At 41.9% G+C, this 121,896-nt stretch overlaps 3 protein-coding genes across 6 annotated transcripts; 1 reads left to right on the plus strand and 2 right to left on the minus strand.

Moving 5' to 3' along the window:
* Nucleotides 1–7,691: 7,691 nt before the first annotated feature.
* LOC132829585 (coatomer subunit delta) lies at nucleotides 7,692–54,133 on the minus strand. Its single transcript, XM_060846849.1, has 10 exons — nucleotides 53,976–54,133; nucleotides 30,167–30,430; nucleotides 25,865–26,044; nucleotides 23,949–24,154; nucleotides 21,887–22,045; nucleotides 14,628–14,793; nucleotides 13,005–13,152; nucleotides 12,239–12,347; nucleotides 10,036–10,240; nucleotides 7,692–8,372 (listed from the first exon to the last, which is right to left on the minus strand). Exons 1-10 carry the CDS (start codon nucleotides 53,976–53,978, stop codon nucleotides 8,283–8,285), a joined length of 1,530 nt encoding a protein of 509 aa, XP_060702832.1. The 5' UTR covers nucleotides 53,979–54,133; the 3' UTR covers nucleotides 7,692–8,282.
* Nucleotides 54,134–68,997: 14,864 nt separating this feature from the next.
* sdhdb (succinate dehydrogenase complex, subunit D, integral membrane protein b) lies at nucleotides 68,998–96,358 on the plus strand. The gene is made up of 4 exons (XM_060846839.1): nucleotides 68,998–69,069; nucleotides 76,574–76,684; nucleotides 86,891–87,035; nucleotides 95,193–96,358. Exons 1-4 carry the CDS (start codon nucleotides 69,015–69,017, stop codon nucleotides 95,356–95,358), a joined length of 477 nt encoding a protein of 158 aa, XP_060702822.1. The 5' UTR covers nucleotides 68,998–69,014; the 3' UTR covers nucleotides 95,359–96,358.
* A 4,779-nt stretch (nucleotides 96,359–101,137) lies between these two features.
* LOC132829623 (uncharacterized) lies at nucleotides 101,138–121,273 on the minus strand. Of its 4 annotated transcripts, none has more exons than XM_060846933.1 (7): nucleotides 120,961–121,273; nucleotides 115,369–115,447; nucleotides 108,774–108,785; nucleotides 106,295–106,438; nucleotides 104,948–104,971; nucleotides 103,117–103,262; nucleotides 101,138–102,385 (listed from the first exon to the last, which is right to left on the minus strand). In XM_060846933.1, the coding sequence occupies exons 2-7, from the start codon at nucleotides 115,427–115,429 to the stop codon at nucleotides 102,158–102,160; spliced, it is 615 nt and encodes a 204-aa protein (XP_060702916.1). In that variant the 5' UTR covers nucleotides 115,430–115,447; nucleotides 120,961–121,273; the 3' UTR covers nucleotides 101,138–102,157. The 4 variants fall into 4 exon arrangements, with proteins under 4 accessions (XP_060702916.1, XP_060702915.1, XP_060702918.1 ...); XM_060846932.1 differs by having other exon boundaries at nucleotides 104,948–104,974; XM_060846935.1 differs by lacking the exon at nucleotides 108,774–108,785 and having other exon boundaries at nucleotides 104,948–104,974.
* Nucleotides 121,274–121,896: the final 623 nt, after the last annotated feature.

Below are 121,896 nucleotides of genomic sequence, written 5' to 3' on the forward strand. Positions count from 1 at the left end.
AGACGCTCTTCCTCCAGCCGTCGTGTTGCTATGGTCTGGCGATGGAGGAGTCCAAGGACCTGCATGTCCTTGGTGGAGTGGGAGGGGGAGTTGAATGTTGAGCCATGGGGTGGTTGGGTTGGTTGGTGTGGGTGTCCCAGAGGTGTTCTCTGAAACATTTCAGAGAATACCTCTGGGACACCCACACCAACCAACCCAACCACCCCGTGGCTGAACACTTCAACTCCCCCTCCCACTCCACCGAGGACATGCAGGTCCTTGGACTCCTCCATCGCCAGACCATAGCAACACGACAGCTGGAGGAAGAGCGCCTCATCTTCCGCCTAGGAACCCCCCAACCACATGGGATGAACTCAGATTTCTCCAGTTTCCTCATTTCCCCTCCCCCCACCTTGTCTCAGTCCCAACCCTCGAACTCAGCACCTCCTTCCTAACCTGCAATCTTCTTCCTGACCTCTCCGCGCCCACCCCCACTCTGGCCCATCATCCTCACCTTAACCTCCTTCCACCTATCGCATTTCCAACACCCCTCCCCCAAGTCCCTCCTCCCTACCTTTTATCTTAGCCTGCTTGGCACACTTTCCTCATTCCTGAAGAAGGGCTCATGCCCGAAATGTCGATTCTCCTGCTTCTTGGATGCTGCCTGACCTGCTACACTTTTCCAGCAACACATTTTCAGTACTGATAAATTTCTCAACCCCATTCTCCCACTTTCCCTTGATACTCAAGAACTTATCTATCTCAGTGTTAAATATACTCAATGACCTGCCCTCTACAGCCCTCTGTATCAGTCAATTCCACAGATTCCCCACTCTCTGGCTCAAAAAGCTTTTTAAATCTCCGTTCTAAAAATTTTAAAATTCTAGGGATTGGGAAAGCAATGCATGATCCCTTTAAAAGATTGTGTTTTCTCAGTTCTTAGAAGTTTAATTGGATGTCTGTGAAAAGCAGCTTGCAGGTTTGCAGGTCACAGAGAGAGCATCTGAAATTGAAACATTCGTATTGAAAGGCCAGCAGACCAAACAGCATTTTCACCAATACACCAGGCTTTTGAATTTAGCCAACTAATTTGAACCAGTCCCTTAGATACCAAAAACCAATCAAGTTTAAATCTGATTGTTTTAACAACCAAGGACCAATCGGATTGTAAAATTGGTATGTCATCAAGGATATAAAAGAAAGGGGCAACTGAAACAATCAGCAGAGCTTACTGCCATGCACTAAAGAGAAAAGCACCATATATTTACAAAAATAATGGCAGAGAAGTATCTTACTGAAGAGATGACAGAGGAAAAGGTATTCCTAACAGAAGGATTGGATGGAGAAGGCAGAGAGAATTCTGGAAGACATGACCTAGTTGTAATTTGAGAGACTAAATTCTATTTTTTTAATATATTAAGTGGGATTTGTATTTACTGGAACAGCATACCATTAGAATCTTGCATTCAGGAATAGTAACTAGAAAGAATTGACTTTGTTTGTTAATAGTTAGTTAATTTGTTCACAATTAGAGTTAAATAAATAACTATTTGTTGATTTTAAAGTGTCAGGAATTTACTTTATTTAACCACTAGAAGTTACTGAAAAACAGGTTATCCCATTTTTCACACTCCTTTTAACAGATTATTAAGTCAGGTGCTCAGATATGGGTGTTTCGGTTTCAGTTCTCAGAGCGGGGTCAACCTTCGCTTTACAGCAGATTGGAGGCTTGGGTCTGGGATTTGGACAGATTTAAACAGACATGGGAATAGTGTCCTAGATCTTTAAATAAAACTTAAGTGATCAAAGTTTGTGAGAAGATTTGTAGCTCGGGTGCTCGTTGTTGTGGTTCTGTTCACCGAGCTGGGAATTTGTGTTGCAGACATTTCGTCCCCTGTCTCGGTGACATCCTCAGTGCTTGGGAACCTCCTGTGAAGCGCTTCTGAGATGTTTCCTCTGGCATTTATAGTGGTTTGAATCTGCCGCTTCCGGTTGTCAGTTCCAGCTGTCCGTTGCAGTGGTCGGTATATTGGGTCCAGGTCGATGTGCTTATGATTGAATCTGTGGATGAGTGCCATGCTTCTAGGAATTCCCTGGCTGTTCTCTGTTTGGCTTGTCCTATAATAGTAGTGTTGTCCCAGTCGAATTCATGTTGCTTGTCATCTGCATGTGGACTGGGACAACACTACTATTATAGGACAAGCCAAACAGAGAACAGCCAGGGAATTCCTACAGGCATGACAACCGGAAGCGGAAGATTCAAACTACTATAAATGCTGGAGGAAACATCACAGAAGCACTTCACAGGAGGTTCCCAAGCACTGAGGGTGTCACCTAGACAGGGGACAAAACGTCTGCAACACAAATTCCCAGCTCGGCGAACAGAACCACAACAAAAACTTAAGTGAGAATTGGAAAATCTGTTTCATTTTGGTTGCTTGTTTTTGGTTCAGATCAAAAAAGTGGAGAAATGGCCCTGAACATTGCTAAAGTGGTTTTGGGGGGTTGAAGATGCTTCCCAAATTTGTCAAGAAAGTTTAGAAACACAGAAAAAGGTGACACTTTTAGAATTAACAGATTAAAATTGGGTTTAAGTAGGGATAATAAGAAAGCTGAGGTTGTAATGGAGTTAGTCAAGTATTTAGGCATATCAGAAATAATCAAGTACACTGGAGTTAGAAAAAAATCCAATTGCAAGTGAGACAATTGGAGTTAGAAGATAGAATGGGAAAGAACTGAAAACAGTTTGAATTACAGTTAAAAGCAGAGGAAAAAGAAAAAGGAAAGAATATTTGAATTGGAAAAGATTAATTTGGAACTTGAAGCAAAAATCCTTAAATGACAGAAGTAAAAATACAAAATATAAATGATGAGCAAACTCATCATAGGCAAAGGCCTGGCAGGGATAGATATACAAACATTACCGAAATTCGATGAAAAAGATGTAGAAGCTTTTTTCATTTTGAGAAATTGGCTAACCAGATGAACTAGCTAACCAGTTGGCTAACCAGACTGTGTGAACAATGTTAATTCAGACCAAGGTGGTAGGCAGGTAATGAAGTATGCAGCACTGTCAGGTGATGTCAGGAGTATAACAAGTAGTAACCAAAGGCAATTTTGGGTACCTAAGAGTTGGTACGAGAAGCATAGACAACAGTTCAGAAATGTAAGAAAGGAACCTGGTCAGAGGTTGAAAGAATTAAACAAAACAACTTCAATATAAAGCTGAAAGTATTAAAGATAGAAAAAGACATATGAGGCTCTTAGAGATATTATTTTGCTGGAGGAGTTTAAAAACTCACTTCCAGAAGTGATAAAAACTCAGAGGAACAAAGTTCAAGCAGCAAGGAGAGCTGCTAAGGTGGTGGATGAATATGTATTAGTGCACAAATCAAGAGTTAGCAACTCAGCATCAGCAACTCCGTTCCATGAGAGATAGAAATTGAGAAAGACTGAGATCCTCCAATGAAAACCAAAAATTGATCACACTGGAAACAGTTTACCATGTGAAAAAAGAAACCCAAGAGGGTGGTAAAGAGGCGAAAGATCTCAAGTGTTTTTACTGCTGTAAGGTGGGGACGCACAAAGTCACAGTGCTGGTGGTTTAAGAAAGACGCTAGGAAAAAGGATATGGTAAAAGAGACTAAACCAGTGGGATTAGTTAAAGTAGTGAAGGAAATCCCCAGTGAGGTCAAGGAACTGCAGAAGAGTGCACAGCCTAGTCACAGGCTGGACAGGAAAGATCTTTTCAAAGACTTCACCTGTGAGAGTAAGATTTATTGTAGTGGTTCTGTTCGCCGAACTGGAAGTTTTTGTTGCAAACGTTTCGTCCCCTGGTTAGGAGACATCATTAGGGCTCTGGAGCTTCCTGCAAAGCGCTTCTTTGATGTTTCTTCCGGTATTTATAGTGGTCTGTCCTTGCCGCTTCCGGGTGTCAGTTTCAGCTGTCCGCTGTAGTGGTTGGTATATTGGGTCCAGGTCAATGTGTTTGTTGATGGAGTTTGTGGATGAATGCCATGCCTCTAGGAATTCCCTGACTGTTCTCTGTCTGGCTTGCCCTATGATAGTAGTGTTTTCCCAGTCGAATTCCAGACAGAGAACAGCCAGGGAATTCCTAGAGGCATGGCATTCATCCACAAACTCCATCAACAAACACATCGACCTGGACCCAATATACCAACCACTACAGCGGACAGCTGAAACTGACACCCGGAAGCGGCAAGGACAGACCACTATAAATACCGGAAGAAACATCAAAGAAGCGCTTCGCAGGAGGCTCTAGAGCACTGATGATGTCTCCTAGCCAGGGGACGAAACGTTTGCAACAAAAACTTCCAGCTCAGCGAACAGAACCACTACAACAAGCACCCGAGCTACAAATCTTCGCACAAACTTTGAAGAGTAAGACTTACTCAGGTAGAACAAGGAGAGTAGGTAAAGAAGTTAAAATATTGAGAGATGCAGGAGCTAGTCTGTTTCTAACAGTAAGACTTGAAAATATTTGCACTCCTTCTGAACTATTGCCTGAGAGAGTGGTAATCTGTGGAATTAATACAGAGAGGAGTAGTGTTCCCTTGTGTAAGATAAGACTAGAAAGTCCAATCAAGACTGGGGAAGTGATAGTAAGAGTGATGAAAAACTGGCCATTCCAGGAATACAGTTTATTCTTGGAAATGATATAGCAGAATCACAGGTGGATGTGATGCCCACTATAGTGGAAAAGCCAAAAGAAAATCCGGGAACTGAAGAGTCAAAAGAAAAATGCCCTGGAATTTTTCCAGACTGTGCAGTGACAAGACCCCATCACCATAAGGTAAAATAAAAGAAAGATGAAGGAGTTATGGTCTAGTTAGCTGACACTGTTTGATGAAATGGTAAAGGAAAAAACTAAGCAGGTAAAGGATTAGGCAGAGATGCTGAGTTGTGAAAAATTAATGGAGTTACAATAAAAAGATGAGACGATAAAGTAGTTGTATTATAAAGCCTACTCAGAAAAGGAATCAAAGTGTATTCCAGAATACTATTACCTTCAGGATAAAATGTGAAGCAGAAATGGAGACCTTGGCAGGTTAGTGCAGTTCATCAGATTGTGTCATCGGTAAAATAGACAGGAAGTGTTGCAGGTAGCATGTAAATTACCTGTAGGTGGTCATCTAGGAGTAAGGAAGACACAGGCTAAGATACAAAAGCATTTTTATTGGCCTAGGTTACATTAAGATGTAGTTGACAGGTACCTGTCATATGTGCAGATGATAGGAAAGCCACAAGCAGTGATATAATCAGCGCCTTTGATGCCAATTCCCACATTGAACAATCTTTCATTAGGATTATAATTAATTGTGTAGGTCCCCTCCCTAAAACCAAAAGAGATAACCAGTATTTGTTAGCCATAACTAATGTGTCTACCAGGTTTCTGGAAGCAATTTAATTACAGAATGTGAAGGCAAAAAAGGTTATGGAAGAGTTGCTTGCCCATTGTGGACTACCAGGAAGATTCAGTCAGACCAAGGGTCCAATCTTACTACCAAATTATGTAAGGTGGTCATGGACAGTTTAGGCATCAAACACTATGCACCATGCAGAATCCCAGGGAGTCTTGCAAACATGGCATCAGACCCTAAAGACCATGCTGAGGGCTTATTGCCGAGATTACCCAAATGATTGGGATAAAGGAATCCCATTTATATTATTTGCTATTAGGAGATGCCCCATCTGAATGGATATTTGGACACAAAGTGATAGGGCCTTTAAAATTAAGGAAAAGTTGGTAATCTGGGACCTCGCAATTAAATTATATATGAGGTGAGAGAAAGATTAAACCGAGTAGGTGAATTAGCTAGACAACATTCGAAACGGTACCTAATGAAGCAAGCAGCGGATAAGAAATCTAAAATTCATACGTTTGCCCAAAGGGATAAGGTACTGGTACTGTTACCAGTGGTAGGAGACGCTGAAAATGTGTTGCTGGTTAAAGCGCAGCAGGTCAGGCAGCATCCAAGGAACAGGAAATTCGACGTTACAGGCGCAAGCCCTTATTCAGGAATGATGAAGGGCTTGTGCCCGAAACGTCGAATTTCCTGTTCCTTGGATGCTGCCTGACCTGCTGCGCTTTAACCAGCAACACATTTTCAGCTTTGATCTCCAGCATCTGCAGACCTCACTTTTTACCCCGTGGTAGGAGATCCCTTCAAAGCAATGTCCCTATCAGATTGAGAAGTCAGCTGAATTAACTGATAAAGATGCCAGATAGAATTTAAAAAATCATCAGCTTTGTCATGTGAACATGCTGAAACAGTATTGACAGGGAAAATGGAAAGAGAAAAACAGGAATTAGTTACTGCCAGTCTGAGGAATCAAATCCAGAACATTTGGATTTTGATATGCCTCAGAATAAGCTGACTAATGAGAAAGTCCTCAAGGAATGCATCAAGTAGTGAGCTGTCTGTCCTAGGAACAGAGAGCTGAATTGAAAGATTTGTTAAAGTGCCATGAGGACCTATGTAAAAATAGTATGGGGAGGACTAATATTATAGTACAAGGTTGACATAGGGAATGCTGCTCCAATAAAACAACCCTTCCATAGGCTTAAGTCATCTCAAAGCTGCGCAGATTCAGAAGGAAGTGATGCTCCAAGACGACATCACAGAGACAAGTCTAAGCGAGTGGAGTTCACTGATCGTATTGGTTCCCAAGCCTGGTGGCACTCAATGATTCTGCATAGATTATCGGAAGGTCAATGCTGTGACAAAATCGGACTCTCTCACAATTCTACTTCATAGTTTAGTTAAAATTTGTTCATTGTCAGATAAATAAATAATTAAATGTTGATTTAAAAGTTTGTGTTAGGGATTTATTTTATTTATCCACTAGAAAGCAGGTTACACCACTTTTCATACTCCTTTTAACGACAGATTATAAGGAGAGGTGCTCTATTTGGGTGTTCTGGTTTTAGTTCTCAGAATGGGGTCAATCTCCGCTTTATAAGAGAATGAATAAAGAAATCTATAGTTCAGTCACTATCTAGTAGAACAAACTACTGTGCAAAAGAAAACAAAAAACTTATAAATATCAGTCAAGTAGCAACTGTTGGGTGTGTTCAATCTTCAGGACTATTAACTACTTTTGATTCTGATATCACAACTTGCCCAAAGGAATCTTGGATTCACAAAGTATTTTAATGCATTTTCTTCCCAATAGCTTCTTGTTACAGTTTTGACAGACTCAAGGCAGCTTGCAGAACTATCAAAAGTTTAGCAAATCAAGAAACAGTCCTGATTAACCTACGACACATTGAAGCTGTAGAGGTAATTCATAATTTAAGCTACAACTGTAATAGTCTTCTCCACATCTGGGAAGAAATCAGACAAGCCTGACCATTCTGAGGGGAAACGCAAACGTAGAAAGTGGGAAATTAGCAGTATATTTTTGGAATGATGCATGAAATCCCCCACTATAAAATGCTGAACGCAGACATGAAAGAAGTGACACAGCAACTCATTTTACCATGTTTCTGCTTCAATTGTGACTTAGATTTTCAACACACCCATCAGCACACTCCCAATATCCATTACTGCCCCTCTCTCACTGAAGCACTCTACTGCTGTGGTTGACATACTGCCCGGCAGCTTTTGCCTAAAAAGGCAACATCATTCCACAGGCGGCATTGAGACCATCTCTACAACCATCCTTTACAGAGAGAAAGCAATGCCGTATTTTTAGTTTCATAATATACTTTTAATCATTTTTAAAGATTACAATTTTTTGTTAAATCTTTTTACACTGGAATGTTGTCATATTCCCTCTTGTACACTTTACAGGGTTACAAAATTTCTGCTGTGATCATCTTTCATCCAAATCAAAAAAAAGGAAAAAGGAAAAAAAAGTCACTTTACGTTGGTAACTAACTCAACAGAAGGGCTAAAACAATAATTACAGCCAAGGAGGCAATATGATAGGGAATAACAGGTGCTGTAGCTGAAATACATGACACTGTAGGTGCTACCAAACGTCATCCCCTCCCACCCACCCATCCATCCATCCCCCCCTTTCAAAACAAAGACAAGTGTTTACTTGTTGGTTAATTAAAATATTAATATCAAACTCCTTTTTCAGATGAGAATAGTCGGCAGGTTTGAATAACAGATAATAAACCACATTGTTGTCAAGGCGCTCTGAACCTTTTTTTCACATACACAAATACTGTGCAATTTTATTTTTGAAGTTTAGGTCTTCAAACTGGTGTGCAGTTCAGCAACATCTGATCTTGTGATTTCTGGATATCTGTTGTGCATTGGTTTTTCTTTTTACAATATTTCATATTTGTCAACCAGTAACATGGTTTCCATGGAGAACCTCACAGGGCTGCTGCTGTCGACATGACTGATTCCAGTCACCTAGGTACAAAGGAGACAAAATAAACATCTTTATTTCTCCTTAACTTTTGCACAGAAAAGCAAAGGACAGCCTTTTGTGATACTAGCTACCCACTAGTTACTTGACTTTTCAGGGTGGCCCTTGGTGTATGAACCCTAGCAGAGAAGACGGTCATAACGGATTCTGAACCCAATTACAAGTGTGGGAAGTAAGACTACTGGATAGTGACTTCAAATGGGAATATTAGGTGACTGCAATCCTTCCAACTGTATTCTGTTTAAGGAATTTCATGCAATCTACATCTTTGGAGCTCCAGCATCTCATAGTACTATCCTTACCCATTGCCAGCTATAGAATCATAGCCATACAGAACAGGAACAAACTCTTCAGTCCAACCAATCCATGCGGAACATAATCCCAAACTAAAACTAGTGCATGGAGTAGTACAGAGCAATAAACTTACAAGTAGTCCTCTGACAATGCAACCCATTCCCTTTCCAAAACTGCAACTTAATGTAAATTACAGTCTTAAGTCTTAGAGTGGCATTTAAACCAACAGCTCATTCAAAAACACGAATGCTCCAGTGAGTTACTCTCCCACTTGACTAACCCGAGAATGCCTCGGAAGCAAGATACTCACCCTTACCCAATGAAATGCTAGCAGCAGAGGGATCAGTTGAAGCTTCAATTTGACCAGAGCTGCCAGTAGGTTAGTCATAACACAGCCTACATCATCCCCTGCACTGACTTTGAAAATCAGGGCACTTTGCATAACCTTGTTACTTTAAATATCTGGTTTGGTTTTTATTTTAACATTAGAAAGTCATAAATGAATTAATGAGTTCATTTTAACGCTTTCAAATATTATTTTGGTTACAAAAATGAATCTGATGAAAAAGTTTGCATGTTTGAGTTTGGGGTGGCTGTTTCAGATTTACCACAAACATCTTTTGACAAAGATCAACAACTTCTCACTAACCATAAGGCATCAGTCAGTCACAAGTCAAATAACTAACACTCCTTTGGAATAAATTCAATGCATTTAAAATCCTGAAATGCAATATCATTTATAAACCACTTATCACACAGTAAAACACCTAAAGGTACTGAAGAGTCAAACAGAATTTGACACTGAACTGCAAAGACATTCAGACTTAAGGCTTACCCTAAAATTTATTTGTAAAAAGAGGGTTGTAAAGGAGGCAAAAGAGGAACAGAAACAGAAAGGTTTGGGAAGGAATTCCAGAGCTTGGCAGCTGAAATTACAGCTGTCAACGTAGCAGCAATGACAGATCTGGAGGAGCGCAGGTTTCATGAGAATTGTTAAAAACAGAGTATTAACAGACTGGAAGCAAATGGTAGTCAGCACATGTGTAGGATGACCGGTGAACAGGTCTTGGCACGAGTGAGGAGATGGGTAGAACGGTTTTGCATCATCTCAAGTTCATGAATGGTGGAAGAGGCCAACCAGGAGTTTGTTAAAATGGTCAAAGCTAGAGTCAATCATGCCACAACCAACAGGTTCTGCAGACAGGCTGAAGGAGGAGATAGTTGAGGAATGTTACAGGAGAAGAAACAGGCCATCTTAGTAATGTTGCAATGGATGCTTCGAACCTCTTTTGGAGTCATAATACAACAAATTAAATGCACTTGAAGAAATGTTTTATTGATGTGAGTTTGTACCTGTATATTGCAGTAGTTCCTTTTGGACACAAAGGATACATTGACTGGGAAGAAATCATTGGGCTGCCCAGCTATACTGAACTCCAAGCTGCCAGTCTTATTTTTGGCATCAATGACAGGTAGGCACCACTCCAGAATATTTTTCCTGCTATCATGGCGATACTCGCCATCAAGTTCACCAATTAATGGGGCGCCAACACCAGACCTAGGTACAACAGAAGAGGAATGTCAGTACAGAAGAATTGTCACTGTTGCTTGAATTGAGTCTAGACTTCCTGCCTGTAAGCTTTTTATCATCAAAATTCAGGTTGACAGCTCACACGTGTCACTGAAATTCCATTCCATGTATGTGATCAACTGGACGCACACACAGACACATGAAATAGGTCCTCAAGTCTGCTCAGCCATTCAATGGGATAATGACTGATTTGCGTCCCGAGTCCCACCTATCCCAATAACTTTAGGTTCTTGTCTGGCAAGGGAATCAATTTACCTCCATCTTAAAAATGCTCAAAGACCCCCATACCAATCTCACTCCACCTTTGGAGGCAGAGCTATAAAGTAGCATAACTCGGAGGGTGAGAAAAACAATGACTTTGTTCTAAAGGGGCAAATTCTAATTTAAAACTTTTATCTATAGAAAGGAACATCTTTTCACATCTATCTTGTCAAGACTATTCACGATCGTATACATTTCAATCAAGTAACTCGAGCAGGAATGAGCCCATCCTGTCCAACCTATTCTCATAGCAACCTGCACATTCCATGCATCAATCTCGTAAACCTCCTGTGGACAGCTTTCCTTTAAAAAAAATTCAGAATGGCAATCAGTATTCAGGATGTGGTCTCACTAAACGCCCTGTACAAGTGACACATAACATCCTTACTTTTATCTTCATTTCCTCAGTTAGTAAAGAATAGCCACTTTGATTACATCCTATATCTGCAAACTAACGTTGCAATTCATGCACGAGAACACCTGAAACCTTGTCCACCTCAGAACTCTGCTGTTTTTCTCTGTTCAAGTTTTTTGCTCTGCTTTTTTGTTTCTGTAAAAATTAACTTTGCATTTTCCACTATTATAGTCATCTGTTAGAGTTCTGAACATTCATTCAACCGGTCTACACCCATCATCACACTTCTTATAGATGTCATAGCGAGTTTCGAGAATGATTGCCAGACTACTCAGACCTCTTGGCATCATGGTAGCCACAAACCGACCAACACACAAACAGCAACTAATGAAGACAACAAGCAAAACTAATGTGATTTACAAATTACCTTGCAAGAACCTTGTAACAAACACTACATTGGACAAACAGGCAGAAAATTAGCCACATGGATACATGAACATCAACTAGCCACAAAATGACATGACCCTCTCTCACTTGTATCTTTACCTACAGAAGGAGGATACCACTTTGACTGGGATGACACATCCATGAGAGGACAAGCCAAACAGAGACACGCAGAGAATTCCTAGAAGCATGACATTCCAACCGGAACTCTATCAACAAACACATCAACTTGGACCCCATTTGCCACCCCCCAAGAAAAAGAACAGGAAATGAAATCACCGTAGGAAGTGATGTCACCCACCACCCCAAGGAAACTTAAACACAAATAGAAAGTGGGTCACTAACACCAGTGCTTCACCAGAGGCTCACTGATGATGTTACCTAATATGGTGACAAAATGTCTGAAAACAAACCTTCCAGCTCAGCAAGCAAACTTACATCTATGTCTTCTCTATATTCTATCTGCTTGGTGTCAAAGTATGGCAGATATCAGAAATAAAAAGCCAAAATGCTGGAAATCCAGTATGCACAAGTCACTCACTTAAATTAGTTTCACCACCACCACCACCTCCCCCCCCCACTCAAAACACCACACCCAGGTGTTGCCAAATTTGCTCAGTATTTCTACCATTTTGTTTCTCAATAGGGAGACTTAATTGTCGGAAGACCAGAATTAAGATGATTGTAGTCCACCAGACTGGTTCAAATTTTAAAAGGACAATGCTGTAGTTTATCACTTTAATTAGCTGCCATAGTTCCGGTAGTCAGGTAGTGAAGGTCATTGCCTGGGTTGAATGTGGGAAGATGCGCTCGTTCTTGTGGCAGCAGTCTTAACAGCAGCAAGTTGGAATAAGCCATGGGGAATCCGAGATCAAGAAACATGCTTCAAGCCCACAAAAACTTACGGAACAGGAATGGAGATGATCACGTCGTTTAGTTCCAGAGTGCTCTCTTGTAGCTCATACTCAATATTTACATCACAACCAGTGGCACTCTCTGAAGGCCAGCAGTTAACTAAATCAGGAAGAGAAAAGACTGAAAGCACTTTGAAGGCAACAGGTTTAATCTTAACTTTGAATCGTGTTTTGCCAAACAGACAAACAAGTAGTAGGCCATTCAGCCTTTCAGAAGATTGAACAGAAGGGGGATATAGTTGGTCTATCTGGGTTCATGTCAGCTCCCAAAAGGGGAATGAAAAAAAGCTTTTTTCTCAAGTTATTCCTGAGTGGGCTATTGGAAATAATTCACATGTTGACAGTGAAAACAAACTTCAAATATTTACCACTTCCTATTGCATTTATCACTGTGATTAACTTTGAATCGTTTTGAGTAATAAGCACGACTGAATTTTTACCAAGGGATTAAAAGGTCAAGGGTGAATGTCTCCAATTTTAGTTCTCAGAATGGCATTGTTGACCAAGTTCACTCATGGTACAACAGGTTTAATACAGCAAAACACCCCATGTGCTCAATGAGAGCAACAGAAAAAAATTCACATTTAGACACACTCAAAAAGCGAAAAGGGTGAAAGTTTAGGAAGGGAATGCCATACAACACATTGCATGCCACAGCCATTTAAGTCATAACTTCTGGAACAACTTTGTACAATTACTCTTGCAAGGATGTAAGGTACCCAAGTTGCTCATTGCCTGCACAAGTTGAAGAACTTACTGGCAAGGGGAATAAAGGCATCATCGTTAGTTTGCAACCTCCACTTCAGGACTCCAACATCATTATTCAGCGGAAAGGATTTCTCTGGGTTCTTTAGGCCAATCAAAGATTCTGTTGTGAAAAGTTTCTTATCCACATTTGGGTGAGTCTGGAGACAAAGACAGAACAAACTAGGGTTTAGTCTGAAACTTCACTTCATTTCCGACTCAGAATTTATGCAGCTCGAACTTTACCCACTGCAAATTTTTAAAAGCAGGAATAAAGTACATACGAAGACCACAGGAAGGACAGCTCATAGCTATGGTAACATAGCAATCATGGTACCAGACCAGTAATTCAGAAACAAGAAGTCAAATCCCATTGTAACAGATGTGAAAACTACTCTGGTCTGCAACTCTCACCTCCTATAAATTTAAAACAAAACTGCTCAAACTATGGAGGGTGATGTTAATTCAAGTAGACTAAAAAATTATTGGAACTAATCACTGCACTCAGCTGACTGATTCTATTTGCTGACATTTCAGAATAAAATGCACCTTTGGTTGATCATAATTTAAGGTTGAGTAAAGTACCTTTGTTGATTTGCTACAATATCTTTTGTCAGCATGCATCTGTGTGTTAAATAAGTCTTCAATATCCCACACTATTTGGCAAACTATTGCAGCGGTACACTATCCTCTAAGATATGCCATATCAATACTAACCACACTCATCACAAGCACATAATCTGCACTAGAGTCAAGATTTGTGTTTAGCTTCTCTATCCCTATAAATTCCTCACATAGCTCCATACAGTTCCCTTCCTCATTTAAAGCAGAAACTGCACAGGAGGGAGTTGACCCTAAAGTATGAATCCTAAAGTAATCATAATCTTGGAAATATAAATACAAGTGGGGTTTGAATAGCCGCTCAACTGCAGATGACTTTTAATGACTTTTCAAAACTTCAAAAACACAAACAAAGTCAAATATCACATAACACCAGGTTATAGCCCAACAAGTTTAATTAGAAGCACTAACTTTCGGAGCGCCCCTGCTTCATCAGCTGGTTGAAGGAGCAGCGCTCTGAAAGCTAGTGTGCTTCCAATTAAACCTGTTGGACTATAACTTGGTGTTATGTGATTTTTAACTTTGTACACCCCAGTCCAACACCGGCATCTGTAAACCATGACAAACAAACAAAACAGACGTACAGTACTGTTCAGTTAACATGAAATGTCAGGGGGTGTTACCTCATGACTCAACATGGTAATACAACCACACAGAATGGGGCACTTCAGAACAGAAACAAAATGAGTTGTCAAACATACTGAATGGGACAGCCCCAGCATTCAGAATTAATCTTCAACAGACAGTCAATGAGAGATCTCAGTTGCGTGTTGACTAGTCTGATAGAGAAAAACAGTGCTTTCTTAAAAGAAAACACAACCCTAACCAGTAAAAGTAACTTAAAAGCAAAATACTGTAGATGGTAGAAAGCTGATAAAGATCAAAACCAAGGTTGGAAAATCTCACATTAGGCAGTACCTATAGACAGAAACAGGGTTAATGTTTCAGGTCCATGACATCTCACCAAAACAGATTTAAACAAGGCTCATCCACATAAACATGGTGTGACATTTACCTGTAGCTGAACTCCTTTTTTGTCATCATTCTCTATTTGAAGGCGAATTCTTCCTTGTTTTTCATCACTAACCCGGAGCATGATCATGCCATGTACCTCCATATTTTGCAAGCCGCCATCCCGGCCACATGTCAGTGATATCTTCTCTTCGATTTTCAGGTGTACACTGTCAAAGTTACAAGAAAAGCCTTCACATTATAACAATAGGAATTTAGCTCATTACTTTAGAATCAGAAGTAGCACTGATGCAGAGAACTAGACCATAACAAATAGGAGCAAGAATAGGCCATTTGGTTGCTATTCAACAACATCATGACTGATTGAATTAACACCACCTTCCTGACTTTTTCCTAGAAGCCTGGATTCCTTTACTGATTATGACGAGCCAGTAAAGGATTCCATAGATTCACCAATCTCAAACAAAAATTTCTCATCTCTGCATTGAATGGGGGTAACTCATTACTCAAATTATGCTTCGTGATTCTAGACTCTCCAACAAGGGTAAACAAGCCTTTCAGCAGTGATCTTTCAAGTCCCCATATCTTAGATATTTCAGTAGGTTGTCTCCTATTCTTCTAAATTGAAATGAACACCAACTCAAGTTTCCTTATAAGGAAATTCTTCCATATCCAGGATCAACCTAGCAAACCTTCTTTGTAATGTCTCCAACACCAGAATACCTTTCCTTACAAACAGAAACCAAAACAGTTAATTCTAACAGCAGTCTAACTGGTTCCTTGTCCAGTTTTGGCAAGACTTCTCTATTTATATACTCCATTCACTTTGAATTAAAGGCTAACATTCGATTTGTTTACATTATTAATTGAAATTGCATATTAGCTTTTCGTAATTTATGTATAAAGACTCCCAAGCCCTCTATCCTGCAGCTTTCTCCATTGTATTCAGCTCCTCTCTTCTTTTTGAAAAATCATCACATTTTCCTGCATTATATTCCTTAGGCCAAGCGTTTGCCTACCCACTTATTCTGTCTATATCCCTCTGCAGACTATATGAACCTCACCAACTGCCTTGCCTATTTCATCACCCACAAACTTGGGAATATTAAATTTACTTCCCTTATCCAAGTCATTATTATATATTGTAAATAACTGCAAGCCCAGGATTGATCCCTGTGGCACTCCACTGGTTACAGAACTTGCTCTGATAATGTCCATCACATCCTAAAATTCTTCAAAATCCATTCGTTACTTCTGAAATAACAAATTCATTTGAACACTGCAAGATTTCAGGGAGGAAATTAATTGAACGACTAACTTTTTTTTTTACAGATTCTGATTAATAGGGCATTACGAATATTCTGATCATCTTTAAGCAATGCAATGGAAACTTTTACATCTACTCGAGATGGCAGATTTTAATGTGTTACAACTGGGACCAGGAAAAATGTGCTGAGAGTCAAGCCCCAGCTTTTCCCACATATTCAGAAATCCTTTGCCTTACAATCCAATGCATGACCTCTCTGGGTTGAATTTTATTTGCCATCTTTCTGCCAAGCAGACAGACCATATTTTCTAGCTGTCTACAGATATTGTCCCGGTCATCAACCACTCAGAATAACCATGAAGTTGTTGAACTGTAATAAAACAATACCGGCTTTACAAATTATGCTTTGATGTGCTGTCCTTACCTAGGCTGGCCTGTATGCAACCCGAAACTGCCCTCTGATAGGACCTTACAAGTTAGAGCTTGACAAAGAAAACCCATCTTTGCAAAAAAACTGGACTTGGGCAGTAATTGCTGTGTGCCCAATGATGCTTATATGCAGACAACAATAAAAGAATCCAGTAGCTTTGAGATGATGCTTCCTCTTATGGAAGGATCTGGAACTGGTCACTGTTTAAAACTCAGGAGTTGCCAGTTTAAATAAAGATGAGATGACTCTTGTCTTACAAGAGTTGAGTATCTTTGGAACTCTTGCTGAAAAGATGGTGAAAGTAGAATCCTTGAATATTTTTAAGGCAGAGGTGGACAGATTTTCTACATGCAAGGCGGTGGAAGGTTACTTGTGGTAGACAGAAATGCAGATCTAAATAACAATCAGATCAAATCACGATAGTATTGAATAGCACAGTGGGCTCAAGGAGCAGAATCACCTACTCCTGGCTCTGAAATCCTGTCGATGTGTAAACAGTGTAAAATTTACTTCGTAAGTTGCAGAAGTTATGGACTGATAAGTACTTGAAAAAATCTCATCCGAGAGACTTAAAAAAGTGAGATAGTAGACACGTGGGTTTTAGCACTTCAAAATGCAAATGATTAAGGGAAATCCCATTGAATTGGAAGACAGCAACTGTAATTTCTTTGTTCAAAAAGGGAAGAAAACAACAAGCCAGTTAGCTTAACATCCATCATAGCAATGTGCATTGTTTGCAAAATGCACCACAGAAATCCTCCCACACTACTTAAGCCTCCAAACCCAGAGCTCCTACCATCCAGAAGTACAAGGACAGCAGACATATGGGAACACCATCACCTGCAAGTTTCCCTTCAAGCCATTCACTGTCCTGATCTGGAAATATATTGCCATTCCTTCAGTGTCACTTCTTCCCCAGTAGCATTGAGGGTGTTCCTACACCAAATGGATTGCGATGGTTCAAGGAAGGAAGGACAACAAAGATGGAGCAATAAATGCTGGCCCAGCCTGTGACACCCACAAATGAATTAAAAAGCAGAGATAGTCATGACTGACTTTAGCTGATTTATGGTTTCAGTTAGACAACAATCCATTCTATGATCACAAGAGTAAAATCCAGTGTATTTAATTCCAAACTTGAAACAGCACTTCCTACTTAAATTTACCAGTTTCCACATGAGCCAACCTGCAATCTCTCTAAAGGAGACTGCTAACTCACAGTAGATTTTTGTTGGAGATCTACACCACCAGATGCTAGATTAACATGTCCTAAAATTATTTCATGTGAAATATGCTCAATCAGCAAGCATTACATTCTAGATGGAGTGTGAATCCTGGTTCCAAATGTAAGGGGCTACCATGCCATCCCATGTGTCCTTTAAAGTAGTAAAAGATCCCAAGTAGTACTTTAGGAAAGTAATCCTTGACAGTGAGCCATACAAGGAAAAATTAGATCAGGTGACAATATGAGAATTCAAAACAATGAGGCTTTAAGTGCACCTTAAAAAGGGAAAAAAAGAGAGGTAAAGAAGCAGAGACATTGATAGAGAGATTTCCCAAGCTTGGAATCCCAGTCAGGTGAACACATGGCTTTCTCAGGGTAGAGTGAAGAAACCAGAATTGAAGGGGCTTAGAGATCCAGGTTTGTAAGACTGGAGGAGATTGTAATAGAGAAGGGCAAGGCCAAGGAGAAATTTAAAAACATGGAAGAGACAGTAGCCAAAACAGATCAATAAGCACAGGGTGATGTGTGAACAGGATCTGTAGCTACTGAGGGTACAGACACTGAAGCTCTGGATTAGTTCAAGTCCGTTAACATGCAAGGTAGGAGATTATCTGAAAACACAATAATCTTATCAGAACGACTGCATTGGTTGGAGAGACAGATAGAAACGATGAGGAATTTGCAACAGCACAGTATGTGATGGATGGCAGTTATAGGAAAGGGGGAAAACCTCAGATACAGTCACATAGATGGGTTAACTCCAGGAAGGGTAGAGAGGTAGGCAGCTAGAGCAGGAGTCTTTTGTGGATATACTCATTTCAAACAGGTATGCTGTTTTGGAAAATGTAGGGAGTGATGGATTCTCAGGGGAACGTAGCACGAACAGCCAAGTTTCTGGTGTTGAGACTGGCTCTCATGCAACGAGGAATACGTTGGTTTCCAAGGGATCAACTGTGTTAGGGGATTCTGTAGTCTGAGGTACAGACAAGATGTTTCTGTGGCCAGCAGTGAAAAAGTAGAATGGTGTGCTGTTTCCCTGGTGCCAGGATCAAGGATGTCTGAGAGAGGGTGCAGAATGTTCTCACGGAGGAGAGAGGCCAGCAGGAGGGCATTGTCCACATTGGAACCAACAACTTGAGAAGGGAAAAGGTTAAGATTCTGAAGGAAGATTACAGTGAGTTAGGCAGAAATTTAAAAAGGAGGTCCTCAAGGGTAGTAATATCTGGATTATTCCCAGTGCTACGAGCTAGAGGGGGCAGGAATAGGAGGATAGAACAAATGAATGCATGGCTGAGGAGCTGGTGTATGGGAGAAGGATTCACATTTTTGGATCATTTGAATCTCTTTTGGGGTAGAAGTGACCGTACAAGAAGGACAGATTGCACCTAAATTGGAAAGGGACTAATATACTGGCAGGGAAATTTGCTATAATTGCTTGGGAGAATTTAAACCAGTAAGGTGGGAGGGGGTGGGACCCAGGGAGATAGTGAGGAAAGAGATCAATCTGAGACAGGTACAGCTGAGAACAGAAGTGAGTCAAACAGTCAGGGACAAGGTAGGACTAATAAATTAAACTGCATTTATTTCAATGCAAGGGGCCTAACAGGGAAGGCAGATGAACTCAGGGCATGTTAGCAATTACAGAAACATAGCTCAGGGATGGGCAGGACTGGCAGCTTAATGTTCCAGGATACAAATGCTACAGGAAGGATAGAAAGGGAGGCAAGAGAGGAGGGCGGAGTGGCATTTTTGATAAGGAATAGCATTACAGTTGTGCTGAGGGAGGATATTCCCAGAAATACATCCAGGGAAGTTATCTGGGTGGAGCCGAGAAAGAAGAAAGGGATGATCACCTCATTGGGATTATATTATAGACCCCTAACAGTCAGAGGGAAATTGAAAAATAAACTTGTAAGGAGATCTCAGCTATCTGTAAGAATAATAGGGTAGTTTATGGTAGGGGATTTTAACTTTCCAAACATTGACTGGGACTGCCATAGAGTTAAGGTTCAGATGGAGAGGAATTTCTTAAGTGTGTACAAGACAATTTTCTGATTCAGTATGTGGATGTACCTAATAGAGAAGGTGCAAAACTTGACCTACTCTTGGGAAATAAAGCAGGGCAGGTGACTGAGGTGTCAGTGGGAGAGCACTTTGGGGCCAGCAACCATAATTCTATTTGTTTTAATATAGTGACGGAAAAGGATAAACCAGATCTAAAAGTTGAAGTTCTAAATTGGAGAAAGGCCAATTTTAACGGAATTAGGCAAGAACTTTCAAAAGCTGATTGGGCGCAGATGTTCGCAGGTAAAGGGAAGCTGGAAAATGGGAAGCCTTCAGAAATGAGATAACAAGAATCCAGAGAAAGTATATTCCTGTCAGGGTGAAAGGAAGGCTGGTAGGTATAGGGAATGCTGGATGACTAAAGAAATTGAGGGTTTGGTTAAGAAAAAGAAGGAAGCATATGTTAGGTATAGACAGGATAGATTGAGTGAATCCTTAGAAGATTATAAAGGAAGTAGGAATATACTTAAGAGGGAAATCAGGAGGGCAAAACAGGGACATGAGATGGCTTTGGCAAAGAGAATTAAGGTGAATCCAAAGAGTTTGTACAAATATATTAAGGACGAAAGGGTAACTAGGGAGAGAATAGGGCTCCTCAAAGATCAGCAAGGAGATACTAAATGAATATTTTGCATCAATGTTTATTGGGGAAAGATGTAGACTGTAGGGAAATAGATGGTGACATCTTGCAAAATGCCCAGATTACAGAGGAGGAAGTGCTGGATGTCTTGAAACGGTTAAAGGTGGATAAATCCCCAGGACCTGATCAGGTGTACCCAAGAAGTCTGTGGGAAGTTAGAGAAGTGATTGCTGGGCCTCTTGCTGAGATATTTATATCATCGATAGTCACAGGTGAGGTGCTGGAAGACTGGAGGTTGGCAAACGTGGTGCCACTGTTTAAGGGCGGTAAAGACAAGCCAGGGAACAACAGACCGATGAGCCGGAGCTTAGTGGTGGGCAAGTTGTTGGAGGGAATCCTGAGGGACAAGATGTACATGTATCTGGAAAGGCAAGGACTGATTAGGGATAGTCAACATGGCTTTGTGTGTGGGAAATCATGTCTCACAAACTTGACTGACTTTTTTGAAGTAACAAAGAAGATTGATGAGGGCAGAGAAGTAGATGTGAACTATATGGACTTCATTAAGACATTCAACAAGGTTCCCCATGGGAGACTGGTTAGCAAGGTTAGATCTCATGGAATACAGGGAGAACTAGCCATTTGGATACAGAACTGGCTCAAAGGTAGAAGACAGAGGGTAGTGGTGGAGGGTTGTTTTTCAGACTGGAGGCCTGTGACCGGTGGAGTGCCACAAGGATCAGTGCTGGTTCCTCTACTTTTTGTCATTTACATAAATGATTCGGTTGCAAGCATAAGAGGTACAGTTAATAAGTTTGCAGATGACATCAAAATTGGGGGTGTAGTGGACAGCGAAGAGGGTTACCTCAGATTACAACAGGATCGTGACCAGATGGGCCAATGGGCTGAGAAGTGGCCGATGGAGTTTAATTCAGATAAATGCGAGGTGCTGCATTTTGAGAAAGCAAATCTTCGCAGGACTTATACACTTAATGGTAAGGTCCTAGGGAGTGTTGCTGAACAAAGAGACCTTGGAGTGCAGGTTCATAGCTCCTTGAAAGTGGAGTCGCAGGTAGATAGGATAGTGAAGGAGTTTCGTATGCTTTCTTTTATTGGTCAGAGTATTGAGTACAGGAGTTGGGAGTTGTACAGGACATTGGTTTGACCACTGTTGGAATATTGCGTGCAATTCTGGTCTCCTTCCTATCGGAAGAATGTTGTGAAACTTGAAAGGGTTCAGAAAAAATTTACAAGGATGTTGCCAGGGTTGGAGAATTTGAGCTATCGGGAGAAGTTGAACAGGCTGGGGCTGTTTTCCCTGGAGCATCAGAGGCTGAGGGGTGACCTTATAGATGTTTTCAAAATTATGAGGGGCATGGGGTAGGGAAGTCCAGAACTGAAGGGCACAGGTTTACGGTGAGGGGGAAAAATAAGAGAGACCCAAGGGGCAACATTTTCACGCAGAGGGTGGTACATGATGGAATGAGCTGCCAGAGGATGTGGTGGAGGCTGGTACAATTGCAACACTTAAGAGGCATTTGGATGGGTATATGAATAGGAAGGGTTTGGAGGGATATGGGCCAGGTGTTAGCAGGTGGGACTAGATTGGGTTGGGATATCTGGTCGGCATGGACAGGTTGGACCGAAGGGTCTGTTTCCATGCTGTACATCTCTGTAACACTATGACTCTATGACTACTATTATTCTTATAATATTAGAACAAAGTTTTCACTTACCTTTCTATATTAACAGGTGGTGACAGCACTTTAGCTGCTTCTGGTGTACGTTTTGTTGAGGAACTAATCTGTTCTCCTTCCAACTTCAGCTTGTCTACGAAATTATCCACGTCCTTTCCCTTTGCCCCAAGTTTTAAGGCCTTGCTTGGACCAGAAGGTCTGAAGGAGCAAAGAGAGAAGCCTACACTTTAAATATCAAGAGATAACCAAGCTTAAAAGAATTAATTAATTAACCAGGTACTCACAAAACATGCCAAAACGTTCACACTTGCCAATGTCAATGGACCAGTTCTTGCACATACAACAAAAGACATCAACTTTTAACATTCATGACAGTGCAGTACTTCCCCAAAAACACTTGGTTCAGTACACCAACTATATATCTGCACCAACGAAAATCTATAAACATTTTGGTGTACTATGCAGACAGCAATACCACAATGAAGCCAGGATAAGCAGAAGCAGTCAGAATAATGGGAAAAAAAGGCCTTCAACTCAACAGGCTACCACGTACTGGGTGCTGCAGGAAGGGCCCCTCCCCATGCATTATTGAAGCAATTGAAGCAAACCATACCTGATTATATATAAACCAGCTTCACACGCAAGACCTGCTGCATCAGCCCTTAATCCACAAGAGAACACAATTAAGTGATAACGAGTTTAAAATGGCACAGGTTTGGTCTATAACATATGACAGCTAACAATGCAGAAACTCAAACAGCCAAAGGAACTAACTGAGTCTTCAATTCTTCATGCTATCCAGAAACAATAATCAAACAGAGACACTATGAACAGGCAGGGAACGCTAAAGGCAATAAACACTATTTTCTCCTTAATCAAGAAATTCCAGACATGTGCAATATCCAACCATTTTCAAAGGTATCTTTACAAAAAAAAATCATGAGCAATGAGCCAATATGCCCATAGGTAGAGATCAGAATTTTAAACCATACTAGTCTGTCCGAAACCCATACTGCCAATGGTCCAATTTTTAAAATATACAGCTTTAATGACATGAATACTTTGAGCAGAATTTTTATAGATGATACAATCCTTTAGAAAAAAAAACGTTCTTAGTAAAGTTAGGCATCCTGACTTTTGCTAACTCTCTTCTGAAACCTTCAGTGTAAAAGAAGAGATCGTTGCCAAATTAGCTTCTGTTATAACCCATTTTACATTGCAAACTTGCTGCACAGGAAGACTGAAAGCCAATAAAACAGCTGACATCAGTACTGCTGAATAACAGACTCTAAACTCGGAATTATCCCAACCAACGTAACAGATCAAAACACAAAGAAAACAATTTCACTCAAAAGAAAATTCTTTTAAATTGTCTGGAAGGCTAGAGGAAGGAGAAGGGAGAGCAGGTGACCTGTGCAAGTGACTGAAGAGGGATAAAGACAGATTTAATAGTCCTCCACGTTTGTGAGCACCATCATGACAAAACCAAAAGCTCAGTCACTGAGCATGTTTAAGAAATTATAATGATACTCAAGTACAATCGACATGAATGAGGGGAAAATGAAAGTAATGCGCAGCATAGTTTTGAAGTGTTGCAACACTGCCTGGAACCCCATGGACTGACCTGCAGAGGCCTTCTCCTTCCTACATGCTGCCTGTCAAAATGAAGATTCACTGTGTCTATTTGACAAGTCATTCCATCAGCCCATATCAAAGTAGTTAAAATCCCATTCTTTCTTGATTACTTGTTTCTGCTAGATGGTTTACAAGCCAAAGTTTGGGTTCACCTAAGCAATATGTTCCTATTCTTAACTCTCAAATCCTGGGTAGCTTGCTACTTTTTTCAACTAATTTTTTAAAATGCAATTGGTAATCATTACTCCATTGTCAATGGGAAAAAGAATTGCACTTCATAAATAAACCAAAACACTGTCATGTGTGAAATAAACAGTCCTCAACCTGATGAAGTGCCCCAAAAGATCAATTTTTTTTAAGAATGCAAAGGTCAGTCATATCCATGCAACAGTCTATCTTACCATACAGTGAGCAGCTCAGAAGACAAATGGATGAAAACTCACGAATTCTAGAAATCGTAACTTACCTCATTACTGCTGGCGTCATCTTGGGCTTTTCTGGTTCAATGATGGCATCAGTTATCATGGATGCTGCTGAGCCACTAGAGATTCCTCCACTGCCAAACCCACCAAAGCCAGGAGCTTTCTTGCCTTGCCTTTCGGCATCTCTACGTGCTTGCTGTAATTCCTTAGCCTTCCGACGCATTTCTGCTTTTGCTTCACGTTCTTGTGTCTGAATGGGAACATTAAAATAATAATCATAGCCCAAAGGAAAAAGCTCAACACGTAACAAGTCTGCAACACTATAGGAACAGGTCATTAAAACAGCTTTCCATTTTCTCTAAGCTTTTAGGGCAGTGTGCAGTAAGTGAAGCATTTTTCAGTTTAGTCACCCAGTCCTAATCAAGAAATCCCCAGCTGAGGCATGGTATGGTAATATTGGACTTCCAAAGACATCAATTTCACCCCTAATTCCACAGTGGTGTGGATTCTCATATTAATCATGCTGTGTTTAACCAACATTAACAACAAGGGGCATGACATCTTAGATTCTTGGCTTGGGCAAATTTCAGGTAGGAGAAAGTGAGGACTGCAGATGCTGGAGATCAGAGCTGAAAAATGTGTTGCTGGAAAAGCGCAGGTCAGGCAGCATCAAAGGAGCAGGAGAATCGACGTTTCGGGCATAAGCCCTTCTTCATGAATGAAGAAGGTTCCTGAAGAAGGGCTTATGCCCAAAACGTCGATTCTCCTGCTCCTTTGATGCTGCCTGACCTGCTGCACTTTTCCAGCAACATTTTTCAGCATTGGGCAAATATCAACAGATCAAAGCACTGTAATTCTCTGCCCATGACCACCAACTCCAGACAACTCTCAGCATTAAAGGTGGCCCACCTAACATTGCACACACCCAGAAATCAAATAAACATCCATGAATAAATAAACTTAAGACTGCCACAACCAACTTATCAGGTGGATTTCATGTGGAAAAAATGAAAGATCTGTGGTTAACTATTAATAACTTCAGTGTAGCTGATTCTCCAAGGTTCAAGATAATCCAGTGCAATAACACCTTCAAGATTCAATATCCATATTTGTATTTAAAAATCAAAAGTTTGCTTCATACAGTTTGAAGCATTTGGCTGAACTATGAAAATGTACTTTACAGTGAAAAATGACAATATTCATTATATTGGACCTTCTCACAAACTTAGATACTCCAAAGTAATCCAATCCAACTTTGTGGGGGAGGGGGGGGGGGGGGGTATCGGGTCAACAGTCATTTGGAGACAATGCCTGGGCTCCCATTGATGACCAAGACTGTTCTCAGCAGCATCTCTGTAAGCAGGGTTCATTTTTAAATCGTTGTAAACAATAGACATGAACAGTGTTGAAACACCTCTTTGATGTAATGCTTATATCGGGACCTTGAGATCATCTTTGGATAATCAAGGTTCCCCTGTATATGCTCAAAACTCTGGACTGGAACTGTAACTCAGCACCAAAACAGTAGGTAAAACATTACCAATTAAACTACTTCAGATATTAATCTAATTTTTCGTGGCTCTTCCTTGCATTTTGTAGGAAAAGAGGCTATTTTCCTCCTTTTTTTTTAAAGACAAAAATTCTGTTGTGTTGAGAATGTGGAATTCTCTAGCATAGGGTATAATTGAAGCAAAGGCAGCACTTATGCACTTAAACTGGATAAATAACTGATGGAGGAAGGAATATACTGATTGGGTGAGATGAAGTATGGTGGAAGACAAGAGTACAGCATTAACAGAGATTAAGCCTGTAGGACCGAATAGCCTGTTCTATTCTGTATATAGTTTGGAAATATTACTACAAGAGCATTCCAGTTGGATACCATACACCTTTTTAGATGGCTGAGCCTCATGGTTTGACAGTATACTTCCACATTGTATTCACTTTTATCTCAAATTACCTCTCGAACAGCCCTGAAAACTTTTTCTTCGTGGGAGTCCATTTCTGTGAAGGTTCGGATCTGAGCTAGGTTCACATTCTCACGATATCCCAGAGCCACAATCTCATCAAAGGCAAAAATCAGATCAAAACAATGCTCTGATATCTCACTTTCTTCCAGGACTCTGCAATATTCTGGTATCTATTAAAAAACCAAAAGTAGTACTTCAAAAAATTTATATCTAAATACTAGGAAGACATACAGAACAAAGGAAAAAAAATTACATTTTAATAGGTTCTTGCAACACAGACTGAAATTGGCAGTACGGTATTGGGCGTATCACAGAGACATAGCTGAAAGGGGATCAAAGCTGGAAACAAAATACCCAAGGACACATGTCTATTTGAGAGGACAGGCAGATGGGCAGAGGAGCAAGGTTGCTTTGTTTGTAAGAAATTATATTAAAATCAATAGCAAGATGGAAAATCAAGTCAGAAGGTGACGAGTGCGTGTGGGTGGAATTGAGGAACCGCAAAAGGAGAGAAGACCCTAATGGGAGTAGCGTACAGGTCTCCGAGCAGTAGTCAGGACGTGGAGAAGAAAATAAATCAGGAAATGGAAAAGGCATGCAAGAAAAGCACTTTCATAAAAATCAAGGCAAACTTTAATATGCAGGTGGGCTCAGAAAAATCTGGTTGACAGTGGACCTCAAGAAAAGGAATTCATGAAATGCCTACAGATTTCTTTTTGGAGCACCTTGTGGCAGAGCCCACGAGGGAACAGGCAATTCTGGATTTGATGGTGTGTAATCAGACAGACTGAATTAGGGAACTGAAGGTGAAGAAACCAGGAGGGAGCAGTGACCATAACATGATAAAATTCACCCTGCAGTCTGAGGAGGAGAAGTAGAATCAGATGCAACAGTGTGACAGTTAAGTAAAGGTAACTACAATGACATGAGGGAGAAGCTGGCCAGAGTTGATTGGAAGGGGAGCCTAGCACAGAAATCAGTAGATCAGCAATGGCGGGAGTCTGGGGTAATTTGGGAGGCACAGCAGAAATTCATTGCAAGGAAGCAGCAGCATACTAAGGGGAGGATGAAGCAACTATGGCTGACAAAAAGCCAGGGATAGCATAAATACAAAATAAAAAGCATACAATGTGAAGATTAGTGAAAAGCCACAGGATTGGGAAGACTTTAAAACCAGCAGAGGATAATTTTCTTAAAAAGGCATTAAAGGAGGAAGATGATGAAATATGAAAGTTAGCTAGTAATAAAAATGAAGATTGCAGAGGTTTTTTTAAAGATACCTAGAAAGATAAAAGGCGATTGTGGACTTTGGAACGCTGGAAAATGAGACTGCAGGAGTAGAATTGCAAATAAAGCAATGGCAGAGGAACTGAATAGATATCTGCATCAGTATCCACAGTGGAAGATATCTACAGCATACCAAAACTTAAAAGGAATCAGGGGCCAGAGCTAGGTGTAGTGGCAATCACTAAAGAAGGTGCTGGGGAAGCTGAAAGGTCTGAAGGTGGATAAACCACCCGATGGACTACACCCCAGAGTTTCTGAAAGAGATATCTTTGGTGGTAATTTTTCAGAATTTAATGGAGTTAGGGAGGATCCCAGAGGACCTATTTAAGGAGAGAAGGAGGCAAAAGACAGGAAACTGTAGGCCAGAAAGTCTGACCGAGGTTTAAATGACGCAAAGATAGGTGGAGGGGCAGGTCGTGTTGAGAAGGCAGAATAGGCTAGAAGAATGGGCATAGAATAGACAAATGAAATAAATTGTGAGAAGTGTGCGGTTATGCACCTGGGTAGGGAAAAAAAAAAGAGGCATGGACTATTTTCTAATTGGGGAAAGGCTTCAGAAATCTGAAGCATAAAAGTACTTGGGAGTTCTTTTCAGCACAACACTGCATGCCAAAATTCCTGTGCTGTACTGTTCTATGTTCTATATGTTCCTAAATCAGGATTCTCAAGGTGGACACATTGGTAGTTGGCAGTTAAGGAAGCAAATGCAAATGGAAATGTTAGCATTCATTTTCAGATGGAAAGAATACAACAACAGAGATGTATTGACGAGGGTGTATAAGGCTTTAGTCAGACAGCATTTAGGATGGATGCCAGTTTGCTCGCTGAGCTGGAAGGTTCATGTTCAAACATTTCGTCACCATACTAGGTAACATCTTCAGTCAGCCTCCAGACGGAGTACTGCTGGTGTTTCCTGCTTTCAATTTATATTTAAACCTTCAAGACCATCAATAATACCCTTATTGGCATAAAATTCATGAAAGAGGAAAACAACAACAAACTGCCATTCCTAGATGTCGCAGTAGAGCGAACAGCCAATGGGGAACTTCAAACCAGCGTCTACAGGAAAACAACACATACGGACTAAATATTGAACTACAGAAGCAACCATTCCAACATCCACAAATGAAGTTGCATCAGAACCTTATTTCAATAAGCCACCGCTCACTGCAGCACAGAGGAACTATGCAGAGCAGTATATTCAAAAAGAATGGGTACCCAATGAATACAGTCCGCCGACTTCTCAGCAGCAAACCCAAACAAGGAGACAAAACTCATCCAAAAGCACTAGCCACTCTCCCCTACATCAAAGACATTTCTGAATAGACTGCCAGACTACTCAGATCCCTTGGCCTCATGGTAGCCCACAAACCCACCAACACATTAAAACAGCAGCTAATGAACTTGAAAGACCCTACACAGACAACAAGCCAAACTAAATGTCATTTACAAAATACTGTGCAAGAAATGTAACAAACACGACATTGGACAAACAGGCAGAAAACTAGCCACCAGAATATTTGAACATCAACTAGCCACAAAACGACATGACCCTCTCTCACTAGTATCCTCACATACAGATATGGAAGTACACCACTTTGACTGGGACAACACAACCATCCTAGGACAAGCCAAACAGAGACATGCACGAGAATTCCTAAAGCATGGCATTCCAACCGGAATTCTATCAACACACAAAATTAACTTGGATTCCATTTACCACCCTGAGAGAAAGAATAGGAAATGGCAGCACCATAGGAAATGATGTCACCACAGGAAATGACATCACCAACCCAAGGAAACTCAAAAATATAAATAAAAATCAGGAAACACCAGCAGTGCTTCATCTGGAGGCTCACGGAAGATGTTACTTAGCATGGTGACAAAACGTCTGAAAATGAACCATCCAGCTCAGCGAGCAAACCAGAACCTCAACCTGAGCTACAAACCTTCTCAAAACTTGCCAGCATTTTGAATAGTGAGCACTTTTGGGCCTTGTATCTAAGGATGGATGTGTTGGTCACAGAGGGGGCCTAAAGGAGGTTTACAAGAACAGTGTCAGGTACGAAGGATTTGTCATATTAGAAATGGGTAACGACTTTGGATCTATACTCGAAGTTCAGACAGATGAATGGCAGGATCTGATTGAAACTTCTAGAATAATGAGAGGCCTGGGTACAGTGGATGTGGAGATGATGTTTCCAATAGGAGAGACTAGGATCTGGCACCATAGTCTTAGATGGGAGGTATGACCTTTTAGACTCAAATTGAGGAGAAATCGCTTCACAAGAGGGTGGTAAATCTGTGGAACACATTGTCACAGGGGGCTGTGGAAGCCAAGTCACTGAGGGCTAAGAAAGAACTAGATAGATTCTTGTTTGGTAAGGGGATCAAGGGTTATGGGGAGAAGGCAGTAGTTGAGAAATCTATTCGGCATGAAGTGACAGAGCAGACTTGCATGGCCCTTTGGCCTAATTCTGCTCCCACATCTTCTGGTCTTAACAGCCTTATTCACATATTTAAATGAATGAATGAAGCCTGTAATTTCTTAAATGTTATGGCACAAAACAGAAATCCAAAAGTAACTAATACATGTCAGAACATTGATGGTTCAAGTTTGATGACATTTCTCCAACACCAACTTGCTCATTATTTCACACCATGTGCCACTTTTCTGCTCCCCCACCAAATTAAAATAGAACTAAAACAGTCTATTCAGACATAGATAAAAATGTTTTATTCCGCAATGCTTTCTCCAGACCTGCTGCAGGTAAACAATGTGGCCCGATGAGTTACTCCTTGGAATGGAAATCATATCCTATGAATCTCTTACATCAAAAGAATAATTAGCCTGATTTTGCAATGGTATTTAAAAAAAAACACATGAATGCGGATTTCTGAGTGATTTGAATTTCTTCATTTAATTGCACTAATTATCAATGGCATTCCTTGATCAGGTTATATCAGCTTCAGTATTTTCAGCAGCTTGGCTCTATTGCTCTTACCACTCGAGAGAAGAGACGGAGTGTTTCCAGATCTTCCAAGATGTTGCTATTTTTAGTTGTGATCAATACCATGTAGAGTTTCTCCAGTGGCTGATACACATACCGCACACTCTCTGTCTCCACAAATGTGTGCTGCTTCCCAGTGTTCATTAGTTTAGGGAATGCTGCCAATAAGCCTTCAATTCGGGTCCTTGTCATTTCCACAAACTGCCGTGAGATAATTGCCTTCCCAGCTTTGGTGCAAACAGCCGTAGCCAACAGCACCTGGAATGGAGGGAGGAAGGGAGGAGAAAAAGCAGTTAACATGGTTGCAGTTAAATTCCAACCCTCGGATGAGGCAAATTCAGTTATATCAGAAGTCTATTATAAATAACTTATCCATCTTAGCTCTACAGCGCATCCAGGGAAGGATGGATCACACAATGTAACTTAGTTAGCAGAAACAATTTTTTAAAACAATCCTATGCTTTTGTCACTGGATGCAGTCTATACCTTCAAGTACAAAGGTTTTAATCAGGGCCAATGCTGATAAGATATGGCAGCATTACACAATTATTCCAAATTAGTCCAAAGTCAGAAGTCACACAAAGTGAACTATGGACTTCACAGTACGCTTTCAATTATGTTCACAAAGCACATAAAAATATTTTTCTCTTTGACTTTGTTTCTACTTAAGTCAGATACTTCTACATCTGTAGTTTCTTATCTAAAACAAGCTAATCCCCAGCTGTGAATCTATAACAGTGGTCACTATCGCAGACAAAGCCAGCTCCAGTCATCAATATCCACTTATACACAAATGTCAAGAAGCAGTCAGTTCAAATATTAAAGGGCAAAGGGCTTTGCTGTGATGAGAGTCATTGTTGCTTTGTGTAAACCTTTTCTAGCTGTTGCAAAACGTATCAGTAAGCGCAGTGTTGTAATATAAGATTACAGAAACTGCACCTACACAGCTACGTTAAGTAGACCCAGCAGCTGCAACAGCACCCAATAAAAAAATTTGACAAAGGGCCAATTAGACTTGAAATGTCAGCTCTTTTCTCTCCCTACAGATGCTCCCAGACCTGCTGAGATTTTCCAGCATTTTCTCCTTTTGTAAAAAGAATCTGCTCCCTTGATGGTCATGTGGGTAAGCAGAAAGGATCACATTTGTTACACAAAGAAACACGTTTCTTTTAAACTAAAAACATTCAGCTTGTAAACAAGGTGTTAAGTCAAACACACAGGTCCCATAGAATCATCAAATTTTACAGAAAGAGGCACTACAAACCATTGTGGCTGTACCAGTTCTCAGAACAGCTACCCAGCTAGGGCTGGTGAATGGGGCCATCTCAGTAACCAGTTAAATTCATCATTTTAAATATAAAGCCACTCTCTTTTCAGACCGCCTATGGAATCTACCTCCATCAATCTATCAGATGTTGCTTTCTAAATCCTAGCAAACCTTTCCAGGAAAGAGAGAAAACCAAATTTCATTCAATTCTTGAACTCAAATTTGCAAAAAAAAAGCCCACAGAGATACTGACAAAATGTCCCTGACAGAAATCATAATGGCTTTCTGTGGTGCAATATCTGAAAGAAGGTTGGTCAATTTGAATAGGATTGGAAATTCCACTTGACTGTTTCAACTGGCACTGCATACAATCTCAACCACAAGGGGAGAAAAACCTATGATACCTCGAAAAGGAGATGCCAGTGTTGGACTGGGGTGTACAAAGTTAAAAATCACAACACCATGTAACTGAAATTATACACTGAAAAATTGATAGTCTGTTAAGCCTTTCATCTGTTAGAATACAGTGATAGTTTCACTTCTTTCATGTGTAAATCACAAAACCTTTTTTATAAAAAAGTTGCATTCTCGGATTAGCTTTTCAATCCTCCCACTTCCTCCAAACTAAAGGAGTTGCCATGGGCACCCGCATGGGCCCCAGCTATGCCTGTCTCTTCGTAGGATATGTGGAACAGTCCATCTTCCGCAACTACACTGGCACCGCCCCCCACCTTTTCCTCCGCTACATCGATGACTGTATCGGCGCTGCCTCGTGCTCCCACGAGGAGGTTGAACAGTTCATCAACTTTACTAACACCTTCCATCCCGACCTCAAATTCACCTGGACTGTCTCAGACTCCTCCCTCCCCTTCCTAGACCTTTCCATTTCTATCTCAGGCGACCGACTCAACACAGACATCTACTATAAACCGACTGACTCCCACAACTATCTGGACTACACCTCCTCCCACCCTGCCCCCTGTAAAAACTCCATCCCATATTCCCAATTCCTTCGTCTCCGCCGCATCTGCTCCCAGGAGGACCAGTTCCAACACCGCACAGCCCAGATGGCCTCCTTCTTCAAGGACCGCAGATTCCCCCCAAACGTGATCGACGATGCCCTCCACCGCATCTCCTCCACTTCCCGCTCCTCCGCCCTTGAGCCCCGCTCCTCCAACCACCACCAGGACAGAACCCCACTGGTTCTCACCTACCACCCCACCAACCTCCGTATACAACGTATCATCCGCCGTCATTTCCGCCACCTCCAAACGGACCCCACCACCAGGGATATATTTCCCTCCCCCTCCCCATCAGTGTTCCGCAAAGACCACTCCCTTCGTCACTCCCTCGTCAGGTCCACACCCCCCACCAACCCAACCTCCACTCCCGGCACCTTCCCCTGCAATCGCAGGAAATGTAAAACTTGCGCCCACACCTCCTCCCTCACTTCCATCCAAGGCCCCAAGGGATCCTTCCATATCCGCCACAAGTTCACCTGTACCTCCACAAACATCATCTATTGCATCCGCTGCACGCGATGTGGCCTCCTCTACATTGGGGAGACGGGCCGCCTACTTGCGGAACGCTTCAGAGAACACCTCAGGGACGCCCGGACCAACCAACCCAACTACCCCGTGGCTCAACACTTTAACTCTCCCTCCCACTCCACCGAGGACATGCAGGTCCTTGGACTCCTCCACCGTCAAAACATAACAACACGACGGTTGGAGGAGGAGCGCCTCATCTTCCGCCTGGGAACCCTCCAACCACAAGGGATGAACTCAGATTTCTCCAGTTTCCTCATTTCCCCTTCCCCCACCTTGTCTCAGTCGGTTCCCTCAACCCAGCACCGCCCTCCTAACCTGCAATCTTCTTCCTAACCTCTCCGCCCCCACCCCACTCCAGCCTATCACCCTCACCTTGACCTCCTTCCACCTATCACATCTCCATCGCCCCTCCCCCAAGTCCCTCCTCCCTACCTTTTATCTTAGCCTGCCTGGCACCCTCTCCTCATTCCTGATGAAGGGCGTATGCCCGAAACGTCGAATTTCCTATTCCTTGGATGCTGCCTGACCTGCTGTGCTTTAACCAGCAACACATTTTCAACTTCTCGGATTAGCTGTTAACAATGGTGATAGCTAGACAATATGTTGAAGGTGTTGGCCCCCTATGTTCTCGGTCTATGCCATGATGTTTAGATAGATTCTAATCTAAAAAGTGAGATAACGGAGTTTTACATAAATTGAAATCAGAGTTCTACATGAATGCATGCAGTTTTTGAGCAAAATACAATGTAACCCTGCAAGTACAAATTGTACAGGGGATCTCCAGCTTCTGTCGCGACATTACAGTAAAACTGACCACAATTCGGTTATGTTTACTTTAGTGAAGGAAAGGGATAGGTACACACCACAGGAGTTATTGCTGGGAGAAAGGCAATTATGATGCGATAAGGCAAGATTTAGGATGCACAGGATGGGGAAGGAAACTGCAGGGGATGGGAATAATTGAAATGTGGAGCTTATTCAAAAGCAGCTGGTGCATGTCCTTAATAAGTGTGTGCCTTTTCAGGCAGGGGGGAATTGGTTGGGCGAGGGAGCAGTGGTTTACTAAAGAAGTTGAATCTCTTGTCAAGAAGGTGGCGGCAGCTTATGTTAGAATGAGACATGAAGACTCAGTTAGGGCACTTAAGAATTACAAGTTAGCTAGGAAAGAATTAAAGATATGGCTAAGAGCCAGGAGAGGACATGAAGTCATCGGCAGGTAGGATCAAGGAAACAGCCTAAAGCTTTCTATAGGTATATCAGAAGTAAAAGAATGACTAGAGGAAGAGTAGGGCCAATCAAGGATAGTGGTGGGAAGTTGTGTATGGAGTCAGAGGAGATAGGGGAAGCGCTAAATGAATATTTTCATCAATGTTCACAATGGAAAAATACAACGTTGTCGAGGAGAATACTGAGATACAGGCTTCTAAAAGTTGAAGTTCTAAATTGGAGGAAGGCTAATTTTGATGGTACTCGGCAAAAACTTTCAAAATCTGATTGGGGGCAGATGTTCGCAGGTAAAGGAACGGCTGGAAAATGGGAAGCCTTCAGAAATGAAATAATGAGAGTCCAGAGACAGTATATTCCTGTTATGGTGAAAGGAAAGGCTGGTAGGCGTAGAGAATGCTAGATGACAAAAGAAATTGAGGGCTTAGTTAAGAAAAAGAAGGAAGCATATGTCAGGTATAGACGGGATAGATCGAATGAATCTTTGGAAGTGTATAAAGGCAGTAGGAATATACTTAAGTAGGAAATCAGGAGGGCAAAAAGGAAACACGAGATAGCTTTGGCAAATAGAGTTAAGGAGAATCCAAAGGGTTTTTACAAATACATTAAGGGAAACTAGGGAGAGAATAGGGTCTCTCAAAGATCAGCAAGATGGCCTTTATATGGAGCCACAGGAGATGGGGGAGATACTAAACAAGTATTTTGCATCAGCACTTTTACTGTGGAAAAGGACATGGAAGATATAGAATGTAGGAAAACAGATGGTGACATCTTGAAAAATGTCCATGTTACACAGGAGGAAGTGCTGGATGTCTTGAAACGCATAAAAGTGGATAAGTCCCCTTGACCTGATCAGGTGTACCCTAGAACTCAGTGGGAAGCTAGGGAAGTGATGCTGGGTCTCTTGTCGAGATATATTTGGATCATCGATAGTCATTGTAGAGGTACCGGAAGATTGGAGGTTGGTTAACGTGGCGCCACTGTTTAAGAAGGGTGGTAAGGAAAAGCCAGGGAACTATAGACCAGTGAGCCTGACATCGGTGGTGGGCAAGTTGTTGGGAGGGAATCACAAGGAACAGGAGGTACATGTATTTGGAAAGGCAAGGACTGATGAGGGATAGTCAACATGGCTTTGTGCGTAGGAAATCATGTCTCTCAAACTTTGATTTTAGTAAGGCATTTGATAAGGTTCCCCATGGTAGGCTTATGTGGAAAGTCAGGAGGCATGGGATAATGGGAAATTTGGCCAGTTGGATAGAGAACTGGCTAACCGGTCAAAGTCAGAGCGTGGTGGTAGATGGTAAATATTCAGCCTGGAGCCCAGTTACAAGTGGAGTTCCGCTGGAATCAGTTCTGGGTCCTCTGCTGTTTGTAATTTTTATTAATGACTTAGAAGAGGGAGTCGAAGGGTGGGTCAGTAAATTTGCAGACGATACGAAGATTGGTGGAGTTGTGGATAGTGAGGAGAGCTGTTGTCAGCTGCAAAGGGACTTATATATGATGCAGAGCTGGGCTGAGGGGTGGCAGATGGAGTTCAACCCTGTCATGTGTGAGGTTATCCATTTTGGAAGGACAAATAAGAATGCAGAATACAGGGTTAACGGTAGGGTTCTTAGTCAAGTGGAGGATCAGAGGGATCTTGGGGTCTATGTTCATAGCTCTTTGAAAGTTGCCACTCAGGTGGATAGAGCTTGCAAGAAGGCCTATGGTGTATTAGCGTTCATTAGCACAGGGATTGAATTCAAGAGTCGTGAGGTGATGTTGCAGCTGTACAGGACCTTGGTAAGGCCACATTTGGAGTACTGTGTGCAGTTCTGGTCGCCTCACTTTAGGAAAGATGTGGAAGCTTTGGAGAGGGTACAGAGGAGATTTACCAGGATGTTGCCTGGAATGGAGAATAGGTCGTACGAGGATAGGTTGAGAGTGCTAGGCCTTTTCTCACTGGAACGGCGAAGGATGATGGGTGACTTGATAGAGGTTTATAAGATTATCAGAGGAATAGATAGAGTAGACAGTCAGAAACTGTTTCCCCGGGTACAACAGAGTGTTACAAGGGGACATAAATTTAAGGTGAACGGTGGAAGGTATTTGAGGGGGGGGTGTCAGGGGTAGATTTTTTACCCAGAGTGTGGCGGGGGCATGGAATGCGCTGCCTGTGGGAGTGGCAGAGTCAGAATCATTGGTGACCTTTAAGCGGCAATTGGATAGGTACATGGATAGGTGCTTAATCTAGGACAAATGTTCGGCACAACATCGTGGGCCGAAGGGCCTGTTCTGTGCTGTACTGTTCTATGTTCTAAGCTTGACTGAGTTTTTTGAAGAAGTAACAAAGAGGATTGATGAGGGCAGAGCAATGGACATGATCTATATGGATTTCAGTAAGGTGTTTGACAAGGTTCTCCATGGTACACTGGTTAGCAAGGTTAGATTTCACAGAATACAGGGAGAACAAGCCATTTGGATACAGAACTGGCTCAAAGGTAGAAGACAGAGTGGTGGTGGAGGGCTGTTTTTCAGACTGGAGGCCTGTGACTGGTGGACTGCCACAAGGATCAGTGCTGGGTCCACTACTTTTTGTCATTTATATCAATGATTTGTTTGCAAGCATAAGAGGTATAGTTAGTAAGTTTGCAGACGAGACCAAAATTGGAGGTGTAGTGCATAGCAAAAAAGGTTCTCACAGATTACAATGGGATTTTGATCAGATGAGCCAGTGGGTGGAGGAGTGGCAAATGGAGTTTAATTTAGATAAATGTGAGGTGCTGCATTTTTGGAAAGCAAATCGTAGCAGGACTTATACACTTAACGGTATGGTTCTAGGGAGTGTTGCCGAACAAAGAGACCTTGGAGTGCATGTTCATAGCTCCTTGAAAGTGGAGTCGCAGGTAGATAGGATAGTGAAGGTGGCATTTGGTATGCTTTCCTTTATTGGTCAGAGTACTGTGTATAGGAATTGGGAGGTCATGTTGCAGCTGTACAGGACATTGGTTAGACCACTGTTGGAATATTGTGTGCAATTCTGGTCTCCTTCCTATCGGAAAGCTGTTGTGAAACTTGAGAGGGTTCAGAAAAGATTTACAAAGATGTTGTCAGGATTGGAGGATTTGAGCTATAGGGAAAGGCTGAACAGGCTGGGGCTGTTTCCCTGGAGCATTGGAGGATGAGGGGTGACATTATAGAGGTTTATAAGATCATGAGGGGCATGGATAGGATAAATAGACAGAAAGTCTTTTCCCTGGGGTGGGGGAGTCCAAAACTAAAGGGCATAGGTTTAGGGTGAGAGGGGAAAGATATAAGAGAGACGTAAAGGGCAACTTTTTCACGCAGAGGGTGGTATATGTATGGAATGAGCTGCCAGAGGAAGTGGTGGAGGCTGGTACAATTGCAACATTTAACAGGCATTTGGATGGGTATATGAATAGGAAGCGTTTGGAAGGATATGGGCCAGATGCTGGCAGGTGGGACTAGATTGAGTTTGGACATCTGGTCGGCATGGATAAGTTAGACCAAAGGGTCTGCTTCTGTGCTCCTGTCCTGACTAGACAGGATTAAGGTTCACAAGGAGGAGGTGTGAGCAATTCTGGAAAGTGTGTAAACAGATAAGTCCCCTGGGCCGGATGGAACTTATCCTCTGATTCTCTGGGAAGCCAGGGAGGGGATGCAGAGCCTTTGGCTTCGATTTTTATGTGGTCATTGTCTACAGGAACAGTGCCAGAAGATTAGAGGATAGCAAATGTTGTCCCCTTGTTCAAGGAGGAGAGCAGAGAAGAGACAATTATAGATAATTATAGATCAGTGATCCTTACTTCAGTTATAGATAAAGTGTTGGGAAAGGTTATAAGAGATAGGATTTAAAGTCATCTAGAGAGGAATAGATTCATTAAGGACAGTCAACACGGTTTTGTGAAGGGTAGGTCGTGCCTCACAAACCTTGTTGAGTTCTTTAAGATGGTGACCGAATAGATGAATGAGGGTAAAGCGGTTGATGTGGTGTATATGGATTTCAGTAAAGCATTTGATAAGGTTCCCCACGATCGGTTATTGCACAAAATATGGAGGCATAGGATTGAGGGTGATTTAGCGGTTTGCATCAGAAACTGGCGAGCTGAAAGACGATGGAGGTGGTGGTTGATGGGAAATGTTCATCCTCGAGTTCAATTACTCGTGGTATACCTCAAGGATCTGTTTTGGGGCCACTACTGTTTGCCATTTTTACAAATTACCTGGATGAGGGCATGGAAGTATGGGTTAGTAAATTTGCAGATGACACTAAGGTCGGTGGAGTTGTGGATCATGCTGAAGGATGTTGCAGGTTACAGAGGGACACAGATAAGCTACAGAACTGGGCTGAGAAGTGGCAAATGGAGTTTAATATGGAAAAGTGTGAGATGATTCACTTTGGAAGTAGCAACAGGAATGCAGAGTACTGGGCTAATGGTAAGATTCTTGGTAGTGTAGATGAGCCGTGAGATCTGTGTCCATGTACATCGATCCCTGAAAGTTAAAACCCAGGTTTATAGAGTTGTCAAGGAGGCATACAGTGTGTTAGCTTTTATTGGTAGAGAGATTGATTTTTGGAGCCATGAGGTCATGCTGCAGCTGCAAGAAACTCTGGTGTGGCCGCACTTGTAGCATTGCGCACAGTTCTGGTCACTGCATTATCGGAAGGATGTGGAAGCTTTGGAAAGGTTTCAGAGGAGATTTACTAGGATGTTGCCTGGTATGGAGGGAAACTCTGTGTATAGAGTATAAGCAGGCAGGGAGAGAGTTAAGTTCTGAGTTTTGTGAAACAAGGGGTTCAGCTCAGCATGACTCAGATCACATAAGAACTTGCAGTTAACAATAGGGTACTGGAGGCAAGGGTAATGGGTTAACAAGGTGGAAAAACATGCATTATGTCGAGCCATTTAACAAGATGAGGTAGTATTCAGTTTAGCAAGGTGTAAAATATTCATTATGTGAAGTCAGTTATTCATTATGTAACAGCAGATGGCTTAAACTTTGCTATTGATACTCATTGATTGTAACGGTCACTCAATATGTACGTTGCCTTTTCTGGATGCACTTCCCTGTAAAATGACTATATAGTTCATTGAGAAACTCTTGTTCCAGATAAGACGATGAACTCATGTCCCTGTGCACATGGGCAATCGTTCTCTCCCTCCAGGGCCCGGAATAAAGATGAAGGTGGTGTCTCTGAACATTTCGCTTCAATGGAGGGGGGGAAACGGGACGAAAATATTGGCATAGTCAGCAGGACCCAAACGAATAGTTAAGACTGGACAGTGTCAGTGGCCGTCCAGAACATCAATGTCTCGAGATGGATGAGCCCACAAGTAAAGATTTTAAAGTTTGGTTCTTCTCTATATTCCTGTGTGCCGGATATGGTCCCCTTGTTCAATCACACTCTATTCTATGGATTTCTTAAATGGTAATTAGTTCAGTTGAGAGACACAGTTTCGCAAGCGCACTGACAGGCAGAGGTCAGAGTCCTCTGCGCTGCATTTGGCGAGGGCAGCTTGTGAACGATCAAAGTTCGAGTCCTCTGCGCAGTACTGGGCTTCAAGTCTACTGGGTGGGTTGATTTGGGGTTTGAGCCCTATGTTTAAGTGGGGTTCGAGCCCCTATGAGGAACAAAGTGAGAATGGGGTTAAAGTCCCCAAGTGGCGAAACATGAGGCTCTGACAGTCTTTGTTCTGGGGAAAAAAAGTGGCTTGGATTGCGGTGCCATGTGGTCCACTGTGAAGGCTCTCTCTTCTAATCAGTGTAACTTCAGTGAGAAAATACAAGAAAAACCCCAGAAAATGCTGAAATTAAAGTTGTATTAATACTTGTGTTGAAAAAGGGAAGCTTCAATGCAGATTATGCCATGTTGAGTGTGTTTGATGTTTAAAAATTCTCATTTGGTAGAACACTGATTGGGAAATTCCTTTTAAGTAACTGTTTTGCCTTGCTTGAATCAAGATCTCAATTCAGTGTGCTTTGTGAGCTATGTAATGGGGCAGATTTTGTTTTTACATTGAAGTTGTACAGCATTATGTCCTTTTTAAAATTATCAAACTTGTAACCTTAAAACAAATTGATGGAGTGCCTTGAGCCCTTGATGTGTTTGAAATTCTACAATGCCTGTTTTAAAAAAAGTTAGGTTAGTGGTCATGCTTCAGCCAGATGACAGTATTGTATTAAAATACCATTGCTGCTGTGTCTTTAATGCAGAGTGTACACAAAGAAGAATACATTTTGTTTTGCTAAGATTTTCTAGAGAATAGAAGAACTTGAGGCTGTGCTGTTTAAATTCTATTATTGTTAAGACTTCATTGGCCCCCTTCATATTGCAAATTCAAAAGAATGCTGATATCTACCAAAGTTGCCACTGTAATTCCAACTGTTTTATTTGGGAAGTTTCATTTGGAGAACATATTTTAAAATATACAGCATTTGTTTCCCACGAATATTTGAGATTTAAGTCTGAACTGAAACTGCCTCTTCAATTGTTAAAGCACAGGAAACATTGTGTTGCTTTCTTGCTGCTCCAGACTTTTCCTGAAAGCTTTCACATTAGCCAAGAATCATTTTGCTAAAGGAAAATACTTTTGAATAACCTGAATGAGGTACCAGAGGGTTTGATTTTAGGACCATCAATTATTGCTTAGACAGTACAATGTAGAAGTTTATGGAACAGAGTAACAGACTTCAAGAATTCAAAGAATGTTGAAATAGGCAGACACAATTTAATGTAGTTAAATATGAGACTGTCTTCATACTGATAACCACCTTGGTAAGGATGGAATGGAGAGAGGAAATGCAAAGATACTTTCAGTAGCTAACGTAGTCTCTAGGGTTTATCCATTCACAGGTAAAGCACACCTTCGGGCTACTGCCCACCCCTCCACAACCTGATCCAATAGATTCAATCAGCTTCTCAGTCATGACCATGAAAAGTGAAGAGGCTCACAACAGTGAAGAGGAGATCGGTATACTTATTGCCAGTGGCCTTCCTACGGACATTAAACCACATGAGCTTGACCTTGTGTTTCAATCATTTAAGGGATATGATGGTTCACTGATCGAGCTAACATCACAACAGCCAGTTGGTTTTGTTATATTTAACAGCGAAGCGGGAGCAGAAACAGCAAAGAATGCTGCATTCATCTAGCCTGCAGTTGCTGCACTGCACACTTTTGTGAATAACTGCCCTTATCCAAGAATTTCTTCAAGGAGTGATGCAAGGACAGACTGAATTTTGTTTTCAGAATGGACTTTACTAAAAGGAGATTTGGGAGAACGGGCTCGTTTCCACTTGACTTGGAAGGTGGAGAGTGGTCAGTAAGAACTGTGGATTTAAGAACTTTACTGGTGAGTTTTTTTCCCCATATGGGAGGATTTTTCAAACTCTATTTACTGTAATGGACTAGTAATTTTTGTTGTTATAATCATTGTATGCTGTGTGTCAATTATTTGCTAACATATTGGCTGGCTGTCAGAGTGCTACGAAAGCTAGTAGTGCCATCTTAGCGATTATCATGAAATGATAAAAGGAGAGAATGAGAATGTGTATAGGGTATAAGCAGGCAGGGAAAGAGTCAAGTTCTGAGCTTTGTGAAACAAGGGGTTCAGCTTAGCATGACTCAGATCAGATAAGAACATGCAGTTAACAATAGGGTGCTGGAGGCAAGGGTAATAGGTTAACAAAGTGGAAAAGCATTCATTATGTCAAGCCATTTAACAAGATGAGGTAGCACACAGTTTGAGGGGTCAGTTTAATAAGGTGAAAAGTATTTATTATGTGAAGCCAGTTATTCATTATGTAACAACAGATGGCTTAATCTTTGCTTTTGATGCTCGCTGATTGTAACAGTCACCCAATTAATATGTCTGTTGCCTTAGTTGAATGTTCCTCCCTGTAAAATAATTATACAGTTCATTGAGAAACTGCTGTTCCAGAGAAGACCGGTGAACTTATGTTCCAATGCACATGGGTGATCGTTCTCTCTCCCTCCTGAGTCCGGAATAAACTACACTATGTCTCTGGAGCATTTTGCTTCGACTGAGGGGGGAAAACAGGACAACAAGTGTTACAGGGAAAGACTTGAGGCTGTTTTCATTAGAGAAGGTTGAGAAGTGACTTAATTGAGACATAGAAGATAAGCAGAGGGTTAGATAGAGTGGACAGTGAGAGCCTTTTCCCTCAGATGGAAATGGCTTGCACGAGGGTACGTAGGTTTAAAATGAAGGGTGATATATAAAGGACAGATGTCAGAGGTAATTTCGTTACTCAGTAGTAGAGGCATGGAACACACTGCCTGCAACAATAGTAGACTCGCCAACTTTAAGGGCACTTGAGTGGTCACTGGATAAACATATGGATGAAAATGGAATAGTGTAGGATAGATGGGCTTCAGGTCGACGCAACTTTGAGGGCAGAAGGGCCTGTACTGCATTGTAATGTTCTAACTCTGATTCAATACATTCACAATTCTCTGACAATTATTAACACACGACGAACTTGCTCGTCAGATTAAAATTGTAGTACTTTACCATCAGTGGTATAGAAAACTGAAAAAAATCAACAGACAGTACTATGTCATGCTGAAAGGTGTATTTAATCCTCCAGTTTCTGACTTGAGGTACAGTGTCATATGATGGTTCGAGATTCTGACTATAGACTTGTTATTTTATTTCATTTATCCATAGGACAGGGGTATCGCTGGTTGGCCAGCCTTTATTGTCTGCGCTTAGCTGCCCTTGAACAGAGTGGCTTGCTAGACCATTTCAGGCAGCAGTTAAGAGTAAACCATATTGCTGTGGGTCTGCAGTTACCAATTGGTCAGACCAGATGAGGAAGGCCAATTTCCTTCTGTGAAGGACATCAGTGATCCCAGATGACTTTTTTCCGACAAATATCAGTGGCTTTATGGTCGTCAATAGATTCTTAATTCCAGATTTTAAAAAATTAAATTCAAATTCCACCATCTGTCATGGTGGGATTTGAACCTGGGTCATAAGAACATTAGCTGAGTTTCTGGATTAGTCTGGTGATAATTAGATAAAGCTATAGCCTCGCCTACATTTTCCACCACAAATGAGGGGAATTAGAAGAGTTGCTTCCACACTGAGACAAATCTATCCAGACAACCTTGGACACCTTTACTCTAGGCCTCAAGACACATCTTTCCCAAGTTGATTTGGATGAGAAAGAAATGAAGAGCAGACAAAAACGCCACATAGTAAGCCCATTATGGTCTTTAATAGCATGTTCCTAGAACATCAAAGCATCAACTTCATAACCAGCAACATTAGGTGCTGTAGACAGAATAACATCTCTGGATTTGCTCTAACATAAAAAGGAAATTGCGAAGTGTTTTATCTCAGTACAGAATTTTAGAGACAGGCTGAATGTCAAATCAAGCAGGGTTCTGTATTTAAAACAATAATAATTGTCATTGAATTCATAATTACAATAACATTCTTCAAAAGGAAGAAATGTTGCAAAATAATCTTATGGTGAGGAACAGCAATGCACAATATGAGCTCTCAACATCTTACCTAGTTAGTAACCTTATTGATATTCTGTTTGAACTTCAGTCAAAGTTCAAAAATATGCATATATTTGGCTGAACTTTCCTAAAGATGAAAAACGTCAACTAGCAAAGAACAAATTGTTTCTACCATATTGGCAATTTTCCGAAATTTGATTTCAGACGAGAACAGAAGTAGGATCCAGAGATGTTTTGATTTAAAGCAAGAAGGGCATGCTCACAGAAGTAGTGTGAAATTTCTGCTTTAGTTCTTGGTCAATCACGGATCATTTGCCAAGTAATTTAGAGCACTTAATACTGTTGTCATCAAAATCACTTGAAATTGTGATTTTAAATGCCAAAAATCAATTTTACAATGCTGCTCTAGAAATTAAGTCTTTACAATGAATAATGTAGTCTCTTGCATCACTGATCAGGCACTGGCTCATATCCCACTTTCTTCCAAGAAGCACAGTAGAACAAAGTGCAGGAAGACACAGCTGATATAAATCATCCATGATCCCATTGAATCAAATGCTGAAGGAAGGTCCAGTGCTTTTTTAAGAAATTTTATATAAATGTAGTAAACTGACATCTATTCTGCAATTTCAGATCCATTGTACAGCTGCTTAGAAACTGGCATCTGCAGTAACCTGGGCATGATTTTGGCTAGTATTTGGGGCAAAGAGGAAGAAACAAGAGACTTCCAGTAAACTTCAGAGACATGAGAATAGGACCACCAAATCAAAAAAGTCATTAACCTCATTACACTCTAGTAAACATCCAAGCACTTCACTGCCAACTTAGGTCAAATGACAAAGAGGCAACATTAAGCACAAGTTTTCCCTCACTTTCCAATTATGCCCGTTTTGAGACAGCAATTAGCAGATCTTGGTGGTCATCAGTCTTGCTTCTCAGTAGGAAAATCCTGTATAGTAAGCACCAAACCCACTACAATGACACTGGTCCTGGCTAACAGTGACTGGTTCACTATTTACTGTGATGACATTAGTACTGTAACATAGAGAACTTAAGATATATGAAAAAGTAAACAGTTACTTTCAAATCCTGGTGCCCTAGTAAGCACCGGTCAAGCTACAAGGGAGAATACACGCGTTAACTATTTTTAAACATAATTTTCCCCAACTTCCCTTGTTCCTCTCAAACAGAAAATCAAATTCCATGCATGTCTAAATACAAATTAAAATGTGACAAAGCATACAATTGCATTCTCTAAAAGTTAAAAAGTTTGAGATAATTTGATGCAAGTTCTAAGGTATTAAAGGAAATTCAACAGGATAAAGAGAAATACTATTAGAGTGATTGGGACAGGGGGATGTATGACCGGGAACATAGCCTAAGAATTAGAGCATTTCAGTAGTAAAATATGAAGCAAGAATCCTTCTTCGCGCAAAAGGCTGGTGTAATTTAGAACGTGCCTAAAGTAGCCAGTGCTAAAGGAATTAACTTCAAACCAGAGATTAACAGATTTTTAATAATTAAATGTATTAGTGGATATGGATCAAAGATTAATTATACCAGTTCTGACAAGACCATCTGAAAAATCTTTCGTTTTTCTCTCCACAGATGCAGCCTGACCTGTGCGTTTTCAGCATATTTTTTATTTTACTTTGATTATTCCAGTAAGATGAAAGTCAGAAATTACACTCCAGAGAACTGATGTGTCAGCTGGGTTCGGAGACAGCATGTGTATTTGAGTTAGAAGGCTGTGGGTTTGAGTACAATTCCATCCCTGCAGTAAATAACGAGGACTGTAATTGAGCATTGAGCTATAAAGAATTAAGGCGGGCAATTCAGTGGTTAGCACCGCTGCCTCACATTGCCAAGAAACCAGGTTTGATTCCAGCCTCGGGCGACTGTCTGTGTGGAGTTTTGCACATTGTCCCCCTTTCTGGCTTACCCCTGGATGCTCTGGCTTTCTCCCACAATCCAAAGATGCGCAGGTTCAGTAAATTGGCAATGCTAAATTGCCCATAGTGTTCAGGGACATGTAGGTTAAGTGCATTAGTTGGGGAATATGTCGAGCAATCAGGTTGGGGAATGGTTCTGGGTGGGTTACGATTTGGAGGGTCCATGTGGACTTGCTGGGCCAAAAATGGCTTGTTTTCACACTGCAGAGATTCTATGAAAAACATTGAGTAATGTGTGGCATTCCCAGTGGTGTTCTCCATAAGATAAAAGAAAGTCAAGGTTTGTTTACCTAGTCAGTTGGATGCAAGAAAGGTCATAAGACTATCAGACCATAAGACATAGGAGTTAAAGTAAGCCTTTCAGCCCATAGAGTCTGCGCTACTCAAAAGAAGAAAGGTGTCGTCCTCAGACCCTGATTGGTATTTATCCCACAATCAATGTAACTAATAAGAGAATTTATCAGTCGTTCTGTTTGCATACAAATTTTTTTTTTAAACATTTCCCTACAAGCTGCCAGTCCCAACTAACCTGTATCAATATTAATGTTCCTCAAAAAGTACCACCCACCCTACTTCCCCTAACCCTATTAATGTCAACAGGAGTTCTTTCTCCTTCAAATGCTTTTGCACTGTTCTTGTCAAAAAAAAAACTGACACTTCTACATTTTTCACATTCTCAAGACACAAGAAACAGTTTACACAAATGCAGAATCTTTTGAAATGTGGCCTTTGTCTTAACATAAGTAGTGCAGGAAACAATTTTCACATAGCAAAAACTATAAACATCAGATTATTTTAAGTGATTTTAGCTGAGGGACGAACATAGGCAGTCCAAGTTGCAAACTGGTTCCCATTCTTAAGTCAGTTTTCAAGTGGATTTGTACGCAGGTCAGAATATAACAGGACAATATACAATTGCTGCTCTTAAGTATGAGGAAACGATCACGTCAGATCTTTTAAACTAAAAAAATCTCTTGCACGGGATTTTATTCATTAATTTGGATGTTGGTAAATCAGGGACCCCTTGTGCAGTGGTCAGTACAAATAGGATAATTCCTCTACCTCTTCTTCAAAAATAGTGCAATGAGGACCTTTTACAGCCACACAGAAGGCACAAGTTTTCAGTTTACCATCTGATCCAAAAGATGGTTGTTGTATTAAAATTAGGCTCCCCTTTGTAAAGCAGATGAAAAGAATTTGTTTTTTTCTCAGAAGGGTGCATAATTTTGGAACACACTGCTTCTCAAGACAATGAAGACAGGGCCATTGAGTATTTTTAAGTCAGTGGCAGACTTGATACCCTTGCTTAAAAGGAACCATGGTTCATGAGTATAGGTAGAATACAAATCGATCAGCCCTGACCTTTTGAAAGTTTGAATAGCTTACTTTTACTCCCAATTCATACATTTCATTCAAATTTATGGATGACAGCCCTTTAAACTCTAACAGTGCTACCAACAAGCCACAGTTGACACCACATGATAGCAAGTTCCATTTATTGACCATTCAGAGAAGACATTTATCTTTAATTCTTTACTGGATTTATTAACAACTATTGTTTATTGTGATGCCTTGCTTTTGATCCAAAACTGGAAATATCATCCATGTCAACCTTGAAGATTTCTAATATGTCAACACATGGTGTTTAGGTGGGAGATGGTGGTGTAGTGGTATTATCCCTGGACCAGTAATTTAGAATCCCAGGTTAATGTGCTGGAGACATAGGTTCAAATCCCACTTGGCAGGTGGTGAAATATAAAATCAATTTTAAAAGCTGGATTAAAAGATTAGTCCAATGGCGACCATGTAACCATTGTCAATTGTAAAAACCTAACTGGTTCATTAATGTCCTTTAGAACAAATTTGCTGTCATTACCTAGTCTAACCTACATGTGACTCCAGACACACAGCAACATAGCTGAATAAAAATCATCCTCTGGGCAACAAAGACTAGCCTAGCTAATGACTCCCACAGTTTGTCCTCAAAATGTTGAGGTTCTGGAGTATTTTTGCAGTTGCATTCATCCATCCAAATCAGTAAGGAATATTTTATCGTAATCCTGACTTCTGCCTGCAAACAGTGGATAACAGTTGGGAGAAAACAATCAAGTTAGTCACTACTTAATTCCTAGTCTCTAACCTGGTCATGCAGTCACAATAATTATACGGCACGTCAATTTCAATTTTTTTTTGTATTTGCTGAAGGTCCCCAGGGTTAGAATAGATTAGAATGCAATTGATTGTTAAGGGGTAATGATCAGATTCTCTTTTGCTTGAAACACAAACTACCTGGCAGTCACGTGGCATGAGCATTAGTTTCCCTGGGAACAAGGTGGGGACTCTAACAATCATTTTCCTTTGTGCTATGCAGGACTCCAACCAATGGAGAACATCTCCCAAATCCCACAGATTTCAGTTTGGCCTGGACTTTTTGATACCACATTCTGTCAAGCACTACTTGATGCCAATCTCACCTCACCTCTGAAGTCAAGTGAACCAAGGCTGTAACAAAATCATGAACCAAGTCACCCTAGCAGAAATTAAATTGAGCAAGTTACTGCAAAGTGCGCCATTCATAACAACCAGAACAAACTGATAAGATTGGATTTGTCCTACTTTTAATGGTCATATCATTTCTGGGCATTTTTCACATTGTTGGGGAAATGCCAATGTTGTATCTGTTTTGGAACAGCTTGCAAAGGGAGTGGCAAGTTCCAAAGCACTTCATCCATACTCTTTCCTGGTAATGTCAGAGCCTAAAGCCTTTTCTGAATCGAGTGGCTTCAGCCCTTTCTTCATATTATGTTGAATGAACTGGAATGGTTGAAGACTAGCACTTATGATGCTAGGGATCTCAGGAAGAGTTTGAGATGGATCATCAACCTGGGACTTCTTGCTGAAGGCATTTGGCTATGAAGCTAAATGAGGACTTGAAAATACAACATACAGAGAAACTTCAATTAGATTATCCAAAGAAGATCCCAAGTCCTGGCTAAACTGTGTTACCTAGCATTCGATTATCCGAACAAAATACTCCCTGACTGTGTCGTTTGCATAATCGAGGTTCCTCTGTAAATACAGGATCTTTCTTTCCAATCAGCCAGGCCAGTTGTCCATTTGTTGCAGTCCCACACAACTCACCAGGACAATTTGGTAACTTACTCCTATTTGCACTTTGTAAAAAAGCTTGCATATTCAATTTTTAAAGTGAATTTACAGTTTTCCCAATGGTAATACGTCAAAAGTCAAACGGCCAGGATCATCTTGCATTCACTTTTGAGGCATATACAAAAAAATAAGTCAACCTTTGCATCTACACAAGACTCTCAATAACAAGTAGTTGAGATACTGAGTTAGACTTGTAAACACCACAGCAAGCCTCTTAACATTATACTATAGCAGGCTTGTGAAACACTGTCAGGCTCTTATGCAGCCTACACCACCATCCTAACACCACCTCCAAGCAATGTGGCAAGAATACCAACTGGACCATATGATCCTTCAAGCCTGCCACATCATTCAATCATGTCATGGCTGATCTTTGACCTTCACTTTCTCTCAGTGTCCAAATATTCCGTGATTCCCTTAGGGCCTAAAAGTCCATTGAAGTATATCTTGAACATAGTGACTGAGCATTTTCATCTTTCTTCCATGGTACCGACAGCCTTCACTACTTAGAACATGGAATAGTACAGTATAGGAACAGGCCCATTGGCCCATCACGATACTGTTCTAAACTAATCTGATCCATCTACAAATAGTTCATCTTCTCCCATTCCCTGTCTGTTTGGGTCTCTGTCTAAATGCTTGTTAAACATTGGTATCATATCTACTCCTACCAAGGTCTATCAAGTTACTTTGCAGCCTCCAACTCTCTCATGAAAACAATCCAAGTTGATCCAACTTCTCCATATAGCTAACACTCCAAAATCAGACAACTCCTTCATAAATTAATATTTACCACAATGGCTTTTATAAATTCATGGGGCATAGGATTGGCTGACCACCTAATTGCCTTTCAGATGGTAGTGCCTTCTTGAACTGCTGCAGTTCATGTGGTAAAGTGAACTTCAGGGAGACAGTTCCAGGACTTTGACCTACTAACAGTGACTGAATTGTAATCAATCATGGTTAGCCATGCAAACATGGTGTAGGTTTGCAAGGACCTGAAATCATATCCAAGTCCAATTCTATGATTATTACACATTCACAGGCACTTTATAGTTCAGGTCAATAGATATCTAACAGCAAGCAAGGGAGTCGTGGAGGGAGTGGTCTTTCCAGAACGCTGATAGGGGAGAGGAGGGAAATATATCCTTGGTGGTGGGGTCTGTTTGGAGGTGGCGGAAATGACGAAGGATGATACAATGTCTCTGGAGGTTGGTGGGGTGGTAGGTGAGGACCAGTGGGGTTCCGTCCTGGTGGCGAATGGGGGGGGAGGAGCAGGAAGTGGAGGAGAGCATTGTCAACCACATCCGAGAGGAAATTGCGGTCTTTGAAGAAGGAAGCCATCTGGGTTTTTCGGTATTGGAATTGGTCCTCCTGGGAGAAGATGCGGCGGAGGCGAAGGAATTGGGAATATGGGATGGCATTTTTACAGGGGGCAGGGTGGGAGGAGGTGTAATCTAGGTAGCTGTGGGAGTCGGTCAGTTTATAGTAAACGTCCATGTTGAGTCGGTCGCCTGAGATAGAAATGGAGGGGTCTAGGAAGGGGAGGGAGGCATCTGAGACGGTCCAGGTAAATTTGAGGTTGGGGAGGAAGGTGTTGGTAAAGTGGGTGAACTGTTCAACCTCCTCATGGGAGCACGAGGTAGTGCCGATACAGTCATCAATGTAGCGGAGGAAAAGGTGGGGGGAGGCGGGGTGCCAGTGTAGCTGCGGAAGTTGGACTGTTCCACATATCCTACGAAGAGGCAGGCATAGCTGGGGCCCTTGCGGGTGCCCATGACTACTCCTTTGGTTTGGAGGAAGTGGGAGGATTGGAAAGAGAAGTTGTTCAGAGTGAGGACCAGTTCAGTCAGTCGAAGGAGGGTGTCAGTGAAAAGGTACTGGTTGGTTCAGCGGGAAAGGAAGAATCGGAGGGCTTTGAGGCCTTTGTGTTGGGGGATGGAAGTGTATCGGGACTGGATGTCCATGGTGAAGGTAATGCGTTGGGGGACGGGGAAGTGAAAATCATGGAGGAGGTGAAGGGTGTGGGTGATATCCCGAACGTAGGTGGGGAGTTCTTGGAATAAGGGGGATAGGACCGTGTCGAGGTATGCAGAGATGAGTTCGGTGGTGCAGGTGCAGGCTGAGACAATGGGTCGGACGGGGCAGTCAGGTTTGTGGATTTTGGGCAGGAGGTAGAAACGGGCAGTGCTGGGTTGTGGGACTATGAGGCGGTGGATGGGAGATCCCCTAAGGTGATGAGGTTATGGATGGTCTGGGAGATCCCACTTCCTCCAAACCAAAGGAGTAGCCTGGGCACCCACATGGGCCCCAGCTATGCCTGCCTCTTCGTCGAATATGTGGAACAGTCCATCTTCCACAGCTACACTGGCACCACCCCCCACCTTTTCCTCTGCTACATCAATGACTGTATCAGCGCTACCTCGTGCTCCCACGAGGTTGAACAGTTCATCCACTTTACTAACTCCTACAACCCCAACCTCAAATTTACCTGGACCATCTCAGACGTCTCCCTCCCCTTCCTAGACCTCTCCATTTCTATCTCGGGTGACCGACTCAACATGGATGTTTATTATAAATCAACAGACTCCCACAACTACCTAGATTACACCTCCTCCCACCATGCCCCCTGTAAAAACGCCATCCTATATTCCCAATTCTTTCGCCTCCGCCGCATCTGCTCCCAGGAGGACCAATTTCAATACCGAACAACTGAGATGGCCTCCTTCCTCAAAGACCGCAATTTCCCCTCAGATGTGGTTGATGATGCTCTCCACCGCATCTCCTCCACTTCCTGCCTCTCCGCCCTTGAACACCACCTCCAATCGCCACCAGGACAGAACCGCACTGATCCTCACCTACCACCCCACCAACTCCAGATACATCGTTATTTCTGCCACCTCCAAACAGACCCTATCACCAATGACATATTTCCCTCCTCTCCCCCATCAGCGTTCCAGAAAGACCACTCCCTCCGCGACTCCCTTGTCAGGTCCACACCCTCTACCAACTCAACCTCCACTCCCGGCACCTTCCCCTGCAATCGCAAGAAATGCAAAACTTGCGCCCAGACCTCCCCCCTCACTTCCATCCAAGGCCCCAAGGGATCCTTCCATATCTGTCACAAATTCACCTGCACCTCCACACACATCATTTACTGCATCCGCTGCACCCGATGTGGCCTCCTCTACATTGGGGAGACAGGCAGCGTACTTGCGGAACGTTTCAGAGAACACCTCTGGAACACCCGGACCAACCAACCCAACCGCCCTGTGGCTGAACACTTTAACACTCCCTCCCACTCTGCCAAGGACATGCAGGTCCTTGGCCTTCCCCATCGCCAGACCATGGCAACACGATGCCTGGAGGAAGAGCGCCTCATCTTCCGCCTAGGAACCCTCCAACCACAAGGATGAATGCAGATGTCTCCAGCTTCCTCATTTCCCCTCCCCTCCACCTTATCTCAGTCTCAACCCTCGGACTCAGCACCGCCTTCTTGACCTGCAATCTTCTTCCCAACCTCTCTGCCCCCAACCCCTCTCCGGCCTATCACCCTCACCTTAACCTCCTTCCACCTATCGCATTCCCAACGCCCCTCCACCCTACCCTTTATCTTAGCCAGCTTGGCACACCCTCCCCATTCCTGAAGAAGGGCTTATGCCCGAAATGTCGATTCTCCTGCTCCTTGGATGCTGCCTGACTTGGTGCGCTTTTCCAGCAACACATTTTTCAGCTCTGATCTCCAGCATCTGCAGTCCTCACTTTACCTTATAGCTTTGTAGCAGACAGCTACACAACAGCCATTAAGGAACTAGTAGAAAGTGAGACCTGCAGATGCTGGAGACCAGAGTTGAAAAATGTGGTGCTGGAAAAACACAGCAGGCCAGGCAGCATCCGAGGAGCCATTAAGGAACCCCAATTTTTAAATCAATATGGGCATTAAACACAAGTTATGATTCTGTTCCAAACAGCAACACTGTTCCATCTTTCTAAAGTAAATAAACAATTTCAGCCCGAAAATTTTAAGATCAAAATTGTTGCTACTAATCAATACACAAGTATTGAAATGACATATGCAAGCCCTAAAATTTTGCACACGCTTCACAAAAAGTGATCACGTTTCCAAAAGTTTGGATTTTTCAGTTGACAAAGACGTGGAACCCAAAGTTTAACTTTTCCCCCCAGTTCTGTACCCTCAATAAAATATGTATAACTGAAAACAAGTATGAAAGTGACAACAACCTAAAAACTCAAAGTTCACCTACTGTACTTCAGACTAACTCTCAACACTGATGCTTACGTACACAAACATATAGGAAAAGTTATGGTGTCTTTTGAAAAAAAAAAGTTTATTTGAAACCTCAACTTGAATCATTCTCAAATAAGGTGAGCTACTAACACTATTCAATCCTGGACCGTTGCATATGAAGTGATGATGTGTCACATCTAGATGGTGGGAAAAAAACGTGACAGGCCATCCCTACACTAAAACACTAAAGGGGTAAGGGGTATGAAACAGACTAACGAGAAAGGGTGAATGCTTGAAATTAGATATTGCTGGAAATACAGAAACTATTTTAAACTCAGGATCATTTGAAAAGGCTCTGATAAAGGGCCTCCAAATAAGACTTCGATTCCTTGACTGCCTAACGAAGGAAATGTTCTGTTTGTTTATTTATAGTCACCCTCAGGATCAGACAAGGTTGAGTGTTTGGATGGAGAATGGCAAATGAGCAAATGACAAGGTTTAGCTAAGCTAGTCTGACGCTCTGGGTTGCAGGGAGCCATGTCGCATTGGTGTCACTGTCGGTTCAGATCCACTAACGGCCTTTAACAACAGGAGCTTTCGTTAAAAGGGGAAGAGGCCAGTTCTGCTCTGCTCTGGATTGAGTCCAGTTTCGCTGTGATAGCAGCCACGCCATCGTTGAAAGGCCAGTGCCGAGGTTAATTCAATGAGATAATGTGCGGGAAAGGGGCGGGCAGGGCAGTGGGGACCCGGGAGAGGCGGGGGGGGGGGCGATGCAGGACGGGACGGAGCTCCTCAGGAAAGCTCTTTGTGGCCCCTGCGGCCTACCCCGGGCAGGCCCAGCCTGACAAGCCAGAAGGGGAGGAGGGCCGCAGACACAAAGCTTCTCCCTTTCTTACCATCTTCGCGTCCACCGTAGGCCTCTCCTCCTCCTCCTGCCGCCGCCGCTGCTGCTGTCGTTGCTATGGCTGTGAGGAGATTGACGCCGGGCAGCCGAGAGCGGACAAACCGAACCTGCGGCGATCCGAGCGCCGGCAAGATGGCGGCAGCGGCCACGTCTCCAACCGGAAGTGAGGGGCCCGCCGGGGTCAAAGGGCAGTGGCACCTCCCCATTCATGAAATCCAGAGTAAAAGCAGTACTGTATCCCCCCAAATTATATACCATTCACTGTGCATCCCTAAGAATTATATACCATTCAAACTGTATCCCCAAGAATTATATAGCATTCACTCTGTATCCCCAAGAGTTATATATCATTCACACTTTTATCCTCCAATAATTATATACCATTCACTGTGCATCCCCAAGAATTATGTACCATTCAAACTGTATCCCCAGGAATTATATAGCATTCCCTCTGTATCCCCAAGAGTTATATATCATTCACACTTTTATCCTCCAATAATTATATACCATTCACTGTGCATCCCCAAGAATTATATACCATTCAAACTGTATCCCCAAGAATTGTATAGCATTCCCTCTGTATCCCCAAGAGTTATATATCATTCACACTTTTATCCTCCAATAATTATATACCATTCACTGTGCATCCCCAAGAATTATATACCATTCAAACTGTATCCCCAAGAATTGTATAGCATTCACTCTGTATCCCCAAGAGTTACATATCATTCACACTATATGCCCAACAATTATATATCATTCATACTGTACCTCCAAGAATTCTATCATTTTCACTGTATCCACAATAATTATACACCAGTCACACTGTATCCCCAATAATTATATATCATTCACTGTGTTCCCAATAATATTCACCATTCACACTGTATCCAAGAATTATATATCATTCAAACTGTATTCCCAATAATATGCACCTTTCACTTTGTATCCCTAAGAATTATACACCATTCACACTGTTTCCCCAATAGAACATACCATTCAGCGTGTGCCCTAAGAATTCTATACCATTCACTTTGTATCCCCAATGATATATACTATTCATCCTGTGTCTGATAATTCTATACCATTCACACTGTATCCTCAATATATACCATTCATACTGTAACCACAATAATATATACCATTCACCCTGTGTCCCCAAGAATCATTACTATTCACACTGTATCCCCATTAATATTTACCTTTCACACTGTATCCCCAATAATTATATACCACTCCCACTGCATCCCCAAAAATTATATACCACTCACACTGCATCCTCAAAAGTGCAATACCATTCACTTCATCTCCCCAATAATTACATATCATCCATTCTGTATCCCAAATAATTCTATACTATTCACTCTATATCACCAATAATTCAATATCATTTACACTTTATCTGTAATAATTGCATACCATTTATGCTTTATCCCCAATAATTCAATATCATTTACATTGCAGCACTATATTCCCAATAATTACATATCATTCACTCGGTAACGCTGATTCTCTATAAACTGAGTGATGGGGATGGCACAATTCTAATGTGACTGGGTTAGTAAACCAGAAGCCCAGAGTGTGTTCTATAGACATCAGTTTAAATCTGACCATGGCAGATGGTAACATTTTAATTAAATTAAAAAGTCTGAATGCAAAACTAGTCTTAAGATGACCATGAAACCATTGTTAATGCCTGTTAAATCTAATTTAGGAAAGAAAATCTATCATCCTAACCTGACACCAGAGCCACAGCAATGCAGTTGACTCTCAACTGCCCCCTGAGTGATTACAGATAAGTTATAAATAATTGCCCAGCCATTGATGCCTGAAATGAATAAAAAAAAGTACAAGTAATTTGAATGCATGGGGTGAGGAAAGAGATGCTTTGAGCAACTATTTAGTTGTGTTACCCATAAGTCTGATTTTTGGAAAAATTCAATCCATTGGAAGTTCAAATAAAACTAAGTAAACTTTGCAATATTTACTTTCTGGTTTAAAAAAAATCCTTTTCCAATGCAAAAATTGGATTTTAAAGATGTGTAGAAAATGCACACTGTGAAGTAACAACTTTGAAAAAGATGCAATACTCCATAAAGTTTCCAATAAGTGCCTTGTAATTTCATTTTTAAAATGGAAAACTTTATCCAAACTGACAAACTGAAATTTAAAAGAAAATAGAAAACTCACACTGTCAAATTAAACATTATAATAAACTTAGTGAAAGTTTACAACATGTATTTATTTGTGGTTCAAAATCAAAATGAAATGCTTTGCCAACAATGTGAATCTGAATTGTTTCTGATAAAAACGGGAGTGTACATTGTCAGGTCAAGAGCCGGGAAAGGAGGGTTAATACCCTTGCATCCTCAATCAGATACAATCTACAATAAAAACAGAAAACATTAAACCAAATTTGAAAGTAAACAGTTAACTTTGAATGTAACCTGAGATCTTCTGTGCCCAACTTCTCACTTATCCTCTGGGAGCTGGAAAACTCATCTGACTTGTAGGTGTGATATTCCGATTGGATTAAATAAACGTCAATACACAAACAGGCCATTTGGCTCAGCCAGTCATTGTGAAGGTTTATTATTAAACAAGCAGCAACGCTCCATGTGCTCATCTGTTACTTCTATCCTGTTATTTATTCTCTTATCCTTCAACTACCTAACTAAGCAATTCTTGACATGCTGTCTACGTCAATCCTTAAATTTTGTAGTGCATTCCAGACCTTCATAATGTTCTACCTTAAAAAGGGTTCTACTGCTTTCTGTCAATTTTAACTTTTTTTTGTTACCTCAGTCTAGGTCTCTCAATTACTGGAAATAAATTTGTCTTTAATTTTACAAAATTTGCTAGATTCAGGTGTTTCCCATTAGTTTGGAGGATAATGAATGTAGCTCCTTTATTTAAAAAAAAAGATGTAAACAGAAGCAGGAAACTGCAGGCAAGTTTGTTCAACATTTTGATTAGATTACTTACAGTGTGGAAACAGGCCCTTCGGCCCAACAAGTCCACACCGACCCGCCGAAGCGCAACGCACCCATACCCCTACATTTACCCCTTACCTAACACTACGGGCAATTTAGCATGGCCAATTCACCTAACCTGCACATCTTTGGACTGTGGGAGGAAACCGGAGCACCCGGAGGAAACCCACGCAGACACAGGGAGAACGTGCAAACTCCACACAGTCAGTCACCTGAGTCGGGAATTGAACCCGGGTCTCAGGCGCTGTGAGGCAGCAGTGCTAACCACTGTGCCACCGTGCCGCCTGTCAGAGGGGTAACGTTTGGACCTATTCTCAAACAGCAGTGCATTTAGAATGATTCAAAATGACCAGAGTTGACATGGTCGTGAGGAAGGGAAATCATGTTTGTTGCAGTTCTTTGAAGAAGGGTAGGCAAAGGCTTAGTGGCATAATCAATGGACTGTAAATCCAAAGACCCAGGTAATATCATGTGGACTCGGATTTGAATCCTGCTATGGCAAATGGCGGGATTTGAATTCAATAAACACCTGGAATTAAGAGTTTAATGATGACCATGAATCTATTGTCTATATTCAAAAAAATCCCATCTGATTCACTAATGTCCCATAGGAAAGGAAACTCCCATCTTTACCTGGTCTGGCCTACACATGACTCCAGACCCACAGCAATTTGGATGACTCTTGACTGCCCTCTGGGCAATTAGAGATGGGTAATAAATGCTGGCCTAACCAGTGATGCTTGCATTCCGTGAATGAATTTTAAAAAGTAACTATGTGATGTGGGAATAAATGGAACCAGTGTATTTAGATTTCAGGCATTGGATAAGGTGTCTTGCCAAAGGTTACAACAAAATTAAAAGTTCATAGTGTTGAGGATAACATGTGGCATAGATAGAACATTGGCAAAAGCAGAAAGTAGACATGAATGGGTTATTTTCTGGTTGGCAAGGTGTAACAAGTAGTGTGTCACAGTTAACAATACTGAGGCACCATTTTACAATTTTTATAAATGACTTGTATGAAGAGATGGTATAGTTCCTAAATTTGCTGATTAACACAGACAGGCCAAAACTTTGGGAAGGCAAGGAGGGTACGAAGGGATATATCAGTAAATTAAGTGAACAGGCAAAGATGTGGCTTATTGAGTATGAATTAAGAAAATATGAAATTGTGTGTTTGGGCAGGAAGAATTAAAAGTAAATACATTTTCTAAATGGTGAGAGATTGCAGAGCTCTGAGATGCAGAGAGATCCAAATGTGCCTGTGCATGAATTGCAGGAAGTTTGTATGCAGGAACAGCACAGGTAATTGGAAAAGCTAGTAGAATATTATTGTTTATTGAGCATGGAATGAAATGCAAAAATAGGGAGATTATGCTTCAGTTTTAAAGAACAATGGTGAGACCACATCAGGAATACTGTGCACAGTATTGGCTACTTTGTTTAAGAAAGGATGTAAGTGTATTGTAAGTAACGAAGAAAAGATTTATTTGACTAATGTTTGGAATGGCTAGATTGTTTTATGACAAAAAGTTGGATACACTACACTCATATCCACTGCACTAAGAGGCAACTTGATTAAAAATATACAGGATCTTGAGAGGTCTTGTCAATGTGAGAAACCCTTTTGGAGAATCTACAACCAGGGGCTTACAGTTTAGGCATCACTCATTTAAAACAGAGATTAGGTTAATTCTTTTCTCTCAGAGGGTCATGAGTCTTTGGAACTTTCCTCCTCAAAAGGCATTGGAAGGAGAGTCCATGAATATTTTTCAGGCAATGATAGATTCTTGGTAAGCAGGGGAAAGGTTATCAGGAGCTGAGAGTCTGGAGTTCAGGTTGCAATCACATCAGCCAATATCTTCTCCCATAGAGCAGGTTGAAGGGGTTGACAAATCCTGCTTCTAACTTAACTGTTTGTTTTAAGTTTGGAAGTTTATATCTCTATTGTACAATCCCTTCTTGATTTTAAATAACAAATCTCAGCATATGTTCCCTATTCTAAGGAAAACCAGCCACAATTTTCAATTATTTTACTGTGTTTGCATTTCCTTAGACCTTGCAAGGCTTACACGATACAATAGGTCAAAAAGTAAAGTCAAGTAGATTCACTGGCAACAATGCATCCATCCATGATGAACTCAAAGCATTTCATGCTCATTTTGAACAGACCATCAGTGAAATTATGTCACCTGCTCCGACAGCCTTGGGTGCACTTGTACCCATGGTCACTGCCGCAGACACCAAATCAGTCTTCTTGAGAGTGAACCCAAGGACAGCAACTGAACTGGATGGAGTCCCCAGCCGTGCACTTAGATCCCATGCAGACCAGCTGGCAGGAGTATTTGCAGACATCTCTAACCTCTCCATATTCCAATGTGAGCTTCCCACATGCTTCAAGGAGACTACCATCATCCCAGTGCCAAAGAAAAATCAGATAGTGTGCCTTAATGACTAGCGCCCAATCGTGCTGACAGCCATCATTATGAATCGTTTCAAGAAGTTAGTAATGGTACACCTCAACTTCAGCCTCAAGATTCCCCTGATCCACTACAATACACCCACCATCGCAATAGGTCCACAGTAGACACCATCTTCTTGGCCGTACACTCTTCCTGGAACATCTGGATAAAAGGATACCTATGTCAGAGACCTATTTATTGACTTTAGCTCCACCCTCAACACTATAATTCCAACTAAACTCACCTCCAAACTCCCACTTCTGCAACTGGATTCTTCACTTCCTGACCCGCAGATTGCAATCAGCGAGGATAGGTGACAACACCTCCTCAACCATAATCCCCAATACCAGTGCCCTGCAAGGCTACATACTCAGCCCCCTACCATGCTCCTTAAATCCATAACCATGTGTCCAAATTCAGCTGTAACTCCATTTACAGATTTGCTGATGATTCCACCATTGTGGATCGGGTCTCAAATAACAACAAGAGCACAGAAAAGAAATAGCTTAGTAGCATGGTGTAAAGACAACATTCTCTCCGTCAATGTTATCAAAGTGAAGATACTGGTGATTGACTTCAAGAAGTGGAGTGGAGGACATACCCCTGATTGTATCAATGGTCCTGAAGTGGAGATGGTTTCAAGCTTCGAGGAGTAATATCACAAATAATCTGTCCAGGTCCATCTACATCGAAGTTACAATCAAGAAAGCACACCAATGTCTCTACTTCTTCAGAATGCTAAGGACATTCACCATGTCCATAATGATTCTTACGAATTTTTATAGATGTGCCACAGAAAATAACCTCTCTGGATCATCACAATTAAGTGTGACAAATGCTCTGCCCAAGACCACAAGAAATTACAGAGAGTTGTGAATACAGCCCAGTCCATCATGAAAACCAGCCTTCCATCCATCGACTTTATCTACACTTGCGGTTGCCTCCAGAAAGCAGCCAACATAGCGAAAGAGCCCTCCCACCCTGGGTATATTCTCTTCCACCCTCTTCCATTGGGCAGAAGATACAAAAGTTTGAAAATATATACCTAAATATTCAAGAACGGCTTCTTCCCTGTTGTTATCAGACTTATGAATGGACCTCTCATATATTACAGTTGCTTTTTCTCTGCACCTATTGTATCGTGTAAGCCTTGCAAGGTCTAAGGAAATGCAAACACAGTAAAATAATTGAAAATTGTGGCTGGTTTTCCTTAGAATAGGGAACATATGCTGAGATTTGTTATTTAAAATCAAGAAGGGATTGTACAATAGAGATATAAACTTCCAAACTTAAAACTTCTATGTGGCTGTAACACCATATTCTGCATTCTACCCTATTACCCTGATGTACTTATGTAAGGTATAATTTGTCAGGTTAACACACAAAACAATACTTTTTATTGTATCTTGGTACATGTGACAATAATAAATCAAATCAAATCAAATCTTAACTGCCTCACTGTGAACGAAACGTTTTACATCATGGTCATTTTTATCCCTGCCAGTTCTTTAAGATTAATCCAAACAGATCCCAACATTGTGATCTCTCCACATAACCTGCTATCAAAGTTTGGGAGAAGATTTGTAGCTCGGGTGCTCGTTGTTGTGGTTCTGTTCGCCGAGCTGGGAGTTTTTGTTGCAAACGTTTCGTCCCCTTTCTAGGTGACATCCTCAGTGCTTGGGAGCCTCCTGTGAAGCGCTTCTGTGATGTTTCTTCCGACATTTATAGTGGCTTGTCTCTGCCGCTTCCGGTTGTCAGTTGCTGTCCACTGCAGTGGCCGGTATATTGGGTCCAGGTCGATGTGTTTGTTGATAGAATCTGTGGATGAGTGCCATGCCTCTAGGAATTCCCTGGCTGTTCTCTGTTTGGCTTGCCCTATAACAGTAGTGTTGTCCTAGTCGAATTCATGTTGTTTGTCATCTGTGTGTGTGGCTACTAAGGACAGCTGGTCGTGTCATTTCGTGGCTAGTTGGTGTTCATGGATGCGGGTTGGTAGCTGCCTTCCTGTTTGTCCTATGTAGTGTTTTGTGCAGTCCTTGCATGGGATTTTGTACACTACGTTGGTTTGCATCACAGGAGGAAACATCACAAAAGCGCTTTACAGGAGGCTCCCAAGCACTGAGGATGTCACATAGAAAGGGGACGAAACGTTTGCAACAAAAACTCCCAGCTCAGCGAACAGAACCACAACAATAACCTGCTATCGGTGACTTCAAACATTTATCTATGTTTCCTTTAAAAGATGGAATTACTGTTTCCACTATCCACTGGGATTATTCTCTAGGATTGTTCTATGTGAAAAGAAAATGATTACCAATGCTCACAAAGTAAGGTCACAGACAACAATGAGCTGTATAAACAACAAATTTGATTTTGGTGAAATGATCAAGTTACAAAGAAAATTTCCAATTCTTCAGTCAACTGATGGTATCTATCTGAAACAAGGAAAGTAAAACTTGATGTAAATACATATTTCATCAATCAACAATTTGGGGCAGCACACTGGCTCAGTGGTTAGCACTGCTGCCTCACAGCGCCAGGGGCCTGGGTCTGATTCCAGCCTTGGGTGACTGTGTGGAGTGTGGACATTCTCCCCTTATCTGCGTGTGTTTCCTCCGGGTGCTCCAGTTTCCTCCCACAATCCAAAGATGTGCAGGTTAGGTAAGTTAGCCATGCTAAGTGTTCAGGGATGTGTAGGTTAGGTGCATTAATCAAGGGAAATGTAGGCTAGGGGAATGGGTCTGGGTGGGTTACTCTTCGGAGAGTTGGTGTCAACCTTTGGGCTGAAGGGCCTGTTTCCAAACAGTAGGGATTCTATGATTCAATCACTTGCTAATGAGTATGATTGACCACCTAGGAAATTCTGAGTCACTGGTCATGGACTCCATGGATACTTGGGCTACTGATGAGCCTGATCCTAGAGCCACATCTGTGACCACACATTTGGCCGGTGTTTCCGGGAGATGGAGTTGGCTCTTATCCTTGAGATTGTTGGTGTTCCTTCCTCCGGTTCCTTTTCTGTACTTCCCCTTGACGATAGGTGTTCTTAAAGAATTTTGTCTCTTCATACAGGAGCTTCCTCCAAATTGGTTTCTTCTGAATAAGGGTCTCCTACATGTTGACATCTATGTAGCATTTCTTGAGAGACGCTTTCAAAGAGTCTTTTAAACATTTCTTTTGTCCTCCTCTCCTTCAACTATTCATTCAGCAAATCAATTTTATATTGACTTTCACTGGATTGAATTTTGCCGCCTTTGAAAAATATAAACACTCTCAAGATCTTGACAAAATGAGCCAGAATGAAAATTTGAATTTTAAGCTTTGAGAGGAAACGGTCTGATTTTCCACTGAAGGTTTTAGTGGCTGGTCATGAATCTCATTAGTGAGCAGAAAGGGGCTTATCTCTTCTTATTCTTATCTAACCTCACCACTCTTAGATGCAGGTTGCTATTTTCCAGATACTGTAGTGGAGAACAACTAGTCAGCACCAAATCCCAACTTGAAAGTGGTTACCGGGAGGTTGCAGCTTGCCGGCACTTTCTCCATCTTAGCCGGCATAGCCTCATATCTTAAGGTACACTCCTGGGCACTGCCTTTTGAGGAAGGAAATTCCAAAGACTTACAATCCTCTGGGACTTTCACTGAATACAAGGTACTCATGAATAATCTTTTAGGGAGAAGAACTACACCTGAAGACAAGAAAGTTTGCTAAAGGTGTCAAGTTTTCCTTTACAACAGATGTAGTCTTCAGGACCATGAATAGCAATTAGGATGATGGCCAAAGGACTGAAAACAGGGATCACATGATGAAGGAAATGCACTGAAGGTTAGGTAAAGTTATCTAACTCCCAGAGGACAATGGGATTGCTGTCACATTAGAGACAGACAACAGATGGTAGTTTAACAAGACATTCACCATATTTCAGGCAAGGAAGGACGTTGAGAAGGAGAGCCCTTTAATGAAAGCTCAACTGATGTGGGAATTGAGCCCAAACTATTGGCATCACTGCAACACTGTTCAGTTAACTGAGACCCAAGATAAAGTTACTGTAGTCCATACCAGACTGGATGGCTGCTTTATCAGTATAGCGAGAAAACTGGTGGTGTATTAACCTGAGAATCACAATGCCTCTGGTGAGAGGAGAGGTTGAGAAGAATTTGATTTGATTTATTGCTGTCACATCTGCTGAGTGTTTTTTTGCTTGTTCTACAGGCAGATTGTACCATACAAAGTACATCAGAGTAGCAGAACAGATTGTAGAATACAGTGTTACAGCCGCAAAGACGGTGCAAGGACAGAGATCAACATTAATATTTGAGAGGTCAGATCAAAAGTCCGGTAGCAATGGGGAAGAAGCTGTTCTTGAATCTGATCATATGTGTATTCAAACTTCTTCAACTTCTGTCTGATGAAGAGAGTGGAAGAGAGTATAACCGGACTAGGAGGGATCTTTGATTCTGTTGGTTGCTTTCCTGAGACAGTGGGAAGAATAGACAGAGTCAATGTATTGAAGTCTGATTTGTGTGATGAACTGGGCTGTGTTCATGACTCTCTGTAATTTCTTGTGATCTTGGGCAAAGCAGTTGCCATACCATGCTATGATGCATCCAGATAGGATGCTTTCTATAGTTTGTTAAAAAAAATGTATTCATTTGTGGGATTTGGATGTCACTGGCTGGCCAGCATTGATAGCCCGTCTCTATTTGCCCTCGAGAAGGTGAAGGTGAGCTGCCTTCTTGAAACACTGCAGTCCACCTGCTGTGGGTTGACCCACAATGCCGGGAGAGAGGGAATTCCAGGATTTTGACTCAACAACTGTGAAGGAATGGAGGCATATTTCCAAGTCAGGGTGGTGACTGGCTTGAAGGGGAACTTGCAGGTGTTGGTGCTCCCAAGAACCTGCTGCCCTTGTCCTTCTAGGTGGAAGTGGTCATGTGTTTGGAAGCTGCTGTGTAAGGATCTTCGGTGAATTTTTGCAGTGCATCTTCTAGATAGTATACATTGCTGCTCCTGAGCACTAGAGGTGGAGGGATTGAGTGTTCGTGGATGTGATGCCAATCAAGCGGGTTGCTTTGTCCTGGATGGTGTCAAGCTTCTTAAGTGATGTTGGAGCTGCACCCATCCAGGCAAGTGGACAGTATTCCACCATACTCCTGATTTGTGTCTTGTAGATGGTGGGTAGACTTTGGGGTGTCAGGAGGTGAGTTACTCATTGCAGTATCCATGGTCTCTGACCTGCTCTTTTAGCCACTGTGTTTATATGGAGAGTCCAGCTGAGTTTCTGGTCAATGGCGACAGTGGGGGATTCAATGATAGGTAATACCATTGAATGTCAAGGAGCGGTGGTTAGAGTGTCTCTTATTGGTGATGATCATTGTCTACCATTTGTGTGGCATGAATGTTACTTGCCACTTGTTGGCCCAAGCTTGGATATTGTCCAGATCTTGTTCCATTTGCACACATATCTGAGGAGCTGTGAATGATGCTGAACACTGTGCAATTATCGACAAACATCCCTACTTCTGACCTGGTGACAGAGGAAAGGTCATGGATGAAGCAGCTGAAGATTGTTGGGCCTAGGGCACTACCCTGAGAGACTCCTGCAGAGGTGTCCTAGAGCTGAGATGACTGACCCTCCACAACCACAGCCATCTTCCTTTGTGCCAGGTATGCCTCTAAGCAGCAGAATGTTTGCCACCTGATACCCATTGATTCCAGTTTTACCAGGGATCCTTGATGCCATACTTGGTCACATGCGGCCTTGATGTCACTCTCACCTCACCTCTGGAATTCAGCTCTTTTGTCCATGTTTGAGACAAGGCTATCATGAGATCAGGAGCTGAGTGACCCCAGCAAAACTCAAACTGGACTTCACTGAACAGGGTATTGCTGAACAGGTGCTACTTGATAGCCCTGTTGATGACCCCTTCCATCACTTTATTGATGATCGAGAGTAGACTGATTGGATGGCAATTGGCCAGGTTAGATTTGTCCTGATTTCTGCACACAGGACATGATTGGGCAATTTCCCACATTGTCGGGTAGATGCCAGTGTTGTAACTGTACTGGAAGAGCTTGGCTAGGGGAACTGCAAGTTCTAGAGCACATATCTTTAGTACTATTGCCGGAATGTTATCAGGGCCCATTGCTGTTGCAGTATCCAATGTCTCCAGCTGTTTCTTGATATCACATGGAGTGATTAAAATTGGCTGGAAACTGGTATCTGTGATGCTGGGGACCACTGGAAGAGCCCGAGGTGGGTCATCCATTCGGCACTTCTGACTGAAGATCGTTGCGAATGCATTAATCTGATCTTTTGCACTGATGTACTGGGCTCCTTCATCATTGAAGTTTGGAATATGTGTGGAGCCTCCTCCTCCTCCAGTGAGTTGTTTAATTGTCCACCACCATTCACAACTGGATGTCGAAGGACTACAGAGCTTAGATCTGATCCATTGGTTATGGGATTGCTTAGCTCTGTCTATCACTCGCTGTTTATGCGCTTGGCATACAAGTAATCCTGTTTGGTAGCTTCATCAGGTTGACACCTCATTTTTAGGTATGGCTGATGCTGCTCTTGGCATGCCCTCCTGCACTCTCCATTGAATCAGGGTTGATCTCCTGGCTTGATGGTAATGGTTGAGTGGAGGCATATGCCTGGCCATGAGATTGCAGATTGTGCTGGAGTACGGTTCTGCTGCTGTTGATGGCCCACAGCGCCTCTTGGATGCCCAGTCTTGAGCTGCTAGATCAGCATGAAGTTTGTCCCATTTAGCACGGTGCCACGCAACACGATGGAGGTTATTTGCAATGTGAAGGTGAGACTTCATCTCTACAAGGACAGTGTGGTGGTCACTTTTACCTATACTGTCATGGACAGATGCTCCTGCAGCCAGCAAATTAGTAAGGATGAGGTTAAGAACGTATTTTCCTCTAGTTGGTTCCTTCACCACCTGACGTAGACCCAGTCTAGCAGTTATATCCTTTAGGACCTGACTACCTCGATCAGTAATGCTGCTGCTGAGCCCCTGTTGGTGATGCACATTGAAACTCCCCACACAGAGAACATTTTGCGTCCTTGCCACCCTCAGTGTTTCCTCCAAGTGTTGTTCAACATGGAGGAGTACTGATTCATCAGCCGAAGGAGGAAGTTACATGGTAACCAGTAAGAGGTTTCCTTGCTCATGTTTAACCTGAAGCCATGAGACTTCATGGAGTCTGGAGTCAATGTCAAGGACTCCCAGAGCAACTCCCTCCCGACTGTATACCACTGTGCTGCCTCCACTGCTGGTGGGACAGGACAAATCCAGGGATGGTATTGGTGGTATCTGGGGTATTATTTGTAAGGTGTGATTCGATAAGAATGACTATGTCAGGTTGTTGCTGGACTAGTCTGTGAGAAAGCCCTCCCAATTTCAGCACTAGCTCCCAGATGTTAATAAGGAGCACCTTGCATGGGTGACAGGGCTGTTTGTGTTTTTGCCGTTGTCTTTTCCAATTCCAAGGTTGTTGCCAGGTGGTCCGTCTGGTTTCATTTCTTTGTTGTGACTTTCTAGCGATTAATGCAACTGAGTGGATCCCCTCCCCCACTCACCCATTGTACTCCATGCTACTTTCTCCCACCCCCACCCTCCTCTAGCTTATCTCTCCACGCTTCAGGCTCACTGCCTTTATTCCTGATGAAGGGCTTTTGCCCGAAACGTCGATTTCGCTGCACTTTGGATGCTGTCTGAACTGCTGTGCTCTTCCAGCACCACTGATCCAGAAAAGAGGCAATTTCAGAGGGCAGTTGAGAGTTAACCACATTGCTGTAGCTCTGGATTCACATATAGGATGGCAGATTTCTTTCCCTAAGGGACGTTAGTGAACCAGGTGGATTTTTCTGACAATGTTTTCATGGTCATCAGTCAACTCTTAATTCCAGATTTTTTAAAATTAGTGAATTCAAATTCCACCATCTACTGTGACAGGATTCGAACCCAGGTACCCAGAACATTATTCTGGGTTTCTAGATTAATAGTCGAGCGATGATACCACTGATTTTTGTAGACACGCTGAATTTCTTTAGCTTTCACAGTAACCTCAACTGTTCAGACGTCACATGACTGAAAATGTGTTGCTGGAAAAGCACAGCAGGTCAGGCAGCATCCAAGGAGCAGGAGATTCGACGTTTTGGGCATGAGCCCTTCTTCAGGAATGAGGAAAGTGTGTCCAGCAGGCTAAGATAAAAGGTAGGGAGGAGGGACTTGAGGGAGGGGCGTTGAAAATGCGATAGATGAAGGAGGTCAAGGTGAGGGTGATAGGCCGGAGTGGGGGTGGGGGCGGAGAGGTCAGGAAGAAGTTTGCAGATTATGAAGGCGGTGCTGAGTTCGAGGGATTTGACTGAGACAAGGTGGGGGGAGGGGAAATGAGGAAACTGGAAAATCTGAGTTCATTCCTTGTGGTTGGAAGGTTCCTAGGCGGAAGATGAGGCGCTCTTCCTCCAGCCGTCGTGGTGCTATTGTCTGGCGATGGAGGAGCCCAAGGACCTGCATGTCCTTGGTGGAGTGGGAGGGGGAGTTGAAGTGTTGAGCCACGGGGTGGTTGGGTTGGTTGGTCCGGGTGTCCCAGAGGTATTCTCTGAAACGTTCCGCAAGTAGGCGGCCTGTCTCCCCAATATGGAGGAGGCCACATTGGGTGCAGCGGATGCAGTAAATGATGTGTGTGGAGGTGCAGGTGAATGTGTGGCGGATATGGAAGGATCCCTTGGGGCCTTGGAGGGAAGTGAGGGGGGAGATGTGGGCGCAAGTTTTGCATTTCTTGCGGTTGCAGGGGAAGGTGCCGAGAGTGGAGGTTGGCCCCCACCCCACTCTGGCCTATCACCCTCACCTTGACCTCCTTCCACCTATTGCATTTCCAACACCCCTCCCCCAAGTCCCTCCTCCCTACCTTTTATCTTAGCCTGCTGGACACACTTTCCTCATTCCTGAAGAAGGGCTCATGCCTGAAACGTCGATTCTCCTGCTCCTTGGATGCTGCCTGACCTGCTGCGCTTTTCCAGCAACACATTTTCAGCTCTGATCTCCAGCATCTGCAGTCCTCACTTTCTCCTTGAAGAAGACACATGACACCAGTTTATAGTCCAACAGGTTTATTTGCAATCACAAGCTTTCAGAGCGCTGCTCCTTTGTCAGGTGAAGTTACTTCTGACTTTGTCCACCCAGTCCATCAACAACATCTCCACAGCACCTCAACTGGTTTGAGAATTGACCCTGTGTTGTTGGCACACTCTGCATTACAAACCAGCCATCCAACCCACCCACAGAACTAAGGATAAAATATCATAGAGTGATTTCTGGAGAAGGGTCATAAAAGATTAACTGTTTTCTCTGCTGAGAGTGCTGCCAGATCTGCTGAGTTTCTCCAGCAATCTCTGTTTTTGATTCAGATTTCCAGCATCTGCAGTTATTTACTTTACCAGAGTGGTAAGAGCCTTTGAGAATTAAGGTCAATGTGGCCCAGGACTACAACTCCCATGGTGCCTCGGTTCCGGCGCCGCCACGTTACTTCCGGCGGGGGTGACCTTGCCCGAGGAGATGGAAATGGCGGCCGTTGTCAGGCTGAGTCTGGTCTGTGGACGCGGCTTTAAGCGTGAGTGACCGCCCCCCCGCCCCCCGTTGCTGTGGGCACGGGGAGGACGGAGAGTTTTCGGGCGGGTTTGGGTTTAATGTGGTCTTGGTGTGCGCCGCCGGACTGAGAGTTTAATGTTAATTCCCACCCATGATGTGGCGGTGCTGGTGTAGGACTGGAGTTAATACTCACACAAACACCAGGAATGGCGGTGGCTCAGTGGTTAGCACTGCTGCCTCACAGCGCCAGGGACCTGGGTTGGGTGACTGTGTGATATTTGTCCTTCTTTTGCACTGGTTTCCTCCCAGAGTCTAAAGGTATACAGGTTGGGTGGATTGACCATGCCAAGTTGCCCTGTAGTGCCCAGTGATTACAGATTACTTACAGTGTGGAAACAGGCCCTTCGGCCCAACAAGTCCACACCGACCCGCCGAAGCGCAACCCACCCATACCCCTACATTTACCCCCTTACCTAACACTACGGGCAATTTAGCATGGCCAATTCACATCTTTGGACTGTGGGAGGAAACTGGAGCACCCGGGAGGAAACCCACGCAGACACAGGGAGAACGTGCAAACTCCACACAGTCAGTCGCCTGAGTCGGGAATTGAACCCGGGTCTCAGGGGCTGTGAGGCAGCAGTGCTAACCACTGTGCCACCTGATGTGCAGACTAGGTGGGTTAGCCATGGGAAATGAAGGGATGGGTTGCCACAGTGGGTCTGGGTCTGAGGTAGTTTGGATAGTTGGTGTAAACTTGATGGGCTGCATGACCCTCCATGCTGTCGTAATTCCAAGATGGGGCAAGGTAAGTGTATGTGGTGGGCAAGGGGGATGGGTGCTTGAAAGATGAGGGAGTAAGAGGGGTGAGGTAAGAGTGGTACTGTTGCAGTGTGGCAGTAAGAGAATGAGGTGGAAGGGTGTATGTGAAGAGAATTTGTAAAGAAGTGAAGAGGGGTTTCTTGCTAAGCAAGGTAATGAAAGACATCCTGTGATGGATCAAACAAAGGAAACTTTTCATTGTAATAAAACAAAGAGCTGCAGATGTTGAAGATCTGCAATAAAAAATAGAAAATACTGGAGAAACTCAGCAGGTCTGGCAGTGTCTGTGGATAGAAAATGGAATTAGTGTTTTGAGTCCAGTGGAGTATCTGCAGTCATTGTTTTTACCTTTTGAGTCTAGTGACCTTCCAAACTTCTTGGCTGTTGGAGTTTTCATCCGAGGAGTTGCTATGACTTTATCAGCACTCAGCTTGGCTTGAACCGTTTGCACTTTGCAAAAGAATTGCCGTTGTGTCAGCTGCATAATGATTTTGTCTGCATTTAGCTTGATCCCAGCTTTGCTGATTCTGTCTCTTAATGCAGATAATGGTCTGATCTCTTCACTCACAACATAGATCTGGGATATCATCAACTTTGCTGTTTTCCTTTCCATCCTCTCTCTTTGTTTCATTTATTGATGGATCACTTTAAGGTTAAAAGGTAGTGGAGAGTGTATTGAATGTTAACAGCAAGATTCCTTATCAAGCTTCACATTCTGCAATTGCACTTCACAAAATACTTGTTGTAGAAATGTGAAAGTACGATTTAGAAAAATAATTTTTAACTGTCAAAACACAATCTTCAGATGAGTTAGAGCTAGAGATAAGGGTAATTGGACTCATGCATGCAGGTATAATTCACCCCTATTATATTTTATATTATAAATTAGTGACCCAGATTTAAAACTGAGTTTTGTAACATAACCTCTTGGATGTATGCAGTTTTTTTGAGATTAAATATAGTGCATTGTACATACATGATGAAGAAATTAGCTAGATGACTGTTCTGTTGAGGACATAGGAGCAGATCACTCAGCCCTTCAAGCCTGTCCTGCTGCTCGATGAGATCATGTCTGATCTGTGACCTAACTCCATATACCTGTGTTGGGCCAAAGATGTGGTGTCCAGATCTACTGTCAGTTCTCCATGTGTGTTGTGACCAGAGTTTTATGTAGTTGCAGCATGATTCTATCATTAAGCTCTTGTGCTCTAGATGTAAAAGCCAGCATTCCATTAGCTGCCTTGATTATTTATTGCACCTGCTTGTGGGTTTTTAAAGATCTACGCACCTGGCTGCTCCAGTCTCTTTGGATATTCACTGTGTCATCTTGTTCCAGCCTCAGCTGAAGCAAAACGCTCAGTGACATAGTACAGTTTTACCTCCTTCGTCTTTATTCTGGGCCCTGGAGGGAGAGAGAACAATCGCCCATGTGCACAGAGACATGAGTTCTCTGTCTTCTCTTGAACATCAGTTTCTTAATGAATTATATAGTCATTTGCAGGGAGGAGCATCAGATAAGGCAACATGCATATTGATTGGGTGACCGTTTCTATCAGCGAGCATCAATAGTAAAGGTTAAGCCATCTGCTGTTACACAATGAATGTTCTTTACCTTGTTAACTGACTTCACGTACTGAATGCTTCTTCATCTTGTTAAATGGCTTTACATAATGAATGCGTTTCCACCTTGTTAACTCACTGCCCTTCACTCCAGCATCTCATTGTTCACTGCAAGTTCTTAGCTGATCTAAGTCATGCTAGCTGAACCTTTTGTTTCACCAAAACTCAACTCTTTCCCACCTGCTCATACCGTATACACTTTCTCAACCATATTTAACTTCATGCCATCAAGAAAGTATGCTAATCTATAGCTTTTTGGTTTAAAGTGGATTCCCTCACATTCTGTTGAACTCCATCTGCCAGAATTTTCCTCAATTATCTAGTCTCTCAATATCCCTTTGTAATTTTATGCTATCATCTGTACTGTCTACAATGCTGTCTAATTTTGTCATCAGCAAAATATGACTATGGCATTATCCAAATCATTAATAATGTGAATAATTGAGCCCTAACACATCCATGTGGGATGCCTCTGGTCACATCTTGACAATCTGAGTAAGACCGTAAGAGACAGGAGCAGAAATTAGGCCATGCAGCCCATTGAGTCTGCTCTGCCATTCAATCCTGGCTGATAAGTTTCTGAACCCCTTTCTCCCTTTAAACTTTGATACCCTTGAATCTAAAGATCTATCTATCTCAGTGTTAAATATACTCAATGACCTGGCCTCCAGTCTTCTGTGGCAATGAATTCCATAGATTCACCACTCTCTGGCTGAAGTTTCTCCTTATCTCCATTCTGAAAGACCTTCCTTTTACTCTAAGGCTATGCCCTTGGGACCTAATCTCACCTACAAAAAGAAACATCTTCCCAACATCTACTCTGTCCAGGCCATTCAGTATTCTGTAAGTTTCAATTAGATCCCCATTATCCTTCTAAATTCCATCGAGTATAAACTCAGAGTTCTCAAATGTTCCTCATATGTTAAGCTTTTCATTCCTGGGACCATTCTTGTAAACCTCCTCTGAACATGCTCCAGGGCCAGTACATCCATCCTGAGATATGGAGCCCAAAACTGTGCACAGTATTCCAAATATGGTCTGACCAGAGCCTTAGAGCCTCAGCAGTACATCCCTGCTTTTATATTCAAGTCCCCTCAAATTAACTGTCATCATTGCATTTGTCTTTCTAACTACTGACTCATACTTTGATGAGGATCCTTCAGACTTCTGAATTTTCTCTCCATTTAGAAAATAGTCCATGCCTCTATTCTTCCTATCAAACTGCATAACCTCATACTTTCCCACATTATACTCCATTTGCCACTTGTCTGCCCAGTCTCCTAACCTGCCTAAACCCTTTTGCAGCCTTCCTGCCACCTCAATTTTACCTGACCCTCTACCTTTATTTTGCAAGGTTAGCCCAAATGCTCTCAGTTCCTTCATCTAGATCATTAATGTATAAAGTGAAAAGGAGAAAACACTGAGGCTTGAGGAACATCACTTGTCACCAGCTGCCATCCTGAGAAGGACCCTTTTATCCCCACTCTCTGCTTTCTGTCAGACAACCAAGTTTCTATCCATGCTAGTGCCTTGCCTCTAACATCATGGGCCATTAGCCTCCTGTGTGGCACCTTGGCAAAGGCCTTTTTGAAGTCTAGGTAGACTATATTTGTTGGCTGTCCTTGGTCTAACGTGCGTATTATGTTCTCAATTAATTCTAACAGATTTGTCGAGCATGACCTCCCTTTGATGAAACATGCTGACTCTGCCCTATTTTACCGTACACTTTCAAGTTTTCAGTAATCTCACCTTTCATAATGGATTCCAGGAGCTTACCCGTGACCAAGGTTAGGCTAATCGGTCTGTAATTTTCCATCTTTTGCCTTACTCCATTTTCAAACAGGGATGTCACCTCAGCAATTTTCCAGTCCTCTGGGACCCTCCCTAATTGTAAAGCAATTCTTGAAAGATCACCATTAATGCCTCCGCTATCTCTTCAGGTAGCTCCCTTAGAACTTTGGGAGTGTAGTCCATCTAGTCCAGGTGATTATTCCACCTTCTGACCATTCAGTTTCTCTAGCTCCTTCTCCTTGTTGATGGCTACCACACTCAGCTCTGCCCCCTCAGACTCTGGAATATTTTGGATGTAACTTCCTTCGTGAAGACTGACACTAAGTTCCTCAGCCCTTTCCTTGTTCTGCACTGCCGTCTCTCCAGTGTCATTTTCCAGTGGCCCAATGCTCACTTTTGCCTCTTTTGTCCTTTTATATATCTAAGGAAACTCTTACAATCTTCCCTTGTATTACTGGCTAGTTTACCCGAATGTTTAATCTCCTCCCTCGTTATTTCTTTGTTGCCCATTGTTGGTTTTTGTAAGCTCCCCAATCCTCTGCTTTCCCACTGCCCTTTGCCACATTATATGCCTTCTCTTTTGCCTTTATGCCCTGATTTCCCTAGCCAGCCATGGTTGCCTCATCCTCCCCCATAGCGTGCTGCTTTTTCCTCGGAATGAATCTCTGCTGTGTCTCCTGAATTACTCCCAGAAAGTCCTGCCATTGCTGTTCCGCTGTCTGCGCTACAAGCTCATTTACCTTATTCCTTATACTGCGCGCATTCTGATATAACCCCATTAGTCGTGTATTAACCGTCCCTCTTCTCATTGTCATTTGTTTGTCCAGTGTGCTTGAAGTTTGTTTGCTAACCCTTTCCATTCACTCTGTCCTATTTGTGTCTGTACTGGAGATTTTGGTTTTCTAACTTCCCCTGTTTTCAAGTTCAAACCCAGTTCTCCGACAGCAATCTCTGAGCCACACATTTACCTGCTTAACCTTATTGAGCCTGTGCCAATTAGCTTGTGGTTCAAGTAGTAATCCAGAGATTACCTTTTTGAGTACTGACTCAGTATCCCTACTTTCTGCTGCCTGCCACTTAACCAGTTTCCCAGCTTTGCCAGTAATGTGTCCTCAGTTATGTGGACTTCTACATTTTAGTTAACAATCTCTTATGTGAGACTTTATCGAATGCCTTCTGGAAGTCCGTAGACACTGTCTATCCGCTATCTTGTTATTTGTCTGGCACTATTATAGCACGCAATTGTGTACTAATGTGATGTTGACTCGTATGTTTGCCTGTTTTATCAATCAGAATCCCTATTTGTGCATGGTGTCCTAGAGTATTATTGGCAACTTACACTTGGAGTTAAGTATAGAGTCAATTCTGATCTCCTGATACAATCAGTAGTATGTTAACATTATCCAAAGGTGTAAGGATTGGGGAGGTGTTAATCTGGCAAGTTTCCATCTGGCAAAGTAAGAAACAGGTCTTGCCTGCCTGCCAAGAAAAAAGTCACGTTCTATTCAGTGTAGTAGCAGCACATGTATGTTGTAAGTTGAATTTTTACGGTCACACAGAGGTTAACTTTTTTGTGTTGTGTGAGAATAGCCTAGTCTGGAAGTGTCGTCGTTCATACACTCGAAACATGAAAAAAGTCGATAGTTTTTGCAGGGTAAAGGAGGGCAGTGGTAAGTTCAGGAAGATGTTTGCTGTGACCCACTTTTCTCTGTCAGGTGTTGATGCTTTGACCCTATGCCTCCACAACAACACAAAGTGCACCTGTAGGAGATTATTAGAAACAACTTTACATGGATTGAGGAGAAATACAGAGCGGGTTGAGAGAAATAACAGTATAGGGATAATGCTAAGGTGCTGGTGTTGGACTTGGGTAGACAAAGTCAAAAATCACGACACCGGGTTATAGTCCACCAGGTTTATACTCCACCAGGTTTATTTGAAAGTGAAAGCTGTCAGAGCCCCAACTCCTTCCTCATTCAGCTCGGGATATAAATGGAGACAATGAGAATTGTTTAAGAGATTTTGGAAAATTGACTGAAAGCTTGGTTGAGACATTAGGTTTTGAGAATTCTTTTTCAGATAGTGTGGAGAAAGCAAGGGAGCTGTATATCGTTAAGTATTATTTCACAAAGGAAGAGAGATGGGGAAGGAGCAGATTAGTAGAGACTGAGCCCAGAGACAGAAAGAAAGTTAGGTGCACAAAGGGATGGGGTTGACAGTAAGCCAGTGGGAAAGAAAAGCTGATAATGGGACCATGGGTGGGTGAAAATAGGTTGGCTGTGCAAATGCTTATTTCATGGAGTTTGCTCGTTAAGTGGGTCACGCTTGGACACTACTGTCTCATTTAGATCCTTTGAGCCTAGGTATTTTCTAATCTATCTGTTCAGAGATGTTATTACACACTTGGTGGGATTTGAACCTGGGCCACCTGGCTTGGAAATACGGGCCACTGTGCCACAAGAACCCTTCTCCTTTGAACCTTTCACCAGCATTACAGTTGGAAGCAGTTGTGGTTCCCCTTTTTCCTCCATTCCAGAGCAAGTTTTGGTTACTCCCTCGGAAGCACACCCATTTACTTTGGGAATCTTCAGAAGAAAAGTTGAGTTGTTAGATACTGCTCTTCAGCCACATCTGTAACCCTCTCCCTACAGCAACCTAAAACCAAGTATACTCAACATGTAACACTCGTGTATAACTGTCTGTTTTGTTGATAGCAGATAGTAAATTGAGTTAAAATAGCTCAACTCCATATAACTTTGTAATCATCACAAAATCACTGAACCATGATATCATATTTGATTAAACTCTTGTGGCTTGTTTATCTACCCTAGAACAAGAACCACTCGAGAGAAATTACTTCCTCTAGCATGGCAATCTACCACAAGAGGGTGTATTTATTGGAATTCAGACCACTTGATGATGAGGTCAAAACGTTTCTTCACCCCAAATAATGGTGGGAATGTGGAACTGCATCCCTAAAAAGCCATTGAGATTGTGGGGATTTGTCAATTAAAATGATTCAAATCAAAATTTGGAGACTTTTGTTAGCCAAAGCTGTTGAAAGGTTTGAAACAAGGATGAATAAAGTCATAACAAAAGAAATCTAATTGAATAGCATGAGAAACTTGAGGGACTAACTAAAACTTACTGACCATATACATGTATTTCATTTCATCATTCCTCCAATCTGTAGAGGAATAATAAGTGGATAAGTAAAGTTTGAAAATGTCTTTAATTTTGCAGCTGGCATTAATGTATAGATTAATTTCCTGTTCCTCTTTGCTTCTCTCCAGCAACGATCTTCAGTAAATCATTAGTGGTTGGACCACTGATTGCTTCCAGAAAGATCCATCAGCCTCCAGTGCTTCTGACGTCACAGATTCACACGTCTCCTAGCCATTTGAGTAAGTATTGTACCTGGATGGTGCTGTTATATCAGATGTAGTCAAGCCTTTTATCTTTAATAACTGTTTCAGAGGCAGGAAGGGGAATTTGCATGTGGAAAGTGAATGGGACATTTGTAGGTGGCACTGTGGTTCATTTATTAGCACTGCTGCCTCGCAGCACTAGGGATCTGGTTTCATTTCCAGCCTGTCTGTGTGGGTATCCCTTGGGTGTTCCGATTTCCTCCCACAGTCCAAAGATCTGTTGATTAGGTGGATTGGCCACGCTAGAAGAAGTTGCCTATAGTGTCTCGGGAGGTGTATGTTAGTTGGGTTACCCCTGGTAAATGTGGGGTTACGGGGATAAGGTGGGTTGCCAAATTTGGGTGGAAGCTCTTCAGAGAGTTGGTGCAGACTTGAAGACTCTAATGGCCACTTTCTACAATCTCGGGATTCTATGATGTTTGCCAGAAGTTGAGATCATGTTGGGGCTAGATAGCATTTGGGTTCATAAACTGCCCCTGACTTTGAGGCACCAATGGCACTTGTGAAGAGGTGACACTGGATCTATTGGATGAATGCCAAGAGCCTAATGCACTTAGGAAGTGCTTCCAGTGGAATATACTGGGATGTTTGTGGATCAGATTGGTGTGGGCATGCATAATTCTGTCCCTGGCTAAGTGCAGGAAAAAACAGGTGGTCATGTGGCTCAGCAGTGAAGATGAGTGGTTGCCCCACACTTTACTCTGTTTCTGAACGTGTGTGCTTGTTGCATAGGCTCCTTACTCCAGACTGACAACTCCGCTTCACAACATTGGTAAGGGTTGCTCTTACTGTGTTTGTGGAGGGGAGGGAGAAGGACTGATTACTGGGTGTATGGAGGAGGGGAAAGGGGAATTAACAATAGTATGTCTTGAACCTTTATCTTGCTCCATAAATGCTGCCTAACCAGATGGGTATTACCAAAACTTTTTTATTTCATATTTCCAACATCTACAGTATATTTTTTTGAAATTTAAAGATTTGCTAGGGCAGATAGACTAAGTCCTTTACTGAAGAGTACAGAGTAGTTAAGAGCATAAATTGAAAATAAGAGCCGAGCTGTTCAAGGGTGATTTTCAGAAGCACTTCTTCACAGAAGGGGTTGCAAAAATCTTTTTTTTAATTCATCATCCAAAAAAGCTTGATTGGGCCCATTTGAAAATTAAGACTCTAATTTTTTTTATTCAATGAGGATATTAAGAGCTACCAAAACTACACAGTGAGAATTAAGTTGGAGACCAGCCATGGTCTAATTTAATGAAGAAACAGAATTAAGGGACTGCATTTCTGCCTCCTATTTCTATCTTGTTTCCTGTTTAGGAATCTGAAACAAAACAAAACAAAATGTTAGCACAATCAGCAGCTTTGGATAGAGCACATCAGGTCATTAGTAAAAAACTTCCTTCAGAGAGTCCAACCTTATTAAGGATCCCCATTTTGTATGTCAGCATATGCATTTACTGAGCAGCTTTGATTTTATTTTATTTTTTTTCAGCTGCACTTTTCTGATTAAAACTGAAAGGTGCAATCACGAAATAATTTGTAGCTCAGCAAAGGTCCCAATTATTTATTGTCATTTAGTTTTCTATATTTTTATTCTTTCATGGACTGTGGACAAAGCTGACGAGCAATACTGCCTGTGACTTTTTCTGGGGCGTAAACCCTTGTAGGCTGAAACTAGTCATCAATGCGTTGGAACACCGATTGGTGTGTGTGAAATCTTGGAGCAGCCACGTAGCTTCAAGGGAACACTCTTGCCAAGGACAGATGCTGCCCATCTCTACTTACTCTTGAACTCAGTTATTGTTGGACCATTTGAGGGCAGGAAGAGTTAATCAGGTTACTGTGGGTCTGGAGTCGGATGTAGGCCAGAATACATGAGGGTGGCAGACTTTCATGAACCAGACAGACTTTATAATGTAATGGTTGAAATAGGAAGTGTAGCTTTCAGTTTCTGGTGTTTATTACCTGGATATAAATTCAACAGCCACCGTGGTGAGCTTTGGGGCATTAGACTGAACCTTTGCTTTGCTAATACACAACATCAGCATCCCCCAACAGTAGGTTTTATTGACTAGATCAAATGGCTTTTAGGTGGATTTACAATTTGAGATACTTGGATGGGATGTGTTGATGTTGTAAACAGCAGGTGGCAATAAAGGCATTAAAATGAGCTGGTTTTAACAAGCAAGACTTGCATTTCTATGGTTACACTTTCAAAAGATGTCATAGCACGGAAACAGATCGGACATCTTTAATGCAATGGAGGGGGATATAGAATACGTAACAAATGGCAATTGAAGTGAGATTGATGGGATTAACAGTGGAAACAAAGAATATTAATTTCTTCTTTCTTGGGATGTGGGCATTGCTGTCAATCCAACATTTGGTGCCAATCTGTAATTGCCCTTGAACTGAGTGGCTTCCTTGACCATTAGGAAGGTAGTTAAGAATCAACAATTTTATTGTGGATCTGGAGTCACGAGTGAACTGCATGAGTTTTACATGACTTTTTGATTTTTTTTATTGCCCGCTGTTTATTGATTTTAATCCAAATTCCACTAGCTGCCATGGTGGGATTTGAACCCGCATTCACACAGTAATAGCCTGGGCCTGCAGATTACTAGTCCAGGGATATTATCTCCTGAGAGATGTTTTGAGGAGACTTATCAAGGGAGAGGTGAAAATGAGGGATTTTTGGAAGCAGAGATGTTGAGTGTTAAGCAAGAAATGACTCCTGCAGGGTTTTCCAGTGGTACCTTTTCTAACGTTTGATAAATCGTAGCAAGGTTTATAGCACAAAAAGAGGTCCATTCTCATCAACTAAAAAAAACAACTCACCCATAGTCCTAAAGTTACAGCTCCTTGAATGCATATCTGAGAGCTTTCTCTAATGTAATCAGGATTTCTGCTTTAATCACCCTTTGAAACAGTGAATTTTCTACCATTTACCATCCTCCAGGTGGAACAATTACTCAGAGATATCCTCAATTCTTTCTACCAATTACTTGACCCATTTTCATGAGCAGACAGGTTATTTCAATGCACCACATTTAGGCCCCTCATTTCTTTACACCTCAATTAAATCTTCAATTAACCTCCTCTGTTTTAGAGAAAACATGCATCTTACTGGAGAGATGGTAGCATATTGATAATGTCACTGGATGAATAATGCAGAAGTCCAGGCTATTAGGAGGGTAGTACTTAGGAGCGCAATTTGTCCATTTGATCCTTCGAGCAATAGGACTCTACGTGAGGGTCTTAGCTCCACCTTCCTGTTGTGTTCTCCTCCCATAACTTCAACTTCCTTGTCCCTTAACTAAGTTAAGAAATCTCAGTACGAGTATGAGCATTAGCTTCACGGCAAGTATTAGCAAAAAGAGGAAATGATATAATCATTAACAAAGATATTGTAACTTATTAAAATCTATTTGTAGACCTTCAGATAAACGGTGACAATAGTTAGGGAATATTTGTTTATCCACAGTCTAAAAATAAATTTTTGCTTTTTGAGCATCCTACCTGATCTGTACTAACCTATTGACAATTATTGTTATTTTAATTCTCTAGGGACCACAGATGCCAATCCTAACACAGCAACTGGTGTAATGTAAATGTAATTAACAAAAGCTATCTGAAATTGAAGTTCATCTTAGTGATGGTGACTGTCAAAATATCATTGATAAACAAAATCCAACTGGTTCACGAATGAAAGGGAAGGAAATCCACTATCCTTACCTGTTCTGGCCTACGTGTGAATCCTGACCTATGGCAATATGTTTGACTCTTAACTGAAATGGCCGAACAAACCATTCTGTTGAAAGCAATTCGTGATGGGTGACAACTGCTGGCCTTGTCAGCAATGCTCACATCCAGCAAAAGAATAAAAATCTCAGTTAAAATTCCCATTTATGGAAAACCTTCTTCAATCTCTTTTCTAAGGTGATCTCATCTTCCTGTAATATTATGACCAGGGCTGCGTTGTGCTTTCTTAATGATATGTTCCTATTCCACTTACCCTCATATGGCGGATACATTCATTTGGATCTTTTAGTGCTGTTACTTTCTACAGTAACTCTCTTTCTGTCAGCTCTGTTTCTTCAGGTCCATATCATTATTATAACGAGTTGTTTCTTAATTCTCCCTAAGTCATTCAACTGAATAATGTATATAAATAACTCAGTGATGATCAAAACCTTTCTCTTCCCATCTTCATGTGAATTACTTCTGCTCAATGCTTTGGTAGTGGTATTGCTGCCAGGAGAATTAGGGAACTGAATCTATCATGTAATAAATGTATATTTTGCCTCTATTAATCTGCCCTAAACTGGGAATTGAGACAGACGTTTAAAAATACATCGGAATAGCATCTTCCCATACCCACAATTCATTGTTGCAGATTTGCTTTTAATTGGTTTCTAAAGGTTTCTGTCTTGGCTGTTGATCTCTGCTGGGTGAGCAGTTGGGACACTATGACACCTGGAAAATCAGTTAATGTTCCTACTGGAAAGGACAGACGTGGTTCAAGGAGGATACTGGCTTGTCTAATCTCGCACACAGTTTAATTGCTGTTTGCAACTCACTCTGACTTGCACAATGGTTCTTGTGTGTGTATACTCAGCTAGGTGAGCATGACAAGAAGCAAATCCATCGCAGCAAAAATATGATTGATTCCAATATAAAAAACATTAACATGCCCCAACATAAAATAATGAGGTAGATCTGTTGCCATGGTTTCTAATGAGCTGAGCACCTGATCTAAAACAAGTATGGACTGGCATCACGTCACAAACAGCTTTGTCCAACTTGTGTTCCCTGGGCCTCTGTCTCACTGGATCAGCATTTTATTTTGTTTTTTTGTAACCTAATTCTCTTTTGTGACCCCTCTTTTTCCTCATGAATAATGATGATTCCTTTCTGATCTGCCTTTTAAATGGGTGGCATTTTCCATCAGTTAACTGATGAAAGTGCTTACTTTTTGTGTTCACCTAGGCAGTATGTATGGACCTTGTCGTCTTCTCTGCTTTCCTGCCAGAATAGCCAAGTCCCATTCAAAACCATGTAGGCCACCTTGTTGCTGACACACTGAATTCCTGCACTTCCCATCTTCCTATCCTGTGCAATTCCAATATGCCTTAAAGTTAATACGAGATCGAAATTCCCTCTTCCACTGTCACCATGGCTGTTTGTTCTATCTCCACTGTCTGCTGTTTCCCCATCCTCACTGTGTGCTCAACTGCTGCCACTCAACAGTTTAATTGCAGCTACATGGATTGTAATTCTGGCCTCTGAATCAGGAAGTTGTAGTTTTTGGCTCACTGGACAAATATGAGCACTAAACTTGGGGAGTGCTGCACTGTTGGAGGTAGCATCTGCCAGAGATGACCTTAAAGGAAAGATCTGTGCCTGCTCGCTCTCGCTCTCTCTCTCTCTCGCCATACTATCAACCCCACCTTCTCCCACCAGCCCCCAAAATGAGTGTGTATAAACATCTGGTGTCACTATTTTGAAGAACAGTAGAAAAGTTCTCTGTGATGCTCATTTATCCTTCCACCACCACTTAACGAGGTTGCCTCTTGGTTATCTCGTTGCTTTTTGTGGTGAGTTTTCTTTGTGCAAATTGGCTGTCTCATTGTGTACACCACAGTGACACTTGAAAATGGTTTAACTCTTACTAAAGTGTTTTAGGATTCTCGGAGTCATTATGTAAATGCACATCTGTCTTCCTATAGTACTGGAGTCTTCCTTGTCCCAAATTTGCAGTTCTGTCCTCCATGGCCACAGTACCCCATCTCCTGTTCTCTCTTCCAGTTTGCCATCTCTGTTACTATTTTCAGAAATGTACTTAAAACATGGCTGTAGGAGGAGTTTTACTGCTTGTGTCTCCTTTTTTTCCTGTTGCTTCATTGTCAGTGCATTTACCATCAGTGAAAAGCTTTGAGTTAATTTTCTGTAAGAGAAGCTGGACAGAATGCAATACATCACACTGCACTTGTGTATTTTTGACATTTTTAAGAAAAAGAGGAAGCAATTAATTTCCGTTCTACGGAGTATGTTTTCAAGTAACCTGAACACTAGTTTCTAACTGATTTTAGAAACCACATTGGGGGAGAGAGAAAACAATTACCTTTAACCACAAAGAGGTGCAGGGTCTAGAACTTGTGATCATAAAAACACTACAGGTCATGCACACAACCATATTAACAGGAAATGGTACTAAGAGACACAAATGTACAACATGAAAACATTCCTTTTGGTCCAACTCGTCCATGCTGACCAGATATCTGAAATAAATCTAGTTCCACTTGTCAGCATTTGGTACATACCATTGCTATTTATATACCCATCCATATGTCCTTTAAATGTTGTAATTGTACCAGCCTCCACCATAGAGTCATAGAGATGTACAGCATGGAAACAGATCCTTCGGTCCAACTTGTCCATGCCGGCCAGATATCCAAACCCAATCTAGTTCCATTTGTACACGTGGCCCATATCTCTCCAAATCCTTCCTATTCGTATACCCATCCAGATGCCTCTTTTTTTTTTGTAGATATTTTTATTGAAATTTAACATTTTTGCAAATTTACAAAAATAAACAAAACTCTCAAATACAAACATTGATGTACAATTAAATCATATATACAATAGTCATAATTTAACAAAGAAAAAAGAAAGAAAACAAAAAAAGAAAAAAAAACGAAAAAAGAAAGAAAAAAAAACTCAACTTTCTACTAATCAAACCTATAACTAACCAGAGTGTATACCTAAGTCTCTTACATGCTCGGAATGTATAAACATCAAATATAATAAAACCCGTATTCGCGCAGGATTCCTCTCCCAAGGGGCCCCGGAGCAGCCCGGTCTGAAATCTTCACTAAATAAAAGCCCTTGTTAGGATAGCCGAAATATCTGCATTTATATAATTCAAAAAGGGCTGCCATATTTTATAAAATAATTCAGTCTTTCGGTGCACCATATTTGTGAGGAAGTCAAGGGGGATATATTCCATAATTAATCTGTGCCAATTTGAAAGTCCAGGGGGGCCCTCAGCCACCCAGTTCACCAAAATATTTTTCCTTGCACAGAAAGAGAGAATAGAAAATAGTCTCTTCCCATGCATATCCAGAGATGAGAGGTTCGAAAAGCCCAAAAGGAGAGATACAGGGTCCACCCTAATTTCCGTTCCTAAAATTTCTGTCAGGGTATTTGCCACTTTAGTCCAGTATCTGCGGATTTTCTGACAAGTCCACAGACAATGTACAAGAGTACCCACCTCTATTTTGCATTTAGGACACATTGGAGATGCTCCTGCCTTAAATTTTGCCAGTCGAGCCGGAGCTATATGGGCCCTATGAAGTATCTTTAGTTGGGTAGCCTGAGTTCTGTTACAGATAGCAATTCTTCTAGCATTTCAGATGCCTCTTAAATGTTGCAATTGTACAAGCTTCCATCACTTCCTCTGGCAGCTCATTCCATACACGCACCACCCTCTGCATGAAAAAGTTGCCCCTTAGGTCTCTTTTATATCTTTCCCCTCTCACCCTAAACCTATGCCCTCTAGTTCTGGACTCCCCCACCCCAGGGAAAAGACTTTGTCTAAAAAATTCTATCCATGCTCCTCATGATTTTATAAACCTCTATAAGGTCACCCCTCAGCCTCCAACACTCCAGGGAAAACAGCCCGAGCTTGTTCAGCTTCTTCCTGTAGCTCAAAGCCTCCAACCCTGGCAACATCCTTGTAACTCCTTTCTGAACCCTTTCAAGTCTCACTTCTTTCTGATAGGAAGAAAACCAGAATTGCATACAGTATTCCAACAGAGGCCGAACCAATGTACTGTACAACCACAACATGACCTCCCAACGCCTGTACTCAATACTCCTGACCAATAAAGGAAAGCATACCAAACACCCACCTTCACTATCCTATTTACCTGCGACTCTACTTTCAGTGACCTATGAACCTGCACTCCAAGGTCTCTGTTCAGCAACATTCCCTAGGACCTTACCATTAAGTGTATAAGTCCTGCTAAGATTTGCTTTCCCAAAATGCAGCACCTTGCATTTATCTGAATTAAACTCCATCTGCCACTTCTCAGCCCATTGGCCCATCTGGTCCAGATCCTGTTGTAAACTGAGGTAACCCTCTTCACATCCAATTTTGGTGTCATCTGCAAATTTCCTAACTGTACCTCTTATGCTCGCATCCAAATCATTTATGTAAATGACAAAAAGTGGAGGGCCCAGCACCGATCCTTGTGGCACTCCACTGGTCCCAGGCCTCCAATTTAAATTGCAGAGCACTTAAAATTCATTGCTGACCCGCAGACACAAAATATTTCCAAAAATTCTTTGAAGTTATATGAAAGGAATGAAGTTAAAAAAATTAACTAAAAGCCACTTAGCTCATGAGTAGTGGGAGATTTTTTAGAACCATAAAGAAAGCCAACATTTGTAGACTGATAGTCATGTGATAGGACTTGCCAGTTTTTGTAGACTGAAACTTCAGTGCAATGCTGCTCACCCTCTGGTGAATGTAAAGGATCTGATGGTATTATTTGAAAAAGTGGTGGAGTTCTCCTAGTTCCTAGATAATATTTATGCCTCAGTTAAAAGCACTGGGACAGAGTACCTGACCAGTAACGGGAAAGTTGCTTGGGGACTTTGTTCTACACAAACTGGGTTCGACATTTGTCAATACTTTAACAATCGAAATTCCCATCATGCTGAATCCAAGGAAGGGCCTGAATTACAAGCACAAATCTTGCAAGGGGATTTGAATATGCAACTTTCTAATTTACAGGTAAGCTTACCTTCAATTGAGCAAAGCTAACACCAAGTGCAGGTAGGGTTTAGATCAGAGAGGTGCTGGAAAAGCACAGCAGGTCAGGCAATATCCGAGGAGCAGGAAAATTGACATTTCAGCAAAAGTCCTTCATCAGGAAAGGTAAGTGCAGGTAGCCAAAGCATGGTATGGTTTCATGGATACGACAATTGTGCTTTACAAACAGGATAGTCTGCAGACAGGCGTTTTGACTATATTTGGTGTCTGTCATCAATAGAAGTGTAACCATGTAGGAGACATAAATCCGGATCATTAGGTTTACACATTCTCCTTCACATAAGTGATGATGCGGTAGTGGTTGCAACTTCTATATGGCAGGAGTAGCAATTCTAATTTGAAAATTACACCTACTCATCATCATGCTTCCTAATCCTTTCCAGATACAATCAGACAAAACTGGAGGGGAGATGGAAACAATAACCAGCAGAAATGTTGTTTCTTAATATATATATATATATATATATATAGGGTCAGAGCTGGGAAATGATCCTTTATATCTTAATATATATAGGGTCAGAGCTGGGAAATGATCCTTTATATCCCCAATACCAAAAAATATTAAGCAGCTTAAGAGAATCTAAAGATAAAACAAAGTTAAAATTGTGAATCTCAAAAATTTCAATATTACCACTTCCTCTGGCAATTCAGTCCGTACACCTCACCTTCTGCATGATAAAGCTTCCCCTTAGATCCCTTTTAAATTTTCCCCTTGCACTTTAAACCTATGCCTTCTAGTTTTGAACTCCCCTACTCTGGGAAAAAGACCTGAGCTATTCGCCCTGTATACATAGCACAGTAACATAATGTGAAGCCATGTTGTGTGAGCAAGAATATTCAGTCGTTGGTGTATTCCATTTCTTTTGTTTATTTGGAAAGTTGGTCTTGTGGGAATACAAATGTTTGAAATTTAAAATATAACTTGATCAAGGTAAAAGGTGCTGACAAATTTCATCCATTCATAATTTAAACTGATACAGTTTAATAAAAATTTTTTTCTCTTCTCAATAGTTTCATCAAATGGTTAATACAGCAGCTGGAATTAACATCTGAAAGTCGACATGAAATTCAAAAGTTGCACAATTTCTATGGAATGGCATATTTTCTGTTTGGGTCAGAAATAACTATAATCAATTGTGTTTTTCCATTCTAATTGTTTGATTGTTTTGCACAAAAATCACTGGTCTTATTAGGTTTTTTAAAACCCACTTCCGCAAATCAGATTCTAATTTGCAAATTGAAATTGTGGGGCTATTCATGTTGCTTCTGTTGTACAGTTATATTCGTGTGATTTAGAGATTTTACCTGGTGTTACACGTTATGTCATTTTATTCCTTTGTCAGATGGTTCGAAAGCTGCCTCGCTACATTGGACGAGTGAACGGATACTAAGTGTCACCTTATTGGGCCTTTTTCCTGCTGCGTATTTCTACCCAGGAACTGTCATGGATTACTCATTGGCTGCAGCTGTTACTCTCCATAGTCATTGGTACGGTCGCTTCTGATTGTAATTTACCTTCCATTAATTTTGTTTTAATTACTGGAACGGGGTAGACAATTTGGTTTGATAGATCTAATTGATAGGGTATGAAAGGCTTTAGTTATGTGAAGATATTAGAAAGTTGGGATTTTGGGTTTTTTCGTTCTTCAGTGGGATGTGGCTGTCACTGACATGGCCAGAATTTGACACCTATCTCGAACTGCCCTTGAACTAAGTAGCTTGCTTATAGTGAACAATTAAGAATGAGCCACGTTGTTGTTTGTTCAAATGCAGCCCAGAGCAGGTTTGAATTTCTTTCCCTTAAAAGATATTATTGAACCATATTCAGTTGTTTTTAATGACATTTGACTATGAATATTATGGTCACCTTTGCAGAGGCTGACTGCACATTCAATGTTTATGAATGGAATGTAAACTTTTACCACCTGCCATGATGGGATTTGAAACTGTGCTCAGAGCATTCGTCTCGGCTCTGGGTTACTTGTCTAATGACATAATCATTGCAGTACCATCTCTCCTCAATTGTTCCCTGTATGTTGGATCATTGGCCAGACTAGCATTTATTGCTCATCCCAGTTATTTGAAGGGCATCTTCCCGTGCTGTAGAACTCCTATTCCTGAGCAGGTGGCAGTGAGTTCCTTCTTGAACCATTGCAGCCCATGAGATGTGAACTGAAAATGTGTTGCTGGTTAAAGCACAGCAGGTCAGGCAGCAACCAAGGACCAGGAAATTCAACGTTTCGGGCCAGAGCCCTTCATCAGGAATGAGGAGAGGGTGCCAGGCAGGCTAAGATAAAAGGTAGGGAGGAGGGACTTGGGGGAGGGGCGATGGAGATGTGATAGGTGGAAGGAGGTCAAGGTGAGGGTGATAGGCCGGAGTGGGGTGGGGCGGAGAGGTCAGGAAGAGGATTGCAGGTTAGGAGGGCGGTGCTGAGTTCAAGGGAATCGACTGAGACAAGGTGGGGGGAGGGGAAATGAGGAAACTGGAGAAATCTGAGTTCATCCGTTGTGGTTGGAGGGTTCCCAGGCGGAAGATGAGGCGCTCTTCCTCCAACCGTCGTGTTGTTATGTTCTGGCGATGGAGGAGTCCAAGGACCTGCATGTCTTCGGTGGAATGGGAGGGAGAGTTAAAGTGTAGAGCCACGGGGTGGTTGGGTTGGTTGGTCCGGGCGTCCCAGAGGTGTTCTCTGAAGCGTTCTGCAAGTAGGTGGCCCGTCTCCCCAATATAAAGGAGGCCACATCGGGTGCAGCGAATGCAATAGATGAAGTGTGCGGAGGTGCAGGTGAATTTGTGGTAGATATGGAAGGATCCCTTGGGGCCTTGGAGAGAAGTAAGGGAGGAGGTGTGGGCGCAAGTTTTGCATTTCCTGCGGTTGCAGGGGAAGGTGCTGGGAGTGGAGGTGGGGTTAATGGGGGGTGTGGACCTGACGAGGGAGTCACGAAGGGAGTGGTCTTTGCGGAACGCTGATAGGGGAGGGGAGGGAAATATATCCCTGGTGGTGGGGTCCGTTTGGAGTTGGCGGAAATGACGGCGGATGATACTCTGTATACGGAGGTTGGTGGGGTGGTAGGTGAGAACCAGTGGGGTTCTGTCTTGGTGGCTGTTGGAGGGGCGGGGCTCAAAGGCGGAGGAGCGGGAAGTGGAGGAGATGCGGTGGAGGGCATCGTCGATCCTTGAAGAAGGAGGCCATCTGGGCTGTACGGTATTGGAACTGGTCCTCCTGCTCTCCAGCATCTGCAGACCTAATTCAGAGGTGCAGGGGTAATATGTCGGGGAATGGGTCTGGGTGGGTGCGCTTCGGCGGGTCGGTGTGGACTTGTTGGGCCGAAGGGCCTGTTTCCACACTGTAAGTAATCTAATCTAATCTAATCTAATCTAATCTAAAAACCTCACTTTTTACAAGAGATGTGAAGCAAAGTAAAGTCACCGTAGTCTCAGCGAACCATAGGACTGCTCTCGCGTTAGACTGAGCTGACTGGTGGTGAATTTAGTTTGAGGGGAGCCATGACTCCCGCGAGGTTGAGAAGGTAGGACCTTCATGGTAACCAAGTCCATGCAATTCTAGGACGTTCCTTCTAAACATCCATCGTGTTATTTGGAAGGGATCTCCTAGAATTTAGACCCAGTGACATTGAAGAAATGACAATATCTTAAAAGTTAAAAGGTTGTGGATTATAGTGTTTTCTCTTGATCTGCAACCCTTGTCCTTCTAGATGGTAGTGAATACTTGAGTTTTTGTATATAATCTTGTTAATTGTCTGAAGCGTCAGAGGCTGAGGGGTGACTTTATAGAGGTTTACAAAATTGAGGGGCATGGATAGGATAAATAGACCAGGTCTTTTCTCTGGGGTGGGGGAGTCCAGAACTAGAGGGCATAGGTTTAGGGTGAGAGGGGAAAGATATAAAAGAGACCTAAGGGGCAACTTTTTCTTCTTACCACAGAGGGTGGTATGGAATGGGCTGCCAGAGGAAGTAGTGGAGGTTGGTACAATTGCAACATTTAAGAGGCGAACGGATGGGCATATGAATAGGAAGGGCTTGGACGGATACGGGCTGGGTGCTGGCAGGTGGGACTAGATTGGGGTTGGGATTTCTGTTCAGCATGGACAAGCTGGACCGAAGGGTCTGTTTCCGTGCTGTACATCTCTATGATGCTATGATTCCGCTTTCCCTTTCTCTGCTTCCTCTTCACCGCCAACCCCCCCCCCCCCCCCCCCACCCCACCCCACCCCAAAAATAACAAAAACCAACGTCACGGACCTCTTTCCTTTCAGTTGCTAATGAAAACCTTCCTGTCTGGACAAATTCTTGGCCACCTGTTACAACATTTCCTTCCATGGCTCAGAATCAAATTTGGTTTGATAAAACAATTGCTGTGCTCAGAAACATTCATTGTGTTGTAAGGAATTGTATAAATGCACATTGTTATTTTTCTGCAAATTCAAATCATGTCACACATTGTAGCAGCTAACTGAACAATTTAAAAATGTAGTGACTGATGCAATTTTCCTCCTGGTGTTGGCTGGAACATAACTGGAATTGCTAGCTAAACCTGTTTACAATAAATATACATCTGTGATGTGGTGATAGGAAAGAATTAGTCGTTCATTTTACAAAGTCTGACTCAATATTACTCTGATCTTTAAGGCACTGATCTGAAACTAAATTTTGTTGAGGTTAACGGCAGACACCTACACATTTACTGAAAGATAATTGTCTGAGATTGTGTTTTGCTTCATTTCTTGGTTTGAAAAATGTTGAAAATAAATTCACCACCTGTCTTTCCGTTAGGGAAATTTGAATTTACAGTAACTGGCCTAAAATAGCAGGGTTGCAAATGTGTTGCTGGTCAAAGCACAGCAGGCCAGGCAGCATCTCAGGAATAGAGAATTCGACGTTTCGAGCATAAGCCCTTCATCAGGAATAAGAGAGAGAGAGCCAAGCAGGCTAAGATAAAAGGTAGGGAGGAGGGACTAGGGGGAGGGGCGATGGAGGTGGGATAGGTGGAAGGAGGTCAAGGTGAGGGTGATAGGCCAGAGTGGGGTGGGGGCGGAGAGGTCAGGAAGAGGATTGCAGGTTAGGAGGGCGGTGCTGAGTTCAAGGGAACCGACTGAGACAAGGTGGGGGGAGGGGAAATGAGGAAACTGGAGAAATCTGAATTCATACCTTGTGGTTGGAGGGTTCCCAGGCGGAAGATGAGGCGCTCCTCCTCCAGCCGTCGTGTAGTTGTGTTCTGCCGGTGGAGGAGTCCAAGGACCTGCATGTCCTCGGTGGAGTGGGAGGGAGAGTTAAAGTGTTGAGCCACGGGGTGATTGGGTTGGTTGGTTCGGGCGGCCCGGAGGTGTTCTCTGAAGCGTTCCGCAAGTAAGCGGCCTGTCTCACCAATATAGAGGAGGCCACATCGGGTGCAGCGGATGCAATAGATGATGTGTGTGGAGGTACAGGTGAACTTGTGGCAGATATGGAAGGATCCCTTGGGGCCTTGGAGGGAAGTGAGTGTGGAGGTGTGGGCGCAAGTTTTACATTTCCTGCGGTTGCAGGGGAAGGTGCCGGGGGTGGAGGTTGGGTTGGTGGGGGGTGTGGATCTGACGAGGGAGTCACGAAGGGAGTGGTCCTTGCGGAACGCTGATAGGGGAGGGGAGGGAAATATATCCTTGGTGGTGGGGTCCGTTTGGAGGTGGCGGAAATGGCGGCGGATGATACGTTGTATGCGGAGGTTGGTGGGGTGGTAGGTGAGAACCAGTGGGGTTCTGTCTTGGTGGCGGTTGGAGGAGCGGGGCTCAAGGGCGGAGGAGCGGGAAGTGGAGGAGATGCGGTGGAGGGCATCGTCGATCACGTCTGGGGGGAATCTGCGGTCCTTGAAGAAGGAGGCCATCTGGGCTGTGCGGTGTTGGAATTGGTCCTCCTGGGAGCAGATGCGGCGGAGACGAAGGAATTGGGAATATGGGATGGCGTTTTCACATCATCTATTGCATCCGCTGCACCCGATGTGGCCTCCTCTATATTGGTGAGACAGGCCGCTTACTTGCGGAACGCTTCAGAGAACACCTCCGGGCCGCCCGAACCAACCAACCCAATCACCCCGTGGCTCAACACTTTAACTCTCCCTCCCACTCCACCGAGGACATGCAGGTCCTTGGACTCCTCCACCGGCAGAACACAACTACACGACGGCTGGAGGAGGAGCGCCTCATCTTCCGCCTGGGAACCCTCCAACCACAAGGTATGAATTCAGATTTCTCCAGTTTCCTCATTTCCCCTCCCCCCACCTTGTCTCAGTCGATTCCCTTGAACTCAGCACCGCCCTCCTAACCTGCAATCCTCTTCCTGACCTCTCCGCCCCCACCCCACTCTGGCCTATCACCCTCACCTTGACCTCCTTCCACCTATCCCACCTCCATTGCCCTTCCCCCTGGTCCCTCCTCCCTACCTTTTATCTTAGCCTGCTTGGCTCTCTCTCTCTCTTATTCCTGATGAAGGGCTTATGCTCGAAACGTCGAATTCTCTATTCCTGAGATGCTGCCTGGCCTGCTGTGCTTTGACCAGCAACACATTTGCAGCTGTGATCTCCAGCATCTGCAGACCTCATTTTTTACACTAAAATAGCAGGGTGATCATCAGCCAAGTCAGTTCTGAAGTCCAATTGAACTCAAACCAATGACTCTGTTCCTGTCTCCACATGATTTGGAGGTGCCAGTGTTGGGCTGTGGTGTATAAAGTTAAAAATTCCTCCATCCTGAAGAAGGGCTTATGCCCGAAACGTCGATTTCTCCTGCTCCTTGGATGCTGCCTGACCTGCTGTGCTTTTCCAGCAAAGTTAAAAATCACACAACATCAGGTTATAGTCCAACAGGTTTATTTGGAAGCACTAGCTTTTGGAGCGCTGCTCCTTCAGGTGGTTGTGGAGTATAAGATCGTAAGACACAGAATTTATAGCAAAAGTTTATAGTGTGATGCAACTGAAATTATATATTGAACAAGACCTAGATTGGTCTTTTGTTTTTAATTGTTTATCAAATGTTCCTTGCACGTGCAAGGGCAGGGTAAAGTGAGTAAAAGGGAAACTAAGATATAAAAGCAAATGGGTGAGTTATGTTTGTGAGGTGACAATGTACAAGGTCACCAGTCACAATGTATTCTGTCCATCCTAGCACATTGCGTGTGGGATCAGACTTGTTATCGCCTTTGATTAAATGGCTTGACTCTGCTTGTTGTGTTGGCTTCCTTGCTGAACATATTCAATTGAGTAAGATGTCTGACTCGGCTAGCTGAGGAAGAGTAGTTGTCAAACCTCAATTTGCACCTTTGGGATTGCAAGTATTGAAAGAAAAATTGAACAAAGAAATTTATGGGATGGAAGCTGACTTGTAATTGATATGTTTGTGACACATTTTGTTGAACGTTTTGGACAGACATGTGGTGTTGGGTGTTTTTTACATTTAAAAATAGATTTGTGGCCACCTGCTCGGAGATTTTTGCTGGGTTGATAAGCTGCCTGTACCCACACCTCACAACCTGTGTTGCTTTTAGTTAGACTTGATAAACAACAAATGTTTTTTATATCTAATGTCCTTTTGTAATTTGTTCATTCTGTATTCCTAGTCAAAAGATGTTGAATCCTTCATTGTTTGTTAACAAGGTGCAAGACTTGCAGGGAAGGATGAGAATAAACTGAGGGATCTAAACTAACCTGGCAAGCAAAGGATTTCAGAATTGCAGCAGTGACACATTTGTCTTTGATAACATTTAGGTCACAGTTGGAGATCTGGATATCCTGTGGTAGAAGGGGCATAGGCTTATTTTCCATTTTTACTGAAAAAGTGATGTGGGCAGGACTGTGGAAGAAAGATAGAAACACTTCAAAGGAATGGAATCACTGCAGTTAAATGTGGTCACTATAATATTACTTTGTGTGTTCCGATATCTAAACTCTAACTTTGATACTCAGTTTTAGTTTCTTAAAATTGTCTGGTGGTTAGTTCTGAAAGTGCAGTATCACTCTATATCATTCTTCAGATTACTTGCTGTGCCAGAATATTTTTGTTCACTCGAATTTTTCTGGTTTAATGTTGAATCAGTTGACTTAAATTGTTGAACATGGTTGCAAAACATCTACAATTGGAAAAGTATTGGAATTGGTTGTTAAGAACCTAGCAGAACATTTGGAAAATTATAATCTCAGCAAGTAGCCAGACTGGCTTCATGAAAAGAAAATTGTATCTAACTAATGTAGAGTATGTTGAAAAAGTCTCATCCAGAGTGGACTGAGGGGAACCAGTAGGTGTGTACTTCACAAAAGATTAATTTGTAAGATAAGAGTCTTTGAGGCACGGATAGAGAATTCAGCTAATGGGTGGCAAACAGCAAGTAGGAATGAGGGTCTCTTTCCAGTTTGTGACCCATGACTCAGGAATCACTGCTGGGGCCATAACTATCCACATTACACGGTAATGACTCGGAGAAGGAAATGAATATACTGTAGCCATATTTACAGACAACACAATAGATGGAAAGACAGGTTGCAAGAGGGGTATAAACATCTTAAGGAGGTATTGTTAGGTTAATAAAGTGGGCAAGAAGTTGGCAAATGAAGTATGATGGGGGAAAAATACAAAGTTGATCATTGTGGAAGGAGAAGACAAGAACAATATTATTTAAATGGAGGAAAACTATAGAAACCTGCAGCACAAAGGCACTAGTGGGGACTTGTGCATGAAACACAAAGCCAGCACAGAAGCAGCAGGTAATCAGGAAGACCAATGGAACATTATTTTAAGGAGGTTGGAGTGTGAGAGAAGGGCTGGTGAGAACACATCTGGAGTACTGTGAACAGTTTTGGTCCCCTTGTTAAAAGAAAGCATTTCACTGGAGGTGCTTCAGAGAAGGTTCATAGGGTTATCCCGGTATTAGAGATTGAACAGGCTGGTTCTCTACTGACTGGACTGAGGTGATCTCATTGAAACATAAGATTCTTAAGTAAGAAGAGGGTAAATCCTGATTTTTTTTTTCCCCTTATGAGAGAGTTTAGGGTCAAAGGGCATCTCCAAATAAAGGGGTGCCAGTTTAAGACTGGGATGAAGATGAAGTCCTTCTGAGTATTGAGTGTCTTTGGAACTCATTGCCAAAGGGAGCTGTGGGGCAGAATTATTGTGTATATTTACAGCTGAGATAGATTCTCAATCAGTCAGCGAATCAAGCATTATGGGGAAGGGGCAGGGAAGTAGATGTTAGAAATGTCAGATCAGCCCTGATCCTATTGTATTGTGGAGCAGACTCCAGGGGCTGAATGACCTGTTCCTGTTTCTGCTTCTTTTGGTTCCAAATTCCTACCAACGTTTGCATGAAAGAACATTTCCTAATTTCCAAAAATATCTGACTGTTAAACTTAACATTGATCCCTAACATGCTAAATGTATTTATAGCAGCTTAATATCAGTCTGATTATGCTGAAAATTCCAAAAATTTCTCTCAGTGCAACAAATATTCGTTTTTTCATGGAGAGGAAGATGGCCACTGTTACACTCGGGGTGGTTGCACTGTTCATGGTCTTTGGCAAACATGGGGGGCATTCACTGAGCAATGGTTTTGGATTTTGTGTGCAAGTTCATTGCCTTTTGTCTGTAACTGCCTCTGTTCTCTTTCAGGGGTCTTGGACAAATACTCATAGATTACGTACACGGAGATACCAAGGTGAAGGTGGCCCAGGCAGGCCTCCATATCCTGTCAGCAATCACTTTTGCTGGCTTGTGCTACTTCAATTACCACGATGTGGGAATCTGCAAGGCTATTGCAATGCTCTGGAGCCTCTAACACATTAACTGATTGTGGTAGCGTCCTTTCAGCTGAACCGTTTCTGGGCTCACTTTGATTTTGAAGCATATATATATTTAATTTTCTTGACAAATCACTATTTCTTTCAAAAAGAGCTGACAGAATGGAAATGTTTTCCGAATGTATCTTTGAAATCCTTGTTTACACTGATCGTAGATGTTGCCTTATGTCAACCAGTCATACCACCAGCCTTGTAAATAAACTGCACTTCTGTGCTTTTCCACAACCTCCATACCATTCCCCATGTGTGCAAGTTCCCATTGTATATAACTGCAATAATTTTCAAAATCCTGTCCAAAGGGGCTCATTTTGCAAAAGTGTTTTGCAAAAATTGATTTAATTCAGCTATACAGATATCATCATTTTATTGACCCCAAATTGTTTTATCACGCATTTACAACATAGCAGCAATTCGGTCCATTTGGTCAAGGTTTGTTTATGCTGTGCACATGCCTCCTTCCAACCATTTCATCTTATTCTTGTGGTTATACAGTTTCCCATTAAATGCATCCTTGCTAATTGCCACAATCACTCCACATGAAAGTGAGTTCCATATTTTAACTTTCATAGTAAAGAAGTTTCACAATTATTCAGTTTTCACAATTTATTTTCATTTTGTCTAATGGTGAAATTTCCCTTTTTGTTCCCTTACCACTTTGTCTTGTGAAGTCTGCTCGTTACCGGAGGATAAAACCCACAAGTGTCTTTTTTATTGTTTAGCAACAGTTAATTACATCAGAATCAGAATGCTTTGTAAAGCGTGTTGCTGTTTCACGTGATGAAACTTATTGATTTTCATCACTGGGTTGTTTTTGACACAATGAGGATGTATGAGTCAGCAATTCTTGTTTCATCATTGGATCCTGACTGGATGTGTGCAAACCGAAATGGTACTCTTCCCACCTTGTGAGATGGCTTTGGCAAGGCCCACATTTCTCAATTTGTTGCAATTCAGTGCTGATTAAAACAATTATTCCAATTCCTTTTCATTTTAACAAGCAATTAAAATGGGATGAGAGGGGATTACTGTGATGAGCAAGGGATATCTGGTTGCTTGCTTGATCTGCAGGGGAGAGCCAGGTGGTCTCTGTTTGGGGGCAGACACATTGCAGAAAAAGTGAATTTTAGTCTCTGCTTGGCACTGTCGCACCTGTTGAGCGAGTCTTTCTTTATAATATTTGAATGCCAGAGCTAAATTATAAGATATGCAATCTGCAACACTGACTTCACATGCTGTACACATTTCAACGAAAATGCTTAAAGGATGTTTGTATGATCAATTTTGAATTTAGCTTCTAAAAAAAATAATCCTTAGTTTACTAGTAGTGATCACTAAAGTAGGTTATCTAATCATAAACAGTGAGATTGTGGAAATCTGTTGATAGAAACTTAGGGTGTTGTAATTTCTATGCTACAACGTCAACTTTAAAAGCATTTAATTGCATGCAAATCCTTGGAATATCGGAACGGTGCTATAAAAAGCAAGTCTTCCAGTATTAAAACTGAGGAGGACAGAGGGTATATGCAGGTCAGGAATTCGCCCATCCCCCTTCTGTACCAGTAAAGCAGACTGCAGTCTATAGTCATCTACACAATTGACTCTCACAATAGAACCTCCTGCTAACATTAAACAAAACCAAACCATTGTAGAATAAAATAATGTGGAGCATCAGCTGTCATTTTGAGAAATGGGGAGTGGACATCTTGAGTTTTCCTCCATACTTTTGAGTAGAGCTACAGCATGTATCTGAGTCTTAACCAAGAGTGAAATTTTGTTTGGCTGTGATATTTTTCTGTAATTGAGTGAGCAATTCATATCCCTGTCCAGGCAAATATTAGAAGAAAGATTTGGTTGAGGGGCATATCCTGGATTCATATCTGAGAACGTTTCCCTTCATTGCAAAGGATATGGATGTTTAAAATGTGGCATTCCACCTTTATGATGCAGTGTCTGGGAATGGCACCCTTTGGGTCAGATACTAACCAGTTTTATTGTCATGTGTTGGGATGTTTTCTGTATCATTTAATTACAATAACACTTTATTAATTACGCTGTAAAACCCGACATGACTTGAAGTTCGAAAGTGGGAGACAGCCATGTAGCCTGTAAAGTTTGCAGCAGCATCTACCATGATCATGGCTGCTTATGCCTCAATTCTTCCGACCTGCTCCCATGTCCTTCGATTCCCAGAGACAGCAAAAATCTATCTTCAGTGATGGACTATTCAAAACCTACTGGGAAGGAAATTCCAAAGATTTGCAGTCTTTGAGTGATTTCTCCTCCTCTTGAGACGCTGATCCCATATTCGAGGTTCCTTTGCCCATGGGAAGCAGCCCCATCCATGTGGCAGAATATCATTTCAGTTCTAGTGTGGTGCTACTGAATATAGCAAAAAAAAACTTCTGGAAATAGATATCCAGTTAGATGGTATAAATGATGGGTATAAGTAGCAAATTGAACTTGTAATTTCCAGTATTGATTACATTTAGTGCAATTCAATCCCTTGGTCCAATTGCATTGTATTTTTCCTGTCTTGAGGATCATCAGTCTTTCTAAGAGGTGCAGTCAAACTAGCTGCTCTTGATACATGGCTAAGTTTGAACAATTTCTTTTCGAATTTCTAGTGCTGCAGATTACAAAACTGCAAAAATGTTTCCACCATAATTCATTTTAATTTAGAGGCTCAGCAGTTATTTCACTGTCCATTTTATGCCATCAATGCTATGTGTGTGGCAAAGCAGATGAGTAAATTTGCAGAGTTTGGTTTAGACTGACTTGCAATCTGTGATTTCAACATGCAGCACAAATGCTGTTAGCATTGGAGGGAATTGTAAGGAAGGAATGTGCCCCACCCCCTGAGTTCACAGCACACTCGCAGGGAACTTTCACCAATTGCTTTTTGCTGTGATATATTCTCCTCTTCCCCTGTGTTTGATACACAAGCAAACATCTGACTGCAGCCACCAGTTTTTTGAGTAAATCAGTGAATCTCAGGTGGTAGTGCTTGCAGTATGGCTAAGAGCGTTGAGTATTGTAAGGATTGAAATTTTCCATAATGCGCAATCTATTGTTCTGCAGTGAGACCTGGTATCTATAAGACTGTCCAATTGTACTCTCCAATTTGCAGTCTAAATTTAGAGGTCAATTAGATCCTAAAGACAAGCTTTTCTTATACATTTAATGAAAAGACTATGATTGTGCCACTGAAGTATGACAGATATGTATCTCAAATATAAATGACTGAAAAGTCAGCAGTGAATACTGGTCAATACAACATACATTTTCTATGTAGTGGGTCAGCTGAACTCTATGGCTACATCACGACAAAGCCAGTGAAATCTCTATTCAATATTACCCTTCCTTCGATTGAATATAATCAGATCCAAATGAAGTTTCCACAGATGCAATGCCATGTTGTACTGGAATCAAACTGGTCAAATTAAATTGCAAGCAGAGCAATTTCACTTTGCTTGTCTGAAGATGTGGTGTTTGTTCAAATGTTATAACATTTGGTATGTTGAGTACAGTCAGTATCTCGACCAGTGTAAGTGCATAGTATGTTCTTTTACAACTGTTTAAAAACAATTGTTTAAGTCATTAACAAATAGTAATATGTAATGATATAGAAATCAGCAATCCTGGATGTTTCAAATGTTGAAGAATCTGTTTCAATGATGTATATTATTGGACATTTCTACATTCATACAAATAGTTAATTTGTACATAATTTGTATTTTACAGCTTTAAGCAATTACCTTAAGTAGTACTCTAGTAAAAGTTGAAACCAAGTTAGAATAAACCTATGCACTCAATTAAAACAAACAACTTTTTATTGCAGTGTTTTGGGTCAGACCAGGACTTGTAAAGCTTTGCATGAGATATCCTTAAGTAACTTAGCTAAGAAGAACAACTAGTTTCCCATTTTTATTTCCCAAACTAGCTTTCACATTTTTTTTATTTGAGTGACTTCTCCTAAGTAGTTTCCAATCATGGATAAAAGCCAAGACAGTCCAACCTTACTGCTGAAATGAAGAACCCTCCCTTTTGAGACAAGTCCCTTGCTAGACGTTAATGATGTCTTACGAGCTAATGTCTGAACTCCACCTCGACCTTCATTCTATCTCGGATGACCGACTCAATACGGACGTTTACTATAAACCGACTGACTCTCACAGCTATCTAGATTACACCTCCTCCCACCCTGCCCCCTGTAAAAACACCATCCCATATTCCCAATTCCTTTGCCTCCGCCGCATCTGCTCCCAGGAGGACCAATTCCAATACCGAACAACACAGATGGCCTCCTTCTTCAAAGGCTGCAATTTCCCCTTAGATATGATTGACTATGCTCTCCACCGCATCTCCTCCACTTCCCGCTCCTCTGCCCTTGAACCCCGCCCCTCCAATCGCCACCAGGATAGAACCCCACTGGTCCTCACCTACCACCCCACCAACCTCCAGATACATCGTATCATCCGCCGTCATTTCTGCCACCTCCAAACAGACCTCACCACCAGGGACATATTTCCCTCCCCTCCCCTATCAGCGTTCCGGAAAGACCACTCCATCCGCGACTCCCTCGTCAGGTCCACACCCCTCACCAACCCAACCTCCACTCCCGGCACCTTCCCCTGCAACCACAAGAAATGCAAAACCTGCGCCCACAACTCTTCACCCCACCCCTCCCACTTCCCTCCAAGACCCCAAGGGATCCTTCCATATCCGTCACACATTCACCTGCACCTCCACACACATCATTTACTGCATCCGCTGTACCAGATGTGGCCTCCTATACATTGGGGAGACAGGCCACCTACTTGCGGAACGTTTCAGAGAACACCTCTGGGACACCCGCACCAACCAACTCAACTGCCCCATGGCTGAAAACTTTAACTCCCCCTCCCACTCCACCAAGGACATGCAGGTCCTTGGCCTCCTCCATCGCCAGACCATAGTAACACAACGTCTGGAGGAAGAGCGCCTCATCTTCTGCCTAGGAACCCTCCAACCACAAGGAATGAATGCCGATTTCTCCAGCTTTCTCATTTCCCCTCCCCCCACCTTATCTCAGTTCCAACTCTCAGCCTCAGCACCGCCTTCTTGACCTGCAAACCTCTTCCCGACCTCTCCACCTCCACCCCCTCTCCAGCCTATCACCTTCACCTTAACCTCCTTCCACCTATCGCATTCCCAACGCCCCTCCCCCACTCCCTCCTCCCTACCTTTTATCTTAGCCTTGGCACACCCTCTTCATTCCTGAAGAAGGGCTTATGCCCGAAATGTTGATTCTCCTGTTCCTTTGATGCTGCCTGACCTGCTGCGCTTTTCTAGCAACACATTTTCAGCTCTGATCTCCAGCATCTGCAGTCCTCACTTTCTCCTTCATTCTAGACAGGCTAGTCACTCTACTCTTGGTCCTCTGTTCCTTTGGCCTAAGATAGAAATAATACTCCTGACCCACTAAATAGAGATGAGCCTCTCACTGGAAGGCAACCCAGTATTTAGAATCCATATTCTAGTCTTGACTTGCCCGGACTGTCTGAAACAATATCAGTATTCATCAGCTTTTGACCGAAACATAATGTTACCACGAAACTAGACTCTCCACTCCTACCCAGCTCTTAAATCTACTTGAGGCTTTTTTAATGAAACAGCAAGTTGTTTGATAGCAAAACAGTGTATTTTTGAACCCCTCTACACTCTGACAAAACTTCACCTCAACTTGAAAAATTAATTTTTTGCAATCAAAGCTGAGAATTTCCAGAAATTTGTTTTTATTTACATAATATATATGTATACATACTTGCCATTTATTCTAATGAGCATGGAAACCAGTTTCTTAGTTATAAACATTTTCCTTGATTGTTAGTTTTGCCTCAAGAAATTTCAAAGTAGTTACAGGTCTTAAATCCGTCACAAATCACAGGGTGACAGCTGAAAATGTCTTGACCAGACTGCATTATAACAATCAAATGATAGGTTGTTTGCCCCTCTGTCATCTCTGCCTAGTCTCACCCAACAAACATGATCAGTTCAATCCAAAAATGTTACCTGAGTAATAGCGTTGGCTAGAGGACTTGACTATCTGTTATAAATGCATATCAATGATGAGGACACTTACTGTGTTGGAGGATTGATACAGAAAAGCCATGCTGGGTAGGGTTTATTGCCTCTCACAAGGTTACCAAAGGTCAAGGGCCCAGCCTCACTGAATAGGCCTCAGTTTGAATCTATTTCAGTTGCATTTGAACAAGTATCAGTGACAGGCATCATAGATTTTTTTTTAAAGTAGTTCTGTAGCAGGTAAACCTACCTGCAAGTGTTTCCACAATGACAAAAGGATGGTAAAATACACTAAATATAGTTAAGCAACTTTACCTCTGTTCCATATGTAAGAATAATTGCACAACTCTCAATGATCTTTATCAGATCTGATTATCCAAACAAAATGTTAACTTGTTCCTTCTCTGCTAAAGCAACTATTTCTAAAAATATCCTTACCGGAGTAAAGTTACAGATTAATCCCTTAGTAAATCAAAACATTTGCTTGACTACATTTTCCCTGAGGCAACTACTCTATGTACATTTATTTTTACAAACCACTGATAATTATAATCAATTTGGGGGGAAAATGGTGATGCAATGCCTAAAATAACTGCAATGTGAATTAAAATGTACAGGTCACTAATGTAAAATGTCAGCTTAGAGTCATTCTCAACGTTGCACCTTTTTAGGGGGTGGGGGAGGTGTCAGCTTAATTTCAGGGTTCTAGTTGGTCTAGTTTTTGTTACACGGTGACAACCTCAGCAAAGTTCCTTCGTCAACCTCTACTTTCACCTCCTTCAATGCTAATTTATAAAGTCCCTTTTCATGTTCTGCACACAACCAGTAGCCACGTGCAAACTCTGATTCAAACATTGAAAATTGTCCCTCGAAATCTTTCCTGTAGAATATGATGTTGCGTTTGCTCCTATCCACTATTTCTTCTTCTGAGGTATTCTGCTCCTGATTTTTGAAAAAAAGAAAAAAAAAATCAAAATTTGTCACAGCATATCCAGGGCAGTTTGTTCTAACTGCAATATTTCCACTAAGAAACTAAACATAATGAGGAGCGAAGAAACCAGAGAATGCAAATACAGAAATCATTAAAATTCATGAAACAAGTTCTTACGGCCATAAAGGATACTGCGTTCACTTCCAGAGGAAGAGAATACTTCCTTTATTCTATAATGTTATACTTTGAGTACCAGGGATCTGAAATGACAAATGCTTACTGTGATCCTGAATATCTAGGGGTTTGTGCCAAAACTTGGAGAGATGTGGCTATACCAACACCACATGGACTGGTGCAGTTCAACAAGTGCTTTCCCATCGCCCTCTTCCCTTACCAGTACCATGTACATCCCATGAATGAATTAAAAGACATGGATGTATTTAAGCTAAGGACATGCAACCCATTACTATGTGGAGTGGAAATTTGTGTTTCCTCAACTGTATCTGCCTGAGAGGCTATTTTTGACTCCAAGTATTTTAAAAGCAATTGTAGCGCCCCATAGCCCATTAAATGTCAAGTTGAGCTTGAGACCCGTTTTGTGCAGCTTTCCAGCTGGCTGCTGATAGTGAGTGGGAGATGGGTAACATGTTCCATTTCTCAAACCTGTTATCCCTCCTGGTCAGTATTGGAAAGCATGCCTTGAGGTGAAGGTTTATTATAATAATCTTAGAACTGCACTCACTAGAAATTCAATACGTTTGGACTCGCTGCATGACATTTGATATGTCTTTGAGTTGTAATGAACTACAAAGGAGACTGGAAATGAATCCTTGAATTCACATGTTTTGCAGTTTGTTAACTCGTGGTAAATTACATCAAACTTGATGCCTATGAAAAGGACAAAAACAAAGCATAAGCAATCATTTTAGTAACGAGAATCAAACTGGTCCCAGGAACCTGGGAATGTACATATGCACAGAACTTTAGGATATATTAGAATGCTGATTAACAAAAACACGCAAATCTTAACTTTATAAATAGAAGCACAGATTACAAAAGCAAGAAATTTAGGCTAGACCTTTATAGAAGTATGGATGGGCCCTGACCAGAGCACTGTCCAATTTTGGCTTTGCATCGTTGGAAGGATGTCCAAGCCATAATACGGAGAAGCTTTACTAGAATAGTGCCGGGTGAGGGACTTCAGTCATGTTGGACACTGGCAAATTTGAGATTGTTTCCCTTACGGTAGAAAAGATTAAAATAAGATTTTATAGAGTTGTTCACAGTTCTATAACATTTTGACATAGTAAGTCAGGAGTAACTTCTAAGTTTTAAAGGTCAGCACAGTTTAGACTAATTGAACTAAGTTAATTCCATCCCCCCAAAATGGAGAATTCATTATTTTAATATAATTTTTAAAAATCTTTATTCCCATCACCAGCCATTCCACATTTTGCAATTCCCCCTTCCATGAAGGTGTGTTCATGAGGTGGGATCTGGTTGAACTGTAATGCTTTTGCTGATCAAATTGCCCTTCTATATCAATGACCTAGGGTCAAATGCTATTTGGATGAGATATTGGGGGATAGCCATGGAGCCAGTACAAACTGGTGTTAAGGCCTAGTTTTGGATGTAGGTTTGCTCACAGAGCTGGAAGGTTCTTTTTCAGACGTTTTATTACCATACCAGGTAACATCTTTAGTGAGCCTCCGGACGGAGCTCAGTTTCAGATGTTAAGAAATTGGATCTGCCCTAAGATGTAGTATAATCTAATTTAGCTCGGATGCAAAATCACTCCCGTGTCCTACTTTGTGGGGCTCTACACCACACCTAGATGGCAAAAGTGAGGACTACAGATACTGGAAATCAGAGTCTTGATTAGAGTGGTGCTAGAAAAGCACAGCAGGTCAGGCAGTATTTGAGGAGCAGGAAAATCGATATTTCGGGCAAAAGTCCTTCATCAGGACTTTTGCCCAAAACATCGATTTTCCTGCTCCTTGGATGCTGCCTGACCTGTTGTGCTTTTCCAACACCACTCTAATCTAGACAACCCCTAGATGATTCAATTCGCCACAAAGCCATCAGGTAATCTGGTCAGTGTTTTAATCTCCTGTTCCAAATCAGCCCTAGGGCAGGGCTCCTGAGAGACAGAGGGTTAATTTTGATCTAACACACATGAGGTGTCATCAATCTCTGAGTTATGTTCTGCTAACTAATGATTGAAGTTTAAGAGAGCTGAAAGACCATCTTTCCCTTGAAAAACCCAAACTTACTTTCTTGTTGAAAGTTAGTCATGGAGCTGCCTGGTCCAATTGTAGACATTATTGTTTTTTTTTAATAAATATGTTTGGCTATGTCATAATACCTCTGGAACAGGATGGGGATTTGAATCTGGATTTTCTAACTCAGAGGTAAACACTACCACTATGCCACAAGAGCTTTACCCTTTGCCTTTTCACTGGGTTCATTTGCAAAGAAACCCTAAACATTGCAGATTGGAGAATGACCACTTTCACAAAACTTCTAATTGTAATTTCTGTGTATTTCTAGATACTCAGTTCCGAATAACTTACCATTCACTAAGTTGTCAGGCCTCACTGCTGATCACAGAGGGATTTAAAAAAATCAAATTAGTGACTAAGAGTCAGCAGCTAATTTCTATCTAGTCACAGCACCCTTTCATTTTATTATGATGAAATAATTATTTTGCAAATATGAGAGACTGAGTGAGGGGAAGACCAGAAGGAGTTGGGAGCTCAGATGCACAAGTAATTAAAAACTACAGCAGAAATGTATTTGGTCAGATGAGAATGTAATAGAATCTTGGGTTTTAGAGCAAGTGTTTGGGTACATGACATTTTGACAGCCTAAGCAAGACCAGTGTTTATTGCTTATTCCTAATTGTCTCTTGAGAAGAAGGTGATGAACACGCTTCTTGAACTGTTACAGTCCAGGTAATGAAGGGACACCCTCAGTGCTGCTAGAAAGGGAGTTCCATGATTTTTACCCCAGCAACAGATAAATGGACTCTGTGTCTCATGGCTGTCAGACAGGGATTGGGTGGGGTTTGTAATTGTAGAGTCTGTGGCCTGGCAAATCAGTACTGACATTAGAAGTTTGAGTTATCGGAGGGTAGAAGCAACTTTGGACAGTGGACAATGTAGCTGGGATAAGAATGAACCATGGCACAGGGAGTGAGTTAGCAGTGGCTATGGGATACGCGGCAAGTTTCATAATCAGTATTGTACCAACAAAGTTAGAGAATGAACAGGTGGGATTTTCTGACCCAAGTTACTCAACATTATTTGGATTGGTGAATGGTCACTTCTAGGCACCACAAATTAAGAAGAATTTAAAGGCATTCAGTTCTGTTGATAAACAGGAGTAGTTGGGACTATTTTCCTTAGAGAAGAGGATACTTGATAGATATGTTCAAAACCATTACGAGGTTTTGTTGAGTAAGAAATTGAGAAACTTCCCTATTGTGCAAAATTGAGGATCAGAAGGCACACTTAAAGTAGTTGGCAAAAGAGGGAATGGTGATAGGAGGAAATGTTTTCATTGCAAAAGATGGTTCAGATCTGGAGGCCACTGCCTGAGAGTGTGGTACAGAGAGGGGAATGGGTTGGGAGTGTATGAGTAGGTGAATTCCTTTCCCACAGCCTCTTGTTATGCTGCAATCATTCTGCAGTTTTTTTATTCATTGACCCAATACAGCAAAACACTAAACCCAACAGGCACATAGCATATCTGTATGGGCTTCATCCTGTTAATTATAGATTCTATTACAATTGCTCAGCCTCTTTCAGTACATATATAAACACCTAACAAACAAGAAAATAAATTTAATCAGAACTTCAAAATGGCACAAAGTTTTCATTGATTATTCATTTGTTAAATTTCCCAACAAAAAAAAATACCATCAGCCATTTCTTTCTTATTCAGATCACAGAATTTTGCTTCCCCACAACTTTCTTTTCCTGTGAATACCAACAGTTTCTGATGAAAATCCTTCACAAACACGCTGTCCTTGTGTGAAAATTCGAGACAGTCTTCCTTGAAATCTAAACAAAAATGAAGTATTTTACAGACAGGTGACAGCATCAAAAAGGTCTTTTCTAAAATCACAATTCCCATCGAATTCAAATAGGAACCTGCTCCTGAGCCTGTGACATGATCACAACCAATAACAATGGGAACACCATAACTTACGCGGATAACCTTCCTATGATAGTTCTGCATTGTGGAAATTATCAGAATGAAATCATGGCTCCACACTTCTGAAGGAATCTTGATTGGAATGTGTAGGCCCATAATTTAAAAACTTTAATGCATTATCAGAATTTTGGGATGGCATACTTCCTTAAGAGTCTTTCCACTGTCCCCTACATCCTTATCTCTAATAAATGTAAACAGCTAGTGGTTTTGTTTATTACTCAGCTAGAGAGAACTGGGGTGACACTGGCTCAGTGGTTAGCACTGTTGCCTCACAGCACGATGGATCTGGGTTTGATTCCAGCCTCAGATAACTGTCTGTCTGGATATCCTCTGGGTGCTCCAGTTTCCTTCCACAGTCCAAAGATGTGCAAGTTAGGTTGATTGGTCATGCTAAATTGACCCATAGTGTCCAGTGTTGTGCAAGTTGATGGGTTAGCCATAGTAAATGTGGGGTTATGGGGATGGGGTGGGATGCTCTTCAGAAGGTCAGTGTAGACTCAATGGGCCAAATGGCTTCTTTCTGCACTGTATGGATTCTATGATTCTCTGACAAGTCATGAATTGTTCAAAATCTATCCCACTAAGTGCTGTAGTAGTGCCACACATTGTGATGGAGGCATTCAGTGTGAAGATGGGATACTGACAGATGCATCTGTTACAAGTAGATTGGGGACATCAAGAAATGTTTCCCTCACCACCAGCTACAGATTCAGTCTCGCAATGTTTTCCTTTGGGACTTGGTTGTCTCAGTCAGTACTAGGGCTACTGAGTGTCTTTTGGTGGTGGATTCCCCCACTCAGAGTACATTCTGTTCCTAACACCCTCAGTGCTTCTTGCAAGAAGTGTTCAGATTCATCAGTCAAGGGGCAAGGGTTTGGTTTGTAGTAATCAGGAGAAGATTTCCTTGTCCATGTTTGACTTGATGTCATGAGACATCAATATTGCAGACTCCCAAGGCCACTCCCTCCTAACTGTATACCACTGTTATATCAATCTGTCCTGTCACATTAGCAGTACAGATCAAGTAATGGTGTTGTTTGGGTCACCATCTGTAAAGTACAATTCCAAGAATATGGCTATTGATTGACTAGTCAGTGAGAAGGCTTACCCTACCTTGGCAGTAGTCTGTGAGATAGTAAGGCCAATAATATTAAAAGCCAATAAGGTCAGCAGGGTTGAGTCTGTTGTCATAATTTCCAGTTTGACTTCATTGCTTTGAGACTTTTCAGACGTTTGACACAACTGGCCCTGCTGGGCCATTTTAGAGACCAATTAAGAGTCAACTGTATTGCTATGGGTCTGGAATCAAGATATTAGGTGAGGATGGTAGAGTTCCTTCCTTAAGAAAGGCAGTAGTGAGCCAAATGGGTTTTACCACATGTAGCCAGATAGCCATTTAGTTTGCAATTTTTTCCAGTTTTAAAAAATTAATGTTTCACCATTTTTTTTGGAAGGCAATGAACCTGGGTCTCCAGAGAAACACCACAATCTCCGGAATACAGGGCCAGCAACAACACCTCAATGTCATCACCTGCCTGGATTATTTTTGCTGAAACTGTAATCTCTCCAGCATGCATCCCAGTGCTTTTAGCTTCTCAGTATCTCCTCACCAACGCTTGACTCCCTCCATCATTCCCTTAGCCATTCCCTGAATTGTCAGCTGTGGCTCAGTAGCTCTCCTCTTGGACTGAGAAGGTCATGACTACTAATCCCACTTCAAAGCAAATGATCTTAGTTAGTGCTGCCCAAACAGCTCTTTTGGATGAGCTGTCAAGTCAATGATCCTGTACACCCTCCCAGCAAAATGGTAAGGACTCTATAGGCACTATTCCAAACAGTGGATTTAACATTAGAAAGCACAGATGATCCTGTCATTATCATATAGCCGTTTGCAGGGACTTGCTGTGTATACATTGAAACTTGCTTTTTCATTTATTTCAGGGACTATGCTTCAATAGTATTTTAATGATGTCATGCAAGGTGCTATAGAAATGCAAGTTATTTTTTAAAATGTATTTACACAAGCATTTAAATGGATCATCAACTGCATTACAATAGAGAAAAGAAACTTTATGTTGAGATGTCAAGGAGAGGGAAGTACGTATCTGACAGTATTGGAGGATGGAACCACAAAAATAGACTCTTCAGCATTTAAATATTTGGAAGTTTCCATTGTCTTACCTCTTGGAGATTCTTCATGTTTCCGCACAGGTTATAAAAGAAAAGAAAGAATTATTTCTTGACAGCTTGCTGTATTGGTTGTTATTGATAAGTATCATTCAAAAATTAATCATAAAATAAAACTGAGTTGTATATTGTCAGTTATAGATCAGTGGGTAGCACTTTCACCTCCTACTGAAAAGACTCCACCTCAGAGTATTAAGCTAGGCAGACACTTTTACTGCAGAGTGCTGCATTGTGTGGAGTGCCATCTCTCAGAGGTGATGTTAAACTGAGGTACCAACCAATAGTTCCAGTACTTTACAGTGTGGGGGAGTTCTTCAGGCACTCAAGGCTGTCTGCATTAATTCTGTCATAAGAGACTCCATGTCAAAAGTAAAAGGAACGGTAAAGTGTTTTGGGAATTTGGGAATAGTATTCAACAGCTGAAAATGTGCTGCTGAAAAAGCGCAGCAGGTCAGGCAACATCCAAGGAACAGGAGATTCGACATTTCGGGCATAAGCCCTTCAGATTCCTGAAGAAGGGCTTATGCCCAGAACGACGAATCTCCTGTTCCTTGGATGCTGCCTGACCTGCTGCGCTTTTCCAGCAACACATTTTCAGCTCTGATCTCCAGCATCTGCAGACCTCACTTTCTCCTTGAAAATAGTATTCAACATCCCATCTGAAAAACAGCATTCCCTCAGTCCTGGTTTCTGAGCTCAGCTCTGCTGAATGGGACTTAGAACCCATGGCTTTTTGACTCTCAGTGTCACCCACAACTGATGGCTAAATATGAAGTTAACATCTCATATCATTTCCTGGGTTGAACTGATACTTAACACACCAGGCAAGTCGTGTTTAACCTATACTGAGTATTCACAGAGTAGTGAGTACCTGACTGCGGTGTACCACAACAAATTATTCAAAATTATCAGCATTGACTAAAAACAATTCTTTTAAGGAAGGTTTTTTTTGGTCTTCTGAACCTTAAACAACATTTGGTGATCAATTTGCAAGATGTAAAAGTCTGAGATTGTTCAGTGGGTTTGTTCTTTGCATTCTGAGCAATGGTATGGCTCTTGCTGAATTATCACAACAGAAAGTCTGTGGGTTTATGTTTAAGAATTAGTCTGCTATCTAGTTACCAGAGAAAAGTTTGTTTATGCTTCAGACTTTGGGATGAGGATATGGGAAATTAATAGTTGAAATGATGTCATCTATAACTTAAACCAGGGTTGATATCAGATTGTCCAAGAGAACTAACTGAAGGAAATGAGAAAATTAAATCCCTTCATCTAAATTTACATGTCCCCTAATCATTTCAGATCCATATAATCCCTAAAAAAAACCAAAAGAACCGCAAATGCTGGAAATCAGAAGCAAAACAAAAAGGTTGTTGGAAAAACCCAGCAGGTCTAGTAGCATTCATGAGAAGGGTCAATAGACCTGAAACGTTAATTTTGCTTTCTTTCCACAGATGCTGCCTGACCTGCTGAGTTTTTCCAACAGTTTCTGGTTTTGATTCCATATAATGCCTTGGCCAGTTCAGAATAATGGATTGTATGTGGATGAGCCACGTAATGGAAAGTGAGATTAGTGTGGAAAGATCAGTGCAGACTCGATAGGTCGGAAGGGACTCTCCTGTGTGGTATAATTCAATTGTCCAAGTAGCCAAAAATACTTAAGCTACTGATCAAAAAGTTAAAATGTTTAATTTCAGTCTTAAAGGAAACAGATATGCCTCTCTCTATTTTCTCTCTATCTCTGAGCAGGTTAGATTTGTCGATAATCGGGTTTTTCCATTCACACCCAGCATCTGATCAGATATTGATATTTTCCACAGCTGGGGCTTTTCAAAGTAAATTTCAATACTTTTCTTTTTCAGACTTGGTCATGTTCACATCCTGCATGTACAAAGTGGATAAAATTTCAATGTTCCAAAAGTTGTAATGTGATAGTGGCTGCATGAAGGTCATGGAGTGCAGCACAAAGATGTTGAAGCAAGTTCTGGTTAAACTGTAAGGAGCCCCAGTTGCCCCCATGAGAATCTAACACTCTGAATTTTTAACACGTATGGATGGTGATATGTTACAGTTCAGTGAGAATCCAAGTTGTTGTGGTGACAAGTACCTTTAATTGCATGTTATAATCAACATTCCCTGTAATTTGAAACAAAAAACAGAAATTGCTACAGAAACTCGGCAGGTCTCACAGCACGTGTGGAGAGAGAGCGAGAAACAGATTTAATGTTTCAGTTCCAGTTCTGAAGAAGGATTGCTGGAACCAAAACATGAAATCTGAGACATCCCTACTGCTGAACTCAAATCCCTCTTGTACTGAAGGTACAGTATACCATTTGCCGTCCTAATTGCTTGATGCAGTTGCCTGTTATTTTCATTTACTGGTGTACAAGAAAACAGAGATAATTTTGTGCTCTACACTCCCCAATATATTGCCATTTAAATACTTTATATTGCTTTTTTCCACACACAACTTCACATCTAACCTTGTTCTACTGCATTTGTCATGTGTTTGCCCACACACTCAACTTGTCTAAATGACTTTAAGATTCCTTGCATTTCCTGAAAAGTCACAATCTTGCCCTGTTTTGTGTCATCAGTAAACTTGGAAATGTTGCAGTTCTAGGTCATTAATATATAATGTGAATAGTAGGGTCTAAGTACCGATCCTTGCAGTACCCTAACAAACATTACTTGGTATTTAGAAAAGACCAATTTATTCCCACTCTGTTTCCTGTCTGTCAAACAATTCTTATTCCATGCCAATATATTGCTCTGTATCCCATGTGCTTTAAGTTTGTCTCCTAAACTCTAACGAAGGAGCTTATCAAAAGCCCTCTGAAAATCTAAATGCATCTACTCTGGTAATTACATCCTCAAAGAATTCCAGTGGGTTTGTTCAGCTTGATTTACCTTTCATCAATTCAGGTCTCATTTAATGCGTTCAAAATGTTCTATTATCGCATCTTTTATTATAGGCTGTAGTATTTTCCCCATCTGTTAGTCTAACAGGTCTGTAATTGTCTGTTTTATCACTTCTCTTTTTTAAATAGCAGATTAAAACAGCCACTGTTTAATCTGTAGGAATTCTCCAGTGTGTGTAGAACTTTGGAAGATGACAACCAATATATCCAATATTTACAGGGCCACTTCCTTTAGTCGTCTTGGATGTAGATTATCAGGCCCTGGGGATTTGTCAGGGATTTGTCAGCCTTTAACCCCATTAATTTTCCGAAGAACTATTTTCTCACTAATACTGATTTTCATTAATTCTGTTCTCTCACTAGACCTAGACCTATTTCCAGGAGGTTATTTGTTCCCACTTTTGTGTTCAATTCTTCTGCTATTTCCCCATTAAGATTTCCCCAGTTTTTGACTGTGAGGGGCTTGTATTTATCCTTAGTAATCATTTTCTCTTCTCATTTTTATATAAGATATTATGATCAGTTTCTATGTTCCCTGTAATTTTACTCTTGTCCTCTATTTCACCCTCTTGATCAAACTTTTTGACCTTAGGCTTGCTAAATTTCACAATTCTCCAAATCCTCAGGCTAGCTACATGTATGGGCAACTCTAAATGTCTCCTCTTTAAATCTGATATCCCAAATTTCTTTTGTAAGCCATGTCTTTTACTTATTTTTATTACATGTTTTATTTTTTATGTCAGACAGGAATTAATCATTGTTGTATTTCATGCACATGTTTTTTTTCAATATGAAGTGTTGCCAATTTGCTCTTAACCCCTGGAGCAAATTTCTCCAACCCATCCTTGCCAACTTGTGCCTCATACTCTCATAGTTCCTTTCTATTCAAATTCAGGATCCTGTTTCTGCTATGACCACTTCAATAATTATGTTGAACCTGCATTGAACTTATGCGACACTTGGAATATGTGTGGAGTTGTGTTATATTTATATATAAAAAATTTATTTAGAGGTGATAGGAAAGTGTAGTAAAGATTTACAAAGATGATGCCTGTAATGTCTGGTACACAGTGCAGAGAATGATTCAGCCTTTTCCCTTGAAAACAAAATAAGGCCAAGAGGTAACCTAATAGAGGTGAAGGGTTTTGGAAATTTATAATAGACTTTGATAGAATGGAAACCAAGAGAACATTTTCTCTTGTGAATTAAACAACGCCATAGAGGCTGGTATCCTGTCACCAAGTCACCCTTTACTTAGAGAGTCATAGAGATGTACAGCATGGAAACAGACCCTTCAGTCCAACCTGTCCAGGCCAACCAGATAGCCCAACCCAATCTAGTCCCACCTGCTAGCACCCAGCCCATATCCCTCCAAACCCTTCCAATTCATATACCCATCCAAATGCCTCTAAAATGTTGCAGTTGTACCAGCCTCCACCATTTCCTTTGGCAGCTCATTCCATACATGTACCACCCTCTGCGTGAAAAAGTTGCCCCTTAGATTTCTTTCATCTTTCCCCTCTCACCCTATACCTATGCCCTCTAGTTCTGGACTCCCCGACCCCAGGGAAAAGACTTTGCCTGTTTACCCAATCCATGCCCCTCAATTTTGTAAGCCTCTATAAGGTCACCTCTCAGCCTCCAACGGTCCAGGGAAAACAGCCCCAGTCTGTTTAGCCTCTCCCTATAGCTCAAATCCTCCAACCCTGGCGACTTCTTTGTAAATCCTTTCTGAACCCTTTCAAGTTTCACAAAATCTTTCCGATATGAAGGAGACCAGAATTGTACGCAGTATTCCAACAGTGGCCTAACCAATGTCCTATACAGCTGCAACATGACCTCCCAACTCCTGTACTCAATACTCTGACCAATAAAAGAAAGCATACCAAACACCTTCTTCACTATCCTATCTACCTATGACTTCACTTTCAAGGAGCTATGAACCTGCACTCCAAGGTCTCTTTGTTCAGCAACACTCCCTAGCACCTTACCATTAAGTATATAGGTCATGCTAGGATTTGCTTTCCCAAAATGCAGCACCTCGCATTTAGCTGAGTTAAACTTCTGCCACTTCTCGGCCCATTGGCCCATCTGGTGAAGATCCTGTTGTAATCTGAGGTAACCCTCTTCTCTGTCCACTACACCTCCAATTTTGGTGTCACCTGCAAACTTACTAACTGTACCTCTTATGCTCGCATCCAAATCCTGATGAAGGGCTTATGCTCGAAACGTCGAATTCCCTATTCCTGAGATGCTGCCTAACCTGCTGTGCTTTAACCAGCAACACATTTTCAGCTGTGATCTCCAGCATCTGCAGACCTCATTTTTTACTCCAAATCATTTATGTAAATGACAAAAAGTAGTGGACCCAGCACCGATCCTTGTGGCAATCCACTGGTCCCAGGCCTCCAGTCTGAAAAACAACCCTCCACCACCACTCTCTGTCTTCTACCTTTGAGCCAGTTCTGTATCCTAATGGCTAGGTAGGTAGTACCTACCTACTACTGCTGTTAGGTGGTAATGTGGGGAAATAAGGGGAAAAAAAAGAGACAAAGGAAAAAAGAACAGGCATTTGCTCATTTGCCCCCAGTCTAATTTTCCATTAACTTTAAAAATTCTGCTCATTTTGCAATTCCAGCAAATGGAATATTAACACAAAACTCTCAGTATCAGATAAGAGGCCGTTGAATCTGTTTCTGCTAGCCTTGTCTTTGGAAGCAGACCCTCACTCAATAAGGATGTGGTAAAATATTCACTCTGCAAATGAGACCATCTCACTGAGCCCTCACTGTGATTAAGTGAGTTTGGTGACTGGATAACTAACTCTGCCACACACCCAAGTGAGTATGCAATCTGATACCTGCAGCTGGCCCGCATGCCCCAGAATAGGAAAGAAAAAAATCAGTCAGGGTGCCAGATTCTAAAATAACAACAAAGAGCTGCAAAAACTGGAAATCTGAAACAAAAACAAATTGCTGGAGAAACTCAACAGGTCTGGCAGCATCTGTGGGGACAGCAAAACAAATTTAATGTGTCTGTTCCAGCAACTCTTCTGCAGAATCAAAACATTAAATCTGTTTCTCTCTCCTCAGGTGTTGTCAGACCTGTTGAGCTTCTCCAGCAATTTCCATTCTTGTTTCGAATTACAGGGAACATGTACCTTTAACTGAATGTTTTGGTCAATGTCACCACAACAACGTAGATTCTGAGTGAACTGTAACACATCACCATCCACATGTGTTAAAATTGACAAAAACTAAAACCCTTCAGACTGGGGAGAAGAGCAGATTTGGAATTTAAACCTGTGCCAAGACATTAATCTGGGACACTCGATTATTTGATCTGTGACAGTCTACCATTTCCCCCATTCTCGTTTCAGTGTCTGTGTCTGGGTTTGTATGTTTGTGTTTGCATGTATGCACACATATTGCAGTCATCCAGCCTGTGTCTATGTTGATCTATGTTAGGTTAATTTTGTAAAAGAATAAAGAGCTTTGATGGAAGAGGCAAGAGAGTTAAGTCTATGTGACTTCAATTTCCCCAGAATTCAGAGAGGGTGAACAGAGACCTCAATGAGTGGGGAGTTTTCTAATCCAACATTGGGTTCAGAATTTGCGTCTTTATTTTTCTTCCCAAATATCAAATGTGAATCATTCAATAAAACCTACCTTCAAGCCACAAGATACCATTCCTGAACTCAACTGGTCTCAGTTTCTGCCACTTTTCCATTTCTTGTAGGATAAGAGACTGAGGAATAACAACAATAAATCATGAAACTTATTTGCAAACGAGTCATTATATTATCAATTGAATGAAGGAACTGAGGGCATTCTGGCTAAGTTTGCAGACGATACAAAGATAGGTAGAGGGACAGTTAGCATTGAGGAAGCAGGGAGGCTGCAAAAGGATTTGGACAGGTTAGGAGAGTGGACAAAGAAGTGGCAGATGGAGTACACCGTGGGAAACTGTGAGGTCATGCATTTTGGTAAAAGGATAGAGGCATGGACTTTTTTGTAAACGGGGAGAAAATTCAGAAATCTGAAGGGCAAAGTGACTTGGGAGTTCTCGTCCAGGATTCTCTCAAGGTAAACTTACAGATTGAGTTAGTAATTAGGAAGGCAAATCCAATGATGGTGTTTATTTTGAGAGGACTTGAATGTATTAGCAGGGATGTACTTCGGAGGCTCTGTAAGACCACATTTGGAGTATTGTGCATAGTTTTGGGTCCCATACCTCAGGAAGAATGTACTGGTCCTGCAGCGTGTTCAGAGGAGGTTCACAAGAATGGTCTTGGGAATGAAAAGCTTAACATATGAGGCATGTTTGAGGACTGGATCTATACTCAATGGAGTTTAGAAGGGACCTAATTGAAACTTGCAGAATACTCAATGGCTTGGACAGAGTAGATGTTGGGAGGATGTTTCCATTGGTAGAGATTAGGACCTGAGCGCACAACCTTTGAGTAAAGGGAAGGCTTTTTAGAACGGAGATAAGGAGAAACTTCTTCAACCAGACAATGGTGAATCTGTGGAATTCATTGCCACAGGAGACTGTGGAGGCCAGGTCATTGAGTATATTTAAGACTAAGAAATCAGTTCTTGAGTATAAAGGGGACCAAGGGTTACACGGAGAAAACAAGAGAATGGGGTTAAGAAACTTATCAGCCATGATTGAATGGTGGAACAGACCTGATGGGCTGAATGGCTTAATTTCTGATCCCATGTCTTATGATCTTAATCAATTAGCAGTCCAGATTACTTCCCCCAGGGATGACCTGTCCTGGAATCATCCAAAAAGTCTCTAATAATTCCCAACAGTCAGCTGGGTCAGGACACCAATTTTATATATAAAAATATCAAAATATCCCAACCTGAGGAGTCTACATACCAGTAATTAGCCAAAGTCAAAAATAATTATGGACAATGGTTTTATGATCACAGGGACTTGGTTGAAGGAAGAGCATGATTGGCAACATAAATGTTCCAGGATATAGATGCTTCAGACAGGACAGGGAGGGAAGTAAGGGGAGAGGTAGGAGTTGCATTGCTGGTCACGGATGATATCAGACTGTTCTAAAGGTGGACAATATGGAGGGCTTGAGCAGTCAGGCATTATGGGTAGAACTTAGAAATAAGGGTGAAGTTACATTGGTGGGCTTGTATTACAGGCCTTCCAACAGCAAGGGACATGCCTATCCTGCACTATCTTCAACCTAGCTTTTTAAAGCCTCCCACATATCAAATGTAGACTTTCCTTCAAATAGTTGTGACCAATCCCCATTTCCCAGCTCCTGCCTCATTTTGATATAATTGGCCTTGGCCTGGTTTAGTACTTGTCCCTAGAAGAACAAATAGGTAAACAGATTATGGAAAGCTGTAGAGGCAATAGGGTAGTGGTGATGGGAGATTTTAATTGTCCCAACATTGACTGGGATACACTCAGGTGTCAGAGTTCTGGATGGGGCAGAATTTGTAAGAAGCGTCCAGGAGAGTTTTCTAGAGCAGTATGTCAATAGTTCGACGAGAGAAGGGGCCATATTGGACCTGGTACTGGGGAAATAGCCAGGATGGGTGGTAGAAGTTGCAGTGAGGAATTTCTTTGGGAATAGTGACTACAATTCTGTAAGATTTAGAATACTCGTAGACAACGATGAGAGTGGTCCTAAGGGACAAGTACTAAACCAGGCTAAGGCCAATTATATCAAAATGAGGCAGGAGCTGGGAAATGGGGAATGGACACAGCTATTTGAAGGAAAGTCCACATTTGATATATGGGAGGCTTTAAAAAGCTAGATTGAAGATAGTGCAGGATAGGCATGTCCCTTTCAAAACAAGGGATAGGAAAGGCAAGATTTGTGAACAGTGGAACAGGAGAAATTGTGCGACTAGCCAAGAGGAAAAGGGAAGCGTACATAGGTCCACGCAGTTAAGAACAGAATGGGCCCTGGAGAAATATTAGGAGAGTAGGACCAATCTTAAGCGAGGAATCAAGTGGTCTAAAAGGGGTCATGCAATAACTTTAGTGAGTGGAATTAAGGAGAATCCCAAGGCCTTTTATTCTTATATAAGGAGGAAGATGGTAACCAGAGTAAGGGTTGGTCCACTAAAAGATAAGGAAGGAATGTTGTGTGTCAAACCTGAGAAAATGGGTGAGATTCTCAATGATTACTTTGCATCAATGTTCATTGAGGAGTGGGAGGTGATGAATGCTCAGATTAGAGATAGAAATTTGTTTACTCTGGATCACGTTGACATAAGGAGGGAAGATGTTTTGGGTAGGCTAAAGGATATTAAGGTGAACAAATCCCCAGGACCAAATGGGATCTATCCCAGGTTGCTGAGGGAAGCGGAAGAGGAAATAGCTGGGGCCCTGACAGATATCTTTGTAGCATCCTTAAACACAGGTGAGGTGCCAGAGGACTGGAAGGTTGCTCATGCTGTCCCCCTGTATAAGAAGGGTAGTAGGGATATTCCAGGTAACTAAGACCAGTGAGCCTGACTTCAGTGGTGGGAAAGTTGCTGGAGAAGGTACTGAGTTATAAAATGTATTTATATTTGGAAAAGAATGAGCTTATCAGTGATAGGCAACATGGTTTTATGCGGGGTAGATTGTGCCTTACCGGCTTAGAATTCTTTGAGGAAATGACCAAGTTGATAGATGAAGGAATGGCTGTAGATGTCATATGTTAAAATTGCTTCAGCCGCATTTAGAATATTGTGTACAGTTCTGGTCACCACATTACATAAAGGAGTGGACTCTCGGAGAGGGTGCAGACAAGGTTTACAAGGATGTTGCCTGGTATGGAAGATGCTAGCTATGAAGAGAGGTTGAGTAGGTTAGAATTATTTTCATTAGAAAACAGGAGATTGAGAGGGAACCTGATTGAGGTTTACAAAATCATGGAGGGTATAGATAGGGTATTGATAGAGATAAGCTTTTTCCCCAGGGTGAGGGATTCAATAACAAGAGGTCATGCGTTCAAGATTAAAGGTGAAAAGTTTAAGGGGATGTACACAGCAAATACTTTACACAGAGGGTGATAGGTGCCTGGAACGCGTTGCCAACAGAGGTAGTAGAGGCAGGCACAGTAGATTCATTTAAGGTGGGGAGCAGAGGGATACAGATGCTTAGGAATTGGGCGAAAGGTTTAGACAGTAGATTTGGATCAGTTCAGGTTTGGAGGGCTGAAGGGCCTGTTCCTGGGGGGTAAATTTTCTTTGTTCTTTACCTGTTCCACAGATGTAGTGAGGTCTTTTATAAATCCTAGTGTTTAGCTTATTTCTTCTTGGTGTGTCTAACTCGATTGGATGTTAATTTTCTCATCTGAATTATTTTCAGTATTCTTTCTGGCTCAATAAACACAGTCAGCATTGATCCACAGGAGAATGGGGAATAAAAAACCACAGTCTCACCCAAAAGAACACACTTTCAACAGTGTTCAGGACTGCATTGACAATCTCAATCTGGATGATGGACACAAGAGCTGGGTTGAACACCTTCTGGCTATTCAGCAGAGAAGAGTTCTGAAGAAGTCATATCAGACTTGAAACATTGTTTGTCTCTACAGATGCTGCCAGACCTGCTGAGATTCTTCAGCTGTTTTTATTTCAGATTTATTTTTTATGCTACATAATCAACTTTGCCTGAGAACAGAGGGCAGAGGCTGAATGACAACTGGACACCTCAGATCTGAATCCACCTTTGGTTCCTGTGTTTCATTAAACTCACAGAAACTTAAGTCCAGTAGCTATCAGCATAAGTACATTTTCTAATACATGAGAAATGAGAATGTGGATCTTGCTGTTACAGAGGAAGTGGTGAAGTTAATCATTTCAATGTATTTTAAGGGGAAGCTGGGCAGACGACTCAGGTAACTCATGGTTTGCAATGCAGGATGATACCAACTGTGTGGTTTGGGTAGATTGGCCATGCTAAATTTCACATATTGTTCAGGGATGTGCAGGGTAGGTGGATTAGCCATGGTAAAAACCCTCATGTAGGGTTACAGGGATGGGGTGGGTCTGGGTGAGATGTTCTTTGGAGGTCAGTGCCTCTTTTTCCACTGTAGGGATTCTGTGATTCTATATGGAGAGAATGAGACTCAGATGGTCTCCTCCTGCCCCTCATTGCTATGTTTTGTCAGATTGTGGGTTGGGACCTATCAGAAGAGGATGGAGCCTGGTCCCTTCATGGACACCTTGCCTTTCACAGAATGTTTTTCTGTCTAGTCCTAGGTTTGGTGTCTAATGTTAGTGAGACTTATACATTGAATTATGGTGATTTTTACAGCACAGAAAGGCCAGAAGACATAGGAGCAGAAATTAGGCCATTCAGCCCATCAAGTCTGCTTTACCATTCGATCATGACTGATCAGTTAACGTTGAATTTCCTGTTCCTTGGATGCTGCCTAACCTGCTGTGCTTTAACCAGCAACATATTTTCAGCTCTGATCAGTTTTTCAACCCCATTTTCCCCACTTTCTCCCCATAACGTTTGATCCCCTGGGCAATTATCCATCTCTGTTCTAAATATACTCAATGACCTGGCCTTCGCAGCCTTCTGTGGCTGGCTAAAGAATTTCTCCTCATCTCCCTTTACTCTAAGGCTGTGGTCTCAGATTCTTGTCTCTCCTGCCAACAGGAATACCTTCACAACATCCACTCTGTCTAGGCCATCTGTTCCATTGTGGTGCTAATGCTGCACATAAACCTCTTCCCAATCTCACCCCATCATCAGCATAATGCTTTCTCCCTCATAGTTTAACCAGATTTTCCTTGAAATGATATTCACTACTGGCTGTGGGAGCGAATTCTATACTCGCCACACTCTCTGGGTAAAGACATTTCTTCTGAATTCCAAATAGGATTCATCAGTGGTTATTGTGCTTCCCAGTTTCGGTCAGCTGCTCACCACACAGGTGGAAATATATTTACTATATTGACTCCTGTGTCCCCTCCAAACTGCACAGTAGCAGGAAAAATGAGGGGAAACTTAGGTTGAACCGATCAAAAATTTCCAGAAATGTAAACACTTTCAGTCGATCAACCCTCCAGCATAAAGGGTATCAGTCTATCTCTAGCTGGGTGTGTGCTCCAAACTCCAATCCTGTAATACCTATGTATTCTTTTTTGTCAAAGCAGATCTGTTTCACAATTTAGCGGTAGTCTAGCCAAGGGTCACCTCATGAGCCTCCTATTCGATTTCATCACTTCAGAAATAAACATCAACGTTAATTAGTAGAAAACCAAAAAAACACTTACTTTAGTGAGAATCACTCTGGTGACTATGTCCCCCCTCCGGCTTGCAAACACAGATTGTGTATTCTGCTGCTTCAAGTACAAGCTGAATTTTTTATCCACCCACAGCTGACAGATGATTCATTTCCTTCAGTGATGTCATTTATTGTACTTTCTCCCTCGGTATATTTCTAATGTGTTTGAAGGAAGTGCGATCATGGGTTATGCCAGTATTTATTGCCCGAACCTAATTACTCTCGAGGCAGTAGTGTTGAGCTGCAGCCCTGGAGACAGCCGGACAAAGTGTCAGGGTTTCGGCAGCAGTTTTATTAGCTTTCAACTCTTCATTGACTGTTTCGAGTGAGATTGATACAACCAGCCCCCACCACTCAGACACTGCCCTGACCTCACCTCCACCCCGAACACACCCCTCACACAACCCCAACCCCTCATCCACTCCCTAATGCTCTAAACCCACTCCCCCATCCTTCATGCACTCAGTACACACTGTGAGATCTCATATTTTTTAATGAGAGTCCGGGGCAGATTCAGGTGACTTTTATTGCGATTTACATATCAGGTACAGTACAGCAAAAAGCTTCACAATGTCTTATACAATTTAGAGTGCACACATCAACAACCCCACCTTGTTCAAATACTGTTGGTCAGCAGCCAGCGGTACTGAATTACCCCTGTGTCATCAGCTTTCCAGTCCAGCATCTTATACAATTTAAGCTTGCCTGAGCAAAACGACAAAGAGATGGACACGCATGTGGTCCACCCACCAAATCGCTCATGATGTTTTCCAGACTCTCATCTCCCCTTTTGAGGTTTTCCACAATGGATACTGTATTCAAGTAACATTTGTCAACTGCATGTGTTAACTGCCAATTAATTAGATACTTGCCTATCACTTCAGGAACTGTTTCAATCCCTCACTACAGGAAATACAAAGGGATA

Source organism: Hemiscyllium ocellatum, chromosome 29 (genome assembly GCF_020745735.1).
Source record: "Hemiscyllium ocellatum isolate sHemOce1 chromosome 29, sHemOce1.pat.X.cur, whole genome shotgun sequence".
In the NCBI taxonomy this organism is placed as follows: domain Eukaryota; kingdom Metazoa; phylum Chordata; class Chondrichthyes; order Orectolobiformes; family Hemiscylliidae; genus Hemiscyllium; species Hemiscyllium ocellatum.

Excerpts from the sequence above, each read along its gene's own strand:
- LOC132829585 (XM_060846849.1), bottom strand. Across the intron at positions 24,155-25,864 it reads TTTTCAGGGCTGTTCGAGAG|ACACAAGAACGTGAAGCAAA; the intron begins GTAATTTGAGAT and ends GTTCCCATTCAG. Across the intron at positions 10,241-12,238 it reads ATCATCTCCATTCCTGTTCC|GTCTGGTGTTGGCGCCCCAT; the intron begins GTAAGTTTTTGT and ends TGTTGTACCTAG.
- sdhdb (XM_060846839.1), top strand. The coding sequence starts at position 69,015 with ATGGAAATGGCGGCCGTTGTCAGGCTGAGTCTGGTCTGTGGACGCGGC. Across the intron at positions 76,685-86,890 it reads CACGTCTCCTAGCCATTTGA|ATGGTTCGAAAGCTGCCTCG; the intron begins GTAAGTATTGTA and ends TTCCTTTGTCAG. Across the intron at positions 87,036-95,192 it reads GTTACTCTCCATAGTCATTG|GGGTCTTGGACAAATACTCA; the intron begins GTACGGTCGCTT and ends GTTCTCTTTCAG.
- LOC132829623 (XM_060846932.1), bottom strand. The coding sequence starts at position 115,429 with ATGGAAAAGTGGCAGAAACTGAGACCAGTTGAGTTCAGGAATGGTATC. Across the intron at positions 104,975-106,294 it reads TAAGAAAGAAATGGCTGATG|CAGTGAGGCCTGACAACTTA; the intron begins GTATTTTTTTTT and ends CTCTGTGATCAG. Across the intron at positions 102,386-103,116 it reads CCAAACGTATTGAATTTCTA|GAGCAGAATACCTCAGAAGA; the intron begins GTGAGTGCAGTT and ends TTCAAAAATCAG.